General features: G+C 44.5%; 2 protein-coding genes across 3 annotated transcripts; both read right to left on the bottom strand.

The window, feature by feature from the left end:
• Positions 1 to 15,068: 15,068 nt before the first annotated feature.
• sptssa (serine palmitoyltransferase, small subunit A) lies at positions 15,069 to 46,860 on the bottom strand. The gene is made up of 3 exons (XM_038781067.1): positions 46,639 to 46,860; positions 20,961 to 21,096; positions 15,069 to 15,795 (listed from the first exon to the last, which is right to left on the bottom strand). The coding sequence occupies exons 2-3, from the start codon at positions 21,061 to 21,063 to the stop codon at positions 15,692 to 15,694; spliced, it is 207 nt and encodes a 68-aa protein (XP_038636995.1). The 5' UTR covers positions 21,064 to 21,096; positions 46,639 to 46,860; the 3' UTR covers positions 15,069 to 15,691.
• Positions 46,861 to 102,099: 55,239 nt separating this feature from the next.
• Positions 102,100 to 142,015, bottom strand: snx6 (sorting nexin 6). 2 transcript variants are annotated; one of them, XM_038781054.1, is made up of 14 exons: positions 141,885 to 142,015; positions 141,705 to 141,752; positions 129,716 to 129,820; positions 127,484 to 127,594; positions 124,116 to 124,237; positions 123,902 to 124,025; positions 119,937 to 120,032; positions 117,186 to 117,291; positions 116,564 to 116,639; positions 110,926 to 110,965; positions 107,937 to 108,023; positions 105,415 to 105,574; positions 103,769 to 103,854; positions 102,100 to 102,711 (listed from the first exon to the last, which is right to left on the bottom strand). In XM_038781054.1, the coding sequence occupies exons 1-14, from the start codon at positions 141,888 to 141,890 to the stop codon at positions 102,658 to 102,660; spliced, it is 1,221 nt and encodes a 406-aa protein (XP_038636982.1). In that variant the 5' UTR covers positions 141,891 to 142,015; the 3' UTR covers positions 102,100 to 102,657. The 2 variants fall into 2 exon arrangements, with proteins under 2 accessions (XP_038636982.1, XP_038636973.1); XM_038781045.1 differs by having other exon boundaries at positions 141,705 to 141,755; positions 141,885 to 141,953.
• Between the last annotated feature and the right edge of the window lie 2,164 nt (positions 142,016 to 144,179).

Genomic DNA, 144,179 nt, shown 5'->3' with positions numbered 1-144,179 from the left:
CTGGCCTATAATTTCCTGCTTTCTGCCTACCTCCTTTTTTAAACAGTGGTGTCACGTTTGCTAATTTCCAATCCACCGGGACCACCCCAGAGTCTAGTGAATTTTGGTAAATTATCACTAGTGCATCTGCAATTTCCCTAGCCATCTCTTTTAGCACTCTGGGATGCATTCCATCAGGGCCAGGAGACTTGTCTACCTTTAGCCCCATTAGCTTGCCATTTACTACCTCCTTAGTGATAACAATCCTCTCAAGGTCCTCACCTGTCATAGCCTCATTTCTATCAGTCGCTGGTATGTTATTTGTGTCTTCCACTGTGAAGACCGACCCAAAAAACCTGTTCAGTTCCTCAGCCATTTCCTCATTTCCCATTATTAAAACTCCCTTCTCATCCTCTAAAGGACCAATATTTACCGTAGCCACTCTTTTTTGTTTTATATATTTTATATATAACAGACTATCGCCCCCTAATTAAAGGGGAACTGTTCCAGCTCTTACCTGTTGAATATTCCACACATCAGCCGGACTCCAGTAAATTCAGTATGTCTTTTTAATGGCCTATTCTTGGGCTATCCAAGGACCAAAAGGGGGGATTGAAGGGGGGGGGGGGGGGGGGGGGGGGGTTCAGTGATGATATCTCTTAAACCTGAATCGTTAGCATGAGTAGGTTTACATAAATTGTTTTATTAAGGATTGAGAGGAATTATACAACAGAATAATCTTTATTAACCATTAAACATGTATTTTTAGGACATAGCAGTAATAAGTACTCAAATGGGATTTAGTATATTTCACTTGACCAAAAGGACATTACTTCTGACATCTTGGACGGTATTCTCCCCCCCCCCCCCCCCCCCCACGCCGGGTGGGAGAATCGCCGGGGTGCCACGCAAATCGCGCCAGGCCGCCCCGACCCCTGCACGCGATTCTCCCACCCCCCCCCCCCCCGAAACCAGCTCGGAGAATTGGCGCAAACGGCGTGCAGCTATTCTCTGGCCCGGATGGGCCGAGCGGCCGCAGAGAAAATGACAGTCCCGCCAATGCCGTCCACACAAGGTCACTGCCGGCGGGTACTTGTCACAAAGGCTTGGGGGGCGGCCTGTGTGGGGAGGGGGGGCTCCTTCAATGGGGGGGCCCTCCGAAGCGGTCTGGCCCGCGATCGAGGCCCACCGATCGGCGGGCTGGCCTCTCCCACACCGGGCCTACTTTCCGCCGCGGCCAGCCCCTGAACACCGACCCCATGTTGGGTCGGGGCCCGGCGCACATACGAAGTTACCCACACATGCGCAGGATGGCGCGGCCCAACTGCACATGCACGGGTTGGCGTGGCGGAAGGAGGCTGGAGCGACGTGAACCGCTCCAGTGCCATGCTGGCCCCCTATAGGGGCCAGAATAGGTCGTGCCTGGACCGCGTTCACGATTGGAGAATCGCCCCCCCCTTGCCTTTGTCTGCTGGGATTGTAAGCAGCTGTCAGGATGATGATCAATCATGTGCTGCTTGCGACTCTATTGGGTGAAGTTTAAACACATTGCAATTCTATTGAATAAGTTTAAAAGTAGCAGCTTCAGGGATTGGATCGCGTTCAACTGGGGTGGGCTATTGATTTTTGAACGTTGTATAATTACTATGCTCGGCTCTTTGTTCGGTAGAACAGGTCTTGGCTGATATCAAGTCTGTTCTCCGTGTACACATAACAAGCTTGATTAAATAGCCATCTTGTCCAGGTTGTGGTGTTTTTGTTTCTCTCTGTACTGAGCTGAGCCACAGGGATAACCCTACGTGGAAGCTGACTCAATACACAGGTCTTGAAACCGCTTCTACAGGCAGGAGATACAAAAGTCTGAGAGCACGCACTAACAGATTAAAAAACAACTTCTTCACCGCTGTTATCAGACTCCTGAATGCCCCTCTTATGGATCTTTTCCCACATCTTCTCTACTGAGTAGTACTACACTTCGCATGCATCAACTGATGCCTGTGTCTATGTATTAACATTGTGCATTAATGTATGTCTATGTTTTTTTCATGTATGGAACGATCTGTCTGGACTGTACGCAGAACACTACTTTTCACTATACCTCTGTACACGTGACAATAAATCAAATCCAAATCCAGATCAGTTGACCCTTCTTCCCACCAAAGCCTAAGCAACTTTTTAAAAAACACATACTTTTTAAGGCATGATTTTGTCTTCAAACCCAGTAATCACCGGATGGCCCTTTTACATAGATTACATAGAATTTACAGTGCAGAAGGAGGCCATTCAGCCCATCGAGTCTGCACCGGCTCCTGGAAAGAGCACCCTACCCATGGTTAACACCTCCACCCTATCCCCATAACCCAGCAACCCCACCCAACACTGAGGGCAATTTTGGACGCTAAGGGCAATTTTGGACACTAAGGGCAATTTATCATGGCCAATCCACCTAACCTGCACATCTTTGGACTGTGGGAGGAAACCGGAGCACCCGGAGGAAACCCACGCAGACACACGGGGAGGATGTGCAGACTCCGCACAGACAGTGACCCAAGCCGGAATCGAACCTGGGACCCTGGAGCTGTGAAGCGATTGTGCTATCCACAATGCTACCGTGCTGCCCCTTATAAACAGTCCACCAGGGTCAAGAGGTTTCCAGCTGCTTTTTTAAAAACTGTTGAATTATTTTTCTTGTAAAATGCTGGCTTTTCCAGGAATAGCAACCATACGAGTATTTGCATTAACCATTTAAGGGTCAGTGTCTTTTAAAAACCATTCAGAACCTCCCGGAATATTCTTGAAGGTGAACCATTTTCTGTGATGAATGCATTTATGGCCACTTCTATGTTATTTGATCACAATGTATATTTTTACTTCACAAATACAAACAAAAGGATATTGCAGTTTGACACTGGTTTTTAATCTGTGTCTCCGAGATTGAAATAAAAAAGTACACTGTGATTGGGGGAGTAAGTCTATCCATTGGATGTTGGGTAGAGTTCAGACAGCCTCAGCTCAGTTCTGAATAAGAGTCATATGGACTCAAAACATTAATCCTGGTTTCCTCTCTCTACAGATGCTGCCAGACCTGCTGAGTTTACCCAGCATCCTGCTTCTATTTCAGATTTCCAGCATCCGCCATATTTTGCTTTAATATCAGCTGAGTTCCCAATGGAATGGGTCCCAGAGCACAAAAATGTCTCGGATTCAGGACTAGATTGACAATCTCATTTGGGAATATCGAAAGATGATGGACGCAAGAAATGCAAAATGCCGGCACTTGTGGATGTGGTGGAGGGCAGTTGAATTTGCAGCAGATTAGAGATTTTGCATTATCCAACCTAACCTGCAGCTACTTGACTCTGTGCGCCTGAATTTACTGAATATTGCATTCATTTCTAGATCCAAAATTGTAACTGGATACATTACAGTGAAGTATGCTTAATACTTCCTCATATTAGTTGACTAAAATAATGTTGAAAATAGATGACTTGGGCAAAGGGTAATAGATCTCAGCCTCTGACATTGGGGTAAAAAGTTGTATTAATGATAGATTATATTAATAAGTTACAATAATGGAAATAGAGAAGAATAAAGAAAACTGGAGCCAAATGAAAGAAAAAAATAAAGAAAGATTTTTTGAAAAGCAAAAATGAAAAATATGATTTAGAGATAAAATATTGCTTTGCAAAGTTACTGTAGAACATTCCAGGCTTAAAATAGGCTGCCAGCACTCAAATATGTACAATATCAGATGAAATAGTTAATTACACAAAATCATTGAACAACTCCGTGAAAATTAAATGTGAATTTGACCGGGAAAACAAATAAATGAAGGAAATGCACAGCAGATACAGTTTAGCATCCAAAAGACTGAGTAACATTGCAACCGTGGTGTAAATTTCAGACTGAAACCTAGAAGAGATAAGGAAAAACATTGTGCGTGATCAGAATCATTGTTACAGCACAGAATGAGGCCATTTGTCCTGTCAGTCAACTCTCCGAGTGGGCAATGCACCTCGTGCTATTCCCCACCTTCTCCCTGTAGCTCTGCACACTCTTCCTTTTCAGATAAGTCAACTTCCTCTTGAATGCCTGGATTCAACCAGCCTCCACCACACTATCAGACAGTGCATTCCAGATCTTAACCACTTGCTCCGTGAAAATGTTTCACCTCGAGTTTCCATTGCTGCTAACTTCCAATCACTTTAAATCTGTGCCCTCTCGTTCACCACCCTTCCACCAATGGGAAATTTTCTGCTATCCACCCGATCCACTGAATCCCCTCCCGATTATGATTATCTCTATAAAATCTCTTCTCAACCTTCACTTCTCCAAGCAAAACAGTCCCAACCTCTCCAATCTTTTTATGTAACACTTCTCCCTCTATTGTCTAGTCTTACACGAAGAGTCTTTCCCAGGTGAAAGAGCAGCAAAAGGACCTGTTCCAAATATCCAACCAAATGCTCCACAGCCGGGACTGGGAAATGTGTGATGTCAATTTTCTGACCACTCCTCAAATTCTCTCTCCTCGGTGCATTTTAAAGAAATCCTTGATATTTTTGCTTAGAACCATTTTTAAAAAGAATCGCCTCTTGCCCTCAAACTTATTGTTCTAAATTGCTCAATCACTGGAAAAGGTCTCTTTTTACTTAACCTTCCCCCCCCCCCCCCCCTTTAGGTTTGAACACCTCCATCAAATCATCCCACAACTTCACCTCAATTCAAATATCTCCAATTTTCCAAAAGTCTGTCTTCCTATTTAAATCTCTCAGCCAATACCACTAAAATATAGATTAGGGTTATTGATCTCATTGCTATTCACAGGTCCTTGCTGTATTCAAACTGGCTGCCATATTTCCCGACTACACAGCATTTAAGTGTTTAATTGGCTGTAAAGTGCGGAGCTGTCCTGAGGACATGTTTGTCCCATATCAATGCAAATTCCATCCACATTACGATGGAGAATTAAAGCTTGATTTGTGGTACATGACAAATCTCACCTGACTTGTCTCTCCAGTTCCTGCTTTCCAGTGCTGCTTTATCACCATTGATTAACTCCGACTTCAATATCTAAATTTGTCTAAACAGCATTTAGATCACCTGCCCCACTAACAAATTTAGTCATAGTCATACAGCACAGAGAGAGAGAGAGAGGGCCTTTGGCCCATCATGTCTGTGCTGGCATTCGAGCACCTATCCATTCTAATCACATTTCCAGCACTTGGTCAGTAGTCCTGTATGCTATGGTGTTTGAAGTGCTTAATGTAAATGCTTCTTAAATGTTGTGAGGCTTCCTGTCTCCACCACCCTCAGGCAGCGAGTTCCGGATTTCCACCACCCTCTGGGTGAAAAAGCTTTTCCTCACATCCCCATCTAAATCTCCTGCTCTTTACCATAAATCTATGCCCCCTGGTAACTGACCCCTCTACTAAGGGGAAAGGTTTTTTCCTATCTCCCTATCTGCATCCCTCATAATTTTAAACATCTCAGTCAGATCCCATCTCAGCCTTCTCTGCTCTAAGGTGAACAGCCCAGCCTAACCAGTTACTCTTCATAACTGAAATCGTAGTTGTAATCTCTTAAATTTATTTAATACCAATGTATGCATTCTTGAAATGTTGATCTCTTGTATTTTTTCAATATTCTTTTGATTAATCTCTTTATTTTGCCTACATAACCAGTCATTACACATTGAAATAATTAATGTAAACAAATTATGTGGGAAGCACAGTAGCATGTGGGCAGCACAATAGCATAGTGGTTAGCATATGGCTTCACATCGCAAGGGTCCCAGGTTTGATTCCCGGCTTGGGTCACCGTGTGTGCGGAGTCTGCACGTTCTCCGTGTCTGCGTGAGTTTCCTCCGGGTGTTCCTGTTTCTTCCCACAAGTGCCGAAAGACGTGTTAGGTAATTTGGACATTCTGAATTCTCCCTCAGTGTACCCGAACAGGCGCCAGAATGTGGCAGCTAGGGGATTATCACAGTAACTTCATTGCAGTGTTATGACTTGTGACAATAAAGATTATTATAAAAGTGCTGACACATCTCCACATAACAAAACAAGTATGATGAATCAGCATAATGTTGTATCTGACAGCACATTAAATACAGACACGGACACGCAAGCTGCAAGAATATATTTGCACAATTAGAATTTTTATTAAAAGCAGTAAAAAATAGTCACAATTGATGATTCGATGAAATAGCCTAAATAGTGTTCAGTAGATTTTTTCTGAAACACAAGCAGAGCCAATATAAAATACATGTCACAGAGAGCAATACGGGGTTGTGACTTGCATTTCAGAATTAATGTTCAGACCATAAAATATCTGCATTATATTTTCAGTTGTAATGATCATAATGAACTTGCTCCTATTTCTGTTTAACTTTGCTTTGATAACTATCCCATTTACCCAGAGATAATACCTGCATTCACCACACCCCACTTTTGGATAATTAGAGGAAATCACTTCCTGGTATAAACAAGCCTGGAGCTAGTCAATTTCGACATTGCAAAGATTAACTGGGCGTTACCAAGATACAGGGGGGTTTTCAGGCCTGCTGATTTTCCTGAACAGAGAGAAGTGACTCGAGGTCCAACATGTTTCCCACTGGATAATATTAATGTTGCAGCAATGTGTATCTGCAGTAATTTCTTCATAATACTGATTTAAATTTTTACCTCTCATTTACGTAAATCATATATTACTTCTCATTTCCTTGTTGGTAGCAATTCATTCTAAAGTATGGTTTCCTTGACACCAATCTCTGGTACCCTGTCCATAGTACATTTTTATATATGGCTGAGAATGTAGTAATATCTGCTTTACTTCGGGGCTTAATACAGAAAATATGATTCTGCTCTTCCCTCGTATCTACACATGTTTACGTTCAATGACGATCACTAGTTAATCATCAGGAAGAAGAACACAGGCTGATTTTCTTCTTCCCTGCAAGGGATACGGTTTCTGTACTACGACATTAGGTCAGATAGCCAAACTCAACACAATTTAAATAAATCTGCTTGGTTTGGATAACTCAAAATGAGACTGTAAATCAGAGGCACCGTTGAATCATGTGACATGGTGTAATTTTCCATCTTTGGCACGCGATTGCCCTCCCATTGAAGACACTACTTGATTTTCATCCGATTGAAATAAAATTTAAAATCATCATCCAACTTCTTCACAGCTCCATTCACTCTGCAGTCGCGTCCAACCTAAATTCTGCTTCACTGCCTCTCACACGTGTTGTATCTGTAAAACCTCAGATACTTTTGACCACTTTACATTATTAAAGACACCTAGGTGTCTTTAATAATGAGAACAAACCACAAATTTAAGTTCAACAATATTCATTTAACACAATTTTAAAAACAAATAAATTTAGAGGACCCAATTTCTTTTTTTGTCCAATTAAGAGGCAATTTAGCATGGCCAATCCACCTAGCCTGCACATCTTTAGGTTGTGGAGGTGAAACCCACGCAGCCATGGGGAGAATGTTATTTAACACAATTAACCTGTAAATTACCCACAAAATATACTTTAGAGGTACCCAAGATCAGTTTATACTAGCCGCAAAGATGGTTTGTTTGTGCTATGGATTCAATCACTGCTTTCCTCTGATCCGTCTTCACAAAGGTAGTTCTCGCTGGCAGTCTCTTCCTCCTTCCTTCCTTCTCTGGTCTGGTCAAGGTCACCTCCCATGTCGAGTCTGCGCTGCTGATGTGCCTTGGGTGCCTGTTTTTATCCCTCTCCCTCCCTCCTTTCATGCCCTTTTGCCATTTCCTCTGGCTGCCAATGGTGCCTCGGGCGGGGATGCTCAGCACCCAATGGCCCAGTTGATAACCGTTTGACAGGACACCTGAGCCCACCCACTCCAGGTGTCCCATCTCTGGTGGTGTGGGCTGCACACAATCTATTCCCATATAAGGTAACAGCAGAAACTCTGGATGACAGAAAGTCTGGCCCGATCCTGTGCGTATCAATAGGGTGCGATGATTCCCTGATATGTGATTGACGGGGCAGGTCCAGACATGTTCTGCAGCATGTCTGTTGCGTATTTGACTTTGGTAAAGTCTGAATTCTAACAGCCTGCCTGAGGTTTGACTGCAGTATGATTTTAAAATGCCCAATTCTTTCATTTAGCATAAGCAATTTAATCGGCCTTAAAGCTAGGCCCTGGTAGGTCACCACACCAACCACACTTTTATTTTACATTTACCCCTCGTGTTTCAGAGAAGGTGAACACAATTTAAACTATTTGACGTAAACATCAGTTGTGAATTTTCTCCATGACTGTTACTAAAATTCAAACTGTGCAAACATATTATTTTTTAAAGTTTTCCAATTAAGGGGCAATTCAGCATGGCAAATCCACCTACCCTGCACATATTTAGGTTGTGGGGGTGAGACCCACACAGACACCGGGAGAAAACTCCACACGGACAGTGACCCGGACCAAACCAGGGTCCTCAGCACTGTGAGGCAGGAGTGCTAACCACTGTGCCACCATGCTGCCCTGTGCAAACATATTCTTGCAGCTTCTGTATCCATGTCTGTATACAATATTGTCAGATGCAGATTTATCCTGATGCACCTCATAAAAAATAAAAATCAACTTTAACTTTTTATAAATCTTGCCCACTGTTCACACTGCTGAGTAATTAAGCTCTCAGTTTTCTCAATCCTACGCTCTGAAGATTTCTCCGCAGACCACTGTGCCGCTCTAATTATCTCCAAACTATGAAAAATCTTTTCAGAAATCACCACCGACCCCCCGCCTCCCCCCACTTACTTGAAAACAGCAACTATTCACTTTATTGATCTTTTTATTTCTTTTCCCTACTCCCCCAATGTTAAAAAAAATTCTGGATATTTTTTACTCCAAAAGAAGATGCAATTAATTTACTCTTTCACAGGATGTAGGCATCGATGGCTAGGGCGGCATTTATTGCCCATTTCTAATTGCCCTTGAGAAGGTCACTTTGAGCTACTTTGTTGAACCGCTGCAGTCCATGTAGTACCTCTACAGTGCTGTTAGGGAGGAAGTTCCAGGATTTTGAATCAGCAACAGTGAAGGAACGGTGATTTATTTCCAAGTTAGCAAGGTGTGTGACTTGGAGGGGAACATGGTCATGCTGAGGTTTGGAAGGTGTTGTCAAAGGAGCCTTGGTGAGCTTGATGCAATGTATGTTGTAGATGGTGGTGGGTGGGGTGGAAATTAAGTAGGCTGATTTGTCCTGGATAGTGTTCAGCTTCTCGTGTTGTTAGAGCTGCACTCATCCCGTCAAATGGAGAATATGTCATCACACTCCTAATACTGTTAAGTGCCTTGGGGAGATGATTGTTTCAATTGGTCATTGCCTAACACTTATTTGGTACAATTGTATTTCTTATAGAATTTACAGTGCAGAAGGAGGCCATTCAGCCCATCGAGTCTGCACCGGCTCTTGGAAAGAGCACCCTACCCAAGCCCACACCTCCACCCTATCCCCATAACCCAGTAACCCCACCCAACACGAAGGGCAATTCTGGACACCAAGGGCAATTTGGCATGGCCAATCCACCTAACCTGCACATCATTGGACTGTGGGAGGAAACCGGAGCACCCGGAGAAAACCCATGCACACACGGGGAGAATGTGCAGACTCCGCACAGACAGTGACCCAAGCCGGGAATCGAACCTGGGACCCTGGAGCTGTGAAGCAATTGTGCTAACCACAATGCTACCGTGCTGCCTCTTATCAATCCAAGCTTGAATGCTGCCCAGGTCTTTCTGTATGAGGTGGAGATGCCGGTGTTGGACTGGGGTGAGCACAGTGAGAAGTCTTACAACACCAGGTTAAAGTCCAACAGGTTTGTTTCAAACACTAGCTTTTGGAGCACTGCTCCTTCACCTAAGACTTCTTTCTGTATGAGGGCACAGACTGCTTCATTATCTGTGGGAAATGCAGCTCAACATAGTACACACGATTTCACATTCTTACTTCGGACTTCATGATGGAGGGAAGGGATGAAATAGCTAATAATGGTTGGGTCCAAGGCACTGCCTAGAGGAACTGCAATAGAAATGCCCTGGCACAGATGATTGGCCTCTAATAACTCCCAAAGAACATTCTTAAACTCTACCAATCTCCATGACGATGTAGCTTGCTCTGGGATGTCCTTGAAGAGAACCTTAGATTCAAGTATCCCTCATTTAAAATGTATTCTTTGATCTCATGAAAGAAATGTGGCCCTTTGGGGTTTACCGAATGCTTTAAAACTAATTTAGTTCCAACTCTCAGAACAAAAACATCTCTCTGGTCTCCCCTCCTAGATGCCATGTCTCCACCAAAAAGCCCAGAGTGAGGTCAGACATTGTGTAAATTTCTCCACCTGCTGCTTTATGACTTTGCCTTTTTAGCTGCTGATCCTTTAAATCCACATGACTCCAACATTTTTAGCGTGATCGACTCCAAGTTTGTTTTAATTCTACCTACCCCATTTTCTACTGTTAAAATTTAGATGTTAAAATTTAGATCCTAAAACTAAAAGTTACATTTTAAAACACATGAACATGGGCAGCTAGGTGGCACGGTGGTTAGCACTGTTGCCTCACAGCGCCAGGGATCCAGGTTCAATTCAGTCCTTGGGCCACTAGAACATACAGTGCAGAAGGAGGCCATTCGGCCCATCGGGTCTGCACCCGGGTAAGCCCTCACCTCCACCCCAACCCCGTAACCCAATAACCCCTCCTAACCTTTTTGATCACAAAGGGCAATTTAGCATGGCCAATCCACCTAACCTGCACGTCTTTGGACTGTGGGAGGAAACCGGAGCACCCGGAAGAAACTCATGCAGGCACGGGGAGAACGTGCGGACTCCGCACAGACAGTGACCCACTGTCAGTGTGGAGTTTGTACATTCTCCCAATGTCTGCGTGCGTTTCCTCCAGGTACTCTGGTTTCCTCCCACTGGCCAAAGATGCGTGGGTTAGTGCACTTTCCATGCTAAATTGTCCCTTAGTGTCCAAGGATGTTAGATTATGGGGATTGGATGGGGGAAAGTGAGCCTTGGGTAGATTGCCCTTTCGAAGAGTCGGTGCAGGTTCAATGGGTCGCATGGCCCCTTCTGCACTGTAGGGATTCTGCAACCATAAACTAGAAATTTACAATATGATGAATGGAGATGGAGGTTAAAGCCACTTGGACAAGAAACTTCTCAGTGTAAAGGCTGAGGGGGGAAATTAGGTGAAGATACCTTGTTGAGAAAGTTGACATGGCACTTGGGTGAGTGGTAGAGAATGAGGATTTCAAAGGAGAGGTGAGAGTGGTGGAGCAAGGGGAGGTGCTTAATGGAAGGGAAAATTGCCAGAGCAATGCAGGTGATGATTTTAGAGCCATGCCGCCAATGATGCAAGTGAATGGCTTACTAAGCTATTTCAGAGGACAGCAAAGAGTAAATCTCATTGCTATTAGTCTCGAGTCTCACGTGGGTCAGATGGGAGAAGGATAGCTTAAAGGATATCTCCTGTGCTTTGCACCATCAACTTTTTTGTCATTTAATCTCTCCTGCCTTCCATCCTCTCACTTTCCATTTTTTTCTGAGTCCCGCCATCCCCTCCACTTCCCCTGCCTCCCTATTGCTTCAAACCTGTTCCATCTCCAGTTCTAATAAAAGGTCATCAAACTGAAAAATAATGTTTCTCAGACCACTAATGCTACCAGACCGTCATTTGCCATGTATCCAAATTTGCAATTGACACGAAGACTGGTGGCAACGTCGGTGCTGTATATGGGAGCATAAAATTACAAAGACATTGATAGATTTATAGTGGGCAAAACCGTGAAGGATAAATTTCACTGCAGGTGTGTGAAATTATCCATTTTGTATCAAAAAAGATGAATAAGAGAATTTACCTCATGTTGAAAAGCTAGGAAGAGTGGTGGTCCAAAGAAATGTAGGGGTCCAGATATACAGGTCACTGCAAGTCAAGTACAAAAAGATAATCAAAAGGGCTAATGGAATGTTAGTTTAGCTACAAATATACAAAGCCCTGATTAGATCACAGCCAGAGTACCGGGTGCCGTTCTAGGCAGTGCTCCTGAGAAAGTATACATTTGCGTTAGAAGTAATGCAGCATAAGGTGTGCGGGAGGGCCAGCGAACTATGTCCACATGTTTTGGACATGCCCAAAGCTTAGGGGATTTTGGCAGGGGTTTGCAGATGTCATGTCCACCGTGTTAAAAACAAGGGTGGCACCGAGTCCAGACGTGGCGATTTTCGGGGTGTCAGAAGATCCAGGATTCTAGGAGGAGAGACAGACGTTTTGGCCTTTGCTTCCTTCGTAGCCCGAAGACGGATATTATTAGCTTGGATGGACTCAAAGCCCCCGAAGTCGGAGACCTGGCTAACTGACATGGCTAGCTTTCTCTGCTTGGAGAAAATCAAGTTCGCCTGAACAGAGTCAATGTTTGGGTTCGCACGGAGGTGGCAGCCTCCTGCAGAAAATTAAGCAGAAGCGGGGGGGGGGGGGGGGGGGGGGGGGGGGGGTTTAAGCTTAGATTAGAGTAGGGGGTTAATAAAGCTGGGACCTGTAAGGGAGGAAGACGACTTTTGCACTATGTTTATAAATTCAAGTACATTTCTTATTTTTTTGTTATTGTAAAACCATAAATATCTCAATAAAATGTTTGTTAAAAAAGTAATACAGCATAGATTCACCAGAATACTACCAGGATTCCAAGATTTCAAGTTCTAAGAAATTTTAGATACATTGGGAAAATAAAGATTTGCATTTATATAGTGTTTTTCATCACTGCAAGATGTCTCAAAGTGCCTGACAATGATGACTACACTTTGTTGGCTGTAATGTAGGGAACACGGCAGCTAATTTACATCCAACAAACTCCCACACACAGCAACATGATGATGGCCAAATAATCTGTCTTTGTGGTGTTGATTGGGGAGATGAGGATTGGCCAGGGCACCTGGAAAATCCCCAACCAAAATCATTTGCATAAAGATACGATTAATGCAATCTTAATTTAAGTCAAAAAACATGCCAGATTCTTGCTTACTGGTGAAATTACTGCGAGAGCAAATGTGTCACAGGTCAACTGACTGTTAGCCCAAAAGCTACATTTTGTTCGAAACCTGCCGTACCATGTGAGGATAAAGAATCTCTAAGCACATTCCATAACGACACAGCATGTTCCAGGATATTTTCGAATAGTCGTTTAGATTAGTCGTCAAGTATCCCTTAATTAAAATCTCCTTTTTTAATCTGATAAAAATAATGTATTTTACAACCCTTCAGAGTTTATTAATTGCTTTTAAAACTAACTTAGCTCTCTAACAAAACTAAAACATATCTCGGGACGTTACAGAAATGATTGCCAACACAATGTCTCCACCAAACGGCCCACAGATAGGTCATGCATTGTTTAAGTTTCTCCACCTGCTGTTTATGGTCTTCCCTTTCAAGCTGTTAATCTCTTAAATCAACATGGTCCATGGTCCCAAACTTTAATGTGTAATAGACTCTAATCTGGTTTCAATTGCATTCACTTCAGAGCTAAATTTTCTACAGGTAAAATATTGATCCCTAAAACTAAATTATATTCTAAAATACACAAAACCTCGAACTAGATATTCACAATATACAAAACGAAATTGTTAATAACAAAGTGTGTTTGCCATTCAGAATAAGCAACATTGTTAGTATCCAAAACTATCCAAAGACTGCTTTACCTAATTTTAAAAATGGTGCAAGAAATTGGTGCACATACAATCAACATTAATGTACAGGAAATAAAATAAACTTAATTCTGGACATCTCTTTAGTTCTCCTTTACCTGTGGCTGAGAAAGCATATCCGGATTCCATGAGCAGACTCTTTCTCTCCCCCCCACCCCACCCAACTTGTCTATGGTAACTCAAAATCACTTCTCAACAGATGAGGCAGTCTTTCCAAGCTCAGGCAATGGGAAATCCTGTGGGCACTACATTGAAATATATGATTCAGCGCGGCCAGGACAAAAGGTCTTAAACGAAGGAAGCTTAAGAAAATTATAATTGTATATTTAGCTCAGTTGTTACAGAGCAACGGCAACAGCGTGGGTTCAATTCACGCACCGGCTGAGCTTATTCATGAAGGCCCTTCTCCTTCTGGACCTTGCCCCTCTCATGAGGTGCGGTGACTCTCAGGTTATATCACCACCAGTCAGCTCTTTCTAAAGGGGAGAACAGCATAGGGTCCTCTGGGGCTGTGGTGACATTTACATTTAATATTATTAAGCAACTTAGTCTGGTTGACGAGCCAGGGTGCTTTATAAAATTGTGAAACTAAAACGGCAAGCGATAACAGAAGCGTGATACTTTTCACCCAAGTAGCTGAGCTGCACTGGCAAGAGAATGGAACATGTTTTTAATAAATTTATATAGAGTACCCAATTACTTTTTCTTTTCAATTAAGGGCAAAATTAGTGTGGCCAATCCACCTAACCTGCACATCTTTAGGTTGTGGGGGTGAGACCCACACAGACATGGAGAGATTGTGCAAACTCCACACAGATAGTGACGCAGGGCCAGGATTGAACCCAGGTCCTCAGTGCGGTAGGCAGCAGTGCTAACTACTGCTCCACCGTGCCGCCCTAACACTTCGGAACATGCTTTATTTTTTCAGATTATTAAATAGCAGGGGCTTTTAATAGGTGGTGCGAGTGCTTCATTGGGATGGTGTGGGAAGACTGAGTCGCATGGGGTAATGTCTATTTAATTGTTAGTGTATATTCTCTTTTTGCACTATGTTAATGCTCACTCGTTTGTTTTGTTATTATTGTTACTACAGTTTTATTATGAAAAATTCTGCAAAACCTTAATAAAAATACTTTAAGAAAAAAGAAATGTGCAGCCTGAGGAAGAGAACTGTAAGGATCCCCTCACAAGGCATGGACATCAGACGGTGTGCCATATTGTACTTCATCTTGTGTATGAGGAGTAGTCAGAAGTAACACTGATAGAAGGCAGACGTGCATTCCCATTTATAAGCTGATCAGCAGCATGTACTGGCCAACATCATAAATTAACCCAAAACAAGGAAAATCGTCACAAGTATTTTATATTTAGTATCAATTTTAGGACACCCAAAATATGACATCATTTAGAATTTTATACAAGTCTTACAGGTGGGCAACATTACTTTTCAAATGGTATTAAAAATGAAACGCACTTCAAAATATCCATCTCTTGAAATTGTCGATCAGATGCTCAATTGCCAAAAATTCAGAAAAGTAAAAAATATGTTTCCTCAATACTTTGACATAGTACCAAATATTCAATCTCAAGTTATATTTGAATTACCTATACATATGTATCAATGGACTGCACGACGTTAATAGACATTCTTTTTTAAAGATACAACTAACGCATTCGCAATGCAATGTGCACACTATCAAAGGCAAGTACTGATGTCAGTAACAATAACTAGATTAACAAATAAGGGCACCCCATTATGCTGCAAAAATGCATATTAAAACAATAAATACAAAACATGAAATACACTCCATTCTATTTTGATTTGCCACTCTGCAAGCTTCCCTTATAATTCAATGGGGTTGGTCTTCAACAACATTCTTGCTGGCTATTGAGAAGTATCCAGTCATTGAATACGCATGTTCCTCTTTCCCTCCTGTATTTCTGGTCCTCATTCCTAGTTTAAGACAGTCATTGGACAATCTCAAAGTAGTGCAATATTGCCATAATGTGCTGAGGCATAAACACATAACCAGTGTATACAGCCATCCCAACAATAGATATCAATAGGGAGTCTGGAAAGGAAGGTTAAGGAATATATTTTAATAATGTTGAACATAATACAATTCCTCTGACAAGAAGTACTTGAGAAAGGGGGAAAATGGCAAATATTTTACTTGCCTCAATTGATCTCAACCGATGGTAAACTGATCTTTTAATAGTATATATTAGTGGATAGCAATGAGGAATGGTAACTGTGGCTTGTTTTTCGCCTGCATAACCTAAGAGCACCCTATTGGCTTGCGTAATTTGCAAGGCTTACTTTCATTTATCTGATGAGCCAACCTATTTTTAAAAAACATTCAAATGCATTTCAAGTTTTCTTCAATCTGTCACTTTAGGCTTTAAAGTTTAACTGGAAAACTAACCGGAACTGTAACATGGTCATGGTCTAACAACAAAATAGATCAAAATACAATGTTAGCAGCAGGGTGTGCGAGAATCAAGTGCCACTGCTCTCTAGATGTTAGCATAATGTAATTTAGAATGAGCTACTGTTAACATTTTAACATAAGTGCAGCTGGAAGCAAAAATTCCTTGGGGGAAAACATTTCAGATAAATTTGACAAATGGATCACACAATAAAATCATGCACTGTTAATATTACTAACAGAAAAGCAAATTTCCAGTTTCAGCTTGCTGTGGCTAGTTTTAAAATCAAATATACATGTGCATGGATAGGTCTTTTAGAGCACTATGCATAAAAACGGCTTTGACAAGTTTGAAGAAGATATGCTTCAACACTACAAATATGCATGTGGAAATGTCTCTTTCACCACTGTAGTGAGTGAAGTACACAGTGGGGAAATAAAAGGGAAATTAAATCTACACAAATCAAAAACTCACTTCACTTTATACAAATTAAAAATCAAAACATAACTGAAGATTTTCAAGTTGGGTGCTAGCTTGGCAATTATCAAACATATATTTAAATGTCCGCGATATGTAATAGAAAATTGTTCCTGAAATTTCACGAACTAAATTCATTACGACCATTAGATCAAACGGCCACCGGTTGATCACAGAATCATAGAATTTACAGTGTAGAAGGAGGCCGTTCAGCCCATCGAGTCTGCACTGGCCCTTGTAAAGTGCACCTTACTTAAGCCCACACTTCCACCCTATCCCCATAACCCAGTAACCCACCTTTCTGGACACCAAGGGCAATTTAGCATGGCCAATCCATCTAACCTGCACATCTTTGGACTGTGGGAAGAAACTGGAACACCCAGAGGAAACCCACACAGACTCCGTACAGACAGTGAACCAAGACGGGAATCAAACTGGGGACCCTGGAGCTGTGAAACAACAGTGCTAACCACCATGCTACAATGCCACCCATGATCATTATATTACATAGGAGCATTCACCTATGTTTCATAATTCATTCAAATGGCAATGTCTTCCTCGTTGAGCATGTAGACATCACTTTCTAGTTCCTATCCATTAGAAGGCAATAAAAGACAGTCCTGACTTTTTGGTCTACCATTCTCACCTCCCAAGGAAGAAACTAGTTACTTAAATGTCCTTTCGACTCTTCTTCATCACCCCTTCACCAACTTTTAAAAAAACAGGAACTAACTTTAAAAGCAAGCATATCGGGATAGCACAGAGCAGAGTACTAAACCTGCCACCTAGCAGTGAAAATCCAAACCTCTTCTGCATCAATTCTCCTTGTGGAAGACAAATAATAATTTTTATTGTGGTTTCTTGGCTGCAACAGTAAATTGGATATCCATTCACACTTATCCACATTATTTTATCCCGCAAACCTAGTTTTGTAAAATGTCTATTTGCAAAGTCAGATCAACAAGTGATTTATCTCGTTGCCATTTGAGGAATCTTGATGTGGAAAATCGGTTGTTGTATTTTGTCTGCAACGCAAACCGAGATATTACTGTTGCAAAATACTTTTATGAAATGTTTATCAAATAAAGGATATCCTTTATTATTTTAAATATTGCAATGCAAAACTACATCGGAAACGAGAAAAGAACATTCAGCCCATCAAAGATGGTTCATCCAGAATCTAGAGATTGCTTATTATAAATCCCTCCTCCTTCAACCTAAATTGTTGTTCAGCTACTTAAAATAAAATAAAGTTCAGAAATTATTCAATGCACTCACACACTATATCCAACCCCATCCCCCAATTCCTTTTCCTGTTCAATGAAGACTGGTCCAGTTCCAAATTTTCATACTGGCGTACCAAAGTTTTATTAACAAAACTTAATCGGAGTATCAATTCTAAAATCAGCAGCATTGATGTCAGAGTGTGGGTGGAGCCGAGATCCGGCTGTTTTTTAGTTTCACTTTGAGAAAAACCTGGGTGTGTCTGTCTTTTTGGTTTCGTTTTCAGTGTTGGAGCTGAAGCCAGACAAAGCAGGTGTACTGCTATTCTCTCTGCCATGAAAAGACTATCTCTTGATCATTTGGTGAATTCAGAATTATAATGTTCTCAGTAGTGAATGTAAACCTAATGTGTTTCTGTTAGAAGGTGTTTCTTTTGTCTTCTGGATGTTGTTTGGGAAGTTATTAAGGATTACATAGTGTTGTATTCTTTGGGGGGTGTATTTGAATTAATGGTTGTTAAGATGTTCACTATGTTTTAAAAAGGTTAACTTGAGTTCATAGGATAGGATAGACATTGTTTTGCTTTAAAAAAAAACTTTTCCATTTCTGCTGTACCACACCTGTAGAGTGGGCCGTGTACTCCCCATACCACAATCTATTAAAAGTTGTGGGTCAGGTGAACTCCATGATACACTTTGGGGTTCTCCAAATCCTGGTCCATTAGAAACCTTCAAAGGACTGTCTGAGAATCTTTTAAAGTTGCATTCATAACTGATCGCATATACATCACATCCAGAGCAGGTCCAGGTGCTAACACTACCTGGTTAGAGAGAAGACTGGTTTAGCTCAGTGGGCTAGAAAGCTGTTTTGTGTTGCAGAACAAGGCCAGCAGCGCGGGTTCAATTCCCATATCAGCTTACCCAAACAGGTGCCGGAATGTGGCAACTAGGGCTTTTCACAGTAACTTCATACTTGTGACAATAAACGGTTATTTTTATTATTATTACCTTCTGATTTTAGTCAGATAGGCAACCTGTCACTTTGGAACATACAAAGGTACTTTGTATTGACACAAAAGATGCGGTATGTTTATTCTAATAGTGAGGGCAGCACAGTGATTAGCACTGCAGCCTCACGGCGCTGAGGTCCTAGGTTCGATCCCGGCTCTGGGTCAGTTTGCACATTCTCTCCGTGTTTGCGTGGGTTTCGCCTCCACAACCCACAGATGTGGCAGGCTAGGTGGATTGGCCATGTTAAATTTCCCCTTAATTGGAAGAAATGAATTGTGTACTCTTCAATTTATTTTTTAAAATATGTTTATTCTAACAGTGCACTTTAATTTGGTAGCATTCTCAAGACAGTTTCCAAAATTATGGTTCAAATGCTGCAGTATAATTTATGTATAATCTGGACTTCAGATCCAGTAACGTAACTTTGTTCAATATTTATTTTAATGCTCGAATTGTCATTGGAAAATAGATACATGTCTCACAGATTTCACATGGCACAAATTCCGGTTTGCAGAAATGAGCCAAAAGTCACCTACACGGGGAAGGATAGGAGCTGGGAGAGAGAGAGATCCATGCGGTCGGAGATGGGAGGCAGGTAGCTGGACAGGATGTAGGAGAGTCGGGTGGTCGGAAAGGGGGAGATGGGAGGCGGGTAGCTGGGCAGGAGGAAGGAGAGCCGGGCGGTCGGAGAGGGGGAGGAGGCGGGGAGCTGGGCGGGAGGAAGGAGAGGCGGGCGGTCGGAGAGGGAGACAAACCGGGCATTGGGGGAGGTGGGAGGCAGGAAGGTGTGCCGGGCAGCTGGCGGGAGCCAGCGCAAGGGGAATCAGATGGAGGAATTTGAGTTGTTATTGGGGGTTGGTGGGGGGGGGGGGGGGGGAGAAAGAGAGAGAGAGAGAGAGAGAGAGAGAGAGAGAGAGGAGAGAGAGAGAGAGAGAGAGAGAGGAGAGAGAGAGAGAGAGAGAGAGAGAGAGAGAGGAGAGAGAGAGAGAGAGAGAGAGAGAAAAAGAATTAAAAAAGTGTGGCCCTATTTTCCAGGTGATTGGGTGACTTGTGTGGAGTTTGCACGTTCTCTCAGTCTCTGCATGGGTTTCCCCTCTCAGTTCAAAGATGTGCAGGCTAGGTGGATTGGCCATGCTAAATTGTCCCTTAGTGTCCAAAGTTTAGATGGGGTTATGGGGGAGCGTGCCAAGGTAGGGTGCTCTTTTGAAGGGTCAGTGGAGATTATGGGGTGAATGGCCTGCTCCTGCACTGTGGGAGTGGGATTGGGCTATGATAATATAACCGGATGTTGTTTCAGTTTCAATAAGACTGAATTGAATATTCCTAATTATAACATATCAAGAGACATAGGGAGTGAAAAAGGGGCAACGGAGATAATAATATTTATTAGTGGCACAAGTAGGCTTCCATTAACATTGCAATGAAGTTACTGCGAAAATCCCCTAGTTGCCACATTCCGGTCGGTACCTGTTCAGGTACTCTGAGGGAGAATTCAGTATGTCCAATTCCCCTAACAAGCACATCTTTTGGGACTTCTGGGAGGAAACCAGAGGAAATGATGTGGTCTCAATTCCCTTTCCTGTCTTTTCCTCGCAATCCTTGACTGTCAAAAATCTGTCTAATTCTCCATGATGAAATTCAATGACCTCGCCCCTACTGCTTTCTGGGGAATAGAATTCCACAGACTAACAAGCTTCGGAGAAACAAATTCTCATCTCCATCTTAAACTATATTGAGAGGAAAGACGAAACTGGAAAGATTCAATGCTCTTACACTAGGGAGAAGTCAAGCGAATTGTCTGGATCAAAGATGAACTTCTGAACACACATCTATCAAAGTTACATGTATACATGTGCCAAGACTGTCTGTTATCATTGCAATGCTTGCTCTTCAAGTACTGTAGGAAAACGGGGAGAAAAACTGGACTTGTCTGTTGCAGTCACATTTAATTTACACTGTAAGCAGACATTTTGTGTACACTTGCCTCCCACTTTTAACCTTGACAAAGTGTGGCCTTGCAGTGCTCTCTTAGTTAACTCCAACAACCACCCCTGGAACAACAGAAACAAAATGATAAACACACTTTAAAAGGATACTGAATATGGTCCTTTCCCAGGGCTCTAACATGTACAGTGCTGTAATCAACAGATACTGGTAGTAAAGCCAAGACATCTGTTTCCATGCCGTTCCCAGCGCCATGGTCAATGCTTTAGTTTCCTCCAAAAACAGCAGCTAGAGAGAACAAAGACATGTCATTAGTCATTATTCCTTATTTTATTGGTTCAACTGCTATTTCCTGAAGAGCAGCAACATCTCTCTTAATCCAAAATGCAAGCTTCAAGGGTGTGAATTTTTTTTTTTTGCAAAAAGAATTGAAAGAGTTTAAGCTATTCACACTTCAATGTCATATGTCTGGCATGATTCCAGTGAAAATTCATGAGTTTGTCACAGTACAAATGCCAATTAAACAGTAAAAACAGGGTATGCATTGTCGTGGGCAAATTCCAATTTGTCATCTGTTTCTGCTTTATTTTATACCAACAAAAGCAGAGGGCCATCTCTGCGCTGAAGATATTTGTACTGTTCGTGCAGTGGGTGGTGTGGCTAATATCTCCAAATCACACCTTGGCATGCCCCTTTACTGTCCTCGCACCAGTTCCAGCCTTCCTCTCTACTGCCCACACGTACCGTCGATTTGCTCAACAGCCCCCAGGGATTGCTCATCCTCGGTCATTTCAACCTCAAACATAACTCATGCTCCCTCCCCTTCACAGTGCTCCTCTCCTCCCTTAATTATCTTGCCTGTGTCAACATACCAACCTGGATTCACATGCACCTCCCTGACCTCGTCATCTCACTGCTCCATTGCATTTCTGCCTGAAAAGGCAATCTGATCACTTCCTCGATCCCCTCTCTGCACAACCCCCCCCCCCCCCCCCCCCCACCCGCCCTTCCTGAATATATGTCCTTCCGTATTGATCCCTGGAAAAACCTCTCCTAACTCATAACTCCATTTTAAAAATCCCATCTGTTTGGCCTTTGGTCCTCCATGGAGTACAATATTTCTGCATCAACAATAACCGCACCTTCAATGCCCCAATTCCTCCTTCCTCGAAAAAGAGGGTTGCATTAAGTCGAAATGTTAACTCTCCCATTTCTCTCTCCACAGATGTTGAGTTTTTTCAGCATTTTCTGCATTTATATAACAGTATTGGCATTCTACTAAGATTGTGTAGCCTCAATCTTAGTGACAAATAAATCAATGAGCTTCTTGCACTTCCTTGTTGGAGAAAGTGGAGGTGGTACAGAAGGGTTTAAGAAGATAGTTTGCAATGAAGAAAGGAAGCCACGGTTTATCTTTGCATTCCAGGATGATGCCAAAATAGTGAGCAGTTTGGGTAGAAAGCAGCAGGATCCTGCAGCATCAGTATGAGGTTCAGCAAGTTCGGACCATGAATAGCTAAACCAGTTGTCTGCCATGAATGTTCAAGTCTGTATCCCTTAGCCTTAAGGAAGTGGAGCCAAGCATCACACCAGTGGAGTGACTAGGGTAAGAAAGAGAACAGATTTTTTTTTAAATTACTTTATCTGAGTTACAAAGCCAGGGCTCAGAGTGTGGATCAGGGACGAACCCTAAACCAGCTCCTTGGCTGCTCCAAAAACCAATTCAATTGAATCCAATTCATGGCCCCCACAAGAGAGACATACCAGATCTGAGCCAAAAGGCTCAATCTACACTCGATCTTAGCCAAAAGGTCGAGAAGCGATTAGGGTAAGAAAGAGTATCAGTTTTAGTAAGTACATAGGCAAAGGTGGAAATGCAATGAGCTACAGAAATATCGCGACGAATGAAACCCAAAGGCTAGACAGTTGGGAATTTGAAAATGCCATTATAAATGATTTGGGAAGCTTTGCGCAATTGGAGCACTGCAGCTAATAAGGTTCAACCGAGGCGCAGTTATTGCTTATTGTAAATGATTTCAGAGAGATGGGGGCACACGACGAAGAGAGAGAGAGGGGGGCACACGACGAAGAGAGAGAGAGGGGGCACACGACGAAGAGAGAGAGGGGGAGCGTGTGTGCACACGACGAAGAGAGGAGAGAGGGGGGCACACGACGAATGAGAGATGTTCTCAAGGTATGACGGAACCGGAAGGGAGAAGAGGGGGGGGCACACGACGAAGAGAGAGGGGGGGCACGACGAAGCGAAAATGCGCCCACGAGAGAGGCGTCGGTGGGGGGGCGCACACCGACGAAGAGAGAGAGAGGGGGGGCACACGACGAAGAGAGAGAGAGGGGGGCACACGACGAAGAGAGAGAGGGGGGGCACACGACGAAGAGAGAGAGAGGGGGGCACACGACGAAGAGAGAGAGGGGGGGCACACGACGAAGAGAGAGAGAGGGGGGCACACGACGAAGAGAGAGAGAGGGGGGCACACGACGAAGAGAGAGAGAGGGGGGCACACGACGAAGAGAGAGAGAGGGGGGCACACGACGAAGAGAGAGAGAGGGGGGCACACGACGAAGAGAGAGAGAGGGGGGGCACACGACGAAGAGAGAGAGAGGGGGGCACACGACGAAGAGAGAGAGAGGGGGGCACACGACGAAGAGAGAGAGAGGGGGGCACACGACGAAGAGAGAGAGAGGGGGGCACACGACGAAGAGAGAGAGAGGGGGGCACACGACGAAGAGAGAGAGAGGGGGGGCACACGACGAAGAGAGAGAGAGGGGGGCACACGACGAAGAGAGAGAGAGGGGGGCACACGACGAAGAGAGAGAGAGGGGGGCACACGACGAAGAGAGAGAGGGGGGCACACGACGAAGAGAGAGAGGGGGGCACACGACGAAGAGAGAGAGGGGGGCACACGACGAAGAGAGAGAGGGGGGCACACGACGAAGAGAGAGAGGGGGGCACACGACGAAGAGAGAGAGGGGGGCACACGACGAAGAGAGAGAGGGGGGCACACGACGAAGAGAGAGAGGGGGGCACACGACGAAGAGAGAGAGGGGGCACACGACGAAGAGAGAGAGGGGGGCACACGACGAAGAGAGAGAGGGGGGCACACGACGAAGAGAGAGAGGGGGGCACACGACGAAGAGAGAGAGGGGGGCACACGACGAAGAGAGAGAGGGGGGCACACGACGAAGAGAGAGAGGGGGGCACACGACGAAGAGAGAGAGGGGGGGCACACGACGAAGAGAGAGAGGGGGGCACACGACGAAGAGAGAGAGGGGGGCACACGACGAAGAGAGAGAGGGGGGCACACGACGAAGAGGAGAGAGGGGGGCACACGACGAAGAGAGAGAGGGGGGCACACGACGAAGAGAGAGAGGGGGGCACACGACGAAGAGAGAGAGGGGGGCACACGACGAAGAGAGAGAGGGGGGCACACGACGAAGAGAGAGAGGGGGGCACACGACGAAGAGAGAGAGGGGGGCACACGACGAAGAGAGAGAGGGGGCACCACGACGAAGAGAGAGAGGGGGGCACACGACGAAGAGAGAGAGGGGGGGCACACTACGAAGAGAGAGAGGGGGGCACACGACGAAGAGAGAGAGGGGGGCACACGACGAAGAGAGAGAGGGGGGCACACGACGAAGAGAGAGAGGGGGGCACACGACGAAGAGAGAGAGGGGGGCACACGACGAAGAGAGAGAGGGGGGCACACGACGAAGAGAGAGAGGGGGGCACACGACGAAGAGAGAGAGGGGGGCACACGACGAAGAGAGAGAGGGGGCACACGACGAAGAGAGAGAGGGGGGCACACGACAAAGAGAGAGAGGGGGGCACACGACAAAGAGAGAGAGGGGGGCACACGACGAAGAGAGAGGGGGGCACACGACGGAGAGAGAGGGGGGCACACGACGAAGAGAGAGAGGGGGGCACACGACGAAGAGAGAGAGGGGGGCACACGACGAAGAGAGAGAGGGGGGCACACGACGAAGAGAGAGAGGGGGGCACACGACGAAGAGAGAGAGGGGGGCACACGACGAAGAGAGAGAGGGGGGCACACGACGAAGAGAGAGGGGAGGACATGACGAAGAGAGGGGGGGGGGGGGACACGACAAAGAGAATGCATGAACCTACAATTACCTCTTTTAAAGCAAATTTGGCAGCATTTTGACCATTCGCTTAAAACTATAAATATCTTAATAACTTTGTACCATCTAAATTCCTTACAATACTGTCTAGCCTCATCAGCAAATTTGGGTATGGGGCTTTCTATCCCATCATCCAATGAAGAATTATTGAGGCCCCAATTCCTGTGGTTGCATAGTCACACCCTGCCAATTATCCTTATTGAGTCTCCTATTGCTCAGTCTGTTCCTATTTGCAGAGAGTGGGCATATTCTTGTGTGCAGGAAATGGAGAGGCATTCAAAGCTAGGGCTCCCTCGATAGCCAATAGAAATTAAAATTAAACAGAGACTTGACAAAAGAAAGATTCACATTAGGTACAAAATCAAACGCAACGCAGAAAGCACTAAAAAGGTAATAAGAAGTTCAAAGAGAGAATATGAGAATAGATCAGTGGATAATATAAAAGAACCTAAAAGTAGTAGTTTTCAGAGGGTGGGTAGGAGAAGTGAGCGTCTCGGACATTTTCAAGGAACTTATAGGGTCAGAGGAGACACAGACCGAGGAGCTGAAGCGCAAGTGGGAGGAGGAGCTGGGAGGAGAGATAGAGGATGGTCTATGGGCGGACGCATTGAGTAGTGTCAATTTAAGGTTGTTCACCAGGCTCACATGACAGTGGCCTGTATGAGCAGATTCTTTGGGGTGGAACATAGGTGTGCAAAATGTGCGGGAGGACCAGCGAACCATGTCCACATGTTCTGGGCATGTCCGAAGCTTAGGGGATTTTGGCAGGGATTTGCAGATGTCATGTCCACAGTGTTAAAAACAAGGGTGGCGCTGAGTCCAGAGGTAGCGGTTTTCGGGATGTCGAAAGACCTGGGAATCCAGGAGGAGAAAAAGGCAGTCATTCTGACCTTTGCTTCCCTGGTAGATGGAGGGTAGACGGATACTATTAGCTTGGAGGGATTCAAAGCCCCCAAAGTCGGAGACCTGGCTATTGGACATGACTGGCTTTCTCGGTTTGGAGAAAATCAAGTTCGCCTTGAGAGGGTCACTGTTAGGGTTCGCCCGGAGGTGGCAACCGTTTGTCGACTTCTTTGCGGAAAATTAATCATCAGTAGAAGGGGGGGGGGGGGGGGGGGGGGGGTGCAGGTTAGTTTAGCTTAGAGTAGGGGGTTAATAAAGGTGGGACCTGTAAGGGAGGGAGACGGCTTTTTCACTATGTTTATAGTTTCATGAACATTGTTTATTGTGTTGTTATAATACCAAAAAATACCTCAATAAAATGTTTATTTAAAAAAAGAATCTAAAAGTATTTTATAAACATATAAATAGTAAAAAGTAGTGAAAGGAAAGATGGTGCTGATTAGAGACCAAGAAGGTGATCTTGTGGAGGCAGATGGCACAATTCCGGTATACTACCAATGTAGCTGTAAAGGAATAGTAACAATAAAAATTGAGAAAGGTCAGTCAGTAGTCAAGTGCGGTGGGATGCACCCAAGGTTACCGAGGGGAGTAAAGGTGGAAATTGCAGAGGCTCTAGTCAGTATTTTGCAATCATTCTTAGATATAGAACATAGAACAGTACAGCACAGAACAGGCCCTTCGGCCCTCGATGTTGTGCCGAGCAATGATCACCCTACTTAAACCCACGTAACCCGTATACCCGTAACCCAACAATCCCCCCATTAACCTTACACTACGGGCAATTTAGCATGGCCAATCCACCTAACCCGCACATCTTTGGACTGTGGGAGGAAACCGGAGCACCCGGAGGAAACCCACGCACACACGGGGAGGAAGTGCAGACTCCACACAGACAGTGACCCAGCCGGGAATCGAACCTGGGACCCTGGAGCTGTGAAGCATTGATGCTAACCACCATGCTACCGTGAGGCCCCTGAGTGGCACCAGAGAACTGGAAGATTCCATCTCTCTTCAAGAAAGGTGACAGGGATAATGCCGGCAACTACAGGTCAGTCCACAACTTCGGTGGTGGGGGAACTTTTACAGGTAGTAAGACAAAATGAATTGGCAAATAAAAGTTTGGGGAAATGAAATAAAGTCAGTGCAAAGTTTTTAAAGGCAACCTGGGTTTCAATAATTTGATTGAGGGTTACAGTCGATGTGTATATGAACTTTCAAAATGTACTTTGATAAAGTGCGACATAATAGACTTCTGCAAAATTAAAGCCCATGGATATAAAGGGACAGTGATTCCATGGGTTACAAATGGTAAGAAATAGGAGTCAGGTAACTGGACCCTCAAACCTGTTCTATCACTCAATAAGCTGATCGCTGATTTGATCGTAGCCTTATCTCCACTTTTCTGACGCACCATTACACTCGACTCCCTTGTAGATCAAAAATCTGTCCATCTCGACCTTGAATATATTCAGTTACCCAGCGTCTACCCCAGAGAGCAGTGGAGTGCTTCAGAGATACATCATTTCCCCTCGCCTCTATCGTAAATGGAAGAGCTCTTATTTTGAAACTCTGCCCCCTATATTGTGTTCTGTGGTATAACCATTGTAATGATGTACACAGAACATCTAGTCATTTAACTAGAAAGATGATTTATGAAAACACGTGGAAAGGTAAATAACAGACTATGATACAGACATTGGCTACTAAAGGAATTCAGTAATTTGTCCTGGATGCTACTGTTCTCTTGTACGTCTTACTACCAAATAGCAGGTATCTCAAATCACATGATAGATGTCTGACACCACCAGCTGGTTGGAGGTTGCATTGCTAACTATATACAGAACTGTGCACAGACATATCACCTCACCCGAGTTCTAGATTTCCCAACAAGAGGAAACATTCTCTCAACATCTACCCTGTCAAACCTCTTCAAAAGCTTTTGTTTCAATAAGTCACCTCTCATTCTTTTAATCTTCTAGGAGAACAGGACAACCTACTTAACTCACTGAACTGCCTCCAAGGCAAATATATCTCTCCTAAAGAGCAAGGAGACCAAATCTGCACATAATATTCTAGGTGCGGTCTCACCAACGTCTGTCCAGTTTTATCAAGACTTCCCAGGTCCCTCTGTACTGCAGCATTTCTTCATTAAATAATATTCTGCTTTTATTCTTGTATCGCCTTATCAAGTACCTTTTAGAAATCCTAATACTGATCTCCTGGTTCCCAGTTATCCACCATGCTCCAAGAACATGGAAACTTGGGGACCTTCTGCCCATCAAGCATGCTCTATTATTCAGCTTGATCATGGTTGATCTTTCTACATCAACACCACTTTCCTGCACCATGCCCTTGCTGTCATTAGTGTCCAGAAATCTTTGGATTTCAATCTTGAACATGCTGAATCATTTAACTTCCACAGCCCTGTTTCACCACACTCAAATTCCTCCTCATCTCAGTTTTAAATGGCCTCCCCTTATCCTGAGATTATGATCCCTAGTTTTCGACTCTCCAGCTATCTTATCGACATCCAGCATGTCACGTCTGTAAGAAATTTTAAGTTTCAATGAATTCTTTGAAATTTAATTTATTAAACATGTTTTTCCTTTTCATAAAACCATGTTGACTCTGACTGATTATATTATGATTTTCCAAATGTCCTGCTACTACTTCCATAACAATAGGTACCAGCATTTCCTAATGACAGATGCCAGGGTAAATAACATAGAGTTAACTGCTCTCTCTCTGTTCTTCAATGTTTTCCAATCAACTCTGACCTTTCCAGAATCTAGGGAATTCCAATGCAGCCACCGTCTCTGCAGATCATTAGAAACAAAATTAGAATATTTGAGGTAGGAGCAGCAGTATCAAACAGGGTCGCAAGTCTGTTCCACTATTTATCGTGGCTGACATTCAGAGTAATTGCACTTTCTGGTAACTCCCCATATCCCTGATTTCAAGAGGCCAAAATCTGTATCAGCCATAAACATATTCAACAGTGGAGCATCGACTACCCTCGGAGGTAGAGATTTCTGAAGATTCACAGCCCGATACTTCACCTGATCTCAATGACAAATGATCAGTCCCTTATCCTGTACCCTTACTGCAAATTCCCTAGTCAGGGAAGACAACCTTTGTCTATCCTGTCAAGCTCCTCCAGAATCTTGTACTTATCAATTAGATCAGTGTTTTCAAACATTTTTTTTCCAGGGACCCACTTTTGCCAACTGGCCAACATTTCCGACCACGCCAGCTGACCTTCACGACACATGCCACCTTTGCTTACCATTAATGTGAAAGGGGGGCCTGCTTAGTCTCCATGATCTCACTCCAATCAATTTCACAGGATAAGGGGCAAAACACATATCAGATGCTGACTTCAGTCAGTTCCTTTGTGCTGTCTTCATCTTTGTGAGAACGAAAAATCCAACCGTACAAATGTAGGTCGTGGTGAAGGGCAATAGCAACAAAATGCTTGTTTTACTTAGCACTGGGTACACCTAGGAGATGCTACTCCAGAATTATGGCAGCCTCATTGGCGTGTTTTTGATGTGCTGTCACTCGCAAGGTACAGTAGTATAGTCTTTTCATTTAAAATCAGCTGCAAGTTACCAACTGATTTTGGGATCTTAACCTCAAATTTTCACCCACCACTTCTCCTTCAAAATCTGAAAATTCTCTAATTTGTCAGTATTTCCCTGCATTTAACACATTGGCTTTGCCTTCTTATTGGCATTGGCACAATAGCCAAAATCGTACCTCAGGAAATCATCTTTATACTGCTTTGTTCTAGAGTTAAGCTTCTCTGTTAACCAGAGGCCCTGGAACTCTGTACAGAGTTAACAACAGCACTGCTCTGTCCTGCCCTGGACTGGAATCTCCTGAACAGCGCTCTCTAACTGATTCAGATGCGAGGTCCTGGTCAGTAGATGCACCTGCTGGTTTAAGACTTTGGCCGGCTCTTTCTTGTAAGAAACCAATTCAACTTCACAGTCCTCTTGCCTTGCTTGCCAGCAGCTAGACAATGGAAGAGGTTCTCCGCCACGATTGAAGTGTACAAGCAGGGCGTGTGACCTGCTCCCTGCTGCTGCTTCTGGCTGGAAGACTGCACACAGCCTCCATTCCTGCTCATTGAAAGGACAGCAGTGGCCACCATTCTCAATAAGAATCCGCCACCCTCCCAACATCCGGCCACGACCCGCATTTGAAAATTTCTAATTTGGATAATTTCTCATTCTTCTAAACTCCAGAGAAAGTAGATCAAATTTACTCAACCTCAGCTCAGGAGTTAGGTGGATTGGCCATGCTAAATTGCCCGTAGTGTAAGGTTAATGGGGGGATTGTTGGGTTACGGGTATACAGGTTACGTGGGGTGATCATTGTTCGGCACAACATCGAGGGCCGAAGGGCCTGTTCTGTGCTGTACTGTTCTATGTTCTATGTTCTATGAACGAGCAAAATGAACCTTCACTGTATTGTCTCAAAAGCAAATCTTCCCTTCCATAGATATGCAAAAGCTCAACATCCCTGGAGTGTATTCATTTGGGGGGGGGGGGGGGGGGGGGGGGAAAGAGGTGCTGTAGCATTATTGGTTAAAGAATCAATTACAGCTGTGAGGGATGATATACTGAATGAAGCATCAAATGAGGCCATTAGGGTTGAGCTCAACAATAAAAAGGGGCAAGCCAAACTGCTAGGACTGTACTATAGATCCTCAAATAACAAAGAATAAAGTACAGGCCCTTCGGCCCTCCAAGCCTCTGCCGACCATGCTGCCCGTCTAAACTAAATTCTTCTACACTTCCTGTGTCCGTATCCTTCTATTCCCATCCTATTCATGTATTTGTCAAGATGCCCCTTAAATGTCACTATGGTCCCTGCTTCCACCACCTCCTCCGGCAGTGAGTTCCAGGCACCCAATACCCTCTGTGTAAAAAAACTTGCCTCGTACATCTACTCTAAAACTTGCCCCTTGCACCTTAAACCTATGCCCCCTAGTAATTGACTCCTCTACCCTGGGAAAAAGCTTCTGACTATCCACTCTGTCTATGCCCCTCATAATTTTGTAGACCTCTATCTGGTTGCCCCTCAACCTCCGTCGTTCCACTGAGAACAAACCGAGTTTATTCAACCGCTCCTCATAGCTAATGCCCTCCATACCAGGCAACATCCTGGTAAATCTCTTTTGCACCCTCCCTAAAGCCTCCACATCCTTCTGGTAATGTGGCGACCAGAATTGAACACTATACTGCAATGTGGCCTAACTAAGGTTCTATACAGCTGCAACATGATTTGCCAATTCTTATACTCAATGCCCCGACCAATGAAGGCAAGCATGCCGTATGCCTTCTTGACTACCTTCTCCACCTGTGTTGCCCCTTTCAGTGTCCTGTGGACCTGTACACCTAGATCTCTCTGACTGTCAATACTCTTGAGGGTTCTACTATTCACTGTATATTCCCTACCTGCATTAGACCTTCTAAAATGCATTACCTCACATTTGTCCGGATTAAACTCCATCTGCCATCTCTCTGCCCAAGTCTCCAAATAATCTAAATCCTGCTGTATCCTCTGACAGTCCTCATCGCTATCCGCAATTCCACCAACCTTTGTGTCGTCTGCAAACTTACTAATCAGACCAGTTACATTTTCCTCCAAATCATTTATATATACTACGAACAGCAAAGGTCCTAAAGGTGAATCTGAGGAAGGAGCTAGTGATTCGAAACAAACCTGTTGGACTTTAACCTGGTGTTGTATGACTTCTTACTCTAATATAGTTAGTTTTAACTTAACTATGGAAAAGGACAAAAACAGAGGAGTAAAAGTTTTAAATTGGGGCAAGACAAATTTTACTAAGCTGAGAGATGAGCCGGCAAGGATGGGCTGGATACAGCTATTAGGAGGAAAAGTTGTGTCAAAGAGTGGGAGACAATCAAAAACAAAATTCTACAAGCACAATGAAGATATGTCCCCAGAAATAAAAAAGGGTGTTACCACCAAATCTGGATCCCCTGGTTATCTGGAAGTATACAGGTCAAGATAGAGCAGGAAAAAAAGCTTATGACAATCACAAAAGATTTAATACTGTAGAAAGTCTAGAAGAGTATAGAAAGTACAGGGATGAAGCAAAAATGTACATTAGTATTATGATCCTATACCCAAACCTAACATTTGCTAGAATACCAGACAGAACAGAAACCCCAATATTTTATTCAATTGGAAGACTGAGGAAGTGATATCTTGCTCTGGGAGTGATCCCATACACAAATACACACAGGGAAATGGTATATTAAGACAACTTTATTGCTAAGAAAAGATTAAAATAATTTTATCATACAAGAAAATTGCTTAGTGATTCGTTAAAAAGTTAATAAAATTAAACCCTAAATCCTAACTACTATCTTTTATCTCCACTTGAGCAGTACCTATCTCAAGTCAGAATCCACTTTAAAGTTTTTAAAGTCCCAGGAATACTTTCTTTATTGAGAGGTCTTGGATAATCTACTCTAGAAAGATCCTTCAGGAACCAGCTTGCAGATTCTTGCCCGTCTCAAACAACTGTTTAACTTCCCAGCATATGGCAAAAAACTGCTCATCTTTTCACATCCCTAATCTAAACTGCATTTGTTTTCCAGAAAATGGAATAAAAATGTCCATTTTTTTCCTGGCTACTTCAGCCCCTGGCTCCTCCCATTAACTGCATTAGAGAAACAATGTCTCCAATTACCTACTCCCCAGGAAACTTTCTTTATATAACAAAATTCCATTAACCCAACTTCAGCTAAACAATATACATGGTTGGAATGAATGATTACTTTATTTTTTACAATGCTTTAATTGCACCTCTGCAGCTGAAAAAGCCTAGCTGTCTTTCAAACCATGGTTTTTAAAAACATTACTGCAGCAGCCACATACAAGCCCTAATCCAGACTTTTAACCCTTACTGTGCCAAATACATATAATACAATATATCTGATATTCCTACATTTATCACATTAAGAAAGCAAAGAGGATTTTAAAAAATTGACAATCACATTAGGACAGCAAAGAGAGGATTAAAAAAATATTGGCAGGTAAAATCCAAAGAAAATCCCAAGATGTTTTACCAAAACATTAAGAGCAAGAGAGCAACTAAGGATAAGATAGGGTTTATCAGGGATGCACATTGTAACTAGTGGGATGATTCTGAAGATGTGGGCAGGGTTCTTAATGGTTCACTCAGGAAAGGGATGATTCAGACATTCTAGTTAAAAAGGTGGTTTGAAGCATAATGAGGGAAAAAGTACTGAAGGGCTGGCATCCTTGGAGGTGGATATATCCCCCGGGCTGGATGGATTGTATTCTACATAGGCTGTAGGAAGGAAGCCAGGGACTAAATAGCAAGTGCTTGGAGGATCATTTTCTAATCCTCGTTACATACAGGTGATTTGAGATCTGTCAACATAGTGCCATTGTTTAAAATGGGTGCGTAGGATATGCCAGAAAAACATAGGCCGGTCAGCCTGACTTCAGTGGCAGGCAAATTACTGGAAACAATTCAGAGAGATAGGATAAACTATCAGTAAGTAAGGCACAGATTGATCAGGAACAGTCAGCATGGTCTTGTTAGGGGAAGAAATAGAATTTTTTGAGGAAGTAACAAAGAGGATTGATGAGGGTAGTGCAGTGGCTATTGTCTACATGAATTTCAGTGAGGCATAGAACATGCAGTGCAGAAGGAGGCCATTCGGCCCATCAAATCTGCACCGACCTATTCCACCCTATCCACATAACCCAACAATCCCTCCTAACGTTTTTTGGACACTAAGGGCAATTTTAGCATGTCCAATTCACCAAACCTGCACATCTTTGGACTGTGGGAGGAAACCAGAGGCAAGGCTATGGCCAGGTGCTGGAAAATGGGATTAAAATGAGCAGCTAGTTTCTTTTTTCTCTTTTTTGGCCAGTAGAGGCACATAGAATGATGGCCTCTTTCTGCACCATATATTTTCTGTGGTTCTATATGGAGACCAAAACTGCACGTGGGATTCCAGTTGTAGTCTCACCCAAGCCATGTACAATTGTAGCAAGACTCTTGTACTCCAATCCTCTTGCAATAAAGCCCCACATACTATTTGCCTTCCTAATTTGCTTGTCACACCTGCACACTGACTTTGTCTTTTTTGTAAAGTTCATCCAAGTTCCTCTGAATATCAACGTTTCCATGCCTTTAAAAATATTCTGCTTTTCAATTCTTACAACCAAAGTGAATAACGCATTATATTCCATTTACATTCCCAGTGACTTTTTAAAAACAAATTTAGTGTACCCAATTCATTTTTTTCCAATTAAGGGGCAATTTAGCGTGTTCGATCCACCTATCCTGCACATCTTTGGGTTGTGGGGGCGAAACCCACGCAAACACTGCGAGAATGTGCAAACTCCACACGAACAGTGACAGAGCCGAGATCGAACCTGGGACCTCGGCACCGTGAGGCAGCAGGGCTAACCCACTGCGCCACCGTGCTGCCCTCATCCCCACTAACTTAACATGTCCATATCTTTTTGCAGCCTTTTTCAACCTCACAGCTTACATTCCCATCTCAATTGTATCTCCAGCAAACTTAGGTACATTACTTTTGGTCATTTTTTCCAAAGTCACTAATGTAGATTGTAACTAGGTGAGGCTCCGGCACTGATTCTTACAACATCCACTAGTCACAGCCTGTCAACCTGAGAATATCCCATTTCCCCTTACTCTCAGCTCCCTGCCCATTACCATTGCTACACTCAACTCCATGATCCTTGGTGTGGCACCTCATCAAAAACCTTTTGGAAATTCAAGTGTATACTACATCTCACGGTTCTCTTTTTTCTACTATACGAGTTACATGCTTAAAAATCTCTAAGAAAATCGATAAACACAATTTCCCTTTCGCAAAGCCACATTGACACTGCCCCTGCCTGATCATAAGTACATTGTTCAAACTGCCTTAATAATCAATTCCAGCACTTTCCCAACGATTGGTGTCAAGCTAGTCTGTAGTCCCTTGTTTTTTCTCTCTCCTTTTTTGAATAGCGGTGTAACAGCTGCTTCAATTTGCTGATAAACTTCTAGAATAAGGAATTCTGTAAAATCAAAGCCAGCGCACCAACTATCTCTGTAGCTATCTCTACTAGAACCCTAGGATGTAGACAATCGGGTCTTAGGGATTGGCAAGAAGTTTCGTTTTATAAATTTAGTGTACCCAATAATTTTTTTTTCCAATTAAGGAGCAATTTAGCGTGGCCAATCCACCTAACCTGCACATCTTTGGGTTGGGGGGGGGGGGGGGGGGGGGGGTGAAACCCACGCAGACACGGGGAAAATGTGCAAACTCCATACAGTGATCCAGTGCCTGGATTTGAACCCGGGTCCTCAGCGCAGCAGTCCCAGTGCTAACTACTGCGCCATGTGCCGCCCCTGGTCAGAAGTTTCTTTAATTTTTAAAATCTCTACTGATATTAATTATCTTATCTTCCTCACGCTTATTGGCCGCGTGGTTGCCCTCCACTTCTGGTATCTAATTGTGTCTTCTACTGTGACAAGAGGCCCATTTAAAAAAAATAGTTGGTGGGATGTGGGTATCTGCATTTGTTGCCCATCCCTAATTATTCTGGAAGTTAGTGGCGTACTAGACCATTTCGGAGGGCAATTAAGAATCAACCACATTTGTGTTGGTCTGGATTCTGTGGATCATGTAAGCCTGGTGAGGTAAGGTTAGCAGATTTACTTTCCTGAAGTACATCAGTGAACCAATTAGGGTTTTAGAACAATCTATAATAGTTTCATGGTTACCATGAAATTGAATTTAAATTCTACCAACTGCCATGGTGAAATTTGAACCAAGTCCCCTGGGTCTCAGGATTCTTAGTTCAGTGAAACTTTCACTATGCCACCATCTCCCCAACGTTCTTCAACGTCTCCGCCATTTCCTCATTCACAGTGATAATTTCTCCCATCTCAGTTTCTAAGGAACCAGCATTTACTTTAGATATTCTCTTCCTAAGCTCTTACAATCTGCTTCTATATTCTTAGCAGGTTCTCTCTCATATTCTACTTTTCCTCTTTTAAAATCAATTTTTGGTGGCCCTTTGCTAGTTTCAAAAACTCCCAATCCTCAGACTTACTACTATTCTTTGCAAAGTAAAGCATCTTAACTTTGACAGGCGAGGACCTTGAGATTATTGTTATCACTAAGGAGGTAGTGTTGGGCAAGCTAATGAGGCTAAAGGTAGACAAGTCTCCTGGCCCTGATGGAATGTATCCCAGGGTGCTAAAAGAGATGGCTAGGGAAATTGCAAATGCACCAGTGATAATTTACCAAAAATTCACTAGACTCTGGGGAAATTAGCAAACATGACACCACTGTTTAAAAAAGGAGGTAGGCAGAAAGCGGGTAATTATAGGCCAGTTAGCTTTACTTTGGTAATAGGGAAGATGCTGGAATCTATCATCAAGAAAGAAATAGCAAGTCATCTGGATGGAAATTGAACCATTGGACAGACGCAGCATTGGTTCATAAAGGGCAGGTCGTGCCTAACTAACTTAGTGGAATTTTGTGAGGACATTACCAGTGTGGGAGACAATGGATGTGGTATATCTGGATTTCCAGAAATCTTTTGACAAGGTGCCACACAAAAGGTTGCTGCATAAGATAATGATAAAGGACGTTAAGGGTAAAGTGGTAGCATGGATATAGGATTGGTTAATTAATAGAAAGCAAAGAGTGGGGAAAAATGGGCGTTTCTCGTTGGCAATCAGTTGCTAGTGGTGTCCTTCAGGGATCAGTGTAGGGCCCACAATTGGTCACAATTTGCTTAGATGATTTGGAGTTGGAGACCAAGTGCAATGTGTCCAAGTTTGCAGATGACACCAAGATGAGTGGTAAAGCAATAAGTGCAGAGGATACTGGAAGTCTGCAGAGGGATTTGGATAGTTTAAGTGAAAGGGCTAGGGTCTGGCAGATAGAATACAATGTTGACAAATGTGAAGTTATCCATTTTGGTAGGAATAACAGCAAAAGGAATTACTATTTAAATGATAAAATATTAAAACATGCTGCTGTGCAGAGGAACCTGGGTGTCTGAGTGCATGAGTCGCAGAAAGTTGGTTCACAGGTGATTAAGAATGCGAATGGAGTTTTGTCCTTCATTGCTAGAGGGATAGAGTTTAAGACTAGGGAGGTTATGCTGCTACTGTATAAGGTGTTAGTGAGGCCACACCTGGAGTATTGTGTTCAGTTTTGGTCTCCTTACCTGAGAAAGGACGTACTGGCGCTGAAGGGTGTGCAGAGGAGATTCATTAGGTTAATCCCAGAGCTGAAGAGGTTGAATTACGAGGAGGTTGAGTAGACTGGGACTGTACTCGTTGGAATTTAGAAGGATGTGGGGGATCTTATAGAAACATATAAAATTATGAAGGGAATAGATAGGATAGATGCAGGAAGGTTGTTTCCCCTGGCGGGTAAAAGCAGAACTAGGGGGCATAGCCTCAAAATAAGGAGAAGTAGATTTAGGACTGAGTTAAGGAGGAACTTCTTCACCCAAAGCATTGCGAATTTATGGAATTCCCTGCCCAGTGAAGCAGTTGAGGCTCCCTCATTAAATGTTTTCAAGGTAAAGATAGATAGTTTTTTGACGAATAAAGGAATAAAGGGTTATGGTCTTTGGGCGGGAAAGTGGAGCTGATTCTACAAAAGATCAGCCATGATCTAACTGAATGGCAGAGCAAACTTGAAGGGCCAGATGGCCTACTTCCGCTCCTTGTTCTTATATTCTTTTTTTTTTTAAATTTAGATTACCCAATTATTTTTTCCAATTAAGGGGCAATTTAGCGTGGCCAATCCACCTACTCTGCACATTTTTGGGTTGTGGGGGCGAAACCCACGCAAACACGGGGAGAATGTGCAAACTCCACACGGACAGTGACCCAGAGCCGGGATCGAACCTGGGACCTCAGCGCCGTGAGGCGGTTGTGCTAACCACTAGGCCACCATGCTGCCCTTTGTTCTTATATTCTTAATCTAATACTATACTTAACCTTCTTAATAAGTGTAAAATGGATCTTTCTTGCTGAATTTTGGTTTTTCAATGCAATATATTTTTGTTGCAAGTTTTAAATTGTTTCTTTATCATAGAATTTACAGTGCAGAAGGAGGTCATTTGGCCCATCGAGTCTGCACCGGCTCTTGGAAAGAGCACCCTACCCAAGGTCAACACCTCCCCCTATCCCAATAACCCAGTAACCCCACCCAACACTAAGGGCAATTTTGGACACTAAATGCAATTTAGCACGGCCAATCCACCTAACCTGCACATCTTTGGACTGTGGGAGGAAACCGGTGCACCTGGAGGAAACCCACGCACACACGGGAAGGATGTGCAGACTACGCACAAACAGTGACGCAAGCCAGAATCAAACCTGGGACCCTGGAGCTGTGAAGCCATTGTGCTATCCACAATGCTACCATGCTGCCCATACGTGTTTCCAATTGTTCATTTACCACCTTGATTTTAATCTACTTACCCAAATCATGAGCAACTTTCCTCTCATACCTAGGTAATTGGTTTTGTTTAAGTTTAAATGTAAAGATTCTTGTTTGTGATTGGAGTAGGTCGCTTTCAAACCTAGTTTGGATTTTGTATCATCATTTTTTTCCCCCCCCAGAGTGGATCTCTCCGATTAGATTACTAATTAACTCTGCTTCATGGCAACAATAGGTCTAAAATAACCTTAGCCCGATTTAGTTACACAAAACTCCCACCAATTAAAAGTGGTCCCGCCAGCACGAAGATTAAAGTCCCCTACAATTATTACATCGGAGATTGTAACAAAGGCAATAATTTCTTGCTCAATGCGCTGCACTGTGGTATATCTATTATGGATATAAAAACTATTGCCTACAGCATTTCTGACTCTTGGCATTCATTATCGACACCCTGATCCACTTTCTGATCAAAGATGATTTCTCTCTACTGTCCTTAAATAATCCTCTATCAGGCTACTCCTCGTTTTCCCCTCTTGTCTTTTTGAAATGTTGTGCACCCTGCAAAATGTTTGAGTGTAACTTCATTGCAGTGTTAATGTAAGCCTACTTGTGACAATATTAAAGATTATCATTATAAATTGTTTTGCAACCTCTGGCCACCTTGTAACTATTTATCTACAATGACAAATAGATCTAAATAATTTATCTCTACTTGTACCACTAATTCCTCTGTCTTTTTGCAATACAAATGCTGAAGAGTTTTTAATTTAACTTTTTTTTTTTACTTGCATATTTTATTTGCATGGACATTAGTCACTGATGGTCCATTATTTTTAAGTTGTCTGTCCCTTGCTACACTGTTTAAAAAGAAAAGTCAAGATAATTAAAGTTCAAAACCTCCTTTTACCTGAACCCTCCCTGTTGCCACATTCTTTGAAAATCATATTCACAGCCCTAGCATTGGCCTTGGGACAAAAGAGACAGCAGTGGTGAACAGTTGTTTATCAAATGGAAAGCATAGTGTTGGCCCCCAGGGATCAGTATTAGAACCTCTACTCCTTTCAATAATTAACCTGGACTTGGGTATGCAGTAAATAGTTTTGAAATTTGCACAAATTGCACAAAACTTGAATATGTAGTAAACAATGACGATAGCAACAAGGAGACCAGGTAGGGAAATGGATAAACACAAGGCAGATTAAATTTAAGGATGAAATAACAGATTTTGGTCAGGAAAATAAAGAACAGTAATGTAAATTAAATAGTACAATTTTAAAAGGGTACAAAATAACAACCAGGGCTATACGCACATAAATCTTTTTTTATAATTTAGAGTACACAATTATTTTTTTCCAATTAAGGGGCAATTAAGTGTGGCCAATCCACCTATCCTGCACATCTTTGGGTTGTGGGGGTGAAACCCACCCAGACACAGGGAGAATGAGCAAACTCCACACGGACAGTGACCCAGGGCCGGGATTCGAGCCCGGGTCCTCAGTGCTGTCGGCAGCAGTGCTAACCACTGTGCCACCATGCTGCCCAAACATAAATCTTTTAAGGTGGCAGGACAAGTTCAGAAGGTCGTTGTTAAAAAAAAAAATCACATAATAATAATATAATAATATTCATCACTTATTGTCACAAGTAGGCTTCAATGAAGTTACTGTGAAAAGCCCTAGTCGCCACATTCCGGCGCCTGTTTGGGGAGGCTGGTATGGGAATGTGTACATGGGATGCGTGGCGTTCGTAATAGCGGCATTGAGTAAAGAAAAACTTATTCTAAACCTCTATAATTCATAGATTAGGCTACAGCTAGAGTGTACTCAATTCTGAGCATCACAGGTTAAAAATGTGATGCCCAGAATTGAGCACACGTTAAATTCGAAAGGATTCGGAAGCGATTAACTGGATGGGTATCAGAACAGATAGATTTCAGTTCTATGGAGATACTAGAGATCATAGGCCTGTTCTCCTGAAATCAGGGAAGAGATTTAACAGAAGTGTTCAAAATCAAAATTTTGATTTGAACGGATATTGCGCGACAATTGCCAGGTAGGAATGTTCCCTTCCAGTCGGGGAACACTTCAGCAGTTAAGGGCATTCAGGCTCGGATCTTCGGGTAAGCGTTCTCCAAGGCAGCCTTCAGGATGCGCGACAACGCAGAATCGCACAGCAGAAATTTATAGCTAAATTCCGCACACACGAGTACGGCCTCAATCGGGACCGTGGATTCATGTCGCATTACATTCACCCCCCACCATCTGGCCTGGGCTTGCAAAATCCTATCAACTGTCCTGGCTTCAGACAATTCACACCTCTTTAATCTGGGGTTACCCCTCTCTCTGGCTCTGTAAGGACTTAATTACCTGCAAATGCTCGCATTCAAAGCATCTTTGACTTTGTCTATATAAACGTTTCTGGAACCTACCTCTCCATTCAGCCGAGAAAAGAGCAGTGCTCCGAAAGCTAGTGATTTGAAACAAACCTGTTGGACTTCAACCTGGTGTTGTAAGACTTCTTACTGTGTTCAAAATCAAAGGAATAGTAAATCAAAGGTGGAGTAAATAAGAAGACACTGTTCTTAAAGGTCACTAACATAATCGGCAAAGGAACTAAAGGTGACATTAGGAAACTATTTTCTGAAACGCAGCAAGTTGTTGCAATCTGGAATGCATTGTCTGAGAGGGTGGTGAGAGATGATTCATAGTAACTTTCAAAAGGGAATTGGATAAATACTTAAAGGGAAGAACATTGCAAAGAAATCTCCAGGAGAGTGTGACTAATTGGACAGTTCAAGCAAAGAGCAAGCTCATGTTTAATAGAGTAAATGGCCTTATTCATCCATGCTGTATAATTCTACAATTCAATGAACTCGGAAATAACCACCTAACAAAGAATTAAGCTTTATAAAATTTTCAAACAAAAGGTTACGTTATGTTCTGTTTAAAGGCTGCACTCTATGAAACTGAATGCCCATTCAGTTGGTAAGAGTCACACACCCAACAATTTTAGCTGTCTCCGCCTAGGAGAACTCCCTCAGTAATTTGGCATCCGTCATAGCTGGTTACTCTTGTTTTGTCACATTAGAATTACCTGCAATTACTTCATTTATGTATAAGAAACATCCACTGTTGGATCGCACTGTGCAAAGCCAGCAGCACTGCAGCACACAAGCATATATTTTTTTTAAAAATTTAGAGGACCCAATTATTTTTTTCCAATGAAGGCCTGGTTTAGCACAGGGCTAAATCGCTGGCTTTTAAAGCAGACCAAGGCAGGCCAGCAGCACGGTTCAATTCCTGTACCAGCCTTCCCGAACAGGCGCCGGAATGTGGCGACTAGGGGCTTCTCACAGTAACTTCATTGAAGCCTACTTGTGACAATAAGCGATTTTAATTTCATCTCATTTCAAGGGACAATTTAGTGTGGCCAAACCACCTAACCTGTACATCTTTGGGTTATGGGGGTGAAACCCACGCAGACACGGGGAGAATGTGCAAACTCCACATTGACAATGACCCAGAGCCGGGATGGAACCCAGATCCTCAGCGCCGTGGGCAATAGTGCTATCCACTGCGCCACCGTGTCGCCCACAAGCATATCTAAAATCTTCTAATCACTAAACTTAAGTACTGTAGCATGAACTTCATAAATGTTAGTTTATAAATTTTTTTCGGATTTGTTGTAAGAATTGTTACTATGTATCCTCTTTTGGCATAAATTGAAGTCACACATCAATCTCTAAAATACCAATTAATTAAATTGATATTTAAAATATTCTTCTAAATGTATGAAAGCAAGTTTTACATATTTCGTTCACACTTTCTTTGAAGTGTGTTTGAACTGCATGCTTTATGCCCGTTACCTTGCTGGCAAAAGTGCTGGAATAACTTGGATCCGACTTCCAAACAAAGATGTCATGAATGGCAAGTGTATTAAGTCCTCAATTCCTTGAAACACCTGGACATTTTATAAACGTATTAGAAAAACACAGGCAGTTCTTTTGATCCTAATAAATTTTAAATAATTGTAGCAATCCTTTCGTCACTGTGCACCAAGTGAGACTATCTGAAATATAATTCAGGTCGGCTGGCTCCACATCATGCTCTACAGCAGTGTTTTTCAAACTTCTTTTCTGGGGACCCATTTTTACCAACCGGCCAACCTTCGGGTCTCAACCCGGCCGACCTTCGCGACCCACACCAGCCAACCTTTGAGGCCCACGCCGGCCGACCTTTGAGGCCCACCATTTTTTCTTACCTTGTTTGGTGCTGACAGAAATGGAGGAATTGGTTTTGGGTCCCTTTGCTCCAGTAGTCCCTTTGACCCATTGGTTCCCCCGAACTTGTAAAAAAAAATGCGTTTCGCATGTGCATGCATGCCCGATCATCGATACGCATGCACATAGTTTTGCGCATGCGAACCGATGATCCGGCACTCGTGCAGTGTGGCCGTATTTTATTTCTATGTTCCTGGCCATTCTGAAGGCTGCTCGCAGCCGGCATAGTTAAAAGGTGCGGGCGGATGTGCGCGATCGGGAACGCCGTGACGGACGGCTCCGCGACCCTCCCGACACCCGCTCGAACCCACCCGCGGGTCGTGCCCACGGGTTTGACAATGCCTGCTCTACAGCACCTGAAATATGAGTGGTCATCCATTTATTGCCTTTTCAATCCATTCTGATACACATGCAAATCAATTATTTTCACTGAAAAATGATTTTTTTTTACTCAAAAAGAATCTCATCAGACCCTACATCTAACGATGACCACATAAAAAGCTGCTGTTCAATACTGACTATTTTAGACACATATGTTAAGGTACTCCTCAAACATCTGTGCAAAAGCATTCATTGGTTGTTCAGGTTTAAATCAGAGATTTTGCTCGCCTTAAAAATAAAACATCGATTTATCAAAAGGTTACAGGGAAGGTTACTAAAACGTAAAATAACAGAACAAGTTTAGAGTAAATGACTGAAACGAGAGCTCGCTAGTCCTCGGAGAGTGTCACAACTCCAAAACACTACAGCACAAATCTGTACAAGTTGCCGCAGGAAACCACTGAGCAACATGAGGCTCAGTCACCTGGATGAGGAGAAACTCCGTCACATTGCATCCCCAAAAATGAACTGCAGCCCAGGAATGAGCGGAAAGTGCAATAAAGACCACGAGAGTGGAGACAATCACAGCTCGACATCACACACACACACACACACACACACACACACACACACACACACACACACAGAGGGGGAGAGGATTGAAACAGTGCGACGCAGGGGGGTGGGGCAAACTGACCTGGGGTAGGGCAAACTGACCTGGGGTGGGGCCAGTGGGACAACAGAACAGTCTGACCCGTGGAGGTGGGGGCGACAGGACAGTCTGACCCAGGGGGGGGGGGGGGGACAGTCTGACCGGGGGGGGAGGGGGGGGGGCTGGGGGACAGTCTGACCGGGGGGGGGGGGGGGGGGCTGGGGTACAGTCTGACCCGGGGTGGGGGGGGGGGCTGGGGGACAGTCTGACCCGGGGGGGGGGGGGGATGGGGGACAGTCTGACCCGGGGGGGGGGGGGGGGGGGGAAGAGTCTGAGGGGGGGGGACACAGTCTGACGGATGGGGGGGGACACAGTCTGACAGGGGGGGGGGGGACACAGTCTGACCGGGGGGGGGGGGAGACACAGTCTGACCGGGGGGGGGGGAGAACAGTCTGGACCGGGGGGGGGGAGGACAGTCTGACCGGGGGGGGGGGACACAGTCTGACCGGGGGGGGGGGGACACAGTCTGCCCGGGGGGGGGGGACACAGTCTGACCGGGGGGGGGGGACACGAAGTCTGACGGGGGGGGGGGAGAGACACAGTCTGACCGGGGGGGGGGGGGACCCAGTCTGACCCGGGGGGGGGGACACAGTCTGACCGGGGGGGGGGGACACAGTCTGACCGGGGGGAGGGGACACAGTCTGACCGGGGGGGGGGGGAGAAGAGACAGTCTGACGGGGGGGGGGAGACAGTCGACGGGGGGGGGAGGAGACAGTCTGACGGGGGGGGGAGGAGAGACAGTCGACGGGGGGGGGGGGGGGGGGGGAGGAAGGTTCTGACGGGGGGGGGACACAGTCTGAACGGGGGGGGCGGACACAGTCTGGACCGGGGGGGGGGACACAGTCTGACCGGGGGGGGGGGACACAGTCTGACCGGGGGGGGGACACAGTCTGACCGGGGGGGGGGGGGACACAGTCTGACGGGGGGGGGGGGACACAGTCTGACGGGGGGGGGGGGACACAGTTGACCGGGGGGGGGGGACACCAGTCTGACCGGGGGGTGAGAGACAGTCTGACGGGGGGGGGGAGGACAGTCTGACGGGGGGGGGGGAGACAGTCTGACGGGGGGGGGGGGGAGGAGAGACAGTCTGACGGGGGGGGGGGGGAAGAGTCTGACGGGGGGGGAGACACAGTCTGACCGGATTTGGGGGGGACACAGTCTGACCGGGGGGGGGGACACAGTCTGCCCGGGGGGGGGGACACAGTCTGACCGGGGGGGGGGACACAGTCTGACCGGGGGGGGGGGGACACAGTCTGACCGGGGGGGGGGACACAGTCTGACCGGGGGGGGGGGGGGGAGAGAGACAGTCTGACGGGGGGGGGGGAGACAGGTCTGACGGGGGGGGGGAGACAGTCTGACGGGGGGGGAGGAGAGACAGTCTGACGGGGGGGGGGGGGGGAGAGTCTGACGGGGGGGGGACACAGTCTGACCGGATGGGGGGGGACACAGTCTGACGGGGGGGACACACAGTCTGAACGGGGGGGGGGGACACAGTCTGACCGGGGGGGGGGGGACACAGTCTGACCGGGGGGGGGGGGAGGAGAGACAGTCTGACGGGGGGGGGGGAGACAGTCTGACGGGGGGGGGAGACAGTCTGACGGGGGGTGGGAGGAGAGACAGTCTGACGGGGGGGGAAGAGTCTGACGGGGGGGGGGACACAGTCTGACCGGATGGGGGGGGACACAGTCTGACCGGGGGGGGGGGGACACAGTCTGACCGGGGGGGGGGGGACACAGTCTGACCGGGGGGGGGGGACACAGTCTGACCGGGGGGGGGGGACACAGTCTGACCGGGGGGGGGGGTGCCAGGCTGACCGGGGGGGGGGGGCAGGCTGACCGGGGGGGGGGGGGGGGCAGGTTGACCCGGGGGGGGGGGGGGGGGGCAGGTTGACCGGGGGGGGGGGGGGGGCAGGTTGACCGGGGGGGGGGGGCAGGCTGACCGGGGGGGGGGGGGCAGGCTGACCGGGGGGGGGGGGGGCAGGCTGACCGGGGGGGGGGGGGGGGCAGGCTGACCGGGGGGGGGGGCAGGCTGACCCGGGGGCCGGGGAGGGGGCAGGCTGACCCGGGGGCCGGGGAGGGGGCAGGCTGACCCGGGGGCCGGGGAGGGGGAGGGCAGGCTGACCCGGGGGCCGGGGAGGGGGAGGGCAGGCTGACCCGGGGGCCGGGGGGGGGGGGGGGCAGGCTGACCCGGGGGCCGGGGGGGGGGGCAGGCTGACCGGGGGGGGGGGGGGCAGGCTGACCGGGGGGGGGGGGCAGGCTGACCGGGGGGGGGGGGGCAGGCTGACCGGGGGGGGGGGGCAGGCTGACCGGGGGGGGGGGGCAGGCTGACCGGGGGGGGGGGGCAGGCTGACCCGGGGGGGGGGGCAGGCTGACCCGGGGGCGGGGAGGGGGCAGGCTGACCCGGGGGCCGGGGAGGGGGCAGGCTGACCCGGGGGCCGGGGAGGGGGCAGGCTGACCCGGGGGCCGGGGAGGGGGAGGGCAGGCTGACCCGGGGGCCGGGGAGGGGGAGGGCAGGCTGACCCGGGGGCCGGGGAGGGGGCAGGCTGACCCGGGGGCCGGGGAGGGGGAGGGCAGGCTGACCCGGGGGCCGGGGGGGGGGGGGGGCAGGCTGACCCGGGGGCCGGGGGGGGGGGCAGGCTGACCCGGGGGCCGGGGGGGGGGGCAGGCTGACCCGGGGACCGGGGGGGGGGGGGGGCAGGCTGACCGGGGGGGGGGGGGGGGGCAGGCTGACCGGGGGGGGGGGGGGGGCAGGCTGACCGGGGGGGGGGGGGGGGGCAGGCCGCTGTGGCCGCCAGCTCCGGGTGAAGCCTCGGAGTTTCGCTGACGGGGCCGCCGGGCCCCACCCTCGGCTCGAGCCCGCGCCTAACCCGGACGCCTCTCCAATGTCGCCGCCCTCACACACTGGCTGTAACCGGGCAGCCCAGTAAATACACCGACATGAATTACCCCGTCCCGCCGCCACTCCCGTCTCCCGATCCGAGTGTAGCCAAGACAACCGCTCCTTTCCGCCCTGAAGACCGGCTCCGGATCCCCGCTCACAGCGCCGCCTCTGATCCGGAGTCACACCGTCTGTCAGCTGCCTCCGATCCGGAGTTAGTCAGTCAGCAGCCTCTGATCCAAAGTCAGTCAGTCAGCAGCCTCTGATCCGGAGTCAGTCAGTCAGCTGCCTCTGCTCCGGAGTCAGTCAGCTGCCTCTGATCCGGAGTCAGTCAGTCAGCTGCCTCTGCTCCGGAGTCAGTCAGTCAACACCTTCCGATCTGGAGTCAGTCCGTCAGCAGTCTCTGATCCGGAGTCAGTCAGTCAGCAGCTTCTGATCCGGAGTCCATCAGTCAGTCAGTCAGCTGCCTCTGCTCCGGAGTCAGTCAGTCAACACCTTCCGATCTGGAGTCAGTCCGTCAGCAGTCTCTGATCCGGAGTCAGTCAGTCAGCAGCTTCTGATCCGGAGTCCATCAGTCAGTCAGTCAGCTGCCTCTGATCGGAGTCAGTCAGTCAGCAGCCTCTGCTCCGGAGTCAGTCAGTCAACACCATCCGATCTGGAGTCAGTCCGTCAGCAGTCTCTGATCCGGAGTCAGTCAGTCAGCAGCTTCTGATCCGGAGTCCATCAGTCAGTCAGTCAGCTGCCTCTGATCGGAGTCAGTCAGTCAGCAGCCTCTGCTCCGGAGTCAGTCAGTCAACACCATCCGATCTGGAGTCAGTCCGTCAGCAGTCTCTGATCCGGAGTCAGTCCGTCAGTCAGCAGTCTCTGATCCAGAGTCAGCAGTGTCTGATCCAAAGTCAGTCAGTCAGTCAGCAGCCTCGGATCCAGAGTCAGTCAGTCAGTCAGCTGCCTCGGATCCGGAGTCAGTCAGTCAGTCAGCAGCCTCTGATCCGGAGTCAGTCAGTCAGTCAGCAGCCTCTGATCCGGAGTCAGTCAGCGGAGTCAGTCAGTCAGTCAGCAGCCTCTGATCCGGAGTCAGTCAGTCAGCAGCCTTTGATCCGGAGTCAGTCAGTCAGCAGCCTCTGATCCGGAGTCAGTCAGTCAGCAGCCTCTGATCCGGAGTCAGTCAGCGGAGTCAGTCAGTCAGTCAGCAGCCTCTGATCCGGAGTCAGTAAGTCAGCAGCCTCTAATCCAGAGTCAGTCAGTCAGTCAGCAGCCTCTGATCCGGAGTCAGTCAGTCAGTCAGCAGCCTCTGATCCGGAGTCAGTCAGTCAGTCAGCAGCCTAGGATCTGGAGTCAGTCAGTCAGTCAGCAGCCTCTGATCCGGAGTCAGTCAGTCAGCAGCCTCTGATCCGGAGTCAGTCAGTCAGCAGCCTCGGTTCTGGAGTCAGTCAGCAGCCTCTGATCCGGAGTCAGTCAGTCAGTCAGCAGCCTCTGATCGGAGTCAGTCAGTCAGTCAGCAGCCTCTGATCCGGAGTCAGTCAGTCAGTCAGCAGCCTCGGATCCGGAGTCAGTCAGTCAGTCAGAAGCCTCGGATCTGGAGTCAGTCAGCAGCCTCTGATCCGGAGACAGTCAGTCAGTCAGCAGCCTAGGATCTGGAGTCAGTCAGTCAGTCAGTAGCCTCTGATCGGAGTCAGTCAGTCAGTCAGCCGCCTCTGATCCGGAGTCAGTCACTCAGTCAGCAGCCTCTGATCCGGAGTCAGTCAGTCAGCAGCCTCTAATCCAGAGTCAGTCAGTCAGTCAGCAACCTCTGATCCAGAGTCAGTCAGCAGCCTCTGATCCGGAGTCAGTCAGTCAGTCAGCAGCCTCTGATCCGGAGTCAGTCAGTCAGTCAGCAGCCTCGGATCCGGAGTCAGTCAGTCAGTCAGCAGCCTCGGATCTGGAGTCAGTCAGCAGCCTCTGATCCGGAGACAGTCAGTCAGTCAGCAGCCTAGGATCTGGAGTCAGTCAGTCAGTCAGTAGCCTCTGATCGGAGTCAGTCAGTCAGTCAGCCGCCTCTGATCCGGAGTCAGTCACTCAGTCAGCAGCCTCTGATCCGGAGTCAGTCAGTCAGCAGCCTCTAATCCAGAGTCAGTCAGTCAGTCAGCAACCTCTGATCCAGAGTCAGTCAGCAGCCTCTGATCCGGAGTCAGTCAGTCAGTCAGCAGCCTCTGATCCGGAGTCAGTCAGTCAGTCAGCAGCCTCTGATCCGGAGTCAGTCAGTCAGTCAGCAGCCTAGGATCTGGAGTCAGTCAGTCAGTCAGCAGCCTCTGATCGGAGTCAGTCAGTCAGTCAGCAGCCTCTGATCCGGAGTCAGTCAGTCAGCAGCCTAGGATCTGGAGTCAGTCAGTCAGTCAGCAGCCTCTGATCGGAGTCAGTCAGCAGCGCGGAGTCAGTCAGTCAGCAGCCTAGGATCTGGAGTCAGTCAGTCAGTCAGTCAGTCAGCAGCCTCTGATCGGAGTCAGTCTGTCAGTCAGCAGCCCCTGATCCGGAGTCAGTCAGTCGGCCAGCAGCCTCGGATCTGGAGTCAGTCTGCAGCCTCTGAAATGAAATGAAAATGAAATGAAAATCGCTTATTGTCACGAGTAGGCTTCAATGAAGTTACTGTGAAAAGCCCCTAGTTGCCACATTCCGGCACCTGTTCAGGGAGGCTGTTACGGGAATTGAACCGTGCTGCTGGCCTGCCTTGGTCTGCTTTCAAAGCCAGTGATTTAGCCCTATGCTAAACGGCCCCCTATACGGATACGGATTCTGGTCAGTAGCTGTTAGGAAAGTTACTGTTCCCCAGTGATTGTTAGAATTGGAACTTTAATTGTTTAATGGACCACACTTATTGTTTGATACCTGCCCATATCTATAAAGGAGATGCACGTGACACTGCTGCATTGGAGAAGTTATTATTGAACAAAATAAATTTGGAGTTGAAGAGCTCAAGGACTTGCTTTTTTCAACTCTTATTATAGTGTTATCATCGGAGCTTACATAAATGATAGGAGCAGGAGGAGGTCTTTTGGCCCTTCGAGCCTGCTCCGCCATTAATCATGATCATGGCTGTTCATCCAATTCAATAGCTTAATCCTGCTTTCTCCCCATAACCTTTAATCCCATTCGCTCCAAGTGCTATATCTAGCCGCCTCTTGAATATATTCAATGTTTTAGCATCTACTTCCTGTGTTAATGAATTCCGCAGGCTCACCACTCCTTGGGTGAAGAAATGTCTCCTCATCTCTGTCCAAAATGGTTTACCCTAAATCCTCAGACTGTGACCCCTGGTTCTGGACACACCCATCATCGGGAACATCTTCCCTGCAAGATCCCCTATTATTCTTTTGAACTCCAGTGAGAACAATCCAAACTTGTCAATCTTTCCTCATATGACAGTCCCTTCATCCAGAAACAGTCTGGTAAACATTCGCTGCACTCCCTCGAGAGCAAGACCATCCTTTCTCAAAACTGCACACAATATTTCAGGTGTGGCCTCACCAAGGCCCTGTGTAATTGCAATAACATATCCCTTCTCCTGTACTCAAAACCTCTTGCAATGAAGGCCAACATACCATTAGCGTTCTTTACCGCCTCTGCAGCTGCATGCTTACCTTCAGCGACTGGTGCACAAGGACACCCAGATCATGCTGCAAACTCCCCTCTCCCAAATTACAACCGTTCAGGTAGTAATCTGCCTTCCTGTTTTTGCTTCCAAAGTAAATAACCTCACACTTATCCAAATGATATTGCATCTGCCATTGTTTTGCCAACTCGCCCAACCTGTCCAGATCATGCTGTAGGATTCCTGCATCCTCATCACAGTTCACCCTCCCACCCAATTTGATATCATCTGCAAACCTTGCGATGTTACAATTTATTCCCTTATCCAAATCATTAATATACATTGTGAATGGTTGAGGTCCCAGCACCGATCCCTGTGGCACCCCACTATTTACTGCCTGACAATTTGAAAAGGACCCATTAATTCCTACTCTTTGTTTCTTCTCTGACAACCAGTTTTCTATCCACCTTAATACACTTCCCCCAATCCCGTGTGCTTTAATCTTGCACAATAATCTGTTTTGCCTGACTTTGTCAAATGCCTTCTGAAAGTCCAAATATACCGCAACTGTACTAGTTACACCTTCAAAGAATTCTAACAGATTTGTCAAACATGATTTCCACTTCATAAATCCATGCTGACTCTGACTGATCCTGCCACTGCTTTCTAAATGTTCCACTATAAAGTCCTTGATAATGGACTTTAAAGTCCTTGATAACATCCTAACCGATGTTAGGTTTACTGGTCTATAATTCCATTTTCTCTCTATCTCCCTTTTTGAATATTGGAGTGACATGAGCTACCCTCAATCTGCAGGGACAGTTCCAGAGTCTATGGAGTCCCGGAAGATGACCACCAATGCATCCACTATTTCCAGAGCCACCTCCTTAAGCACTCTGGGATGCAGATTATCAGGCCGTGGGGATTTATCCGCCTTCAATCCCATCAATTTTCCTAACACCATTTCTCTACTAATGTTGATCTCCCTCAGTTCTTTCCTCCCACTAAACCTTTCATTTCCCAGCATTTCTGGTATCTGATTTGTGTCCTTTTTTATGAAGACAGAACCAAAGTATGTATTCAATTGCTCACTCTTTCTTTGTCCCTTATTATACATTCCCCTGTTTCTGTCTGTAAGGGGCCTACATTTGTCTTTACCAATCCCTCTTCACATATCTATAGAAACTCTTAGTGTCAGTCTTTATGTTCCCTGCAAGCTTACTTCCGTACTGTACTTTCCCCTTCTTAATCAATCCCTCGGTCCTTCTTTGCTGAATTCTAAACTGCTCCCAATCCTCAGACCTATTATTTTTCTTGGTCAATCTGTATGCTTCTTTCTTGGATCGGATACTATTTCTAATTTCCTTTGTAAACCATGGATTGGCCCTCACCCATTTTGCTTTTGTGCCAGACAAGAATGAACAGTTGCCGCAGTTCCCCCATGCGTTCCTTGAATGTTTGTCATTGCCTATCCACTATCATCCCTTTGAGTAACAATTGTAGCAGAGGAGGCTTGGCGCTTGTGAGTCACAAAGGACTGCAAACTAAGATTGATTTCTTTGGATCAAAGACTGTATTCTGAGTTCTGACGTTGGGAGAGTGATTTGGAATACCTTGGGAAATCAATGGCTGAATGCATATCAGGGTATGACTTCTCTGCTCTTTGATGAGACACTCAATGAAGTTATCATTTCGACATGGATTATGTCCTTGCTCAAGAAAAAACAAGGAATGGCCTCGGCACTTTTGTTACCATACAAAAGCAAAATAATGTGCAAGGTATTTTCCGAATTGGAACCGGAGCATTTAAACTCAGATGAAGGTTTGGATGCATTGTTAACTTGTATGGGTGAGATTTACAAAAAAGATGAGTTATTAAGTGCTTATGAGACCTGGTCAGATTTTGACAAACTTAGAAAGTCTGAGGATTCCTCCAGGGAAGAGTACATAATGGAATTTAACATACCGTATACAAGACTGCAAAAATTCCATCTAGAAATTCCTCAATCAGAGCTGGCATCAAGTTATTGGACTGCTAATAGCTAGTTTAGCTCAGTGGGCTAGACAGCTGGTCTAGCAGTGCCAGCAGCGCGGGTTCAATTCCTGTACCAGCCTTATCTGAACAGGCACCGGAATGTGGCGACTAGGGGCTTTTCACAGTAACTTCATACTTGTGACAATAAAAGGTTGTTATTATTATTAACGTTACAAATATGGATAGGCTTTGGTTTGGAGTGAAATTTACAGAAAGGCACAGCCTGCTGGAACAAATGTCAGAGGCTCTTTATAAGTAAAAAGCCCCTGGGCAAACATTCTTTCCTTGCAGCCTTCATGACACAAATGGGCTGATCAGCAATAAGGCAGACGATGAAAGAAACTGTTAATGAAATATCGGTGTTTTCAAAATTCTATTATGCAACAACTATCCTGAGTGATTATAGTGGGTGCTTGAAACCAAACACGAGACAGAAGATAAGAGGAAGAGAAGGTGTTTTAGCAATGAGATGTTTCAGTCTAATGATGAAGGTGCTGGTTGCAGAGTCTTTCAGTTGTGCCATATTAGACAGGGATCCACATCTACAGTATGTGGAATAGACTTTTTAAAATGTTACCTGGTGTGGGATCTCTGTGTATGTTCGTATACCTGTAATGCTGTACCATATACCAAATAACAGAGATCCAAGACTGACTTCTTGGGTTAAAAGCAATTTGCAACCTATTGGTAAGCTTCAATTTTCACACAAGCACAGAATTTAGGATGTTCCGACTAGCCCTGCAGCAAACTAATCAGAATGATTGTTTTCGTAAATACAGATTGTTGAATTCAAAATACAATGACAGCTTGTGATAATTTCTTCAAATCAAGATATACAGTACAAAACGACTGTGCAGTTTAAAATAGAATAAAATAGCGGTTTTGCAAAGCGAGCAGATAGAACAGGTTTCAGAGGATATGTTGAATTGATTCTAGAATGGCTTTTCCATCCCGATACCTGAACTGTTAAGGAGATTACTATTTTTAAAGTTTTGTCCTTTTTACAGCTGTGATTGGTTTTACCTAATCTATAATTCATTTAATTCGGCCGAAGTGTCTGTCTGTCAAATTAAGAGATAAAAGATTTCTGTATTTTTCCACTCAAAGAATACCTTTCCCAGCAAAGATTCTTACTGTGGGGTGACTTGTTACCATGGACACAGAACTAGGATTTCATCCAAGTTCTTTGTGAGACAAAGGGTCTTTTTGCAGCATGACCTTGCACAGACTCTAACAGTACTGTTGTACTGTGTATCTTGATTGCAAAAACAACATACAAATGTGCTTATCTGATCTATTCCCAAGCAGTCAGCTTTCCTTACTGTCATGGTTAATATATGGCTTTAAATTTTAGTTAATATGATTTCTTTAAATAATTTATTCCTTTAACCCTTTTTACCTATAATAAAAGGTTGGTTTCTATCAGTCCCCCCTTTTGATTCTTCAAAAGATTAATAAGATGAATCCATTAACAAATAGAAATTAAGGAAGAAATGCGCTAGGATAGAAATAGGCGCAGAGAGGAACTCATTCACATTGTCTTTAATGGTTGAGAACAGCCTTCAACAATGGAGCGTTACAAACATTCTAGAAGTATTCTTATTCAATAAAGAAATGATTGGTTAACAATGCAATAATAATGTAGTAAATAACAGTTCAACAGTAACAACTGTTGCTCATTCTGGGTGAGTGTGCTTTACACTCAATTTGGCTCTGTTTTATTCCTTAGCTCTAGAGTCGCCAGGTATTGTTATGATACCACCACAAGATTCAAGTTCAAGTTCAGACCAATAACTCAATACACCAGTTAGTAAGTTCAAACAAGACACGTTTATTATAATAGTTATCTACTACTTATGCATATAAAACTAAAAGACTAGGCTATTCCTACCACTAACAGGCCAATACTTATCTGGAATAAGGGAACTGCCGGATCAGGGAACAATGGCCTCTTGCTTTGTCCTGGATCCGCAGGCTTCCAGTTGGTGTGGACTAAAGGGGTCAGGAATGTCTACTCTCGTAGCGTGCGTTGTATGACACCTACTTGATGGCGGCTGCTGACCAGGCCTCTCCTTCGCAAGGTCTTCTGCTGCAAAGGTGTTCTGCTGGGAGGGCCGGCTGGTCAAGAAGAACGAATCAGTCCTGGGACCTGACTTTTATAGGTCCCAGGGGCTTCGTGTCCTTCTGGGCGGACCCTCTCTAAACCTGCAAATCGATTGGGTCTCTTCCCAATCGATTGATTTGAATTTCCCCAATAACGGGGCTGTTCCTCGATCACCGGGCGGTTCCTTCCACCTTATTGGTGTCCTTTGTCTTGGACTCCACTGGCGCCGGAATGTCTGACCTTCCATAGAATGTAGCGATTGCAGTTAACTGTTGTGTCCATTGTGCCTGGGAATCACCGTTAATCGCTCACTTAATATGCACAGCTCGTTAGTTACAATTCTGTCTGGTTTCTGTAGCAGCTAGAATACAGGGGTTTCTGCAGACTGCTTGTTTCTTTGCCAATGTCCATTTTTCCCTGTAACCTTTGCATTGTTCCATGTTGTGTGAGGAAGTGGCCAACCCAGGTGGCTACACTCCCTCCTTGTGATCCTAATGCGAAAGCGTGAAGGATCACTGATGGAACCATCAATTCACCAGACACGTGTTTTCCGATATGAATATAGGCTTTAATCTACTTACTACAGAGCCAGCCTGTTACCCGTTGATGAACTCTCGATGAACTGCAGGCTGACTCTGGACAAGGGTATTTATACAGCAGCACAAGGGGGAGGAGTTGTGGGTGGAGCCAAGGGTGGAGCCCTGTACAAGCTCCTGAGCATTCCCAGAACTACTCCCCCTAGTGGTAGGATAACGCTACTGCGCTTACAAAGATACAGTGTGAATTACCATGTTACATTCACCACAATCACATAAGTACGGTGTCTGTGTTCCCTGATCTCAGCGAGTTCCATGGCCTCTGCACTTTCCTCAACTATGCAGAAAATCTTTTACCTACAATCTTTATTTGGGACTATGTCATAGGGGACATGCATTACCAAAATCACACCGGGAACCTCTAACTATCCTTAAATAAACTACACTCACTTACATTCAATCATTCTAAACTTCCTATCAATACAAACTTACAGCAGCATTCATGGCACATTTCTCTGACTCGGCAGTCGAGCTCAGAGGTACAAAACATTTAAAAACATTCTTTTATTTACATGGCATGGCAAAATGAAAAGAAAATCCTTTATTCACATTGCGAGTGTTTCGGGGGCCTGGGGAAATCCGAAGATAGGGGATCTGATCCTATACACCGGGGTACGAGAGCGGTAGGCTCTCCTTCGCCATTTCCTCATCCTAACAGTCTGTACTATGATGCAGACAATCGCTCGTGCCAAAAGCGATTCTATCACATAAGACAAGGAGTACCAAGTCATGAATCTGGTACACCAGGTCGGGGTAGTGTTACGGGTTACTGGGCTCTGGGTAAACTGTTGTAGGGAAGCATTTACGGCTGGTGTAGTGGGGGAAAGCGGGTTCGCGTTCGCGCGCAAAAATACAAAAATAATAACTAAAAACACATAGGTCTTCATCGCGGTCTTCTTTCTTCTCTTCCTTCTGTCCTCTTTTCTTGTTGATCTTGCTCTGATCCTGCTTTGGTCCCTCCTCGGAATGTTCGAATGCTATGGGATCAAGCATAGTGTCTGTTAGTGATCCGTTTAACATCTTGAATTTTAGTATGTCTGTCCTCTTGTGCCAAATTTCCCTTTATGATTGGTCAAGTCACTCCCTATGACTCCCCTCATTTTTTTTTTATCAAAACGAATATAGGACCAGACATACACTTAACTACTGTGTCACTGCGAGCCGTCTCGCAGGTTTTGCAATTTACCATCCCAATGTTCCTGGATGTAAATAGCACGTGGAATGGCAACCAAAGGGCTACCTAAAACTAAGGAAACAAAAACAAACTTTTTAGAAATAAGACTTTCGAATGAGTTGCGTATGGGCTGCGACGGGTATGATTTGGGTGGAATCCCCGGGTAGGGCGTGTTGTGCTGTACCCGAGCTTAGTTGACCAGTGGGGTGGTCCCCAGACAGGGCGGGTCCTCAATGCCGTTTCTCCACTGCCTGAGCGACCTGAAACGAACGGGCAAGAATGTAGTCATTATGGGGGTTGCCTCTTCTGTCCTCCAAACAGAAGAGCAGTTATGAAACTGGAGCTAGGGAGATCCCAGTGGATTCAAGGGAGAAGCCTTTAGCTGGGCTTCAGACATTTCAGATTATAACGTGTCTTGCAAGTTCTCAAAGGTATCTGCGGACAAGACTTCCGTCGAATCAGAACGGCAGTTATGAAATGGTCTCGGGAACAAAACATCTTCACTACAGAGGAACAGTGATGAAATGTGAGATGGTCACAAACTTTTCAGCTGAAAGTCCTGTGGCCAATCCTCCTAGTCGTTCTGAACTGATCCAAAAACAAACATAAAACAAACAAACATGAAACAAACATACTACAGGTTCCAGGAGTGGTGGCGTGGGGCTGTGAAAAGCTGTTTAAATTTAAACACTGAACATTTAACAAACACATACAAACAAACATGCAACGAATATCGTACAGGTTCCATCAGAACGAAGGATACTGTAAATCACATTTGGCTGGGGGTGTAACTAGCATATGGAGTCAGTGCAGTGTGACCGAAGAAGAGAAGAAGGCGAGAAACAAAAATGAAATGGCAATTGCTGAGGTATCCCTGCCATGGGAAGTGGTGGGTAAGCGCTCATAGTTTGCATGGGGCAGCTGGGTCCTTGTAGCTGCTGTGGGTGGTGTTCTCTTTCATATCTGTGGGCGGGTCTAGCTGTTGGTGGGGGTCTCCTGCAATCTCGGGCGAAGTGTCCTGTCTGCCCACAGTTGTAACATGATCCCTGAGGCACATAAGGCGGAGCAGGCACTCTGGTGCATTGTTTCCTTGGGTATTGTTCCCTGAGTGGGGGGTCGGGGCTGTTGGTTTCGTTGCTGCTTCGGGGGGCATTGGTGGGCTGATTCTGTTGCTGTTTTGGGGGGGCTTGACATTCTCGTGCGTAGTGTCCTAATTGTCCGCAATTGTAACACTCCTGGGATTTCTGGGGTGGGCTGTTTCTATCTTCATTTATCCATGCGGGGTTTTGATATGTTTTAACTGGATGCATGTCTGCATCTGCCTGCTCTTCCTCGGGATTTATAAATGCTGTTTTGCTATGCACAGATTGCTCCCAAGCGCAGGACAATCTTTTCAAGACCCATTTTTCATTATGGGCCTCTTCTGAGGGGTCGTAATTAGATCAGGCTTTCTGTCCTGCCTCTGTGGCGTGGGAGATAATAGTGCCAGTCCATTTAACCATGTTATCTTGGGTCAAATGTGCACGGTCTAATTCACCGAAAACTGCAGTGAAGTGAATCCACAGCCTTCCTGCAAATGCTGTGGGGTGCTCGGTCTTTTTCTGCCTACACTTGTTTAGACCTTCAACTGGGTCTCCTCTGTTATACCCTATCGCATCCAAAATAGCTGTATGTATTTCTTCGAGGGTGCCTCCTCCAATGTTCTGTGGGTCGGGGAGGGCTGCTACTACCGATGAGTCTAAACTCAAAACTGTGAGCTTAAACTGCTCTCGCGCATCAAGGCCATACATGGTCGCCTGCTGTTTAACTCTTGCAAAGAATTGGTGGGGGTCTGAAGTGGGGAGGAACGGGATGATTTTCTCACACGCGTCCCTTAGTTGAGTCACGGTTAAGGGGGTGGTGTAAGTAATCTCGGGTGCGCCGTCTGCGGTTGCTTTTCGTTGGGTGGTGACTGGGTTCATTGGTGCGGGTGCTATCTGATCTGTGGGGGGTTGGGGCGCTTTCCTTTTCTGCTGCGTTGCTAGCGCACATGTTCCCTGAACATATCGCTGTGCTGTCTCGCTTAACTCCTGCCAATCTGGTGCATTCTCTTCCTCTAATTGCGTTCCAAAAGTTTCTTGGAAGCCATTCTGCACAGAAAGCAGAGATTGCAGCTCCGCAATCTGCTTCCTACACTTAGCATGGTCCACTGTGCTTTGCCTTTGCTCAGTGGTGGCAGCATGGAGTGCCCTTAAAGCTGCCTTCAGGTCGCTACACTGCTTTTTCAGTGTCTCTACCTGCTTCTCTGATTCTTGTCTTATCAACACTGCACGCTGCACATCCTGATAGGCTTTTTCGTATTGTACCTGGGAGCTGCTCAGATGGGCTAGACAAGACTGGTGTGCCCTCTTGGCATCATCCACCTCTCTATCCTTATCTGCCAACTTTTGCCTTAATTCTAAATTCTCTCTTTCGATGTCCCTGACATCCACTTTGCTCATTCTATTTCTCTCCTCTAAATCTGCTCGGAGCATCCTGATGACCTCCTCTGTGCCTCGCAATTGTGCCAAGCAGGACACAATTGCCATCGGCTTACGTGCTTTACTCAAACCTTTCTTATGAATTTCAGACAAGTTCTCCCACCAAGTATGCACTATAGTCCCGGGACCTGTCTCCTCATTTGAACAAAACTCACTCCAAAGGGGCCATCCTTTCCCTTTGAGGTACTTCCTGAGTTCCAGCTCCCAAACGGGACACTGTCCTACTCTGCTGCTGCTGGTCGCTGCGACCACGAACTGCTCTGGGTTCATGAGGCGTTCCATTGCCTGCATGGCCATCTCTTCTCTCTTATGATCTCTTTTACATTTGGAAACAGGGATAATAAGGCAGTGCTACAAAATACGGGTACGGCTTTCGCTATTTTCCGAATTATAAACTCCCGACAGTTTGTCGCGTCAAAAATCTCTCGGTTTTACCTGATAACCCTGTTAGTTACGCATGCAAAAACACACTTCCGAATTATGAGGATTGATTTGAACTACTTGAACACTTGTGGTTTTTTTCTTTTCCCAATTGGATTTCTGATTCAAATTGCTGGGTTCCCTCTGAGTGGGGGGGTCACTTCTAGTCGAATCCCACCAGAGTCGCCACTAAATGTTGCTCATTCTGGGAGAGTGTGCTTTACACTCAATTTGGCTCTGTTTTATTCCTTAGCTCTAGAGTCGCCAGGTATCGTTATGATACCGCCACAAGATTCAAGGTCAAGTTCAGACCAATAACTCAATACACCAGTTAGTAAGTTCAAACAAGACACGTTTATTATAATACAGTTATCTACTACTTATGCATATAAGACTAAAAGACTAGGCTATTCCTACCACTAACAGGCCAATACTTATCTGGAATAAGGGAACTACCGGATCAGGGAACAATGGCCTCTTGCTTTGTCCTGGATCCGCAGGCTTCCAGTTGGTGTGGACTAAAGGGGTCAGGAGTGTCTACTCTCGTAGCGTGCATTGTATGACACTTACTTGATGGCGGCTGCTGACCAGGCCTCTCCTTTGCAAGGTCTTCTGCTGCAAAGGTGTTCTGCTGGGAGGGCCGGCTGGTCAAGAAGAACGAATCAGTCCTGGGACCTGACTTTTATAGGTCCCAGGGGCTTCGTGTCCTTCTGGGTGGACCCTCTCTAAACCTGCAATCGATTGGGTCTCTTCCCAATCGATTGATTTGAATTTCCCCAATAACGGGGCTGTTCCTCGATCACCGGGCGGTTCCTTACACCTTATTGGTGTCCTTTATCTTGGACTCCACTGGCGCCGGAATGCCTGACCTTCCATAGAATGTAGCGATTGCAGTTAACTGTTGTGTCCATTGTGCCTGGGAATCACCGTTAATCGCTCACTTAATATGCGCAGCTCGTCAGTTACAATTCTGTCTGGTTTCTGTAGCAGCTAGAATACAGGGGATTCTGCAGACTGCTTGTTTCTTTGCCAATGTCCATTTTTCCCTGTAACCTTTGCGTTCTTCCATTTTGTGTAAGGAAGTGGCCAACCCAGGTGACTACACAACCCAGTGCAATGTCGTTGGCTGGTGGTGCAGTTGGATTACTATGAACCATTTGGATTGGTGGGTAGCCATACATTGGCCAACGCATTTGATCAGCAAGATCATTACATAAATGAAAAGTCCAATTATGCAACATAAGAGGAGTCCCTGAATAATGGACATCCCTGTGCCACCCAACCATCAGGCGGGCCATCCCCAAAGAGTGTTGTCAGAAGGTGGGTCAAGTTCCTGACTTCTCCTTTAATATGTGTTGCCAAGCTTTTGACTTCTTCTTAATTATCTGGGATGTAGGTGCAACACTCTACACCAATCAGGGTGCATGTGCCACCTTTTTCGGCTCGCAAATAGTCAAGTGCCATCTGATCCTGTAAAGCACAGTTCCGATAGCTAGCATTTTGCCAGAAACTTTATCTAGGGCAGTAGCAGTATAATTATGTACCTTTTCTATGATGGTTATTATTTTATCCAATTCGTTGACTACTTTTGTATCCCAATAACAAGTTTGGCAAGGAATCTATCTTGTGCAATGAGGACATGCTTATTTCTTCGAACTCAGGATGTTGCCTGGTATGGAGGCCATTAGCTATGAGGAGAGGTTGAATAAACTTGGTTTGTTCTCACTGGAACGAAGGAGGTTGAGGGGCGACCTGATAGAGGTCTACAAAATTATGAGGGGCATAGACAGAGTGGATAGTCAGAGACTTTTTCCCAGAGTAGAGGGGTTAATTACTAGGGGGCATAGGTTTAAGGTGTGAGGGACAAGGTTTAGAGGAGATGCACGAGGCAAATGTTTTTTACACAGAGGGTAGTGGGTGCCTGGAACTCACTGCCAGAGGAGGTGGTGGGAGCAGGGTCGATAGTGACATTTAAGGGGCATCTTGACAAATACATGAATAGGATGGGAATAGAGGGATACGGACCCCGGAAGATTTTAGTTTCGACGGGCAGCATGGTCGGTGCAGGGTTGGAGGGCCGAAGGGCCTGTTTCTGTGCTGTAATTTTCTTTGTTCTTTGTCCTTTGATAGTCTTGATAGAGAAGGAAGATGATGGATAGCAGACATTACATATTCGAAATGATGAGACCCTGACCAAAGTTTTGGAAGCCAGGGGTATGCTTTGTTGTAACAGATAAAATAAGTTCCATTATAAGAAGTAAAATGGGCAATTTCCTCTAAGTACCATCGGTCTGAAAATGTATTACTACCCGTGAGATTCTCTAGGCCTGTTAATAACGTGGAACCAATAATTCTCTCCATCAGGAATTGGGTACATCTGTAAGCCCTGCTTACATTAAAATAATGAGTACAGTTACTATATCACATCTTCATCCCTTCAGGATGATAGCTTGTTAAACATATTGATCCTTCCTGATTAATAGTAGTTGGGAGGTTGACATGGGGAGGATTTTGGTTTCTGTTATAGTTGTGTAGATACCATCCTGAAAAAGTGTTTAATGAATAACCTGCTGATTTTCATAATTGGATTCTTCTCTTTAAATTACTTTGATACTTGGTTTCTCAACATGTGTCTGCTCCTTCACGGGTCTGTGAAGAGCGGTTGGCACTCTGAGAAATATACCATTCTGCTGTTTCTGAAGTGTTAAAAGGAAGAGATAAGAAAGGGATACCTTCTCCTGAGTGTGTAGGAATTGCAATACATACCTAATATTTGGAGATGTTAACATTTTTAGCATATACCCTAGACATATGAAGAAACATATTGTCATTTAACTCCTTGGCAAGGCATGGTCGGCCAATCATGTAACTGAAAATCAATAGTGTGGCAAACATTTTTACGGATTCTAATACTTATGTACACGCTTCACATGTGACGTGTGAATCCAGGTTTTCTTTCCTTGGAGTTTCACGGCCGACTGAGTAGTTAGCAGAATTAGGTAGGGCCCTTCCCACTTGGTTCCTAACGGCTCCTTCTGCATCTTCTTGTTAAATTTTGACAATAACTAAGTAAAGCATCACTCATCAAATGACAGGCTGCCTTTCTTAAGTCAATAGTTCCTGGCAGGGACGTAGGCTGCCAGTAATGACCTCAAATGGGCTTCGGCCTGTGGTTCTGTTTGGGGTTGCTCTGATACTGCACAATACTAGTGGCAAGGCTTGAATCCAATTCATGCCTCCTTGGGTGTATTTAGACAGTCGTTCATTTAAAGTCCGCTTCATGCGTTCCACTTGTCCTGATGGTTCTGGATGATAAGGGCAGTGTAGATTCCAATCAATGTTCAGTAATCTGCACACCTCCTGGCAAACAGCGCCTGTAAAGTGCGTTCCATTGTCTGAGTTGATGCTAGCTGGTACTCCCCATCTGGGAATATAGTCTTTGCATAGGACTTTGGCCGTATGGGTGGCTGTGGCCCTCCTGGCTGGAGCAGCCTCTACCCATCTCGAGAACTTATCTACTATTACAAGGACGGCAGTGTATCTTTGGCATGGAGGAAGGGTGATGTAATCAACCTGTATGTTCTGGAATGGTCCTGCAGGGGCAGGAGCTTTTCGCTGAGGCATTGATTGTATCGGTCCTAAGTTGTTCTTTTGACAGGTTACACAGCAGATTGATACCAATTGTGCATGCTTTTGGAATCATTTGCCACACCAACTTCTCTAGAATCGATCCATAATTTTTTGAGTGGATAAATGTCCCCATGAATGGATCTGTTGGGCCAGAAATGGCATCAGTGCCTGTGGTGCAACTGGTTTATCAGTCTGAACTTGTCTCCAAATATCATCATCATACAACTCGATACCTGAGTCTAACCATAACCATTTCTCTTCTTTTGTACAGTCATGTTGCATTTCATGTAGATCTTGTAATAAATTGGTCACTCCCAATTTGTAGATGTGTCTGGGTTCTGCTGAAGAATGCCACTGAGAGGCAGCTTCCTTTGCTGCTTGGTCTGCAAGGGTGTTTCCTTGTGCTTCTTGAGTATGGGCCTTACACTTTAGGACAGATACTTCTTTTGGCAAAGCCATGGCTTCTAGGAGGTCTTGAACTTCCTTCCCATTTCGGATAGGTGTCCCTGCTGTGGTGAGGAATCCTCTTTTTCTCCACAAGTGGCCAAAATCATGGGCTACTCCAAAACTGTGTCTGGAGTCTGTATAGGTGTTAGCTGTTTGATCTTTTGCCACACGACATGCTTCTGCTAGTGTTCTCAATTCAGCCTGTTGGACTGATGTTCCTGGGGACAAGCTTCCTTTTGCCATATCTTCGTATAGACTTGTGACTACCCATCCAGCCTTTCTGATACCTTTGTCAATAAAGGAGGAACCATCTGTAATGCCTCCTCTATTTCCTCTGTTACTTCCACACAGTCATGTTCTTCTCCTTCTCCCCTCTTTTGCTCCTCGGGAAGCAGGAGCAAAGGTGATGGAGTTACGGGACTTGCTCGGTGGAAGTAAAGATTAGGTGCTTCCAAAACTGCTGTCCATCTGGTCCACCTGGCTGATGTAACTTGTGATACTCTCTGTTCATGGAGAGTAGAGAATGGACTGCATGGGGACATTTAATGGTCATCTGCTGGTCCAGGACTAGGCCTGCTGTAGCCATCACGGCCCGACATGTGGCTTCCATGGCTCTGAGGCAGCTGCCATATATTAGGGCCATGTTGTCCAGATGGACAGAGTAGTATCCTACCGGTCTTAGCTCGTCACCATGTTCTTGGGCTAGTACTGCTGTCATGTACCCTTCTTATTCATAAACAAACATGGTGAAAGGCTTTCCATTGTTAGGAATTCCTAGAGTAGGTGCTGTAGCACAAAGCCTGTTTCAGGTTCAAGAATGACTCTTTCTGTTCCATTGTGAGGTCAACAGTGTCTTTTGACTTTCGGTTGCCTTTTTAACAGATCATTTAATGGTTGAGCCATCTGAGTAAATGATTCAATCCAATTCCTGTTAAAAATGCATAGTCCCAAAAAGGATCTCACCTCTTGGACGGTTGTAGGCTCTTTGGCAGCTTTGATTGCGGCCGTTCTGTCCTGAGTAAGTTCTCTTTTGCCTTTGGATATTTTCTAACCTAAGTAGATAACTTTAGCTTGGGAAATTTGTGCTTTGGTGAGGCTGTCTTTGTGTCCCTTGTAGCTAAGTTGGTCTAAAAGGAAATGTAAGTCTCTTTCATGATCTTCCTCATTAATGGAGGCCACCATGTCTGTGTGGAGTTTGCACATTCTCCCCGTGTTTGCATGGGTTTCGCCCCCATAACCCAAAAATGTGCAAGCTAGGTGAATTGGCCACGCTAAATTGCCCCTTAATTGGAAAAAATGAATTGGGTACTCTAAATTCATATATTTTTTTAAAAAATTAATGGAGGCCACCAGAATATCATCTACATACTGGATAATGGTGGAGGGCATATCAGGCAGTTTCCTCAGGTGGTCTTGTAGAGCCAAGTGAAAAACAGTAGGGCTGTTGTGAAACCCTTGCATAGTCTAGTCCATGTGTACTTTTGTTGTCTGATGGTGAAAGCAAACCATGGTTGTACTTCCTCAGCTAGCGGTACTGACCAAAAGCCATTGGCCATGTCTATAACTGAAAACCATTGAAGGTCTGGTGTTAAGGCATGGTGGATGTATTGGCTACCAAAGGAGCTTTTCTGACAATGAATTGGTTGGCCCTTCTATAGTCAATAGTGAGGCGCCATGTGCCATTAGCCTTCTTGACAGGCCACACTGGACTGTTTGATGAACTATGAATTCGCACTAATACTCCTCTGTCTTCCAATTGCTTCACTATAGATAGTATTCCCTCAATTGAGGAGGGGCTAATAGGGTACTGTTTACTGCATGGTGGAGCCGATCCAGTGAAGGATGCTGGTTCCATTTTTAATAGGCCACAGTCATTTTTGTCCTCGGCCCAAATTGGGTGTTGCTCCAGTTGGCTCTTTTTGAGGCATCTGATGGACCAAATGACTTTTCCATTATCAAAATTAAGAGAAGAATTTAATTGGGCTATTATATCCATGCCCAGAATGGCCTGTGTTACTGGGCCTACCCAGATGGAGGCTATTAGTTGATGTGGGCCAAATTCAAGCAACATGGGCTCTGTTCGTTGAAGAATTAATGGATCACCCCCTGCTGCATAGGTTTCAATCACTTGTCATTTAAGGGGAACAAGTTTGCATAATGTTGAGGAAGACAGGTTAATTGTGCTCCAGTATCAAAAAGAAAATCAATTTGTTCACCTCCCACTCTCAATGAAATATATAGTCCATCTGATTTGTTCTCAATTAAAGCGAGTGATGCTGTGTGAATGGACTCACGGAGAGTGGGGTCCGCTAGTTTATTGCCGCGTCAAGCAGGGCCCTCTTGTGTGGTGGGGTTAATCTGTTGAACCTGTCGTTCAATGCGTCATTGTCATCGAGGACGTCTCTACTTGGTGAAATTGGGCGGCGCCTATGTTGGTCCTTGTACGTGATACATGTCTCGGGGTGGATCCCTGTAGAATGAGTCACGAGGCGGGTCTCGAGGCGGGTCTCGAGGCGGGTCTCGATAGTATGAGTCACGGCATGCATAGTCATTTCCTTGTCCATTAGCCTGTGTTCTGAAATGACATGTTTTTGACCAATGGCCACCTTCACCACAAAAATGAAATTTTCCTAGTTTTCTGGAATCCTTTATCAGAGCAAGAAGAGGGTCGGGATTGGTGTTACTGCAGGAGGAGGAGTAGTATTTCCTGCTAGGGTTCCTGCGCTACTTGCAGCGCCTGCTGCTTGAGGCTGAGCACTGTAGCCACCTGGGGTGGCCACTTCCCGATTCCAAAATGGAAGCCCGCAAAGAATGCAGGGAAAACTGGTCAGACACAGGGAAACAAGCAGGTACAAGGTTTCCTGTGTATTAAGATTTGCAAAGACCCAGACAGAACCGAAACCAGCAACCATCTGCATATTAATGAGCGATCCCCAGGAAGAATTGAATACATTAAAGTAATCGAGACCAAACCAGACTCAGCCAGCGGGAGCCAGGACAAAGGAAGGCCAACGGACACATAGGAACCGCCCAGCGATCAGGGAACAGCTCCAGTATTGGAGAAATCGATTAAAATGATTGGGACTTAGTCCAATCAATTGGAACCAGGTACGGGGTCCGCCCAAAAGGGCGCAAAACCCCTGGGGACTATAAAATAGAATCCCCAAGTTCAATTCGTCCTTCTTGGCAGGTCTTCTTGGCAGGGTCTCTCAGCAGCTCGAAACAACTCTTGACCGTGACCCTCAACAATGAGAGACCTGCCTAGCAGCTGCACCAACCAAGTAAGTCTCCAGTCAACGCACGCTATGAGATAGGCGCTTCTAGCTACTAGTCCATACCAACTTGAAGCCTGCAGACTCAGAATCGAACGAAAGGCCATTGTTCCCCTGACCTGGTGGGTCATTTCCAAAGCTAAGTATAGGCCTTTTAGTGTTAGAGATAGTCTAGTAAGTAGAGTTTTATGCATGAGTAATGATTGACTGTGTATATAATAAATGTGTTTTGCTTTGAAACTTACTAACTGGTGTATTGAGTTATTGATCAGCACTTGACCTTGAACCTCGTGGTGGTATCATAAAGATACCTGGCGACTCTAAAGCAAGGTGATTAAACAGAGCAAATTAAGTAAAGCACAACGAGCAACATTTATTGGCGACTCTGATGGGACTCGACTTAGATGTGTCCCCCCCCCCCCCCCACCCCCAACTCCGAGAGAACCCAAAAATTTGAGTTAGAGTCCAATTGGGAACAGAAATAACCACAAGTGTTCAAGCAGTTCTGATCACTCCTCCAGAATTCGGAAGTGTGTTAATGCATGCGTACTAACAGGGATATAAGATAAAACTGATAGATTTTGTTGCGAAAAACTGTCGGGTGTTTGTATTCCGGAAATTAGCGAAAGCTGTACCCGTGTTTGCAGCACCGCCTTATTACCCCTTGTTCGAAATTTAAAAAGAGTTCAGATAGGAAAAATGGCAATGGAATGCCTTAGGAACCCTCAGGAATTTGTGGTCGCAGCGACCAGCCGAGTAGGACAGTGTCCCGTTTGGGAAGTTGAGATTAGAAGGTACCTCAAAGGGAAGGGATGGCCCCTTTGGAGTGACTTTTGTTCAAATAAGGAAGCAGGTCCCGGGAGTATAGGATATACTTGGTGGGAGAACCTGAGCGAAATCCATAAGAAGAGCTTAGGGAAAGCTCGCAAGCCGATGGCAATTGTGTCCTGTCTGGCGATAGGACAGGACCCAATACGATAAGGCCTATCAGGACACACAACGTGCAGTCCTGGTAAGAGAAGAGACAGAGAAACAGGTAGAGGCATTGCAAAAGCAGTGCAGCGATTTAAAAGCAGCGTTACGAGCACTCCATGCTGCCACCACGGAGCAGAGACAAAGCTCAGTAGATCACGCAAAGTGCCAGAAGCAGATTGCAGAACTGCAGTCTCTGCTTTCAGTCCAAAATGGATTCCAAAGCACATTTGGATCCCAATTAGATGAAGAAGACGGCCCTGATTGACATGAACTAAATGAAACCGCGCATAGATATGTACAGGGAACATGTGTGCAAGGAAAAGCCCCAAAAGAGAAGAGCGCCCCAACCCCCACAGAGCAGATAGATCACACCCCTATGAATCCAGTCACCACCCACCACAGAGCCGCAGCGGACGGAGACGCGGAATTCCTTTACACGACCCCCTTAACTGTGACCCAATTACGGGACGCGTGCGAAAAGATCACACCGTTCCTCCACACCTCAGACCCCCACCAATTCTTTGCTAGAGTGAAGCAGCAGGCGACCATGTACGGCCTGGGTTAGCGAGAGCAAGTGAAGCTCACAGTTTTAAGCCTAGACCCTTCCGTTGTAGCAGCCCTTCCAGACCCACAGAATGTAGGAGGAGGCACCCTTGCAGAGATGCACACGGCGATCCTATATGCGATCAGATTTAATAGAGGTGACCCCGTAGAAGGCCTGAATAAGTGCAGGCAGAAGAAAACAGAACACCCCACAGCGTTTGCTGGACGCCTGTGGATCCATTTTACAGCCGTTTTCGGAAACTAAGACCGAGCCCATTTGTCCTCAGACAACATGGCCAAATGGACCCGAACCCTTATCTCTCATGCCACAGAGGCAGGACAAAGAGCTTGTGCTAATTATACCCCTCAGATGAGGCCCACAACGAAAAATGGATTTTAAAAAGGGAGCAATCCGTCCACAATAAACCCGAGTTTAGAAGACCGGAGGAAGCACAGGCAGATGCAGATATCCAGGCAGTTAAAGTGCAGCAGAACCCCGCATGGGTGAACGAACGTAGAAACAGCCCTCCACAGAAACCGCAGGAATGTTTTAACTGTGGACAATTAGGTCATTTTGCACGAGAGTGTAATGCCCCACAAAAGCCACAGAGAGCCCAGCAGACAGGCACTCTAAATAGGAATAGGACAAGGCCTAGTGACATAGTGTCAGCGCCCGTTCAGACCAGACAGACATGAACGGAACAGACTGACGGTGTTTGGGCTCCCCAACTTGGGTCTACGACACCCTTTGGGATAGGTCCGGCTGACCGGTCGTTGCAGCCAAAATACGGGGACAGCCCATTGAATTTCTCTGGGACACAGGAGGGTCCCGCACCACAATTAATTCCTCCACCATGTTGCAAAAAGACACGTGGCCCACTACAGACACCATCACCCTCAGCGGCTTCACAGGCCACTCACAGCAGGGACACATCACAGCCGCTGTCTCCATTCAGATAGGCAATATTACTACCAAACACCCCATAGTTTTATCTGCCCCACACAGCAGAACACATTTTGGGAATTGATTTCATGAGCTCCCACAACCTGTCATTCGATCCAGTAAACAAATGTGTCTGGAAAATGGCGAAATCAGCAAGAGCCCCCGCAACGCTCACAGTAGGAGAGTATGCTAATAAGATTAGCGCAGTCGGCGAATACTGGTTTGACCGGACCGCAATTAGCACGGACAAGCAGGTTAGGGCAGTTCTGCAGAAAAACAGGGCAGCATTTGCACATCATAAACATGACTGTGGCAGGATGGCTGGCTCGGTTCAGATTACAGGACCTGACCCTAGACCCCAAAAGCAATATGGATTTCCCCAAGGGGCAGAGGGAGAAATCTCAAAAGTTATTGATAGTTTATTAGAACAGGGCGTACTAAGATCAGTAGCCTCTACTAATAATTCCCCGATTTGGCCAGTGAGGAAACCCGATGGATCATGGCGACTGACCATCGATTACCGGGAACTCAACAAAGTCACCCCCGCAGCAGCCCCCACAGTAGCCACAAGTCCCGAGACCATGCTCAAACAGGGACTCAACTCACGATATTTTAGGGTTTTGGACATCAGTAACGGATTCTGATCCATTCCATTGACTAAAGCATGCCAGTATAAATTTACCTTCACTTTTAAAGGTCAGCAATATACGTTGACATGCCTCCCACAAGGATTCCACAACTCCCCCTCCATTTTCCACCGACAGCTGGCAAAAGGTTTAGCTAAATTTTCTCGCCCCGAGTGTCTGGTCCAGTATGTAGATGACCTATTACTGCAGACAGACACAAAGGCAGAGCACATCTCGCTTCTGTCAGGCCTCCTGGAACTCCTACAGCAAATTGGACGTAAAGTGAACCCCAAGAAGGCCCAAATTTTGGAAGACAAAGTGGTATATTTGGGAACGATTATCACGCACGGTAAACGCGAGATCGAGCATAAAAGGATTGACTAGATTGTCAAATTGCCCCTTCCCCAGAATGTTTCAGCCCTCCGGTCGTTTTTAGGACTGGTTGGCTACTGCCGAAACCACAGACGGTTTCGCCACCAAAGCAGCGGCCCCTCTCAGACCTCCTAAAGAAAGGAGCCCCTTGGGAATGGCTTCCGCAGCATACGAATGCTGTGGATGCTTTGAAACGAGCCCTCATCGCAGCCCCCGCACTACAGGTTCCAGACCCACTTTCCCCCTACGCCATAGAGGTAGCTAGCACAGATCGCACCTTTTCGGCCGCGCTCCTCCAGGAACGGCACGAACAGTTAAGACCCGTGGCTTATGCCTCCAGAGTTTTAGATCCTGTGGAGCAGGAATTTTCGGCCTGTGAAAGGCACCTGCTCGCAGTTTTCTGGGCAGTTCAATATTTTTCATATATCACCGGACTAAACCCCATCACAATCCTCACGGAACACACCCCCACATAACTTTTACTAGACGGACGACTTAAGGACGGCACAGTAAGCCAGATCAGAGCAGCCAGATGGACCCTTCTTTTGCAGGGACGGGACATCACTGTTAGAAGGACTAAGACCCACACTTACCTAGCCGACAACCTACAGTACCCTGGCACCCCCCCATGAATGTGAAATCATCTCACCACACCACAATACAGGCCCCTTCATCGCGAAAACACCCCCCAAGAAGATAGATAGTTCACCCCAGAGCCCCCAGCACACGGACACGTGCGCACCCTTGAGAATATATGTGGACGGTTCTTCCACTATATTAGACGGGAAATGCATTACAGGATGTGGCATTTATGTAGAGGACATGCAGGGACGCGCCCTAGAGGAAATTTCATTAAAGCTACCAGGACATTTAGGCTCGCAGGCAGCAGACCTGGCAGCCATTGCATACATAGTAGATCATCCCGATTCCTTCCCCAGCCCAGCAGACATATACTCAGACAGCCTCTATGTCTGCAACAGCCTTACAGAATTCCTACCCCTGTGAAAAGCAAGAGGATTTGTTTCCGCAGACGGGAAACCCCTCCCTTCAGCCCCATTACTCCGCCACATTTTAGAGAAAGCAAAGGACAGGACATTTGGAATTATAAATGTTCGAAGTCACCACCGTTCTTCCCCACCTGGAAATGTAAAAGCTGACACATTAGCTAAAGCAGGTTCCAGGTATGGTTACTTTTGGAACCCCCCCCGAAAGCGCCCCAGTAAACGCAGTTCAGGTCTCACAGACCAATATCGAGGATTTAGTGCAGGCCCAGAAGCAAGATGGAAATCTCAGGGAGATTTTAAAAGGAAACTTCCCGGCCCCGTATGATAAGTTTAAAAATGCACTGACCACACATGACGTTGTGATCCTAAAAGACACTCTTTATGTGGTTCCTGAACAGGACAGGAATCAGCTTATTTGTTTGTTCCATGATAGTCATGGGCATCAGGGAATTGATCCCACTACAGCCCACCTCAGGCAGCTCTGTTGGTGGCCGAATTTAAAGGAAGGCATCGCCCACTATGTTGAGAATTGCCTTATCTGTGCCCAAAACAATCCGGACAGGTATGCGAGAAAAGCTCAACTCAGCCACACCCGCCCCGTTAATGGCCCCTGGACTAACCTCCAGATTGATTTTATAGGAACCTTGCCCCCTTGCAGGAATGGTTACAAGTATGTGTTGGTAGTTATCGACACATTTACGAAATGGGTAGAGGCATTCCCATCAAGGACAAACACGGCAAAGACCACAGCTAAGATTTTAACCCACAACATCTTTACGAGATGGGGACTCCCCCGCAGCATTTGAATCCGACCAAGGTTCCTATTTTACAGGACGTGTAAGGAAAAACGTCCTCACTATATTTGGCATCACCCAAAAATTCCACATCGCATACCACCCCCAGTCAAGTGGTACCATGGAAAGAATGAATCGGACCCTAAAAGCTACCCTCAGAAAAATGGTCCAACAAAACAACACCACTTGGGATTCAGTCCTCCCTTTTGCCTTGATGTTTTTGCGTAACACTGTATCCACGTCCACAGGATACACCCCACACACTCTCATGACCGGACGCCCCATGAAAGGCACAGAATTTTTATTAGGACCTGACTTGACCAGCCCCGAAGTGACGGCCCTCACCCATGAGAACGCAGTGAAACAATTGGTAGAAAGTGTTAAAACGGCTCAGCTAGCATCCGCAGTAAAATTGGGCACCAGAAAGAAACAGAGCAAGGCCTGTTTCGACAAGACAGTGCATGCGACTGAGTTTGATGTAGGACAGCAGGTCATGCTCTCCATTTACAACCCCAGCACATTCCGTCACCTAAGTATTCGGGTCCGTACTCCATTGCAGACAAAATAAGCCCCTCCGTTTATAAAATAAAGTATCCCAACGGGAAGACTGCGTGGTTTCATATTAACCAGCTCAAGGCATATAGCTCGTAGTCTAACCACGCACACCACGTCATGCTCGACGCAGCAGATCACCACACCCCACCCACAGGAAACGTATTCCTACCCTCCCCCTGCACGACCAGCCCGTCCATGGACTTGACCTCGACTCCACCCCCTAACTCTAGACTCCGCCCCGGAATGCCGACAAGCAGCAGCAGCAGAGACAGCGACTGTGACTCAGACAACAACCACAGCACTCCTCGCTACTACCCCCATGCATCAGGCCCCACTCCCAGCGACTCTGACCACAGCTCAAGTGATCCCTTCCTGATCACATTCCTTAACAACCCTCACCAAAGACCACCGCCCTATGATGACGACCCCGACCCCATTTCCACGGAACTAGACACGACTATTTGGCACCATGACAATTCGTACAGGCTCGTCCGAAACGACGAGATGGACCCTAAGTCACACCATGCAGCTTTGGCAACCCTTCTTCATTCAAGAGTATGGCATCTGGGAGAAGATGATGACGTTGAATCTGACTGCCAAAACGAGAATCCCTTTGCGACCCTGTTCGCAACAGATAACTGACGTGTCCAAATGATGTTTTAAAAAGGAACCGCATGAGAGAGAAACGGTATCCTTTCTGATGGAACCTGCACGATATTCGTTGCATGTTTATTTGTTTGTGTTTGTCAAATGTTCTTTGTTTCAATTTCAGCAGCTTCTACAGCCCCAAGCCAAGTTTGTCAGCGGATACCTATGAGAACTTACTGGCATGCTTCTCAGCAGAAACCACTGAGAGCTTGCCAGAACGCACTTCATAATTGCTCTTCTGATTTGACGGCATGCTTATCAGCCGAAGCCGCTGAGACCTTGCCCGATCCCTGTTTGTAACTGCTCTTCTGGTTCATACGGTAGAGCCATTACTGCAACCCCCACGATGACTACATTCTTGCCCTTTCTTGTCGGTTACTCAGGCAGTGGAGAAACGGCAGTGGTTCCCGCCCTGTCTGAGGACCCCCCCCCTCTGGTCAGGCAAGCTTGGGTAGAGCATAGCCCGCCCTACCCGGGGATTCCATCTAACTCTTACCCGTTGCGGCCCATACGCACCTCATTTCAGCTCTTTTGGTTCAAAAGTTTCTGTTTCTTTTAAGGTGACCCTTCGGTTGCCACCCCTCCTGCTATTTACATCCTTAAACATTTGGACGGTAAATCGCACAGCCTGCGAGACGGCTCGCACTGTTTCAGTATTTTTAAGTGTGTCTTGTCCTGAAATTCGTTTTAAAAAAGGGAAAAAAAAAAATGAGGGAGTCACAGATGGTGACCAATTATAAAGGGAAATTGCCACTATCGGACACGCATGCTAACGTACAAGGCATTTAACAAGATAATAACAGAAATTATGCTTGCATCCACAGAATTCCAAAAGCTCCAGGAAGAGGAAAGAGAAGAGAAGGAAGAGAAGAGAAGAGAGAAGACAAGATGAAGACGACCTCCAACTTTGTCGCTATAGTTATAAGATGTATTTGGTTGCGCGTGAACGCGAACCCTCTGACCCCCAACCCCCTGGCCTTCAATGATTCACTCCCCCATAGCACCCAGAGCCCAGTGACAAGTAACAACACCCCCACCTGGTGTGATAGGTTCATAACATGGTACTCCCTTTCATATGTAGTTGAATCACTTCTAGCATTGGCAATACTCTGCAGCATCGTGCAGACTATCCGCATGAGGAAATGGCGAAGGAGAGCCTACCGCTCTCGCACCCCAGTATACAGGATAAGATCCCCTATTTTCGGTTTCCACCAGGCCCCCGAGCCAAGCCAGAGGAAAATGTGAATGCTGCTGTTATTTTTTGTATTGTTAGGAAGTTAGTATGTTTGGATGATTTAAGTGAGAGTAGTTTATGGAGGATAGTTAGAGGTTCCGATTTCTTGTGTTGTAATGCATGTCCCTTTTATGACATAGCGCCACTTAGAATTGTTAGTTAAACTTTTACTGCATAGTTGTGGTCAGTGTAGAGGCCAAGGAAGAGTGCTCGCTGGATCAGGGAATGAAGACAACGCAGTAATATGATCCTTCACGCTTCGCGTTGAGGATCACAAGGAGGGAGTGTAGCCACCTGGGTTGGCCACTTCCCGATTCCAAAATGGAAGCCCGCTAAGAATGCAGGGAAAACTGGTCAGACACAGGGAAACAAGGTTTCCTGTGTATTAAGACTTGCAAAGACCCAGACAGAACCGAAACCAGCAACCATCTGCATATTAATGAGCGATCCCCAAGAACAATTGGATACATTAAAGTAATTGAAACCATTCCAGACTCCCCGGCGCCAGCGGGAGCCAGGACAAAGGAAGGCCAACGGACACATAGGAACCGCTCAGCTATCAGGGAACAGCTCCAGTATTGGAGAAATCGATTAAAACAATTGGGACTTAGTCCAATCAATTGGAACCAGGTATGGGGTCCGCCCAAAAGGGCGCGAAACCCCTGGGGACTATAAAATAGAGTCCCCAAGTTCAATTTGTCCTTCTTGGCAGGTTTTCTTGGCAGGGTCTCTCAGTAGCTCGAAACAACTCTTGACCGTGACCCTCAACAATGAGAGACCTGCCTAGCAGCTACACCAACCAAGTAAGTCTCCAGTCAACGCACGCTACGAGATAGGTGCTTCTAGCTACTAGTCCATACCAGCTTGAAGCCTGCAGACTCAGAATCGAATGAAAGGCCATTGTTCCCCTGACCTGGTGGGCCATTTCCAAAGCTAAGTATAGGCCTTTTAGTGTTAGAGATAGTCTAGTAAGTAGAGTTTTATGCATGAGTAGTGATTGACTGTGTATATAATAAATGTGTTTTGATTTGAAACTTACTAACTGGTGCATTGAGTTATTGATCAGCACTTGACCTTGAACCTCGTGGTGGTATCATAAAGATACCTGGCGACTCTAGAGCAAGGTGATTAAACAGAGCAAATTAAGTAAAGCACAACGAGCAACAACGTTATGGTTTATAACTTCCCAGCCTTGTTCAAGTTGAATACATTGTTCTGCTAAGGCCCTGTAGGTGGCACCCAGTCAGGAAGGACCATGTTTAAAGCTTTAGACCGTTCGGGTCTCAAACCAGCGACAAAAGCGGTTTTGAATAGTACTCATATCCTAATTCTGCTCTCTTGCCTGGAGCTCCATTTCGGAATGCTCTATCCAAACTGTTCAAATCTTTCCTCATAGTCTTGTAGATCCTCCAAATTTTTTTAAATACAGGATGTTATTTTTCCCCAATCAGTTTTCGGTGGATTGAATCTCAATAGCCAATTTTTAATTGACTGCCATCCCCCTTCCAGATTTAGCAAATTGTCGCCAAGGGACAACCGAACTTCCGTCAAGAGTATTTTATTATTGTGGGAACTACCATCACAGGCAAAACCTGTACACCATCTAACGGATAGAGACTGTAAATATTGTGTCAAAACCTGTACACCATCTAACGGATAGAGACTGTAAATATTCTGTAAGCACTCTAGATGATCCCAGGTGGCCAAACCCCCTTTTTTTAGGGTGCGGGAGTTCTTTGGACCATCTGTCGATTTTATCGGGGTCTGCCGGATCATGAACCCAATGTCGGGCATAATGAGATCTAGTGGTTGTTACCTCATTTTCGGTTGTTTCTGTCACTTCAACATTAACCCGTTTGGTGCGTAATGGGGCGAGTCGTAATACTCTAGTTCTGCCACTGGGTTCGTCTTTTGCGTCACTATCTTCGTCCGAGCTAACTAGTTCCCTTTGTTCAGCGCCTGGTGTAGTGATAACAATCTCGGAGCCTGCTGGAGCTGCTCCGGGAGGCTTTTGAATCGGAATTAATGGGGTGTTTTGGCCGACTACACTCGTGTTGTAGGCAGCTGTGGGGCCTAGCTGAGGGTTTAAAAGAAGATTTGTCGGCATCTAAGCCGCTAAATTTTCTGTCTGCAATTTTTAATGATCTTTCATGTTGTCCATTTCATTCTCTAGAGTACACTTGACTTTAAGTAATTGGGTGTTCTCCGTTTTTAGCCCAGTATTTTGGGAATTCAATTCATCATTTTGTGATATTAAATGCCGAACTGTGGAGTCTGATTTGGTATTTTTCCTTTGGAGCTCACCAATTTGCAACAGTAATTGTTGAACTCTGCAGTTCGCGTTGGCTAATAGGGTTTTAGTTTGGTCTAATTTTTTGAGCTTAGATTTTGATTCTCGCAATTGCCCAACGACTGCCCGGAGTTAATCTTTGGTTGATATAAGTTCGCAATCGTGGTTTGTGTAGGTGGTTTTCTTGTCACTTACGGAGCTTTCCCATTACTGCAGGAGACCATCTAACACGCCTCTTATTCCTCATTGGGTAGTTTTCCCCCAAACTCTCTTTATATTTTCAATGGACCATTGGCCCTGAGGAATGTTGTATTTTGATTCAATTTTCGTAATTGCTTTGGATAATTCAAAATGCCGATTAATACTGGATTTAAGATCCCTGAAGATATGGTCAATGGACACGTTTGGTGGAGCTCGGGGACTTTTGGTGGACTATCGTGCCCCATAACTCTTCCGAAAAGGTTTCTGACCCGGGCAAACCGAGGGCTCTGTGAACCATAGGTCGTAATTTGTATACCTGTAGCGCCATAACATATACCAAATTACACCGATATAAGACATCTGAAAATAGGTTTGCACCCGCACACCCAATTGCAGTCTTTTCTTTTAAGTTTCTTTTGTTGATAGGGGGAAGAAACTTCGCGAGCTGTTGTGACTTGAGACTTTTAATGAGGTGAAATTGATTTCTTACCTCAGTCTAGCCGATGCTCGGATCAAAGTCTTCTGGTCTGCGATTCTTCCTTCAGGCCTCTCTGTTAACGATTTAGTATTTCATCTACGGCACGATCTTCGGTCCGATTTCTCCCTCTGTTCGTCTGACTTCGTCAACCTCTCCCTCCGTTTGCCTATTATGCCAATTGTGGGTAATTGGCTGGCTGGCTCGCCAACTTCTCCCCCCTTTTGCCGACTCTGCCAATTGTGGGATCTCTGTGTCTTTTTGTATACCGGTAATGCCGTACCATATACCAAATCACAGAGATTCAAGACTGGCTTTTTGTGTGAAAAGCAATTTGCAACTTTTATTTTGTCAGCTAGTAGTGTCTATTGATAAGCTTCAATTTTCACACAAGCACAGAATTTAGGACATTCCGACTAGTCCTGCAGCAAACTAATCTGAATGATTGTCTTTCGCAAATACAGATTGTTGAATTCAAAATACAGCTCATGGTAATTTCTTCAAATCAAGTTACACAGTACAAAATGACTGCGCAGTTTAAAATAGAATAAAATAGCGGTTTTGCAAAGCAAGCAGATAGAATAGGTTTCAGAGGATATGTTGAATTGATTCTAGAATGGCTTTCCCATCCTGATACCTGAACTGTTAAGGAGATTACTATCTTTAAAGTTTTGTCCCTTTTACAGCTGTGATTGGTTTTAACTAATCTATAATTCATTTAATTCGGCCGAAGTGTCTGTCTGTCAAATTAAGAGATAAAAGATTTCTGTATTTTTCCACTCAAAGAAAACCTTTCCCAGCAAAGATTCTTACTGTGGGGTGACTTGTTGTTACCATGGACACGGAACTAGGATTTCATCCCAGTTCTTTGTGAGACAAAGGGTCTTTTTGCAGCATGACCTTGCACAGACTCTAACAGTCTGCAAAAACAATATGCAAATGTGTTTATCTGATCTATTCCCAAGCAGTCAGCTTTCCTTACTGTCATGGTTAATATATGGCTTTAAATTTTAGTTAATATGATTTCTTTAAATAATTTCTTACTTTAACCCTTTTTACCTATAATAAAAGGTTGGTTTCTAACACCTGGACTCATTGAAGTGACAAAGATTGGAACAAGGTTCGGGAATTTGGAAGTTCCACGAGTTTCAGATTTGGGGATAAGACCCTTGCTGAAAAGGACAATGATTCCTTGAACAATTGCTGGAAGGAATTGTTTTTTTTAGCACGGATGTCGTATCCAGTGAAATATCTTTATTATTGAGCTGACCATCAATGAAGAAAGCACATTTGAAACTGGAAAATGACGAGGCCATCATATTTGGAAAAACTGTGGACTTACAATAGTGTCCAGACTGTAAATTGTATCCTGTAATGAATCCAAATTTTTCTTTAAAGAAATTAAGGAAGTACTGTTAAGCATCAGAACAGGTGTGTAGACAACAAAATTGATTGTGTTAAAGTCGGCAATTTTCCCATCCGTCTTCCCAAAGAGTAAAAATTTTACTCAGGGATGCGGGTATGAGAGAAATCATGCTGTGATCAATGAAATGCTTTGTAAAATCTCGGCAGGTAGGCCAGATTGTTAATTAGCATGGGCCATCCAGGCAAAGAATTCACTATAGATGGTAGGGAACTACAACCATATCAGTTGGTTTTTCGTAGAAATCACAAAATTCCTTCAATCGTGAACGACGATCCTCCAGTTTGGGAGGGACTACAATTAGCTCTACTTTTTCTGACCAATTGAATGCACTACACACAGGCAGAAGAGCATTCCTCAAAGCAGAAATGAAGAGAATTCTGATTTGAGACACCATGTACAGCCATCGAAAATTATTTTCTAATGGAGAGCATTGGCATACTATAAAAGAGAAGAAATGGCTTTAATGAGTGGAAAGGTTAGAGGTACAGATGGCAAAACAATGATTTTTCAGCGTGGAAACCAGATTATTGGGTACGCTCGTCAAGATTAATGGGCACCTCTCTCGCTCTCAGTTTTTCTCTCTGCCCCCTCAGTCTCCTAACTGCACAATCTCCTCGCTCACTCGTTCCCTTTCTCACACATGCAGGCACACCATCCTCCCCCTCTCCCCTCTCTCGTATTCTAATTGGCCAATCTCAAAGGCCTGGCCTAAGTATTTACACCCCTCCCCCCCAAAGTCCAACGAGCTCCGGTGGTCCTCGTGACTTACGGGTGTCTTGCTTCATTGCTTCATTTCTGCGCCGGGTCCGGATCCTCCACTTTGGTCTCCGATATGTGGGGGGGGGGGGGGGGGTATAACGGCAAGGCACCTGTCTTTTCCGATGAGAGCGCCTGAGGAGCGGTTCGTCCCCTTCCTCCGGCGGCAGGGGTACAGCCGCAGCGGCATCTATGGTGTCCATATCCAGTGGTGCCGAAGGGGCATGAATAATTTGTCGGGGAGGACTCTCCACAGTCCTTAGTATGCTGGTCTGTGTCAGCTCTGGGAGAGGAAACAAATCTGAGGCCCGCACCTCGTCCAGGTGCTTTTTTACTACGTGTTCTCCCACACGTATCTCATATGACACGGCTCCTGTCTTGGTCTTGACCGTTCCTGCTACCAATGTGGGGCCATTGCATAATTTCTGACCAATACCTTTTCACCCGCGTTGAACTGCCTTTCTCAGAGAGTGCTGTCATGGTTCTTGGTGCCGTTCTACTCTTCCACCTCAATTTGGGACTAATAGACTCAGCCTTGTTCGGAGTCATCTGCCCATGAGTAGCTCTGCCGGTGCTATTCCCGTTGTGGTGTGTGAGGTTGTCCTATAGTCGAATAAATAGCGTGACAGTTTAGTCTCTACTGATGCTGCTGACTGTTTTTTCAACCTGACTTTTAGGGTCTGGACGGCTCTCTCCGCCAACCCATTTGATGCTGGGTGGTATGGTGCCGTCCTGATGTGCGAATGCCATTTGACATCATGAATTTTATTGACTCCTGGCTGGTGAAAACCGATCCATTGTCTGAAGCTAACACCTCCGGGATACCATGTGTTGCAAACGAGGTGCGACGTTTTTCTATGGTTGCTGTTGTGTTTGCCGAGTTCGGTTTGTAGACATCCAGCCATTTGGAATGGACGTCTATTATCACAAAAAACATTGAACCCATACACGAGCCTGCAAAATCAACATGAAATCGCGACCATGGTCTACCCGGCTATTCCCATGGGTGCAGCGGGGCTGCCGGCGGCACCTTCTGCCCTTGTTGGCATTCTTGGCACCGACCTACCAATGCCGCTATGTTGATGTCCAGGCCCGGCCACCAGACATAGCTCCTGGCCAGCAACTTCATTATTGAGACTCCAGGGGTGCCCATGATGTAGTTCAGCCAGTATGGCTCGAAGGCCTTGACTTAGAACTATTAGTCGAGCTCCCCATAGCAGGATCCCGTCGTCCACAGTGATCTGTTCTCTTCTGCTCCAGTAGGGGTGGAATTCCACCTGGACTGGTCTTTCCATCTCCCCCGTTAACACCATGTGTTATATTGTTGCTAAAACCGGGTCCCTTTTCTGTCCACAAACAAATGTTTTGTGCGGCCACTGGAAGGGTGTCCAGGAAATGTAACGTCATCACCGTTTCTTCTATTCTGGGAACCAACGGTGGGGTGTCCGGTAATGGCAGCCTGTTTAGTGCAACCCGGGTTCCTGGCCGATGCTCCAGTTGATATTGGTATGCTGCCAGTATTAGGGCCCAGCAGTGCTTCGGGCTGAAGCTGTTGGTGGCTCCACTTTGATCTCTTTCAGCAAGGCCAGCAACGGCTAGTGGTCTGTGATTATTGTAAATTTCCGCCCAAGCAGGTACCGGTGACATTTCTTCACCGCAAAGATCACAGCCAGTTCTTCTTTTTCGATTTGGGCTTTTGCTCTGCTGCTGCTAATGTCCTGGAAGCAAACGCTATAGGCTGTTCCTGTCCGTTTTTCCCTCTATCGGCCAGAACTGCCCCAACGCCATACGGAGACACATCGCAAGTGAGCACCAACTCTTTCCTGGGTCGTAGTGTGCCAAGACGTTTTCTGAGGAGAGCTGTTGTTTTATGTTCTTGAAAGCCCTGTCTTGGCGGACGGACCACACCCAGGCTTGCTCCTTTTTTAGTAATTGGTGTAGGGGATCCAAGATGGAAGATCTGTTCTGTATGAACTGTCCATAATATGTCACCAGTCCTAAAAAATATCTTAGCTCCTGGATTGTGGTGGGGGCCTGGGCATCTATAATCGTCCTCAACTGATCCTCCAAAGGGTAGAGCCCTGACGTGTCAGCCTTGTACCCCAGATAAGTTACTTGAGGTGCAATAAAAAACACATTTCTCCCTCTTTAGGCGCACGCCTGCTGCTGAAAACCTCTTAAGGACTTCCTTCAGGTTTTGCAAGTGTTCTGCCCTTGTGTTTCCCGTAATGAGGACGTTGTCTAGGTAAATGGCAATCCGTGGTAACCCTTGTAATATATTCTCCATTGTCCTCTGAAATATCGCACAAGCTGACGATATCCCGAAGGGTAATCTTGTATATTGAAAAAAGCCCCTTCAGGGTGTTTATCATTGAGAATTTGTGCGACTCTTCGCCCAGTTTCAGCTGTAGATATGCGTGGGTCATATCCAGCTTTGAGAATAAGAATCCTCCAGCCAGCTTTGCATACAAATCCTCAATCCGGGGAATTGGGTATTTGTCCAGTTGTGAGTAGCGATTAATCGTTTGTTTAAAATCGCCACAAACGTGGACCGAGTCATCCGGCTTAAGAATAGGCACCACGGGTGCCGGGTATTCTGCAGACTGGACTGGTTTTCTTAATCCTTCCCGCTCCATCTTTTGATTTCCGTATAATCTCTGTGATGGCTTTGAGTGTGGGAGGATTTATCATTCCTTTTTCTCCTGGAGGAACAAGGTGAATATTTTCCTTTGGCATGGGAAACTAAAATGATACAAGGGGCGGTGAAAGTACATTGGCAGCGGAGTCACTTGCCCAAATGGAGGTGGTAGAGCCGGCGGGATGGATTCTTCACTAGCGGGATTCTCCGTTGTGCCAGCAGCGCACTCACGCCCGGGGCCGCCCACAATAGGAAACCCTTTTGGCCAGCTGATGGGACGGAGAACCCCGTTGCCAGACGGAGAATCCCGCCCGGCAGTTTTCATATCCAGGATCCTGACGGAAATTTAAAATGGAACAGGGCATTCGGCAACAGTATCTACAGAGTGCCCCATAAGTCCCTTTTGGGAGATGGAAAGAGACTACGGATTGACATAGCGAGCCGAAAACAGATGCCAGTTACCAATTATCTGACTGCCTGATGAAAAAAGGGGCTAGCCTCAAAAAGTTATTAGAAATGTTTCGAGGGGCGTCTCTTCCTATAAGGAAGGGAATGCAATGGTGGCTGTTTTTTTTAAAAATGGGGGGAATTCTTCGGTTCCCCAGCCGTGAGTTTCCCGGCGGCACGCCATTGGTGCCAGTGGGTTTCTCCATTCCAGTGGCTGGCCAATGGGAATTCCCAATGTAGCCACCCCACACCACCAGGAAACCACAAGCGGGGCGCACTGCCGGCGGAATGGAGAATCCCAGAGAATTCACCCCAATTCATACCTTTTGTGTAATGGTAATTTACGTCAAATTTGCCTTACTGACTGACACACTCTTCCCACTGACCACGTATCCATTCTCCCACAGGTCCTCCAGCCGATGGTACGGCCCATCCCGCCCGCACCCTCTCCTGACTTCGAGGAGAACACCTCGGAGGAGAGCTTCGAGGATGCCACCATAGTCGCAGCACAGCTTTTGTCCCCCACCCCGCACCAGCGTATATACACACACCTCGCTGGGAAATGTTGCTGGTCAGGCTCCTGGGGCACAATCTGGTGAGCACCACACTGCTGATGATGTACATTAGGTGGAGGCAGGAACCCCCAGGCAAGGCAGCAGTCGGAGATCTGCTGGATCCCAGGTCCCAGCTGGGTCCCAGCCTGATGCTGAGGCTGTGGAATAGAGTTACCTGGAGCTAATGGAGACGATAGGGACCAACCTGGGCGTTTAGAGGGAAATGTTAGTGTCACTCCAGCACATTGATCGCCGCTTGGAGGAGTTCAAGAGGCTAGGGGTGAAGGAGATGACGGCGGCAGTGAGTGACACCAAGGCCAACACTGGAAGGGTAGCGACCGCAGGGGAGAGCCTGGTGTATGACGTCGGGACCATGACTGAAGGTGTCCAAGACGTCGCACAATCGATGATTATCATGGCCAAGGTACTGCGGTGCTTGTCCCAATCGCAGGTGGGCATGGCTGAGGTGCTGCAGAGGATGTCCCAGTCACTGAGGAGCATCGCTGAGAGCATCGACACCCTGGTGCAGACAGCAGGGATCCGCCAGCGTTGGCAAAGTCAGATGATGCCAGGGCAGCAGGGACTCGAACCAGCTGCCCCTCCATCCGAAGATAAATCCTAGCGCCCTATGGGCACCGACTGGAAGGAGAGGCCGCTGGGTACCAAGCCAGACCCATACCATGGAACATAGAATCCCTACAGTGCAGAAGCAGGCCATTTGGCCCATCAAGTCTGCACCAACCCTTGCTCCAATAGAGCATCCCAACAGAGGCCCAATCCCCCACTTCTATCTCCGTAACCCCGCCTAACTTTTTAGGGGGCAATTTAGCATGGCCAATCCACCTAACCTGCACATCTTTGGACTGAGGGAGGAAAGCGGAGCACCCGGAGGAAGCCCACCCAGATACGGGGAGAAAGTGCAAACTCCACACAGACAGTCACCCGAGGGCAGAATCGAAACTGGGACGCTGGCGCTGTGAGGCAATAGTGCTAACCACTGTGTCACGGTGCTGCCCCTGTGGAGTGGGGACGGTGGCCACCAGCTCCCCCCGGGTTCCAGCCCTCTGATGAGACCGCATCCCGCAGTCATCACACAGCACAGGGTGGCACGGCTGTGCACGTGCCACCCGCCAACAAGTGAGTCGAGGCCCACCAGCCCAGAGCCCCCAGAGGACGCCGGCCAGGGGCATCGAAGGCCAAGGGATGAGGTAAGCAGCCAGCTGCCTCCATCTCTGATATTCATCCTGGGGAAACACCTAGACGTGGTGCTAAAGATAGGAAGGCCAATCACGTTGAGGATCACTGAGGGGACTGGGGTGGGGGGGGGGGGGGGGGTGTAGATAGGGGCTGAGGCTGGGGGTGGGGGTTACGGACTTGGGGGAGCGGCACCTTCAGGAGTGGGGTTTCTGCAACACATTAAATACCTTTTCCAACAACCATTATGATGCCTCTGTCACTTCCTTCCACAATGCGGGCTGGCCCCCAGACCCTTAGCCTATCTCTCCGGGCATCCCCAACCCTCCTATGGCGCTCACCCACCCGCAGCCTGTGGGCATGCCCCCGGAGCTGTGTACCATCCCCTGCATGTTCGGATGTTGTGTGTGTGGTATTGCCTCCCGCAACGTTCAAGCACAGTGTCCAGGCATCAGGGCGTGATTCGGATGCTAGGCAATGACCCCCACATGCTACATGACCCACCCACGGTAATCCATTTGGTATATGTGACGTGCTCACTTAACCTCGATTGCCAATTCCCTATTAGTAATAGCCTTCAGCAGCATGGGCAGAGGCCTCGGCAGTCGGTGGGGGTTATGGGTGGTTGTTGGGGCCGATGGGCAGGGACAAGGGGTGCCCCCGGAATGGGTTCACGCGATCCTGGAGCTTGCATGGTGGTGCTGTGAGCAGTTACCCCCTCCCCCGCCCCCGCCCCCAGCATACCCCCCAGCCCCCCCATGGTGGTTCACCCCTGTGAAGGGTCCCCCACCACCAGCCGAGTGTCCCCCACCCCACCACCAAGCACTGGGGTGGCAAGCCCAGCACACCCGTGCTCTTTGCCTGTGAGCAACGCTGGCTACTCACCTCCTCCACTCCCCACAGGGGTCTTCCGCCAGGCTCACGTTTTTCAAAAGGAGTACTAATCGGTGCCAGCATGAACGTTTGCTGGGGAGGCCGCTGAATGACAGGAGGTCATTGGATATGGGGTAGCTCCAGTTAATTTTATGGAAATAGGACTTAAGTGGTGATAATTGGTTTCTCACCACGGTACGGTGAGATCCTGATTTCGCCTAAGGGAGCGGGCCGGTTGCCTCACGTGGATCTCATTTTTGGCCTCTCCCGCTCTTCACCAGCCTCTTTACGCTTGAGTAAGAGCGTAACGAGGCCTGAGAATAACACCCTGACTCAACCAATTTCACTGAATCTCCCTCACGAGGAAATCAAAACCTTTCGCTTTTGACGATCAAACTTCTCAATTTCCTCAAAGCCACTCCAACGTGAGCTTCCTCAATGACTGTACACCCCCCAGGGTTTTAATCTCTTCTCCTAAGACTCCATTCCCTTTGATTGCCAAGTCTTCACTCCAGCCTCTACTTGCTGGCACAATTCCAGCTCTTTAACAGCTGACTAGTGTCACTGGACTGTCACTTCCCTGGATTTCACCAAGCTCCAATCTCTTCAGATACACTCATCTATAAATGACTCTAGGGCTTCTTCTGAGCCCTAACCCTTTCCAGCTCACAGCCAGTGACCTTCGGCCACCTTCTCGTCTCCAATGCTCCAGTTAAGTAAGCTGATCTACTGTTTTATGACGTTATCTTTATTAAACAATGAATTAGGTATTTATAACTTAGAGTGTCTTATGAGTACAGATTGTATTTATAAGCCTTTCTCCTTTATAATTGTTTTACTGGCGTCTGCTGAGGGTTCTAAGCATGTGCAAAGTTTGGGCGGGCTTTTTCAGTCTGCAGGAGGGTGACTTGTAATCAAGACCTGTTTTACTAGTGCTCCTGTTTTCATACCTGTTACTATTGTCCTACTGAGTTACTGTTATCAAAGTTTTTTTCTTTTAAACAACACATTTGACTCCCTGCTTTGTGGTCTCAAATTACCACAATAACAGTACTGCCAGCAAATTTGATTCCAATACTGTCCGTCCATTCAGTCAAGTCATTAATGCAGATTGTATATAGGTTGAGGGCCCAGCACTGATGCCTGAGGCAATCCACGAGATAGAGTTTCCAACCTGAAAATCCATTTATCCAGACTTTGTTTTCTATTAGTTAGCCAATCCGTTATCCACGCCAGCATATCACCCCAACAACAAAGGCTCTTATCATGTGCAGTAATCTTTTATATGACATCTTTTCAAATCCAAGTACACTGCATGTGGGGCTGGTTTAGCTCACTGAGCTAAATCACTGGCTTTTAAAGCAGACCAAGCAGGCCAGCACCACGGTTCGATTCCCGTACCAGCCTCCCCGGACAGGCGCCGGAATGTGGCGACTAGGGGCTTTTCACAGTAACTTCATTGAAGTCTACTCGTGACAATAAGTGATTTTCATTTCATTTCATCTACTAGTACCTCTTTGTCCACCAGCTTGGTGTATCCTCAAAGAACTCTTAAAAAAAAAATTTAGAGTACCCAATTATTTTTTTACAATTAAGGGCCAATTTAGTGTGGCCAATCCACCGACCCTGCACATCTTTGGGTTGTATGGGTGAGACCCACGCAGACACAGTGAGAATGTGCAAACTCCACACAGACAGCCGGGATCGAACCTGGGTCCTCAGCGCCGTGAGGTGGCACCACTGCGCCGCCTCCACTGTGCCACCATGCTGCCCCCATCCTCAAAGAACTCTAATAGAGTCGTTGAATGGTTGCAAGCCAGTCAGCCCATCGTGGCTATGCCAGCCCTTTGAAGAAATAATTAATTTGAGTGCCACTCCTCTCTCTTTTCCCCTTAAACCTGCAAATAGTTCCCCTTCAGGTAATGATGCATTTCCCTTTTGAAAGCTTCAATTAACCCTGTCTCCACCACATTCTCGGGCAATGCATTCCAGGTCCTAAACACTCGCTGTGTAAAAAGGATTTTCCCCACACTGTTATGTCTTCCTTTGCCTTTAACTTCAACTTTATGTCCTCTGCTTCTTGAACCTTTTATCAACTGGAACATTTTTTTCCTCTGTCTACACTGTCCAGAGCCCTCATGATTGTGGATAACTCTATCAAATCTCCTCACAAACTTCTCTTTTCCAAGGAAATCAGTCTCGACCTCCCCAATTTACAACACAATTGAAATTTCACGTCCCAGGAACCATTCTCAAGAATCTTTTCTGCACACTCTCAAATGCCCTCCAAACATATAATGGCGGAACAGGGGTATGCTGGAAAAATTTGGTGGGAGGCCCAAAATTAGTTTTCCCACTGGTGTGAATTTCCCACGCTGTGAATTCCGCTGTGCCCGCCGTGGCAGATTGGGAAACCCATTGTCAATCAGCGTCATACTGATAAGGAAGACCTGTTTTACTAGTGCTCCTGTTTTCATACCTGTTACTATTGTCCTACTGAGTTACTGTTATCAAAGTTTTTTCTTTTAAACAACGCATTTGACTACCTGCTTTGTGGTCACAAAGTTACCACAATAACAGTACTGCCAGCAAATTTATGCGATGCAAATGAAGGCCTGATCGGAATCAACCCCCCATGCCCAATTCCCCGCGACACCAGATGGAAAGCACGCCAGTCCAGAACACGCCTGGAATAATGCAAAGTGCAGAAGTCAGGACTTACCTGAAGAATACCTGGAGCTGCCTCCAGAATTCAGGATGGAAATCGCCAGTGACACTGGAACAGTGACGGGATCAGTGAGTGAGGGGGAGCCTCCATCAGGTGGATCTTTGTATCTTTGTGTTTAGTGTCATCAAATCGGTCAATCTTCCAGCCTCAGAGTGTTCCTGGAGATCCGACTTCTTTTTTCAGGGGGTCCATCTTCTTTCTTCAATGGTGGGTCAGTGTTGTCGGGTCCCTTTCCAATATGGCATCCAGATACGATGGTCGGACATGCACAATCTAGCCTGTCTTGCCAAGGTATACGGCGTTAAACCCCGGAATGCTTAATTAGTGAGGCCGGGGCAGGAAATCTGGCATAGTTTCCTGTTAGCATCTGCTACGGGAAACATTCCCCATCCCCACACCCGCCACTGGACCTAGACCCAGACGGACGAATTTGGCCAAATACTCCAGTTGAGGCCAAGATAGTGTTGTATACGGGTTTAACATAACTTGTTTTGTACTCTGATCCTATTTAAAGGCGAGAATGCTGTATGCTTTATTACCTGCAAACTCAACCTGTCTTGCCATCTTCACTGATTTATGCACTTAGACACCCAGGCTCTTGGCTCCTCGACCCCTTTAGAATTATACCCTTTATTTTATATTGTCTCCTGCATTCTTCCTACCAAAATGAATCACTTTACATTTCCCTGCATTAAATTGAATCTGTCACTTGTCTGTCCATTCCACCAACCTGTCTGCACCCCCCTTTTGAAATTATACCTTATACTGTACTCCTCATGGTTCACAATACTTCCAAGTTATGTGTCAACCACAAACTTTCAAATTGTGTGAATGGTACACACTGTCCCTTTTATTCCTGGAGCTTTACCTTTGCTCGCAAACCTGTTGTGTGGCACTGTATCAAATATCTTTTGAAAGTTCATGCATGCAACGTCAACAGTCTGTTACCTCATCAATAAACGCAAGCATGTTATTTTAACATGATTTGCTCTTAACAATTCTATGCTGGCTTTCTGTAATTAACCAACAAATTAATATAAATTTTGCTCTGAATGATCATTTCTAAATTGTTCCTGACCATCGAGGTTTAACTGATTGGCCTGTAGTTACTGGGCATACCTTTTTTGAACAAGGGTGTATTCTTCAATCCTTTGGCACCACCCCGGTTTCTAAGGAAAATTGAAAAATTCTGGCCAGTGCCACCCCAAGTTCCACTCTCACTTTCTTCAGTATCCTCAAATGCATCTCTCATCCGATCCTGGTACTTTATCAATTTTAGGAACAGACAGCCTAACCAATACCACCTCCTTATCACTCTTCAAGTGTCTGAGTTACTTCCTATTTCACCATTACCTGGACAGTTTCTTCTTCCTTGGAAAATATTCTTTTACTACTCCAGCATGTTTTAACATCTTTTGGTCCCTAATCAGCCCCATTCCCATTATTGCTACCTTTTTTTATTCTTTATATGCCTGCAGAAGATTTTTGGTTTCCCTTTTATGTTAACTGCCGGTCTCCTCTCATACTCTGTCTTTGCTTCTCTTATTTGCTTTTTCAATTCCCCTCTTAACCTTCAATATTTGGCCTGGACTGCACTTGAACTTTCTCTTCTTTAAAGGCCATTGTTCAGTGACAGTTTTGCCTGCTAATCTTTGATTCCAATTTACCTGGACCAGACCCATTCTTAGCCCACTGAAGCTGGCCTTCCCACAGTTAACTATTCTTACTCTCGATTGCTCCTTGTCCTTTTCCCATAGCCAACCTAAACCTTATAAAACAATGATCACCACCCCCTAAATGCCCTCCTACTGACACTCGGCCCACCTCACTCCCAAGGACCTGGTCCAGCAGTGCCTCCTTTCCCATTGGACTGGAAACATACTGTTGTAGGAAGTTCACCTGAACACACTATAGGAATTCTTGTCCCTCTCTGCCCTTTACATTACTACCACCCCGCCTACATTCAGATAATTAGAGTCCCCGTTATAACTACTTTATGATTCTTGCATTTCTTTGTAATTTCTTTGCAAACTTATTCCTCCACATCTTTCCCACTTGTTGGTGAGCAACGTAAATGCATCTTTTTTGTTCCTTAGCTCTAGCCAAATAGATAATGTTCTTGACCTCACTGGGACATCTGGCTCTTCCAGCCTTCTTTTAGCTTGCCTGTAAAGCTGAAGCAGCTCTTCCTCTAGCTCTACTCCCCATATAAACCATCACTTTCATTCAGTATTCAGAACTGAATCCTAGTTGAAGCGTGAAATGAACTCAGGGAACTCCTGCACTCTCTGCCAATGTCTTTTTGACTGCCTGGTGGTGACCCATTCCCTCTCTCCCTTCATACTCTTAAGCAGTGGGATGACCACATCTATAAACACAAATCTTTCAACCTTGCAGATGTGTTGCAGTGACGGTAGCTGCTGCTAAGCTCTGAAACCCAGAGGTCGAGCTGCTGCTAATGACACTTCCTGCACATGTGCTTATCCAGGACACAGGAAATATAACATGGAACAGGATGTACATTCCAGAACTACACTGTGTTTTCGCGATCTAATGGATAATTACTACTTTTTAAAAAGGCTCACTTTTCTTCTGTTGTCACTTAAATATATGCAGCTTAATTAAAATGGTTTACTTCTCAGAAAAAAGCAGGATTTTAAAAAAATTCTCAGCTCTTTAATCAAACTCCCTAACTTTGGAGAAAGGGAAACAAGACCCAAGGAAGACCCTGCTATTCAACAGAACTTTGCTGTTTGTTTTGGCCTCAGTGAGGAACTCCCCGTCAAGGCCACCGCGTTTTGTGTCATTGACTATTCGCGGATCGAGCAGAACCAATCTTTCGACTCCTCTCAGCGCACCCACTGCTGTTTAAGGACCCGCACCCCAGTACACCCAACTTACCTCTTCCGTGGTCGTCAACCCCACCACCCCACCTCTTATGGGTAAGGCCCTCCTGGACCTGACCCCTGGCATGGGCAACCTGACACTTTGGCATCTTGGCACTGCTAGCCTGGCACCCTGGTTGCGCCACCTGGGCACCCTGGCAGTGCCTAGGTGCTGGGGGAGTGCCAGGGTGCCACCCTGCCCTGTGCTTAACAACTCCCCAGCGGGACACCCAGGTGCCATCACAACTTTGTGAAGCAGCACCAAACGACACCCGTACGAGGTCAGTGAATCCTGGCCTCCCGGTGAATTGGGTGAGCGCATATTTTAATGAGCCATGTCACTTAAATATTCGCGGCTTGATCTCGCCAGCGCTATCCAGATCACGACGCCTCGCAAGATTCAGCAGCGTGCCCCGACAAGTCAGGTGCGACGAGGCCGCTGAATCGTGCCCCACAATAATCAAAGGCCTTTAGTTTTGCCTTTTAACTCTTTTTCTCACTCAAATCTCATTTGCTGGTGCACTTTTATGTTTGTACGCTGTGTCCCTCGTGAACTCTCCTCCTATTTTTTAGTTTAAAGCCATCTCTAAAGCCCTAGTTATGGGATTCACCAGGACATTCATCCCAGCATGGTTCAGGTGAAGGGCGTCCCAATGGTACAAGGCGGCATGGTAGTACAGTGGTTAGCACAGTTGCTTCACAGCGCCAAAGACCCGGGTTTGATTCCCGGCTTGGGTCACTGTCTGTGTGGAGTCTGCACGTTCTCTCCGTGTCAGCATGGGTTTCCTCCAGGTGCTCCAGTTTCCACCCAAAAGTCCAGAAAGACGTGCTTGTTAGGTGAATTGGACATTCTGAATTCTCCCTCCATGTACCTGAACAGGTGCCGGAGTGTAGCGACTAGGGGCTTTTCATAATAACTTCATTGCAGTGTAATGTAAGCACAATATGTTCAACTCTCTGATCTGATATCAGGTGGTAATTTAGGTTTTTAAAAAACTTTATTTACACAAACATTATTTTGGACATTAGAACCTTCAGTTACTGCAAAAAATAAGGCAGAACGAAATATTTTGGCGAGGAGGATGCAAATAAGTTGCAGAAGGATTATGTAAGGGTCCTTCCTGTTTGTTTCCTGTTTATTCCCTTATTTCCCCATTTCTTTTATTTGTTGCTATTACCATTTTGATGCATGTATGAGTAATGGACCTGTGACTTTAACGCAGCTGGTATCTTCAAGGCAAAGCAGCTTGTACGTGGCCTATGCCTTCAAATTCAGGCAGAAGGTTGCAGCAGCAGGAGACATCACTAATGGCTCGCTTAGATGGACTTGGCTGGTGCCCAATGAATTGCCTCAAAATGTCTGTGCCCTGCCTGGTGGCCAGTGGTAATTGGTTCTGGTTCTACTGGCATGTTTCTCGGACTCTCAAAGCTGGTTTTCTCATTTCACTTTTAATTTTTCAAGCTGGATGGAGGAATCTGACCAACTCACTCCAGGAATATCCAGTTAATTCTCACCAAAAGGCCACTGTGATAATCTGATAACTATCTTTCTCCAGGGAAGGCTGTTCAAGCAGAACCCAGAATCTGACAACATTCTCTCTTGCTGCAAAAAAAAAGGCTGAAGTGAAGCACAGACCAGAATCTGATAACTCTCCAGGAACAAGCTGATGTGAAGCCAGAGGCCTCTCCTGGAAAAACTGTTGAATAAATTGCTGAGCTGCAGAGAAGGTCTTTTCATGCTGCATTCCAGAGACTTTAATCCACACTCCGACTGAAGGAAGTGCACTGAAGGGCTCATCTGAAGCAACGACTCTTCTATTTTCACCTTAATCTTTATTATTTTTCCCCTTTTGTGTTTGTCTGTCTCATGTGTGTGGGTAGAGGGTGGGGCAGTTACAGGGGTCAGGTCTTAGCGCGACATTAAGCAGCTGTGCTTGCTGTATGTTTTATACTAGTTTTAGTTATAAATAAACAGTAATTGTGTTTCAATTTACAAACCTAGTGACTGTAATTATTGGGCAGCCAAGAGCCAAAGCTGTTGGGTATTTTTATAAGAATTATTGGTGAACTCACTTGTATTGTGACTCTAGGTGTGCGGCTGGAATTGAGCAGGGGCAGCACGCTGGCTAGTCACACTGAACTCCGCTAGTGGGCAGTGGAGAATATACCCTGACATCTTGGCATAGCCAGCTTTCTTTATAATGGTCATTAGTATTTAGAATGGGAGAAAACCTAAAACATTTGGTCAGAAACTTCACAAATATCTCTCAATTTGAGAATAATGTTTACTCAGTGTCATTGGTTTCTGCCAAGTGTCTTCATGTGACTGAACAGGCCAATTCACGACACTTATCCTTTGGGCACAGGACGTCCCATGAAGTTCCTTCTCTGCCACTGCTCTGCCTCATCATTAAGATGTTGTGACTTAAAGTGTGATGGAGCTCCATTCTGAACAATTGATGGCAAGTTGCTCCCAGACAGTTCTGTTGCCTACTCGTGTGTCCTTTTAGTCACCACTGATGGTCTGCACGGACCATTTCTACCTGCTCATTTCTACCCGTCATTCTGAACAATTGATGGCAAGTTGCTCCCAGACAGTTCTGAATGCACGTGTATGGCCCAGATGCCCACTTCTTCTCCATCACAGCTGCCTCTGTGGCTTCCTGCCTGTGCATCCCAAGCAACATGCCCCCTCCATCACCCCCAAACCCAGTCTACAACCTGTTCTGGGACCAAAGTACTGCCACTCTGGTGAATCCTCTACCCCTTTTCTGACTGCAGGCTGCTCAGCTCCTCTACAGCTAAAACTGAAAAATATGATTGAATTCAAGAAAAAGCCGCACATTTAAATCTATTGACAGCTCAATTCTTGAACTATTTGTTTTTAATTGCTAGTCGTGCCTTTTTTTTAAACTCTTATTCCTATTTTTTACTTGAAATGGAAAACAGTACCCAGAAAAAAACCTTGCCTGAATCTGGTTTTCCCCCTCCCTCCAATTCTTCCTTTCTACCTTAATCCTGACAATTCTCTTTTCTGCAATTACCTAAAGCTCCCTTTCCTTCACGGACCTCATCCAATTAAGTGTGTGTAGTTAACACTATCAGAACTAGAATAACTCCAGAATCCTAAACTTTTGAGGAGAATCGCCCTCCCACAGCGCCAACTAGCAAAGAAGGAGTGCTGATGAAATGTATTGATAAAAAAATACTTTGACCCCATAGTTCCACTGAAGCTCTGGAAATGAAACCTGGGGCAAGCCTGGCCTTTGCTTCCAATATCAATTCCTCCTGCTGGGCCAAAGTCACTGGGCACTTAGCTGATGACTACAGGCTATAGACTACCAGTGTCACCCAGCCTTGGTGTCAGGAGAGTAAAGTCAGTGTGACCAGTACCCGGAGGCACAATTACAATATGATTGAATTCAAGAAAAAGCTGCACATGAGGCAAAAGACATGGCAGGAGATCCCAGACCCGTGTCATGCTCCACGTGTGCGATGTGGGAGCTCAGGGACACGTCCACTGTCCCCGACGCCTTCACGTGCAAGTGTGTTCAGTTGCAGCTCCTGTTAGACCGCTTGATGGCTCTGGAGCGGCGGATGGACTCACTTTGGAGCATTCACGATGCTGAGGAAGTTGTGGATAGCACGTTTAGCGAGTTGGTCACACCGCAGGTGAAAGTTACTGAGGGAGATAGAAAACGGGTGACCAAAAGACAGAGCAAGAATAGGAAGGCAGTGCAGGTGTCCCCTACGGTCATCTCCCTGCACAACAGATATACCGTTTTGGATACTGTTGAGGGAGATGGCTCACCAGGGGAAGGCAGCAGCAGCCAGGTTCATGGCATCATGGCTGGCTCTGCTGCACAGCAGGGCAGGAAGAAAAATGGCAGGGCTATAGTGATAGGGAACACAATCGTAAGGGGAACAGACAGGCGGTTCTGCGGACGCAATCGAGACTCCAGGATGATATGCTGCCTCCTTGGTGCAAGGGTGTCGCGGAGCAGCTGCAGGACATTCTGGGGGGGGGGTTATCAGCCAGCTGTCGTGGTGCACATGGGCACCAACGATATAGGTAAAAAACGGGAGGAGGTCCTACAAACTGAATTCAGGGAGTTAGGAGCTAACTAAAAAGTAGGACCTCAAAGGTAGTAATCTCAGGATTGCTACCAGTGCCATGAGCTAGTCAAGAGTAGGAATGTCAGGATAGATAGGATGAATGCATGGCTCAAGAGATGGTGCAAGAGGGAAGGATTCAAATTCTTGGGGCATTGGAACTGGTTCTGGGGGAGCTGGGACCAGTACAAACCGGATGGGTCTGCACCTGGGCAGGACTGGAACCGATGTCCTGGGGGGTGGGGGGGTGTTTGCTAGAGCTGTTGGGGAGGGTTTAAACTAACGTGGCAGGGGGATGGGAACCGATGCAGGAAGTTGGAAGGTAGTAAAACAGGGACAGAAGCAAAAGGAAGTAAGGGGGAAAGTGTAAGGCAGAGAAGCCATAGTCAAAAATCAAACAGTCGACAGTACAAGGTACAGTGACTGAGGGGAGCTCAGTGAATAGGCTCAGTAATACTAAAAGGAATAAAACAGGAAGTAAAAATATTAATGGTAAGCAAAGCGGCAGGTTGTTACATGAAGATATGGGTTCCATGACAAGGAAAATTAGGAGAAAAGTTAAGAGGAAATATAACTTAGGAGAGGTTACCGATCGAAGTGTTAAGATTCAAAACAGAGGTAAAAAAGCCAACATAAGTGTACTTTACCTAAATGCTCGTAGTATTCGGAATAAGGTAAATGAGTTGATGGCGCAAATCATCGTGAATGACTATGATTTAGTGGCCATTATTGAAACATGGTTAAAGGATGGTCACGACTAGGAGTTAAATATCCGAGGGTATCAAACTATTCGGAAGGATAGAGTGGATGGTAAGGGAGGTGGTGTAGCTCTGTTATTTAAGGATGACATCCAGGCAATAGTAAGGGATGACATCAGTGCTATGGAGGATAAGGTTGAATCCATTTGGGTGGAAATCAGGAATAGTAAGGCGTAACAGTCACTGATTGGAGTAGTCTATAGGCCACCAAATAGTAACATTATGGTGGGGCAGGCAATAAACAAAGAAATAACAGATGCATGTAGAAATGGTACAGCAGTTATCATGAGGGATTTTAATCTACATGTCGATTGGTTTAACCAGGTCGGTCAAGGCAGCCTCGAGGAGGGGTTTATAGAATGTATCCGCGATAGTTTCCTAGAACAGTATGTAATGGAACCTACGAGGGAATAAGCTGTCCTAGATCTTGTCCTGTGTAACGAGACAGGATTGATTCATGATCTCATAGTTAGGGATCCTCTCGGAAGGAGAGATCACAATATGGTGGAATTTAAAATACAGATGGAGGGTGAGAAGGTAAAATCAAATACTCGTGTTTTGTGCTTAAACAAAAGGAGATTACAATGGGATGAGAGAAGAACTAGCTAAGGTAGACTGGGAGCAAAGACCTTATGGTGAAACAGTTGAGGAACAGTGGAGAACCTTACAAGCAATTTTTCCACAGTGCTCAGCAAAGGTTTATACCAACAAAAAGGAAGGACGGTAGAAAGAGGGAAAATTACCATGGATATCTAAGGAAATAAGGGAGAGTATCAAATTGAAGGAAAAAGCATACAAAGTGGCAAAGATTAGTGGGAGACTAGAGGACTGGGAAATCTTTAGGGGGCAACAGAAAGCTACTAAAAAACCTATAAAGAAGAGCAAGATAGATTATGAGAGTAAACTTGCTCAGAATATAAAAACAGATAGTAAAAGTTTCTACAAATATACAAAACAAAAAAGAGTGGCTAAGGTAAATATTGGTCCTTTAGAGGATGAGAAGGGAGTTTTAATTTAAAAAATTTTTAAAAAATAAATTTAGAGTACCCAATTAATTTTTTCCAATTAAGGGGCAATTTAGCATGGCCAATCCACTTACTCTGCACATCTTTGGGTTGTGGGGGCGAAACCCACGCAAACACGGGGGAGAATGTGCAAACTCCACACAGACAGTGACCCAGAGCCGGGATCGAACCTGGGACCTCGGCGCCGTGAGGCAACAGGGCTAACCCACTGTGCCACCGTGCTGCCCGAAGGGAGTTTTAATAATGGGAGTTGAGGAAATGGCTGAGGAACTGAACAGGTTTTTTGGGTCAGTCTTCACAGTGGAAGACACAAATAGCACGCCAGTGACTGATAGAAATGAAAATGAAATGAAAATCACTTATTGTCACGAGTTATGGATTGTTATCACTGAGGAGGTAGTGATGGGCAAGCTAATGGGGTAAAGGTAGACAAGTCTCCCGGCCGTGATGGAGTGCATCCCAGAGTGCTAAAAGAGGTGGCTAGGGAAATTGCAAATGCACTAGTGATAATTTACCAAAATGCACTAGACTCTGGGGTGGTCCTGGCGGATTGGAAATTAGTAAACGTGATACCACTGTGTGAAAAAGGAGGTAGGCAGAGAGCGGGTAATTATAGTCCAGTGAGCTTAACTTCAGTAGTAGGGAAGATGCTGGAATCTGTCACCAAGGAAGAAATAGATGTCTGCGTGGGTTTCGCCCCCACAACCTAAAAATGTGCAGAGTAGGTGGATTGGCCACACTAAATTGCTCCTTAATTGGAAAAGATAATTGGGTAATCTAAATTTATTTTTAAAAAAAGGAAGAAATAGCGAGGCATCTTGATAGAAATTGTCCCATTGGGCAGACGCAGCATGGGTTCATAAAGGGCAAGTCGTGCCTAACTAATTTAGTGGGATTTTTTTGAGGACATTACCAGTGCAGTAGATAACGGGGAGCCAATGGATGTGGTATATCTGGATTTCCAGAAAGCCTTTGACAAGGTGCCGCACAAAAGGTTGCTGCATAAGACAAAGATGCATGGCATCAGGGGTAAAGTAGTAGCATGGATAGAGGATTGGTTAATTAATAGAAAGCAAAGAGTGTGGATTAATGGGTGTTTCTCTGGTTGGCAATCAGTAGCTAGTGGTTTCCCTCAGGGATCAGTGTTGGGCCCACAATCGTTCACAATTTACATCGATGATGTGGAGTTGGGAACCAAGGGCAATGTGTCCAAGTTCGCAGACGAAACAAAGATGAGTGGTAAAGCGAAAAGTGCAGAGGATACTGGAAGTCTGCAGAGGGATTTGGATAGGTTAAGTGAATGGGCTAGGGTCTGGCAGATGGAATACAATGTTGACAAATGTGAGGTTATCCATTTTGGTAGGAATAACAGCAAAAGGGATTATTATTTAAATGATAAAATATTAAAACATGCTGCTGTGTAGAGACCTGGGTGTACAAGTGCATGAGTTGCAAAAAGTTGGTTTACAGGTGCAACAGGTGATTAAGACGACAAATGGAATTTTGTCCTTCATTGCCAGAGGGATGGAGTTTAAGACTAGGGAGGTTATGCTGCAATTGTATAAGGTGTTAGTGAGGCCACGCCTGGAGTATTGTCTCCTTACTTGAGAAAGGACATACTGGCACTGGAGGATGTGCAGAGGAGATTCACTAGGTTAATCCCAGACCTGAAGGGGTTGGATTACGAGGAGAGGTTGAGTAGACTGGGACTGTCCTCGTTGGAATTTAGAAGGATGAGGGGGGGGGGGGGGGGGGGGGGGGGAATCTTATAGTACATATAAAATTATGAAGGGAATAGATAGAATAGATGCGGGCAGGTTGTTTCCACTGGCGCGTGAAGAACATAAGAACTAGGATCAGGAGTAGGCCATCTGGCCCCTCGAGCCTGCTCCGCGTGAAAGCACACCTAGGGGTCATAGCCTCAAAGTAAGGGGAAGTAGATTTAGGACTGAGTTTAGGAGGAACTTCTTCACCCAAAGGGTTGTGAATCTATGGAATTCCTTGCCCAGTGAAGCAGTTGAGGCTCCTTCATTAAATGTTTTTAAGATAAAGATAGATAGTTTTTTGAAGAATAAAGGGATTAAGGGTTATGGTGTACAGGCCGGAAAGTGGAGCTGAGTCCACAAAAGATCAGCCATGATCTCATTGAATGGTGGAGCAGGCTCGAGGGGCCAGATGGCCTACTCCTGCTCCTAGTTCTTAAAACACATGTTAAATACAAACATGAGAATTAATGTGAAAAGTTGACACCAGAAATGTGACAGTAGAAAACAAATCAGCAGATAGGAAGTACATGCACAGCCAAGATTTTTAATGCATTATGGAGTTATAAATGATTTGTGGAGTGCATGAAACAATGAGCCATTCGGCTCCAGACCAATTACAGCCTTGGGCTGGGCAAAACAGCTGAACTCCAGGGGCCGGTTAGCAATGACTATCCTCGACATTAAGACAGCATGTGAACTAGTGTGCCATCAAGGAGTCCTGGCAAAGGAAGATGGTTGAGGGTGAATCATGTTACCCCCAGGACATTGCTGTAGTTGTGCCCCTTGGGAACTGTTCTAGGCCCCAAAATCTTCTGCTGCTTCTCCCCCACCAACACTTAAAAGGAGAGATTGATGGTTGCGCATAGTCGGTATCCTCATCCAGCAAGGCCTCTACAACATTCAGGTTTAGGTTGATGAGTGGCAAGTAACATGCATGCCACACAAGTGCTGGGATGACCATCTCCAGCAAGAGGAAATCTAACCATCTCCACCTCACATTCAACAGCATTTGCACCACTGAATCGCTTACCATCAATGTCCATTGGCTGGAAACTTAACTTCATCAACCATATAATTAATAATCTTTAATAATCTGTATTGTCACAAGTAGGCTTACATTAACACTGCAATGAAGTTCCCCTAGTTGTCACATTGCGACGCCTGTTTGGGTACACTGAGGGAGAATTCAGAATGTCAAATTCACCTAACAGCACGTCTTTCAGGACTTGTGGGAAAAAAATGGAGCACCCGGAGGAAACCCACGCAGACACAGGGAGAACGTGCAGATTCCGCAGTGACATAAGCCGGGAATCGAACCTCTGACCCTGGCGTAACCACAGTGCTACCGTGCCGCCCACGGTGGCTACAAGAGCAGGTTTAGAATTCTGTAGAGAGTAAATCAGCTGCTAACTCCTCAAAACATCCCCTGCAAAGTACCATAGGTCACTGCACTATTGGAAAAATGTGACTAGAGGGGTCCCAGAGTAGATTTAGGGGAATGCTGCTTGTACTGGAAAAATTTGGTTACAAGATAATATTGAACAGACTGGCATTTCCATTGGAATATTGGGTTTTATAAAATTAGAGTCTAGCTAGAGTGGATATCTTAATGCCCTCAGTTCCATAACCAGGGGACATAGATTTAGGGCAAGAGGCTTACAGGTGTTTCGATGGGTAAATATTTTCACTATGGGGATGTGGAGCTGCCTGAAAAGGTGGCAGAGCAAGAAATCCTTATAACATCGAAGAAGTACTTAGATATGCAGTGGAAGTGCTGTATCCTATAAGGCTACGGACTGAGGGCTGGAAGCAGGATCAAGCTGAATGGCTTCATTCAGCCAGCACAATGAGTTGAATGGCTTTCCTTTGTGTTGTAAATTTCTATGATTCTATAAATAAGGAATATTATGGAATATATTCCACTGACTGGATGAGTGCAGCTCTAACAACTTGACACCATTCAGGACAAAGCAGCCTGCTTGATCGACACCCCATCCACCAATTTAAACATCCACTCTGTTCACAGGCACAGAGGCAGCCATGTGTACCATCTACAAGAAACATTGCAGCAATTCACCAAGGCTACTACGACAGCACCTTCCAAACTTGCATCCTCTGCTACCTCGGACTAACAGCAGATGCATGGGAACACCAGCAAGTTCCCCTCCAAGCCGCACACCATTCTGCATTTGACTGTATCGTCATTCCTTCAGTCACTGGGTCAAAATCCTGGAACATCCTAACAGCACTGTGGGTATACCTACATCATATGGCAGCAAGAAAGCGGTACACCTCCACCCTCAAGAATTAGGGATGGGCAGCTAATGCTGGCCTTGTGCTCTATGCGCAACTCCTGCGAATGAACAAAAAAAATTGGGTTTGTTTTTCAAAATTATATTTGTATGTTGCAATCATGGTAACATTGAAGTAACCCAATTCAGGACTTGGTCCTGAATTATAGGGAGAATTGAAGAATATTAAGTGTACAGGGCAAATTCAAAATGTAATTATAGTTGCACAAAAAACAATTGTGCAAGCAACTTGCACAAATAAACAAACTGCCATATTAGCTGATGACCAGTTAAAAAATGTTTGGACTTAGCTTGTAGTAATTACACAATGTTTGCCAGTTTATTTCTGCCCTTCAGGAACTTTTGTATTACCTTTATCCTACTTCAGCATTACTCTGAAGTTTTGCCAATTCTGGATTCAATATTACTTATCAGCTATATTATTAAACGTTCATGCTCAAGAGATAAGAGTCTTGGGCTACAGCTAAACAAGTATTAAAGCTTGTGTCATCACTAGATATTTTGTGAAAGGAACATGCAAAAATGTCTTTCTATGTCCACTGGAACTGTGAAGAAACATCCAGCAATACAATAAAACTTTAGCTTTTCTCCTTCCAAATTTTGATTCTATCTAGCAAGGCTATTTGTATTTGTAAACACTGTAGGCTGGGTGCAGAGGTCTGTGGTAATAAGAGTTACAAACCAGAAACATATTGGCATGTTAAAGTACACTTCCTTAAATACAAGTGAACAGTGTTTAACATTCTTTCACCGCCATCAGTTTAGTGTATCACTCCCTTAAAAGGAGGGAATTAAAAAAAAAAAAATTTAAGTGCCCTGTTTCCCCCCCCCAAATAATGGGAACTTTAGCGTGGCCAATCCACCTACCCAGGACATCTTTGGGTTGTGATTTTGAGACAGGAGACAGAGGGAGAATGTGCGAACTCCACATGGATAGTGTCCCGGGGTGGGATTGAACCCAGGTCCTCGGCGCTGTGATGCACCAGTGCTAACCACTGCGCCACCCCATTAGGAGGGAAAGGTGAACAGTTGACACTATGTTGCTTTATGTTCAATGTAGAATTCAATGCAAAATTATTCAAATGATGCAGTATTACTCAATTTGGAGTATAACAGAACTATTTCTTTGTCAGTTACTTTAGTACCTAGAAATTTAGTTTGAAGTTCATGGTTTGGCAGAAAGTACTTACCAGAATGAGTAAATGTTGCTAGTATGAAAATGAAATGAAAATCGCTTATTGTCACAAGTAGGCTTAAAATGAAGTTACTGCGAAAAGCCCCTAGTCACCACATTCCAGCGCCTGTTCGGGGAGGCTGGTACAGGAATTGAACCGTGCTGCTGGCCTGCTTTCAAAGCCAGCAACTTAGCCCTGTGCTAAACCAGCCAGTATGGACTGAGTTGTCAAATTTCAGACCTTACCAGGAAGGCAAATGGAAGAACTAGAATGGTATGGCTCAATGATAATGGAATCACATTTTGGTTATAGAGAAGCCCAAAAGTTCCTCTTTCAGTTCTTCTAACAGGCATCCTGCAGAGGGAGTTTTGCGTTTTTCAAGTTCCTGCTAAATTATCAGTAGAGAACAACAGGAAACCATGCTTACCCAGTAAATAAGCTAATCAAGGTATGAAGATATTCTCTCATTTACCAGTTTATTTTACAATGGTTAGGAATCATTCTACAAGTTTAAGGCAGTTATACTTAGAATTTGATTTAGAAACTATACTCAGTTATAACATAAATTGTTAAGTGTTGTTAATATAAAAATGAAGACTAATTGTCATATCATGTTGGAATAGCAGTAATGATCAATCAACGCATTTGTGACAATATTGAATACATCTATATGATATTTATATTTTTCTTTAAAAAAAATTGTAATTCGGCCTTTGATAATCGTAAAAATGAATAAAGTTGGCAACCAAATATACAATAGTCTCAAAGACATTGGCAACTGAAGAAAATATTTTGGTTTTTGGAGAATCAAATACAAATGGCGTGCTATGCGGCATCACAGAGTTGGGTTTTCTGCACTGAAGTTTCTCTTTTCTGCTCAGATGTAGTGGCGCTGTTTTCTTCCAAAATACTTGTAACATCCTGGCTGTAAACCTTCTCCAAGGAGCCATGAAAGCTTTTTTCCTTTTTAGACTTGGTGTACACAGCCCTTGTTAATGCAACAATCATATAGCAGTTAGTTGTCATTTTTAAGTGCCAGAAGGCAGCTCTGCAGTAACTGCAAGTGTCCCTGTGGAAAAGAAAATAAATCACTTTGCTAGAACCGTGAGGAAATGAAATATCTGGTGTGATGCAATCATGCAGGGTCGGAATATAAATGTTGCTCAAAGGTTAGGCAACACTTTGTGCTATTCACTTACAAAGTACAGTTTTATGTTGCTTTAAGTACTTATAGCATTCAAGCCGTTTAGATAACAAGGAACCACGACTCATACAGATGTTTAAGGTCAGTATTCAAAGACAAGGGGGCGAACAAGCAAATTTGCTCTCAAAAAGTGCCCACAAAAGCCCTGAAAACTTCAACCAAGAGGACAACCAATGAGGGAACCACCATCGCCATATGTAGAAGGGACAATCTGCGAGGAGCTGCCCCTCCAATGTGTCTTCCCAATGTGTACCGCTGATAGGCTCAGCTAGGTGCATGCCTGTACGCTCACGCAACATGTGTGGTGAGACTGGCCAAAGAGGCTGCAAAGGGGACAGAACTACTTAAAGCCAGGTGGACCCAGAGGATCCTGGCCAGTGTCTTTGGTATCCTTGATGTTTCACTGGAGTGACTGTCTGCTCGCCCGGTGCTGGTTATGGGACAAGCAGGCTGACAACTGAGACAGTTGAGTGATCAAGGTTGTGGTGAAGTAGAAGTGGGTGCCAACAATATGTGCGAGAATCTGATGCTGCCTTTAGGTGCTGTTGCCAAGGAGCAGTACACTGATGAAAAATAAGTGTGGGAGTCAGGACCAGAACCTTGGGGGACCAGAGAAGTAATGGTGCAGGAGTGAGGAGAAGCCATTGCAGGAGATTCTTTGGCTACAACTGGATAGCTAAGAGTTGAACCAGGAAAAGGCAGTTGGCTCAGCTGGGTAGTGGAGGAGAGGTGTTGTAGCATGATGGTGTAGATTTGTCAGAGTGAAACAAGGCCGAATGCTTAACTCTGGGAATTTGATGTGAGGAGGGAGATGCTGTTTGGTCCTTGCGTTGTAAGTTTGAAAAATGTTAAATATCAACACATTTAAAGTAAGCTCTACATTTAAGGATTTTAAATGGATATAATACTTCAAAAACATTACCTTAGAATGCTTTAGTTCCAATTCTGCCAATTCTACAAGATTTTTTCGAAATGCTGCAACTCTTCGAGTTTTGAAATCTATAAGCTCTAGGAACAAAGATGAATTATCAAGGCTACATAATCTCAGGGAAGACATATCTTTAATTGCTAAGACAACTAATGACAGATGCTCAAATGCAGTGTTCTTCAAAGTCGGGGGCGCAACCCGCGTCGGTGGGTCGCGGAGCCGTTGTCCATGCGCTCCCAAACGCACAAATCCCCGCGCAGCTGCCGGCTTTTCATACCGCCGGCTGCAAGTGGCCACGAACATGTTAAAAAAACATTTTTCGGCCGCACTATGCATGCGCGCACAAACCGGGCACGCATGCGTAGTGCGGCCGCTATTTTTTTTTAATAAATTTAATTATCCATTTATTTTTTCCAATTAAGGGGCAATTTAGTGTGGCCAATCCACCTATTCTGCACATTTTTGGGTTGTGGGGGCGAAACCCACGCAGACACGGGGAGAATGTGCAAAATCCACACGGACAGTGACCCAGAGCCGGGATCGAACCTGGGACCTCAGTGCCGTGAGGCGGTTGTGCTAACCACTAGGCCACCGTGCTGCCCCTTGGCCGCTATTTTTTAAAGAACGGTTGCAGCTGTTTGTTTTACAAGTTCTGCAGTGGTTTTTATTCATTTAATTTTTATTTTTTTCATTTATTTTATTAATTTTGTTTTGTTTTACAAGTCCGGGGGGGGGGTTTATTCATTTTTTTCATTTATTTTACTCATTTTATTTTTTTTCACAAGTTCGGAGTTGTTTGATAAAATTTTACAGGAAAAAAATTCAGAACTTTGGACAGATGGAGACTCCATACTTTTCGACACCGGAAGGCTTCACCTTCATCTAACAGGTTACATTGGGGGAACATGTACGAGGGCCAAAGGGACCCAAAACCATTTCTTCTATTTTTGTCAGCAGCAAACAAGGCAAGAGAAAATGGTGGGTTGCGGAGGTCAGCCGACGTGGGTCGCAAAGGTCGGGCGGGTTGGTAAAAATGGTTCCCCGGAAAAAAAGTTTGAAGAACACTGCTCAAATGCATATTCCATTCCTGATTTGTCCAATTACTCCCAAATAATCTGTAAGATATGATCATTATGTCATCAATAAAGGCACCGTGATCTGTTGGCAAAGGAAGGTTGGGGGGGATGTGTGGTGGTGATGGGTGCTCCCCAGCTTCCCACCACCATGCCATCTTAACAGTGACAGAAAAGGTAGAGACAGCCCTCCTGTTTCGAAGCTAATTAGGTCATGAAAGTGGAAAATGAGGAACCCTTTTCTGACTGCTGCATTTTATCAGCACCATGTGGGCCCTCTGCCACATTGGGAGAACGCCTGGTGGCCTCCCTGTAGGCTTTTGGTTGCAAGGGGTGGAGAGGCGTGGGGGAGTGCCTCTTATTCAGGCATTTTGATCTTTTGGACAACCCCATGGCAAATCCCCAACAGCCCTTTACGCTGCTCCACTACTCAATTGATAGCCCAGAGAATAATATTGACAACTCTCTTCTAAGCAGCTCAACAACCACATGCAAAACATTCAATGGTCACAGAAAATATTCCTTATAAATGGTACTTCTGAAATTTTATGATAGTAAATCATTTACCTTGTTTTGCTGACTCTGAAAGTTTCTCAAATTTCTGACAACATAACTGCTGATTGGTCTCAGATTGAAGCACATCTTTATTCTTTGCTCTTGATTTATCCAGTAGTTTATTTGCGTTTTCATAATCCACTAATGACCTTGCTCGTCTATAAAGGAGGTCCTATGTACAAAGTCAGACAGCTTGAATAATTTTATTTTAAAACAGCGTATACAAAGTTCATGAAAATTACACAAGATTATAAGGTGTTTCAGAGGATAAATGCCTCAACTTTGTGTCGCAAGCTGATACAGTTTAAGGTGGTGTATTGGGCACACCTGACAAAGTCAAGGATGAGCCGACTGTTTGAGGGATGGAGGATATCTGTGAGCATTTGGGAGGAATGGGGGGGGGGGGGGAAATTTGCACATAGATGTAGAGCCTGGTCCCCGGGAAGCGATATTCGGGACGTGGACTGGCCGGAGCTGCATCGGGTGCGGGGGCAGATGTCTTAGCTTTTGCCTCACTAATCGCTCGCAGGCGGGTCTTGCTGGGGTGTAGGTCAGCTTCTCCCCCCCCCCCCCCCCCCCCCCCCCGTGCCTCGGCATGGCGGGGGTACCTGCTGGAGTTATTAGCCCTGGAGAAGGTGAAATTTCGCATTTTGGAGAGTTGGCTTTGTTGATTGCTGAGGGAGAGGTGGGTTTATTATTGTTGTAAAATGTAAAAAGTTGAAAATTTGGAATAACAAATACTTTTCTTTTAAAAATGGAAGCACAGAGAGTCTTCCCATCCAGCTGACAACAGTGGAGAAGGGCGGTGGAGGTGAACTATATCAAAGGTTGCAGACATGTCGAGAAGGATGAAGAAGGAAAGTTTACTTGTCACAGTCACATGGGATGTAATTTGGATTTTGCTACTGAGGGAAGGATGGAATCTTGATTGGATAGATTTACACGAGTACCGGGGAAGATAAGAGCAGATTTCAGTGGCGATAACACGCTAAAGACTGTTTGAGAAGAAAGGGATTGGAAATGGGACAGTGCTTTGCAAGGACTGTGGGGGTCAAAGATTATTTATTTTTGAGATGGGCGGTGACGCCAGATATAAAGAAGGACACAACACCTGAAGAGAGAACCACTTACAATATCACCTAACATGGGAGTCTGGAGGGAAAGTTTGGTGTCAACAGTTTAGTGGGGTTTTTTTTGTTAATAAATTCAGAGTACCCAATTATTTTTTCCAATTAAGGGGCAATTTAGCGTAGCCAATCCACCTATCATGCACATCTTTGGGTTGTGGGGGTGAAACCCGCGCAGACATGGGGAGAATGTGCAAACTCCTCACGAACAGTGACCCAGGGCCGGGATTCGAACCCGGGTCCTCAGCGTCGTAGGCAGCAATGCTAACCACTGTGCCACCGTGCCGCCCAGTTTAGTGGGATTAGGAACAAATGGTGAGTCTTACTGTCAAAACAAGTTCAGAGGGGGTATGATACAGATAGGAGAAAAACTAGAGTAAAGATAAGAGTTCAGGGATGGGTAGGAGGGAGTATTAAATTAAGTTTGATCATTGAGGGGGCTGCAGCAGAATCAATTACCAGTTGTCTCAATCTTAGAAACTATGAAGTCAACTTGTTGTTGTAGAGGATGCAAGAGTGGAGGGGGACTTAAGAAGATGGTCTGCAATAAAGAAGCGAGGAGCTAGCTTCGCATTCCAGGGATATCCTGGAATAATTAGGATTATTCCAAGAGAACACAAGAGGTCCAGCCAAATCTCATGGTGGACTGCCACAAATATCCTTTCATCCTTGGACCAAAGGGAGCAGAAAAAGGGGCTGTACCAGAGGGATCGGCCAATGTGAGACAGAGTAATGACTTCCTAGGAACTTGGACCTCAAAGTTGGAGGTGAGGGCGTGATGAGTAAATTAGTAGCTGAAGAAATGCTGTAGCAAACGGGTCAAAGGTTGGATAGAATTTTGAAAAAGGTGCAGTTGTAAGTGAATTGAGGCTAGCTGTTTTCCATAGATACAGGAGATGGTAGGGTTGGGACATAGAAAGAGGATGTGGCTGGTGAGTGATACAAGCAGGAGGTCAGAAATGGCTTCATCTGTAATCGATACAGTGGGGCCAGCAAAACCAAGTACAATGACAAGGTCAAGGGCAGCTGTGATTACAAGTTTATGTCCTTTAGATAACTTCATTTACTTTCCTTTGTGGGACCAGAAAAGTGCAGAATGTTCAATCTTCCAGAGACCAGCAACCATTTCCTACTCATTCCAAGCAAGAAGTGGACTAATGGCACCTTAATGAGGCTTGGTGGTTAAAATCATTGTGGTCTCATACTACTATGGGTGTTCAGGAAATTGACTGAAACTGGCGGTTTCCCACCAGCAGCCAAAATTAGTCTCCCCTTTGAATCTGTGATCATCCTGATCTGTACAACTCACTGGTTAAACCTGCTGAGAACATCAAGGAAACATCCTGAAAAAAGCATCAGAAATTACCAAATTTTATAAAAACAGCTACTGGTTAAAAAATAATTTACCTTACCAGCTTGCGATTCCCTTAAGTAATACCTCAAAAGATCAGAAAGTTTCAGGTCTTCATCTGCTGACACTCGTGCTTCTATTTTCTGGAAATGAAATGCAAGAAATCAATACAAAATGATAGCAATCTGCACATGTTGGATCGAGAGAAAGTTGGACCAAACCATCTAATGCTAAAATCACCAGCCTATGTTTTTTTCAAAAACGTTTATACAGAATAGTTTAACTAAGCTGAATGCTTAAAAGATGTTCATGCATATTTGTCAAATAAGTAATGGTAGCTAATCTTTTGTACCCATTTCTGATAAATGGATAACTACACAAATGCTTACTTTGACTTTTTGAATAAAAACAATTTAGAAATATTCTGAAAACTCCTGCAGTGAAATACCAAGTTCTCAAATATTGTATATTTTCAGAAAAACACACTTTTCAATTCACTGTATTCTTCAAAATGGAAAAAAAAATGTTCTGGTTATAATTTTAGCACAGAATGTTACTTGTTTGAAAAATCAAGCAGAATGTGATTACATAGCAAATTCTTCCTTATAATAGCCAAGGTAAAAAGTAACAAATGTAAAAATGTCAATGAGGCAAATGTACGGTAACTAAATAAATGTAGTTGATTTTTTTCACCAATGTACTAAGATGTGCAGGTTGGGTGGATTGGCCATGCTAAATTGTCCCTTTGTGTCCAAAGGTTGCCTAAATTGCCCAAAGTTAGGTCGGGTTATGGGCTTATGTAGGATGTTCTTTCAGAGACTCGATGGGCTAAATGACCTCCTTCTGCACTGTGGAGATTCTAGATTCTACTAGTTTGAGTTCGAGATATTCTCAGATATCAAGGCAAAATTATAGAAATTCCAGTCCAGGAGACTATCACACCTACATCAATGTTAATGCTTCACCTGGAGCCATTTCCTTCAAACATATTTTCCCCCTATATGCTTCAGTCCACCATGTTCAGACGATTATTCCTCCAGGTTTGTAGTCAAAACTCATGAATACAAAAACTTAATAGTGAAATAAATTTAATGATTGCTCACAGCCTCATATCACAAGCAGTTTGTGTCCACAAACTGCACATTGGTAGTTTGTAGGTTAGTATCTATAATTTCCAATAAAGTACGGTCCTAGAAGCAGCAGGAAGTCAAAGGGAAGATTGCCCAGCTTGGTGCTTACAGTCCACACTGGTGCCACATATAGGGAAATTGTGCAACTCCAGAATGTGATTTTCTGTCCATTAAAACTAGAACATTTATTCTGTAATTTGATCGACCAACACATCTAGTACCTTCCCCCTCTTTGAAGATCTGAATATGTTCCAACTTCTTTAAAATGCTTATTGACTTCCAAAGTTTTTCATCAAGTTATCCTTTTTCTTCCCCCCCCCCCTCAGCCTCTGCAATGAGTACCTTAATCTCCTCACTACTTTCAATCTCCTTCTCAACTCTTTCCTGCAAGTTCATTATGCTCTTATTCACCCTCAATTGACTTCCAGATAAACTCCTAACTATATTCACTGTCACACCCTAGATCTGGTCAACCCCTCACTCTCTCTATACTCCCATGGTCTTGATCATCAACCACTTATCTATAACCATATCATCCACTAAGCACATTAGTCATCTGCCTTCTAATCCCTTACAGCAAAACCCCCAAGTTATTTACAATTGTACCGTTGACTCACAATTTGCTTAATTTTTGGCATTTGATTCACTGCAATACTTCTGCAGCTTTCAATTTCTCCTCTATTAACTCACCTCCACCTTTGATAACCTTATCCCTATAAAAACTTTTGCTTTCCACATGATAAATTGCCCTTAGTGTTCAAAAAGGTTAGATGGGGTTACTGGGTTATGGGGGTAGAGTGAAAGTGTGGGCTTGGGTAGGGAGCACTCTCCAAGGGCCAGTGCAGACTCGATAGGCCAAATGGTATCCTACTGTATTGTAAACTCTATGATTCTATGATCTGGGTCATTCACACTGATACCGAATCATTATCACTGCCTCAAATCCAAGGGGTACCGGCTTCAATATTTCTAATGTACAACTAGTTTAGCCAGATTTGACTGGAGTACATCATGCACAATTGGGCCTCACTTTCCACCACCAAAATCACCACAACTTCAGGATCATATTGTGAAGATGCCGGCGTTGGACTGGGGTTGGGGGGGGGCACAGTAAGAAGTCTTACAACACCAGGTTTAAGTCCAACAGGTTTGGAGTCACTGGCTTTCAGAGCGCAGCTCCTTCATCAGGTGCACTCACCTGATGAAGGTCTAACCCCATATCATTCCCAGTATGTTTTCGCCCCTTTAATTTCACCAACCTCCTCCCAGCTGATACAAGTTCACTCTCAACTGTTGCCATTTTCACCTCCATTAGACAATTCTGGCCTCCCTTCCTTCATGCTCCATAAACTTCAGCACATTCAAACTGCGTGCTCTAAGCCTCACTCTTCCATCACCCCTGACTTTACTGACCTATAATGGTTCACGATCTCCCACTATTACACATTTAAAATTTTCATCCTCATCTTTAAATCTCTTCATGGTCTCACCCACCCTTAATGCTACAACAACCCACCTCCCCCAAACTCTTCATTCTTCTGACTTTGCACTTCCCCCTTCGCTCACCACTGATTGCCATGTCTTTAGCTATCCTGGCCCCACACTCTGCAGTTCCCTTCCTAAACCCCTCTTCCATATTTCCTCCTCCTAGATTCTCCTGGGGAAAAAAATACTTAAATCAAGCTCTTGGTTAGCCTTCCTCCCTTGGTTCGATGTTCATTTTACCCTAACACCCATATAAAACACAGAGCATTTTTTTGGCATGTTGCTGTAGAGATGTTGTTGTACATCTACACCAATGCTGAACAAGGTGGTAATAGGCTTATGGACAAACACGTAGGAAAGAAAGTTCAGCTAAATTTCAAAATTTGGGAAGTTAGTCAAACTAGATGCATGCAAGTCAAAATTGACATACCCTTGTTTTTTCAAATAACTCTGATACCTTCAAGAAAAATCTGAAACAAAATTATGAACATATTACCAAACCGTAACGTCCTTTTGTCAAAAACAATATATGGTACTTAATGAGAAAAGCAAATTTATTAAATTGACCATTCCAAAAAATGCACTTTAGAAGTTACTATTCAAAACTAAGACAATTGTGTGGCCCACAAGGTCAAACCCTCATCTCAACACTTTCCAGACTTGGCTCTTACAGCTCTAAGTAGAATGATTTTGGCTAGTCTTAATCCAATGGTCACAAATTCATATCACAAAACTGTTTGCAGCATGGCTGTTGTTGGAAGCAGCAATGTCACACGATGCAAAAGGGAACCAGAGTCTGGTTCACTGCTGAATGCTGGACAGCGTAGGGAAAAAACATTATTAATGCTATAATCAGGGCTGCAGTAGCATAGTGGTTAGCACAGTTGCTTTACAGCTTCAGGGTTCCAGGTTTGATTCCCGGCTTGGGTCACTGTCTGTGCGAGTCTGCACGTCATCTGTGTGGGTTTCCTCCGGTTTCCTCCCACAGTCCAAAGATGTGCAGATTAGATGGATTGGCCATGCTAAATTGCCCTTGGTGACCAAAAAGGTTAGTCAGTGTTACTGGGTTACGGGGATAGGGTGGAGGCATGGGCTGGTGCAGACTCAATGGGCCGAATGGCCTCCTTCTGCACTGTAAATTCTATGATTCTATGATAAATGATTCAGAAGTGAAGTACACAAATTGGTGGAAGTGGAAAGAATATTTAATTTCTGTGTCATCTAGATGGACAGACCTCTCAAAATACCAAATTCAAAATAAGTAAATACAGTATTATACATTTTAGTATGATCAAATAAACTCAATAGAAAAACCAATTCATAGACACATCTTTCAAATTGTTAACCCCCGATTGGCTATATTTGCGAGAAAATGTCGAAAATATATTAACTGCATTTATTAAATTGTGTCCTCTTTATTCAGCAGCAAATCAAAATGTGAACGCAATCATTTAGCTTTCATTATGCACTATCACCACAAAAAAATTTCAGAATCCATCTCAATCTTAAAATTTGTTAAAATGTATTGGCTGGTTACATTGTAACAATTTTGTCTGGATATTCCACAAAACAAAATTCCAACATACTTGTTAAAACCCATGGATTTTAATTCTCTCAAATCGTTATCTCTCATTTCTGTGGTACTACGATTATATCGAGAAAATAAAGGTCCTGAATTGATACTTTTAATGTACATTCTTATCCCTTAGAAACACAAAATAATTTGCGTTATTACACTCCTGTGACTCATGTAATAGTATTGATTTGCAATGATGGCTTTGCAATGGCTCTCTTGGGGAAAGGTTCTTTCTGTGCATTATGTAATAAACTTGTTCTCTGTAATTTATGACTTTATGGTTTAATTACACATAATGCACAGAGGAAATCTTGCCCTTTAGCTTGTAATTGCTTAATTCAACTGACTGAGGCTGTAATTGCTACAACAGATAGTGTGTGATCAAATCACCAGGTTCAAGAGACTACTGCAACCCAGTTGCGCTTAACTATCATAAGAACCTCTAATATGAATGTTGAACATGCACATTTGTACTGCAACTGATTAAAAAAAGATTGCAAACAAAAATTACAAAATATCAAATAGTCAGTGTCTAGTATGTGCAAGTGTAAGACACATTATTTGCTTTGTCTCCCTGTTCCATGTTAAATGTTTAGCACTATTAATTGTTACTATGAATTATAATTCTTTTCAGCAAAATATGTAGGGTCAGGGAACTACCTGTAAGCTAATCAAAAAAACATGAATTGTTCAAAATCGTAACATAAATAAATAATAGATTGAACGCTGGATTTCTCCCCCCCCTCCCCCCCCCTCCCCCCCTTTAATTCAGCAGTTCAAGGTCTGGAACAATGGAAAACTCCACAACTTGAAACGTACATTATATGCATTTGAGCTCCAATTGAACAACTAGAACATTGGATTCAGTGTCTGTAACCAGGATATTGTGAAACAACATAACATTTCTTCAGGATAAATTACCAAGAAAGATGATTAACACATCACAGATTTGAATCATAATGTTTAATTTTATGCAATAATACAAAAAAATTACATCGTGCTTCAAGTTTTTATTTGAATGTAGATCAATTCACTTTAGTGTACAATAAATGTTTTTATATTAAGAATGCTAAAATGGAATTTAAAAATACAGGACAATTGCAAAGCCAATGCTAAGCATGTTAAAAATCAGTGGATAAAGGACAATTAGTCCTTTGAAAGATTTGCCACGGTTTAAATGAAAATAAGATTTTTTGATTAACTGAACAGATTGTTTGCATCAGTTTTCACTTCTCAACAAGATACCATGGTCCCAGTAGTACAGGACAGGTATGAGACTGTAACTACATCTTTCCACTATTGATATACTAAAGATTGGATGCTCTGCAGAACCCAAGGTTTCTCAAATAAATGGGGAAGTGCACAAGTCAGACCAAATGAGAAGGCTGCAGGCGGAGTGAGAAGTTAAGCAAAAGAGCTTGTGTGGCAAATGCTATTTAACATGGACAAGTGCAGTGACTGTCAGAAATTAGAACTCTTGGAATCTTCACACAATGCAGGAGTACCTATTAAAGGTGCTGATCAATAAGTTGTTAAAGATGCACAATGTTAACTGGCTGCAAAGAAAGCAAATACATTTTTAAGCTGTACTACCAGGACCACTTAATTCAAAGAATCACATATTTAGGCGAGATAAGGATCTGGTAGGTTACTCTGTCCAGCTTTGGTTACTGCACATAGTGAAGGAACTCTAGAAAGACTGTTGAGGTTAAACGGATGGTATTAAATCTTAGACCCCATCACAACTTTCAGATTTAGCATGATTCAACGGTACAGGCCAATCTTAAGTTGCATACCGATGATGCAGAGCGCACCTCATACTGACCACACCTAGTTAAATGATAGCATGACCCAGGCACTAATATATTACTAGCCAGTGTATTATTGAATGTGCTGCCCTGTACATTTACCTCTTCAAAGAGGGGGCTGAAAAGCATGTGGAGATGAGACATAACCTCAAACCAACAAGCTTGTTTAGTTTACAAAGAAATGAACAGCAATTATAACAAATTCTTAACTTTGGTTATGGGATATTAATAAAGTTGCTTCCTTAGATCACAGTTGTTGTACTGCATGGTCACCGTATTTCAAGAAGCATGTGATCACATTAGAGAGGAACGATGTTGCCTGCAATGGAGAATTTTAGATGAGGAAAGATTGGGTAGGCTGGAGCTCTTCTTTGAAACAGAGGTGACTGCACGTGGATTTAATGGAAGCGTTAAAAATTATGGGCTGCCCAAATAAAGTAGATATAAAGGACATATTTCCATTAGCAGAGCAATCACTAACCAGAGTTAGTGGTTGCTCTGGTTAAAAGTAATTGTTGAAGGATGAGGACGACAGGTGAGGAGCAATTTTCTCCTAGAAGTTGGTACGGGCTTGAAACTAGCCACATGAAAAAGTGGTAGAGGCAGAAATTCTCACTGCATTTAAAAGACACTTTGATATACACTCTAGGTGCGGTAACCTGCAGAACACGGTCCAAAAACTGGAAGGTAAAATTAGACTGAATAGCTCTTCACAGCCAGAATCACAGAGCTGGGAGGCCTCTGTCCATGCTGTAAATCCTTCCAAGTTTCCTTGCATTTTCCTCTCGACGTAAACCCAATTTTGAGTTAATCCAAAGATTAGTTTTGACTATGTGCGTGTGCCGGGAGTTCCTTCTTTAAATAGCATATCAGAAGTTCGACCATATTCAGCCATCAACTGAAGTTATCTTAAATAAAACATCTTCCTTTTGTTCTGAGAACATTACTTCTCCCATCCAAAGTCCTAGCTGTGCAAATAGATGAAATGATGCCTGGCATGATGCCTGGAAAAATACTCAAATAATCGTCCTTTAGACCTAGCTTGAACGAGCTACACTGCGTGCAGTTTTAAATTAACTTTCAAAATTAGTTGTGTGGAGACAAAACCCAAGTAGCTGATTTAATGTTGAGGAAAATGCTGCGTGTAGCCTTAGAAGTTATCCCATCCTTATTTATCTTTTTTTTAAAAAAATTTAGATTACCCAATTATTTTTTCCAATTAAGGGGCAATTTAGTGTGGCCAATCCACCTACTCTGCATATTTTTGGGTTGTGGGGGCGAAACCCACGCAGACACAGGGAGAATGTGCAAACTCCACACGGACAGTGACCCAGAGCCGGGATCGAACCTGGGACCTCAGCGCCGTGAGGCGGTTGTGCTAACCACTAGGCCACCTTGCTGCCCCCCTTATTTATATCTTAACATTTCAGAAATATTAGAAGATTAGTGCAGGCATTACAGGTAAAATAAAAACCATTACAAGTCCTCAGCTAGAAGAAGAATTGGGTTATTTACTTTGGAATAACATGGAGGGAATTATAATTGAAGTTTTAAGATGAAGGAGCTGGATATAGTCTAATTTAAAAATGTTATTTAAAATGGATAGCGAGGGTAGGACTGGATGTTATGTCCATAAATTCAAAGGCAGAGTTAGATTATATGACAGTCATCAGTCTCTGGCACAAATGCTAGGACAGATTGGGTATAGAGTTGCTATTGTCGTGCACAAGAAATCTGACATATTCAGGGGCGAAGAGCACATTTCCAATGAAGTTGCAACTTTGTTGTGGTTGTGATAAATCATGGACAACCACAAGCTGCTGAAGTTTTGCTCCATTACATTGGTCACCAAGGAACACCCCAAACACCCCAGAGTTTTTTCCAGAATTGGCTGCTGTTTTATCTTCTTCCAGGGTTATCATTTTGTACAGTACATACATACCCTCCTTTCAGAGATTATGCAGTATAGCATGAAAATATGTCTCAAACAATTAACTCATTACATTATTACATAACTGTTAAACTTCAATGTCATGCAAGTTTAGTAGTCAATACATACAATACATACATTTTTGAATCATTACGGGGGGGGTTGTTGAAGAATAAACACATTAGATACATAGAGGAAATCTGGTCTGTAAAATTAGTTGAGACACAATCATCACATTATTGACTGAAGTTTATTCTCACCATCTATTTCCAGTTGTAAAATGTCATCTTAATTTCCATCACCTGCAGCCCCCACCACCATTGCTTCCAAATTCGCTAACGGTACCTACTCTGTGCGGAATACATCTCCAGATGCACTCGGTCACCTCACCTACGTGGTCCTCTTTTATCTGTGTCAGTTGGCTATTTCACTGTGGAGGGCATCGCAACCAAACCAGATCCTGCTCTCATCACACGTCATCTTTCCGACACCAGTCAGTGCAACAAGCAAAAGCAGGCATCATTGCTGACATTTTCCTTTCCATAGTCCAGTGAAATCAAAGCCAATTACAGCAACACAAATATTGCCTCAAATAAAGTGAGCTGCATGAGCAGAGCACAAAGTGTGAATTAAAGAAAACACATTCTACAGTTCTGACTTAATGTTCACTGGGACCATCAGAAAAACCTCCAAGTCATAATTCAAGCGATAATTCATTTAGAATACCTAGAAAAAAGTATTTTATAAATCTTACTTGCATAGATCTGTTGAGTCTTGTGTTCCTAAAGTGTGCAATGTTGAACTAATTCTACTATTGCCATCTGCCACATCTGTAAAGGAAAAGTATGCCGTGTACTACAGGAAGATAGCTCACATAAATGCAACAAAAATTGTTTTAGTGCCTGTTCAGCATGCATTATACATATAATGTATTGCCTCTTCCCTTCCACTCCAGTTACTGCATGACTCACCCAAGTCATTGTTCCTTTGCTAATCTTTCCCATCACTTTTTGTTTTAAAACTAAAATCCTTCCTCCATCCAGGTATTGATTTCAGCCTCAATGCTACTCAACAAGCACTATAACTAGTTCTGTGGGTGCATCTGCTATACTGTCACTTTTATACAGCTTTCGAACAATTGTGAAATAAATGACTACATAAAATTGGAATAGTATTTTTGTAACTAGCCAAATGTAAATGATAATTTTGTGGTAGTTGATGTCTGTATATTTATACAGATTTACCTACTAGTTCCCCAGGAACTGGAAAATTAGAAATGTTTGCAATACAAAGATTTGTTCAACAATTCAACATCCTCTATATCTCAATGGCATTGCTTCACATTGTAATCCCTCACAACAAAAACAGCTACTTACTCTTGTGCGATTTTGTCAATTTGTCTGCTTTGATTGCTGCATCCTTTATTCTGTTATTATATTCCAGAAGGAAGGTTTTCTCGTGTTCAAAGAAATCATCAACATCCTAAAAATATTTTCACAGCTATTTTAAAATCAACAATTTAATGCAGAATTAAAATACTTGGTTTGCTTAAACAGCAACCCAATAGATAAGTGCTCGCTTTAACACTGTTCAGGTCTAAATCTCAGTAGTAGCTGATCTTTGTCAGCTAACCAACGGGACCACATTGTAATTTTGTGACAGGAGATGTACCCTAACAAGTTTTGCTTTATGCAACAGCAACCAGATAATAAGTAGTCTAATGCAGTTTGTAAAAATAATAATGTGGCATTTACAGATTTCACATTTCTCATTAATACTTTTGTAGATGAATATATAATTTGCTTTATATAGCACCCTGAAATAAAGATCTAACAAAAGTCACAACAAAATGGCTGCCAAGTCAGAAAGGAAAAGGGATTGGAAGGGTGATTAAAAGTTTTGTCAAAGAGGTGGTTTTGAGAAGTTGGAAAAGGGGATTGCAAGATAGAGAATTTTACAGAAGACTTGCACAGCAGAATGCACTTGAACCAATAGTAAGGTTGGATGAAGGGATCTACAAGAGGCTGGATTCAGAGAAATGGAGCATATGGGAGAAGAAATAAGGCTAAATGAGATACCAGAGGTTGTATGCAGGGATTCCTAAACAACGATAATTTTAAATCGAATATTCTGCGAAACAATATACCTCAGTAAGGACAGAACATGACAATAAAGTCATGTGCTAGGTTTTCAAAACCTGGAGAAGTTAAGATGTGGAGATGCTGGCGTTAAGACTGGGGTGGGCACAGTAAGAAGTCTTACAACACCAGGTTAAAGCCCAACTGGTTTATTTCGAATCATTTGCTTTCAGATGAATCCTGAGGAAGGAGCTACTCTCCGAAAGCTAGTAATTCGAAACAAACCTGTTAGGCTTTAACCTGGTGTTGGAAGACCTCTTACTGGAGAAGTGAAAGTAGAGGCGAAAGTACTTTTCAGTTGTAGTTCAAGATTTAGCAAATCTTAGAGAAACTGTTAAACACACATTAGATTAACTATTAGATTAACTACAACATGAAATACAGAAATGTGGTTTAATTACTGGTTGTGAATTAATTTGACCATTTCATAATCTCTGACAATGTTTAAGTATTCTCTATTTCCACGACTCTGAATTTATAATTTTTCGACCTTTTAGTCAAACCTTGATGTAGCTAAATTCTCTCTCCTTTTTTCCTAGTCTATTGTAGTATATCTTCTTTATATGCAGCAGCTACCTCATTAGATAAAAATCTTCAAAAGGCCTGAAGCAATATTTCCACTAAAAAAGAGACAACAGACCTAAGGCAATCTTGTGGCAAAGCCAACCGTGTTGGTTATTATATAGAAGATCAATTTGAATACACACACATGTAAATATTTTAAGATAAAAAAATTAATTTGCACAAGAAACTGTAATGTATCTGTTTATACTCAAGATACAGATTAAACTCCCCAAACAATAATAACTCCATCTGTAAAGCACCTGTGATGCTGCCAATAGAATAATTCATTCAGGTTAACAAACGTCCAGCAAGCTACTTCTGGATTATTTTGCCAGCATCCTTGATATGTGCCAAGAGGCTATAGTGACTAAGCAAAGCTGAGGTTTTTATAACATTTTAAAACTGATACCTTGAATTTTCCTCAACTGTGCCATTACTAACACCGTTTAAGAAAAATATATTTTGAAAATCCACAACAGCATCAAGTGAAAATGAAGCAAATATACAAAAATTCCTTGAAAAAAAAAGACGAGATTTAAACTCCTTTCTCAAGCAACCTAGACTGTAGTTTGATAGATGAAATACGTTCAGTGCCTGAATTCTGACACTGGTATATAATATTTAACAGAAGGTAACTGGTTTTGTGACCTTGCTAAATGGATCTATATGGAATTGGATCTTACCTTTCCCCGAGCTGCAGGTAGGTGACAATCAAGGTGGTTGTTTTCTCCCAACTTGCTTCCTCTCCCAAATTGCCATTCTTATTCTTTAAGAAAGTTCCCTGCCCTTTTTTTGGTGAGATACTATTTTAACTCATAATTGATTCCCTCCTAACTAGCTCTGCCATATTTTAGTTTGCTGGACAACTTCTGGTCTCATTAGTATCCTGCTCTACTTTCTATGAGCCTCTCTCAATGGCATGTTCAAAAATTATCAATCAGCAAACCATCTGATATACACACACATTTCATTTTAACTGCTTTGCTTTCATGGGGGGAGATTTCTGCTTGGTCCTTAATTTGTGTATCTAGGATAGGCAAATCTTAGGAATGGATTGGCATGAAGCAGGGGTTTCCAATCACGGCTTGTGAGCCCCAGTGGAGTCAGGAGCTCCTCCCACTCCAAGGCAGCAATGATGATTGTGCACACTCTTGCTGTACAGTCCAGGGCTCGGCTCATTGGCACCATGACACACTCACACAAGTTCTGTTTTCTTGCTGTGCTTCGGAGAGAGCCTCCCAAAGAGCAAGCTTTGAAGCCCAATCAATACCTCCAGAGCCTGTAAAATGGGTTGTGAAAAACCACTGATACCGTTCTCACAACTTCACACCCCACAACTCTCACCAGTGACAATATTACAAATTAAACTTTCCATACAGATTTATCAATTTTCTTGGTCTTAAAAATACCAAAGCATTAACGCACCTTAACACCTGCAACAAGTACTTCATCAGCTGTCTTTACCATATTCTTAAAGAAATCTTCCAGTTTCTCCTTTTTATTTTTTCCACGAATACTCAGCTTATGAAACAAAATAAACATAATCTTAGCTAGTATGGTGGTTACAGAAGTACTCTTTCATATAAATAATTCAATTAACACTCCAGTTTTTATAACAAACATTTGCAATCTGTTATTTTCCTCAATTAAATTATACAAAGGTAGTTGAGAGCAAGGCAGAGGTTCAAGTTTAGCTCTGCTTATTTACGACACCTACATTATACTTCAAATGGAGAAAATAAGGGAAGCAATCCAAAAAGCACATTAAACAAGAGAATAAAATATGGATTGAAATAGCATGCTACTTTCCTAACTTTTCTAATCGTGTGCCAAAGATTAACATAATTGAATTGAAAATTAAAGCTGATAATGGTGGCATAGTGGCGCAGTGGTAAACACTGCTGCCTCACAGTGCTGAGGTCCCAGGTTCAATCCCGGGTCACTGTCCATGTGGAGTTTGCACATTCTCCCAGTGTTTGCGTCGGTCTCACCCCCAAAACCCGAAGATGTGCAGGGTAGCTGAATTGCCCCTTAATTGGGAAAAAAAGAATTGGGTACTCTAAATTTAAGGAAAAAAAAGAAAATGAAAGCTGATCACCTATTCTCGATGTAGACATACACACAATTCTACGGGGGATTGATGAATTCTCAATTCCCTCTGCTGTGGGAGGGAACCAAGAAGATATTGGGCACCTCACTAGAGGTACTAAGTATTTTATAATCAGGTATCTTAAGTCAATAAAAGGTGAGGGAGTAAACATGCAGAACCTTAATTTTCCCACTTTCCATCAATTCAATGTTTAGCCTGCTGCAAGGAGATGCAGTTACACAACCTAGGTAACTTTTCCTTCTGATATTATCCTGGTCATATTCTCCTCCAGACAATAGGATTGACATCTGGAATGTGTCATGTGATAAAGTTTCTGATGATAATTAGTATTTTATCATTCAGTTGTTGCACTATAACCCAATTAATATTTTCAGTGTTTAATGTAACTTAGACCATATTTAAGAATATATAAATGGCTCAGTCTGCAGTTACAAGTTCGATTACACATCAGGATCTGCATGAAAATGTATTTAACTTTTGAAAAAGATTAATTTAATTATAATCCTATCTAGGCCTAACTACAATCTTTCAGAGTTCCCTAGATTCAGGAGTACTCATTCTGGATTGGAAACTAGCACATGTCATTCCACATTATAAGAAGGGTGAAAGGGAGAAATCAGGGAATTACAGATCGGTCAACCTAACATCTGTGGTGGGGAAATTGCTGGAGTCTATAATCAGGGATAGGGTAACACCTTGAAAAATTTTGGTCGATCAGGAAGAGCCAGCATGGTTTCATGAAGGGGAAGGTCATGCCTGACAAATCTCACTGAATTATTTGAAGAGGTGACTAAGGTAGTGGACAGGGGAATGTCTACAGATTTATTTATATGGACTTCCAGAACGCATTTAATAAAGTTCCACTAAGATGGAAGCCCACCGAGTTGACGGCAAATTATTGACATGGTTAGGAAATTGGTTGAGTTCAGGCGACAAGAGTGGAGATAATGGGCAAGTACTTTAATTGGCAGGATGTGACTGGTGGTATTCCACAGGAATCTGTGTTGGGTCCTCAATTATTCACACTATCCATTAACGGCAGAGAAAGTCATCAATCCAAATGTGCTGATGATACAAAGTTAGGCTGCATTATTATATCATAAAATTGCACGGAGACTAGGTGAATGGACAAAATTGTGGCAGATGGAATTCAATGTAGGCAAGTGTGAGGTGATCCATTTATTACCAAAATAAGATAGAGCTGAGGGCTTTCTAAATGGAAAGAGGTTAAGTACAGTGGATGTCCATCATGTGCATAGATCATTAAAATGCCACAGACAAGTGCAGAAAATAATCAAAATGGCTAATGGAATGCTAGCCTTTATATCTAGAAGATTTGAGTATAAAGACACAGATGTTATGCTGCAGCTATACAAACCCCTGGTTAGACCCCACTTGGAAGTACTGAGAGCCGTTCTGGGCACTATTCCTTAGGGAGGATATATTGCCTTGGAGAGTATAACACAAGTTTATTAAAATATCTGGACTAGGGGTTAGGTTACAAAGAGAAATTGCACAAATTAGGCCTGCTTTCATTAGAATTTAGAAGGTTAAAGGGTGATCTGATTGAAGTCTTCAAGATATTAACAGGAAAAGACAGGGTAGATAAAGAACAACTATTTCCACTGGTTGGAGATTCTAAAACTAGGGGGGGCATAGTCTAAATATTAGGGCCAACTCATTCAGGAGAGATTTTAGGAAGCACTTCTTGACACAAAACGGTGGAGGTTTGGAAATATCTTGTACAAACAGCAGTTGAAGCTAGAACAGTTGCTCTGATTTTTCTTAAGCAAAGAGATGTGGGCCAAAGGCAGGTATATGGAGTTCGGCCACAGATCAGCCATGATCTCATTGAATGGTGGGCGGGACAGAAAGGGGATAATGGCCTACTCCTGCTCCTATGTAACACCATAAACTTTACAGGTCTTTTCTTTCAAGGAGAATCCATTCTGGATTTACCCAGAGGTGTCAGGTCCTGTGAAATGGTTTCCTGACACCTTGGAAATCAGTTTCAGAAAACTAAAAGGTTGCAGACAGCTAAAAAAAAGGTGCCTTCATTCACACCAAGCTACAATACCAAAGCTATTTGTTCAAAAAATACACAATGTTTGTTGTTGCTTTGCAATTAGTAAAGAACATGTTTGTGTTTTATGTTGATGTAATGCAAGTTGTTTAAACGTTTTTAAAAATTCACTCTTGGGACATGGGCATTGCTGGCTGGGCCCCACCTTGAATTGCCCTGAACCAAGTGGCTTGCTGGGCCATTTCAGAAGTCATTTAAGAGTCAGCCACTTTGCTGTCGGTCTGGAGTCATATGTACAAGACTAGGTAAGGACCACAGATTGCCAGGGCGGCACTGTGGCGCAATTGTTAGCACTGCTGCCTATGGCGCTGAGGACCCGGGTTCGATCCCAGCTGTGGGTCATGGTCTGTGTGCAGTTTGCACATTCTCTCCATGTCTGCGTGGGTTTCACCCCCACAACCCAAAGATGTGCTGGTTATGTGAATTGGCCATATAAATTGCCCCTCAATTGGAAGAAAATAATTGGATACTCTAAATTTATATTAAAAGAAAAGGGACAACAGATTGCCTTCATGGAATTATAGAATTGTTACAGTGCAGGAGGCCATTCGGCCCATCAAGCCTATACTGACCCTCTGAAAGAGCACCCCACCTAGGCCCACTCCCCGCCCTATCCCCATAGAATCATAGAATTTACATAGCCTAACTTACAAATCTTTGGACAAGAGGGGCAATTTAACATGGCCAATCTACCTAACCTGCACATTTTTGGCTTGTGGGAGGAAACCAGAGCACCTGGAGGAAACCCTCGCAGAGAGGGGGAGAAAGGGGAAACTCCACACAGACTCCACACCCAAGGCTGGAATTGAACCCAGGTCCCTGGCACCCTGAGGCAACAGTGCTAACCACCATGCCGCACTAATGTCCTTCCCGAAAGGTCATAAATGAACCAGATGGCTTTTTACGACAATGGTTTCATGGCCATCATTAGACTTGTAATTCCAGATTTTTATTGAATTCAATTTTTTTGAACTCTGATCTAAGTAACATCTAATTTGTTTCCATTATTCAACAACATACATTAAAGTTGCATTCCAAGTACACCAAATTCTTGAAAAAACATGAGCACTGTTAAAATATAGGCCATTGGAAAATCAGCCTTTCCAATTAACTACTGGTTTATTATTAAAAAGTTGAAAGCTAAACTAATCACAATGTAAATATTCAGAAAGACTTCAGAAAGTAAACTCAACTGACATCTTGATTATATTCCAAGAAGATATGAAAGTTTAAGTCATTTCGAAGAACTGGATGTGCAGCTACACGACACAAAAAAACTTCATGCATGGCAACGGTTTTCTTGAATATAGCCAAGTACTCACTGGAACAAGAAAATAGTTTAAAGTCACCATTAAGAATTGGCAAGACAATGTGCTGACTTGTTAAACTGTGTGGTATACAGTATGCTCACGCTTCAAGTTCCTGTTTCATCTTTGTGAACTCTTCCTTGGTCACGGATCCTTCTCCTTCCCCTAATTTCTGCAGTTTATCTCTCGAAGCATCAAAGTCAGGCTTTGGAGGTGCTGGTGGGATCTGTTGAGATGATATGTAATTTAGTTTTAGTTGGAGAACCAAAAATGCTTATTTGTTTTCAGTCGTTTAATAAAATCGCACTAGGGAATAAAACATTCGATTACTCAGACTTCATGATAAGTTTTGAGCTTGTGATTATGCAATTCCATTTTAAAGGAAACTTGACCTGTATGCAACCATTTTCCAAACGCACCCAACAGGAATGCTACCCCTATATATGATTTATTTGATGCAGCAGCAAATTTATATATCGGATCTTGCAATGAGAACATTTTTTAATTCAGCTGGCTAGAGTGATATTGTGCACCATAAGTGTTGTGCTTAAGATTTACTCAAAAGGTAATTAATGTTTGGAATGATCCATCAGGTGAAAACTAGAATCAGAGATAAGGTAGTTCAATTGCAGTTGAGTAGTAGACAAGTTGAATGGAAATATCAGTGCTAAGCCAGAAGGACCAAATTGCCTTTACTCGACCTTAACATTTTTGTACATTCCTGAACCAGAAAGAGCAATCTAAATACATTTTGAACCCTTGATGTTTTCCTCAATATCAGTAATCACGAAAAGTTAAATAAGGCTCAAACATTATGTAGTCATATCATGCTGCACAGGATTCTTGACTGCACTGGTAATGTGGCTCTTAAAAAAGGGATACAGATTAAAGTTGAAAAGAAAGTTAGCCTTACTAGCCAAAAGTAGTGAGTTAAAAAATTTGTGAACTCTTGGGTACGTCATAAAAAAAAACAGAAACCCAATCTGTGACCATGAGGATGTCAAGGACATGTATCATAATATTGCGGTTTTCTGTTGTGGATACCAGAAAACATTTCCACTGCAATTTGTTTTTGACCATATAATTTATTGATACTGCTTCCCAGAAAGTAGTAATGAAACAACATTAATCCAAGTATATTGCCAAGAAATTTGAAGACGTCCACAACTCAGTGCACATGGTTCTCATTTAGTTAAATTAGGCTGGGAGTTCACAATGCCTTCATTGGAATTATAGATTATTTTCACTTATCCACATGTTTACTTAGCTTTATCTAATCCAAACTTTAACATGCTGTACTATTACACAAACTGAACTCACTCAAATGTGTACTTCCCTCTTTGCCCCACTGCCCTCCAATCAGTCTACTAAAATGGATGCCTGGACATTTTCAGGATTTGTAAGTCCACATTTAAAGCTGGTGCAAATACCAGCTGATTTTGGAGATAGAAGATATTTTACAATTTTGAATCACTGAGTCACAGAAATAAGCAGCGTGGAAGGAGTCCATTCAGCCATCATTTTTAAAAAATAAATTTAGACTACCCAATTAAGGGGACAATTTAGCGTGTTCAATCCACCTAACTTGTACATCTTTGGATTGTGGCTGCGATGCAAGCACGGGAAGAATGTGAAAACTCCACTCGGACAGTGACCCAGAGCCGGGATTGAACCTGGGACCTCGGCACCATGAGACTGCAGTGCTACCACTGCGCCACCGTGCTGCCCCCCATTCAGCCATCATATCTACGCTAACTAACAAGTACAATTCTGCCTCATCCAACTTTCGAGCTCTTGGTCCAGCGAGTTCCAGATCCTCACTACTCTCAGGATGAAACAAAACTCCCTTGAAATCCCCTCTAAACCATCCCCTCTAAACCAAGTGCCAGTCAGTGACTACTGGGGTACCGCAGGTATCAGTGCTTGGGCCCAAGCTGTTCATGATATAGTACTGCAGTTATACATGGCCCCGGTGAGACTACACCTGCAGTTTCGATCACCTTACCCAAGAAAGGATATAATTGCTATAGAGGGATTGCAGCGGAGTTTCACTAGGCTGATACCAAGGTTGGCAGGGCCTGTACTCGCTGGAGTTTAGAAGGATAAGAGGAGATCTGATTGAAACATATAAAATTCTATACAGGGCTGGGCAGACTAAATAGAGAGGATCTTTTCCCTGGTTGGGAAATCTAGAAACAGGCGACACAGTAGACCATTTAGGAACGAAGTGAGAAAAAAGTTCTTCACTCAAAGGATGGTGAACCTTCAGGATTCTCTAACACAGAAGGCTGTGGAGGCCAAGTCACTGAATATATTCAAGAAAGAGAGAGACTTTTTAAAACAACCGGCATCAAGGTGTACATGGAGAAAGTGGGAATTTGACATTGAGATGGAGGATCAGCATGATTTTATTGAGTGGTGAAGTAGGCTCAAAGGGCCCAATGGCCTACTCATGCTCCTAGTTTCAGTATACCTCTTCAGTGCAGTCACATCTCTCCAAAAATATGGTGACCAGAACTACATGTAATACTCCAGCTGTAGTCTAACTAGTGTTTTGTACATTTTAAAAGTCTGCTCAAACAGATGATAGTACTAACTTGGCAATGTCTACATCAAGCTTAAACTAAAGGAAATAACAGGCAGACATAATTTCATAACATAATATTCAAGAGTTGTACTTTCAAACAAAGTAGATAAAAAAAATGCTAGAATTTGAATGTCCCCACATTCTACTTGTGTCTTTAACTGAGTCTTTATTTGACATTTAAAACTAGAACTATATTAACTGGTCATCGAAACTTATTCCAAGTTGATATCAAATTGAAGGATCCCGATCCCTCAAAAATATTAAATGAAATTATGCGGCACAAGTTATTACTTCAATGACTTTCTCTCCTCCCAGCCTATGTTTTTCTCAGGACAAGGTTTTCTCCAAAATACATTATTTAAAAAAAAGAAAGATGAATATATTGATGAAGTATTTTATAATTTGCATCAGGACAGAATTTAGCTTGTCACATTGGCTTCCGACTTTAGACACTCTGTTACTCTAAGATTTATTAATTCCATTTTATTTCCTTTGCTCAAGCTACCTAAACCTTTGAACCTTTGGTAGTTCCTTTGAACTACCTAAATATCTTAAGAGTACTAGTGGTTTGTTTCGCTCTCGTATTACAGTTAATTTAATTGAGCTTTATTTTTGAAAATATTTACATCAGATCACACTATTAATTCTAGCATAAAAACCACAACAACTATTAAAAGGGAAATCAATGCAATTTTGGAGAAGACCAAGTCTTTCTTCCTGCAACTTTCAACCAATATAATTCATTTTTTCTTCATTGTTTTTGTCATGTATAATTTCAAAAAATATTTACAGATTACCCGTATAAAGCCCAATATCCTTAAACACTATTAGTAAGGAAAAAAGTGTTGTGTTCCAATCAGACTCTTACACCTCTATAACACTTACAACATAGCCGGCATATTCTTCATTTTCAACAAACGCATCGTGAAGCCAGACAAATTCTTCATGTTGACGCACTACAGAAAATTCATCCTGTTTGAAATTAGGTAGAGAACTCTGCAGGGAAATAAGAACACTTTAAGTAACAATTTAGCTTTACCCAGTTTTAAAGGGGAAAGGAATTGTTATGGTAGATACAATAAAAAAACAAAGATATTGAACAGGCAGTGGGATAACACAAGTGCGGTAGTATCAGATTACATCAAAAGGCTGCCACCAATAAAATTAAATTGTAGAGAGGTAGTATGTAGATTGCCAATAGGGATGGATCAAGTACAAAATCCAGGGGCACACAAGAAACAGTCATGCAGCTATGGCAGAAGAAACTATTAAGAGATGTGACAGAATGGCAATTTTAAGTTTGATGCTACTGAAGTGGACCAATGAGAGGTGAAGGAGAAACAGGTGAGCATAGGTGTTTATTGCAGGGAAGAGGTTGAAGCTCAGCAAGAATGGTGGGTCACAACTGCAGTCACTTTAAATGTTATAAATGACCTTGATCTTGCTAGTTTTAATGCTGTGGGATTATCAGAAGCCAGATTAAAGAGATTCAGAGCAGGGTAGCAAACAGTAGTAAGGCCACAATGAAACATTAAAAACCCTTGACAAGAAACAGAGATTTAAAGGTTAGAAAGGTACTCAAGAGAACAAAGGTGTTGATGACAGACTTGTAAAATATGGGAATTAGGTCAGAGAACAAAACTTGACCCAACAGTAAGCATGAAGCCAAGTCAGAATTTGGATAGTCAGGAGTTGCATGGAAATCGGTCAAAGGAGGAAATGACAGCGTTATTGTCTGATACATTGCTCAAACAGAAAATAGTTTTTTGTAAATCACTGTCTAGCCCTGATGAAAAATCCAATTAAGGAGTGTCTACATACAGAAACAGTAAATTAAATAAACCAGAACAAATGAGCAGCTGAAATGTTAACTGTTACTCTCTATACAGATGCTTTTTATGTTTTTGTATTGTATTTATGAACATGCCCAAACTTTTAACAAATTCTGCCACTAAAACAATACGTTTGAAAATGATTTGCTTACCAGAAACTCTTTGGCTAAGTATCTATGCCTACTTTGCATTCAGGAATTAACCATGGAAACTATGTAAATCACCTAATATAAATTATGGCATGAGTTATTACTGTATGTTGCAGACCACTAGAAAGAACAATATTTAAAATGGAATTTTTAATGTAGATAGATTTTTCCTAACTACACACAAACTGTCAAAAAATTTGATTTATAAAGAGGTGCTAAAATTTGTAGAGTTTATTGCCTTAAATAGCAAGGAAGTGAGCAAAAAATAACATTTTGACAACATACGACTTCGATTTTAGATGACGGAAAACACAAGAACCAATAGAGGAACCAAATCAGTTTGTGGTTTCCATAATTATTGCAATTACAAACTTCTACACAACCAGATAGGCACCCACAGATTATAGAAACTATATCACCACAATTAGGATTAGTTTAAGGTATCCACATCTATTTTAATTAGAAATATAATCTAACACAAAATATTCTAGGACTTCTTCAATATTGATTGATATTTCAATATAGTGTAGAATTGGGCTGTGATGAAAACTCTGCTAACATAAAACATTGCATTGCATCCATGTTCCTCATAAGGCAGTTCCCAATTTTTATCAGTACTGCCAATGTACACTCTCTTGAGGGCCTACAACCAGGAATCAAGTTTATCTCTTATCTGGATATTATTAATCAATGTGACTTCCATAGATTTTGAGCACTGTTACTTGTAATTAAGCAAGGTGCCAAGGAATAGAAACAGTGTTTTAAAAACAAAAATGTGTATTATTCTATCATGGATATAACTCAGTCCATCCAGAATATTGATCCGTCAATCCATAATTATATGACACACTTCAAAAGAAATGTGTACAGCAAGTCCCTCACTATTGAAAATATCCTTGAAAGCTGGGGCAGGATCTAAAGAAATTCAGGCAAGAGATTCAAATCCTTGCTAAGTGGCTGCTTAACAGATATGTGAATAAAGTTACTTAGAATAATTAAGCTGCAGATAGCAAAAAAAACTATGCATTAAACCGTTCTGCACAAATTATAGCACAATATTTCATTGTTTACCGCATATCAGTAGTACAGGCCATTTAAAGGGCTCAGTTTTCATCTTAAATTTCAAATCCCTTTACCTTTGTGTGAACTGTAAATTTTACTTTATCTCTTTCACTAAGAGCATCAGATATGTCAACCTGAAGAAAGGCATCTGCTTGAAGATCCACAATGACTGGTCTAGGCTGAAATGGAAACAATAATTTAAAAATAAGCACCAAAATGTACATTTCATTAAGAAATCAAGCTGAATGTGAAGTTAAATGCAGAAAAATGTGAAAGAATACATTTCGGTAGTAAGAATGGGGAAAGGAAGAAATTATAAGATTTTAAATTGATCAAAGCAGTGAGAGGAGCTTGGTGTGCAGCTACATGGGTCACGAAAGGGAAAAGGACTAATGGGATTCTGCTTTTCCTATCTCATGTAATTGAATATAAAAGCAAGTTGATGCTAAACTTATACATCTGGAGCAGCGTTTGGAGATCTCCCATTACAAGATACATATAAAAGGCGGCACAATAGCATAGTGGTGCTTATTGCTTCACAGCGCCAGGGACCCGGGTTCAATTCCCGGCTTTAGTCACTGTCTTGCAGAGTCTACCACGTCCTCCCCTTGGGTTTCCTCCGGGTGCTCCGGTTTCCTCCCACCAGTCCCGAAATACATGCTTAGACATTCTGAATTCTCCCTCAGTGTACCCGAACAGGCACCGGAGTGTGGCGACTAGGGGATTTTCACAGTAATTTAATTGCAATATGTAAGCCTACTTGTGACAATAAAAAGATTATTAAAGGCAAAATAAAATGTGCAGCACAGATTCACTAGGAAATTGTCAGACAGATTATAATTATAAAGACATCTGCAAAGTTGGGGATTTTGGTTAAGGACTAATTTACAAGGTGATAAAAGACAATTGAAATACAGTGAAAGATCATTTCCACTACTTGGCAAACAAGGTAGCATAAATTCCTTAAAATCACAATTGAAGGGGAAGTTTAAAAAAAAAGATCTGTTATGTAGCTGGTGGTTAGAATGTGGAATTTCCTGCCTCAAACTATTGTTGAAGGAAGCTCTACAAACTCTTAGAGGAGAATTAGTAGCTGCTGAGCTAAAAAGGAAAATTAAGAGTATGGTGAGTCAGGGGAATGAAATTAGACGAGGTGCCCCATGGGGGAAATATTAGCACATACTTGATGGGTCTGTGATCTAATCAAGCTTGAAGAATGTTAAGATTTATTTGAAAGTAATCTCAGAAAATCTAAGACAAAGTCCAACTGCAAAGCACAAGTGGCAATATAATGTTCCATTATTACATTGAAAAATCTGCAAACTATTACTTCTTTATGCTCTGACATATAATTTTCTTTCTACCAAAGTAAAATTGCCAGCTTTAGAAGTTCAATTGGTACAAAATAGTTCTCCCCATTAATAAACATCTTTGCTGCAACATTTCATCCTTAAGCTCAATGTATGTGTATATTCAACCATTACTAACATAGAAACTAAGAAATTTGACCGTTAGCCCAACAAACAGAAAGAATTTAAGATTTGGCCAAGCCCAAAATGTCCACAATTTGGACATGTGAAGAAAGATAAACTTATAAACCAAAGGTACCAGCGTTTTTAACAAATCCAAATATATTGTCAGGATGGTGATTTATGCACCAACAAAATTCAACAATTTCAAAATAAGACAATCCTTTTTGTAAATTTAATACAAAATAGAAAAGTTATTATTGTTCCAATGTAAATTACATGTCCCGCCAATCCCCCCACCACAAGTCCGCTAAGGGGTGGGTGGATTGTAAAAGCTAGGCTACGTGTTGATCTAGCTTCCCCTTAAATGTATCTACATTAATCACCTCAACTATTCCATGTGGTAGTGAGTTCCACATTGTAGGACTTCCCCCCCCCCCCCCCCCCCCGCTCCTGCAATCACTAGTCACTATCGTCTCTTTATGACTCCTAGTTCTGAATTTCACTACATCTTCAATGTGTCCATCAAACCCCTTCCTAATTTTGAAAATTCCTCTCAGGTCACATGATTGGGTCAAACTACTGGAACTCCCTTCCTCACGTGGGTGTACCTACACTACAGGGATTGCAGCAGTTCAAGGTGGCTGCTCACCACCACCTCCAGGGCAATTAGGGATGGGCAACAAATGCCAGCAACCCCCACATCCCATGAAATTAATATTTAAAAAAACATACAAAGTAGGAGTAAGCCACTCAGACCCTCTTGTCTGCCATTTGATGAGATCAGGACTGATCTGACTGTGGCCAAATCTCACCGTGCCCCCCATAGCACCTTTGACCCTCTTGCCAAACTAAGAATCTGTCTAACTCGGCCTTAGAAATATTCAACGATCCTCCTTCCACTGCTCTTTACGGAAGAGACAGGCTCACAACCCCTTGAGAGAAAAAGATTTCTCATTTGCTCTGGTTTGCTCCTAAAGTCCAAAGATGGTTGGGTTGATTGGCCGTACTAAATTGCCCTTTAGCCTCCAACGGTTAGGTGGGTTTACAGGGATAGGGCGGGTGATTGGGCTTAGGTACAGTGGTCTTTCAAAGGGTCAGTGCAAACTCGATGGGCCAAATGGCCTCCCTCTGCACTGTAGGGATTCTATGAAAACAAGGTGAGAGTGACTGCCCTTGGTATCAAAGCAGCATTTTACAGAGTGTGGCATCAAAACAAAACTGAGTAATTGGAAATTGGGGGGGGGGGGAAACACTCTACAAAGATGGTTGCGGCTGTTGGAGGTCAATCATCTCAGTTCAGGGCATCACTGCAGAGTTCCTCATGGTAACGTCCTAGGCCCAACTATCTTCAGCTGCTTCAATGACCTTCCCTCCATCATAAAGACAGATGTGAGGATGTATGCTGATGATTATACAATGGTCAATACCATTCGAAACTCCTCCGATACTGAAGCAGTCCATGTTTATATGTTGTCCATTACTTACAGTAAATATTAATGACTTGGACGAGGGAAGCAAATGTACTTTTGCCAAGTTTGTGGATGACACAAAAATGTGAGAGAAGGCAAGTGGTGAGGTTAGTTGACTGTGCAAAATCTTGGCAGATGGAATGTAATGTAGGAAAATGTGAAGTTATGCACTTTGGTAGGAAGAATAAAGGAGCTGATTATTTAAATGGAGAAAACCTGCAGCACGGAGGGATTTGAATGTCCCGTGCAAAATGACAAGAAGCTAGCATGTACGTTCAGCAGGTAATTGGGAAGCCAAATGGAATGTGGCCTATATTTCAAAGGGAATGGTGTATAAATATAGTACAGTTTTAGCAAAAGTTCCCACGGCCATACCTGGAATACTGTGAACAGTTTTGATCCCATTATTTAAGGCAAGATATACAGGCATCAGAGACGGTCGAGAGATGGTTCCCTAGGTTGATTCCGGATATGGAGACATTTTCTTATGAGAGGTTGGACCTGTACTCATTGGAGTTTAGAAGAATGAAAGACAACCTTATTGAGACAGAGGATTCTCAGGGGGCTTGACAGGGTATATGCTGAGAGGCTATTTCCCCTGGGGGAGAGTCTAGGACCAGAGGGCATAATCTCAGAGTAAGGGCTCGCCCATTTAAGACAGAAGTGAGGACGAATTTCTTCTCCCAGAAGTTGTGAATCTGTAGAATTCTTTACCGCAGAGAGCTATAAGGGCTTTTAATATGTTCATGGCTGAGATAAACAGATTTTTTTATTGTAAAGGAATCAAGGGTTATGGGGATAAGGCAGGAAAGTGGAGTTGAAGATTATATCAAATCAGTGATGATGTCATTGAATTGTGGAGCAGACACGATGGGAAAAAGTGACTACTTCTGCTCCTACGGTTCTGACCGCATAACCTGTACAACATTCAGACTTGGACTGTTAAGTGCCAAGTAACATTCACACCACACAAGTGCCAGGCAATAACCATCTTCAAGAAGAGAGAATCCATCCATCTCCCCATTACGTTCAATGGTATTACCATAGCTGAATCCCCCAATATCAACATTCTGGGCAGTAACCATTGATCAGAAACTAGGATTGGACCAGTCATATGAATCTTGTAGCTAAAAGAACAGGTCAGAGGCTGGGGATTCTGCAATAAGTAACTCACCTCCCAATTTACCAAAGTCTGTCCACCATTCACAAGACAGGAGTGTGATGGAATACTGTTAGAGTCCTTCCTTTTGTTCCTATTCCTTTTAATCTATCTTTATAGTTTCCTTGGCCCGGGTATCGTTAGAAGTACAGAATTCAAAGTTTCAAATCGAACACTATGTCCTCAAATTTGGTATTTCGGAAAGGAAATCCCAGACTTTCTGGCAGACTGGATATTGGAGATTCAGTTCGATTGGTTGGCTGGCAGACAATGGGTTGATCAGGGACAGTGTTCTGCTGGCAACAGACATCAATTGTCTCCCGTCAGGTGGGGTTTTTCATAGAAAACCCAGCAGAAGACACGAGACCTTTAAAGTAAGAAACTGTGTTTTCTCCCTCTCTCTTGGCTACTGGCTGCCTGTTGTCTCTGTGGCTCGTGAGTTAGAAAGAGGGCGGGGGGTTGGGAATTAGATAGATGTATTGTTGCCTATTTAATACTAATTACCGTTAAATAATAATAAGTTATTTGTGTTAAAATTTACACACCCGATGGCTGTACTTAATCGGGATCAAACCAAAGGCATTGGATATTTTAGTAACTTTAATTTCACCTGTGTTGCAACCCCGCATCAAGTGGGACTGAAATTGATCGCACACTAACCCAGAGTGTCATGACAATACTCTCCACTTGCCTGGATGAGCACAGCTCAAGAAGCTCGACACCATCCCGGTTAAAGCAGCCTGCTTGATTGGCAGCCCTTCCACCACCAGTGTCCCCCATCTATAAGATGCACTGCAGCAACACACCAAAGCTCTTTCGACAGCACCTTTCAAACCATACCCTCTGCCATGTGCAAGGACAAGGACAACAGATGCCTGGAAACACCACCACCTGCAGGTTCCCCTCCAAGTCACTCACCATCCTGACGTGGAGCTATTTTGCAGTTTCGTCACTGTTGCAGAGTCAGAAATATGGAACTCCCATCCTGACAGCATTGAGGGTGCACCTATACCACATGGACTCCAGAGGTTCAAGAAGGTGGCTCCCCACCACCTTCTCAAGGGCAATTAGGGATGGGCAACAAATGCAAACCTTGCCAGTGATGCCCACATCCAGTGAAAGAATAAAAAAGTTGGATTCCAGCTCCTAGTGGTCATTGATTCCTGAGATTTTGAAATGGGACCTGAAGATTGGAAGGTAACAAAACGTCACCCCATTATTTAAGGGAGGGAAAGAGAAAACAAGGAACAATAGACCTGCTAGCCTTACATTAATAGTAGGGAAAGGGAAAGTGCCAGAATTTATTCTAAAGAATGTGATAAATTGACACTTTGACAATCATAATCTGATTGGGTATTGTCAATATGGATTTACAAATGGGAAATATGTTTGATGAATTGGGAGGTTTTTGAATATGTTGCTAACAAAACTGATGAAGGAGAGTTGATGGAACCAGTACATTTGACTTTTCTGAAGACGTTTGATAAAGTCCCGCATAAGAGGTTGATTAGCAAAATAAAAGCACAAGGGAAAGAAAGGAGGCAATTTACTGGCATGGATTGAGGATTGGTGAACATGCAGAAAACAAAGAGTAGGAATAAATGTGCAATTCTTGCATTGGCAGGCTGTGGCTAGTGATGTACATCAAGGATCTGTACTTGGGCCCCAGCCGTTCACAATATATATCAATAATTTGAATGTGTAGAGGACTGTGTGCCAGGGGTTGTGCATGAGGACCAGACAGGTTTTGTGAAGGGAAGGCAGCTGAACACGAATGTGCGGAGATTGCTGAATGTCATTATGATGCCGGCGATTGAGGGGGAGGCAGAGATAGTGGTGGCGCTGGATGCGGAGAAGGCCTTCGATAGAGTGGAGTGGGGGTACCTATGGGAGGTGTTGGGGAGGTTTGGATTTGGTGAAGGGTTCATTAGATGGGTAAGGCTGCTATATGAGGCCCCGATGGCATGCGTGGCCACGAATAGGAGGAGGTCGGAGTACTTCCGGCTTTACCGAGGGACCAGGCAGGGTTGCCCCTTGTCCCCCTTGTTGTTTGCACTGGCAATCGAGCCGCTGGCGATGGCATTGAGAGATTCAGAGAGGTGGAGAGGCTTGGTGCGAGGTGGAGAGGAACATAGGGTGTCGTTGTATGCCGACGACCTGTTACTGTATGTGGCGGACCCGGTGGGAGGGATGCCGGGAGTGATGGAGTTACTAGCCGAGTTTGGGACCTTCTCAGGTTATAAATTAAACTTAGGCAAGAGCGAGGTGTTTGTGGTGCACCCTGGAGACCAGGAGGAAGGAATTGGTAGGCTCCCGCTTAGGCGGGCAGGGGAGAGCTTTAGGTACCTGGGGGTGCAAGTGGCCAGGGACTGGGGGACTCTCCACAAGCATAACTTTACCAGACTGGTAGATCAGATGGAGGAGGAGTTCAGGAGGTGGGACATGCTGCCATTGTCGTTGGCGGGGAGGGTGCAGTCCGTCAAAATGACAGTGCTTCCGAGGTTCTTGTTCCTTTTTCAGTGCCTGCCCATATTTATCCCCAGGGCCTTCTTTAGGAGAGTGACCGGCAGTATTCTGAGCTTTGTGTGGGCACATGGGACTCCGAGAGTGAGGAGGGTATTCCTGGAACGAGGAAGGGATAGAGGCGGGCTGGCGCTGCCCAACCTTCTGGGGTACTATTGGGCAGCCAATGTGTCAATGGTGCGTAAATGGGTGATGGAGGGGGGAGGGGCGGCGTGGAAAAGAATGGAGATGGCGTCATGTAGAGGTACAAGCCTGGGTGCCATGGTAACGGCACCGTTGCCGCTCTCCCCCAAGAGGGTTACCACGAGCCCGGTGGTGGCGGCGACCCTAAGAATCTGGGGACAGTGGAGACGGCATCGGGGGGAAACAGGGGGCTCGATGGAGGCTCCACTGGGTGGCAACCATCGGTTCATCCCGGGGAACACGGATGGGGGATTCAGGGGATGGCAAAGGGCGGGCATCAGCAAATTGAGGGACCTGTTTATTGGCGGGAGGTTTGCGGGCCTGGGGGAACTGGAAGATAAATTTGGCCTTCCCCAGGGGAACATGTTCAGATACCTGCAGGTAAAGGCGTTTGCTCGGCGACAGGTAGAGGGATTCCCTTTGCTGCCCTCGCAGGGGACGATGGACAGAGTGCTTTCGGGGGTGTGGGTAGGAGAGGGGAAGGTGTCTGACATCTATAAGGTAATGCAGGAGGTGGAGGAGTCGTCAGTGGAGGAGCTGAAGGCTAAATGGGAGGAGGAACTCGGGGAGCAGATAGAGGATGGGACTTGGGCGGAGGCCTTGGAGAGAGTCAACTCCTCCTCCTCATGTGCGAGGCTTAGTCTCATCCAATTTAAGGTGCTGCACCGGGCCCATATGTCCGGGACTAGGATGAGTAGGTTCTTCGGGGGTGAGGACAGGTGCACCAGATGTTCGGGGAGTCCTGCGAACCACGCCCATATGTTCTGGGCATGCCCAGCACTGGAAGAATTCTGGAAGGGGGTGGCGGGGACGGTGTCGAGGGTGGTTGGATCCAGGGTCAAACCAGGGTGGGGACTCGCGATTTTTGGGGTTGGGGTGGAGCCGGGAGTGCAGGAGGCGAAAGAGGCCGGTGTCCTGGCCTTTGCGTCCCTAGTAGCCCGTCGAAGGATTCTGTTACAATGGAAGGATGCAAGGCCCCCAAGCGTGGAGACCTGGATCAGTGACATGGCGGGATTTATAAAATTGGAAAAGGTCACATTTGCCCTGAGAGGATCAATACAAGGGTTCTATAAACGATGGCAGCCTTTTCTGGACTTCCTGGCTCAGAGATAGGTAACTGGGTCAATAGCAGCAGCAACCCGGGGGGGGGGGGGGGTGCATTATTGTAGTGTTTATTCTGTAACTTTATAGTGTGTTAATTTGCGTTGTTGTTAAAATGCTGGGTTGTTCATGGGGATGGGGCGAATGTATATGATTGTTAATATTATTGTTATTTTCGGTATTTTACTAAGGTGCGTTATTGTTGTATAAAATCAAAATTTCTCAATAAAAATTATTTAAAAAAAAAAAAAAAAATAATTTGAATGTGGGTTCCAAATACAATATTTCCAAGTTCGGAGATGATACAAAGCTAAGTGGGAATGTGTTGTGAGGAAGATGTAAAGTGGCTATAGGAGGATTTGGACAGACGTAGTGAGTGGGCAAGAACATGGCTGATGGAATATAATGTGGAAAAACGTGAGGTAATCTTCTTCGGTAGAAGGAACAGATGTGTAGTTTATTTCCTAAACGTTAAGTGATTAGAAAGTAAGGGACCTGGGTGTCCTTGTTCACAAGTCATTGAAAGCTAACATGCAAGTGCAGCATTCTAATGGAATGTTGGACTTCATTGCAAGAGGACTTGCATATAGTAGTGATGCCTTGCTTTAATTGTACAGAAGCTTGTTTAGACCACGCCTGGAGTACCATATGCAGTTTTGGTCCCCTCACCTCAGAAAGGATATTATTGCTAGAGAGGGAGTGCAATGAAGGTTCACCAGACTTGTTCCAGTGATGGTGGGAATGTCTTACAAGGAGAGACTGGGCAAACTGGGCCTATATTCTCTAGTTTTGAAAAATGAGAGAGAGAGAGAAAGAGGTGATCTCATTGAAACTTACAAAATACTTATATAAATAGAGTAGTTGCGGGCAAGATGTTTCCCTTGGCTGGGAAGTCCAGAACCAGGGGGCACAATTTCAAAATAAGGGGGATGCCAGCTGAATCCTCGACTTGTCTGTCAGTTTACACCAATATTTCCTTTGTCTTACAGTTAAAGTTTAGCTGGAAAAATACCCTAATCCTAATTAAGATCCCAAGTGTCCTACTCAACCTTTATTCCTCAATGAATATCATTTATCTGATGAATCGTGCTGTGTACAAATTGGATGCAGTTTCCCTACTTCATTACAGTAACTATATATCAAAAGCACTTGGTTCATTGTGAATAGTGTCTCATCCTGAGGTTGTTACAAGCTCTATATAAATGAGAGTTATTTGCTTCAGGAAGGTTCTAACTCATTCAATCCTTTTCAAGGCTGAGGAGTTCAAGCTTCTCTAACTTAACCTCATAACTCAGTCCTGACATTACATACAGGTCCGAAATTTTGCCAGGAAGGAGGTGCAGAGCTTTCCGATGGCGGCAGCCAAGGGAAACACCTTGCCTGCAACTACTCTATTTATATAAGTATTTTGTAGGTTTCAATGAGATCACCTCTCTCATTTTTCTTTCCGAATGGAGAAGGGGATGGTGTCAGTGATTTATGGGGTGATTCTGGAGGAGAATAAGATATCGCTAGAGAGGATTAAGGCGAAGTGGGAGGAGGATATTGAAGAGGAGTCATGGTGTGAGGTGCTCCAGAGGGTGAATGCGTCAACTTTGGGTGCGAGGTTGGGGTGGAAGGTGGTGTATGGGGTGCACCTCAAGGGCGAGGATGAGCTGACTTTTTGAGGGGGTGGAGAATGTTTGTGAACGGTGTGTGTGCTGGGGATGGGGGGGGGGGGGGGGGGGGGGGAAGAGAACGGGACACTAATCACATTCATATGTTTTGGTCCTGTCCAAAACTGGAGGGAGGTCTTTAGGATAATCTCAAAGGTGGTACGTGTGAGACTTGAAACGGGTCCCATAGAAGCCATATTCAAGGTGTTGGATCGGCTGGGGTTGAAAGCTGGTGCGGAGGCAGATGTCTTAGCCTTCGTCTAGCTAATCACCCAAAGGTAGATTCTGTTGGGGTGGAGGTTGGCTTCTCCACCTAGTGCCTCGTCATGGCAGGGGGATCTGCTGGAGTTCTTAACGCTCAAGAAAGTAAAGTTCAAGTTGAGGGGCAGGATAGAAGGGTTTTACAACTCATGGGGCTTGTTCATCATGCATTTTCATGAGTTGGATGGCATCGAACAATTGGGGGGGAGGGGGGGGGGAGATTTGGAATGTATACGTTATTGATGATTCTTTTCATTGATGTTTTTTATTCAAAATGTTGGGAGCTGTTTGAGGATGGGTGGGATAAGGGGATTGTTGGCTAGGGGTTTGCCATTGTATTTCGTATTGTTGATTATCTGCTGTTATAATTTTGATGAAAATATAAAACAGGAGAATAAAAATATTTTTTTAAAACACTCCTGACATTAGAGACCCTTTCAAAATCCATCAACCTGTACGGAACTAAAATCAGATCCTATGAATCAGCCTTTTAGCTCTTCTTAGTACTGATTCCATGCTTGGTACTTCTCTAAAGCTTTAGTAACTGATACCAAATGTACTACTCAAGTTAAAGTTTAACCAGAGCACTAAACTTCTGCATGATGCCCTCAGACTCATGTGGCACACTATTTCACAATATGAGCAAACATTCTGTTTGTCCTGTGGACTACTACTTTGCAATACTGGACACTACAGCCCTTTTGATTCCCCTTCAGCCTCTCCTTTGGCCAGTTCAAGACAATTCAATAAACCTAGTGACAAAAAATAGAATTTCTGCAGTTTATTCAACGTGACTTTGAAATTGATCAGAGCTAAAATTCAAGCTTTACTAAATTGCAAAACGGTGGCCAGGAGGCAATCGGTTTTAAAGACCAGTCTGATTAAACTGGAAATAAGCCAGAATGGATAGACTTTGTTCTTTATGCAAATTAAACTTTATATGGCTGAGACACTAAGAGCCCTTAAAATGAAGCTGGCACATGCCCATTAATGTGCAATTATTTCTACCATTGCCATCTTTAAGCATATTTGATTGACAGCTTTAACTTCAATAACCTTTGGACTGAAGATGAAGTAAATTCCTCAGTGCTTCAGCCTTGGCAGGGATTCCATTCTTAGGAAACTTTGATATGGACATCAGTAACAGCAGCACACCTGGAAGGTCCAGAAACTTTACTAGATCATCACTTATTAGATTCCAAGCAGTGCGTTCTGCAAAGAACACTTTGAACACTTGTGGAGGGGATTTCAATTCCATTTTAAGTATCGTGTTGATTCAGTACCTTGGAGTACTATTTGACCTACAAATAAATTTACACACATTCATGTGCATGTTTAGATATAATCACTGGTATTGTTAATAACAGAATTACCAGCAACACAATTTATGCACTTCAACTCAAAAACTCAAAATAAATTTGATGTAAGTTAACATATGAAGTATGATTCCATATCTATTCACACATTAGGGAGGGGCAAGTGTGTTTTCATTATCATTCAAACTTTCAACTATGCTGCACCTTTGCAACTTGCTTCAATGATTCTGTACATGATTTTGCAACTTATTGAGCAAACACTTCCATGCACACAGTGCAACCTCAGAAATGTATCACCAAATTATTCAGCTAACTGTTCAAACTGATATAAAGTAGGTCATGGGCTGGGGAGGAGGCAGGAACAGGAGAAAGAAAAACACACTAACAATTTGATAATCTTAAATGATATTATTCCCTCGCATTATCAGTAGCTTGTTAGATGGAAGCCCCCCCCGCCCCCGCCCCACCTTACCCCACCCCACCCCCACAGCCCCAGCAAAATGTTATGCTTTCCCTGGGAAGGAAAGGAACTTTCCTAAACCACAATCTGTTCCTTAACTGCTGTACAAGCAAACAAACGACATTACTACCCTCCGGTTACTCTTGCAGCCAAACTCCTTAAAGCCAACTCAATAACTTAAAACTTCAACAGCAAATCGGAGGCTAAATGCTGATGCGAGAAACGGAGATACAAGTTAAAGAGGGTATGTGGTACAATAGAAATCTATCTGACGTTTAATCGGAAATAATTTCGGCACAGAGAGGCCAGGAAGGTGGGCAAGTGGATCTGTGAAGTGGAAAGTGAGAAGGTGAAAGGGAGAAGGGGAAAGTGTGAAGGGGGAAGGGAGAAGGGGAAAATTGGCGGATTTTCCAATGGAAGGCCCCAGACTAGAGAAGCACAAACCGAGAAGCAGAAAAACTTACTCCTCTGTCCTCTTCTGACAGGAAGTCGGGGCCGTCATCCAAACCTTCCTGCTGATTGAAGAGAAAACATTGTCATTGCAAACAGGAAAACTACCGTCCGCACCCGGCATCTTACTCCAAGCGAGAGCAGGTGAAGGCGACAGTAAGACAGCAGAGCGGTGTAAAATCAGACAGACCCACCATCATGGCTGCGCCGGTCCCACAGCAACCCGGCTCACGTGACACCCGGGGAACCCCGTGACGCAATAAACAGCGACGCACTTCCTCCACTCAGCTGCTCTCACCCACTGGGTGCAGGGAGGGTGACACCCAATCAGCTGCTCTCACCCACTGGGTGCAGGGAGGGTGACATCCAATCAGCTGCTCTCACCCACTGGGTGCAGGGAGGGTGACACCCAATCAGCTGCTCTCACCCACTGGGTGCAGGGAGGGTGACACCCAATCAGCTGCTCTCACCCACTGGGTGCAGAGAGGGTGACACCCACACGGCTGCTCTCATCCACTCGGTGCAGGGAGGGTGACACCCAATCAGCTGCTCTCACCCACTGGGTGCGGGAGGGTGACACCCCAATCAGCTGCTCGCACCCACTGGGTGCAGGGAGGGTGACACCCAATCAGCTGCTCTCACCCACTGGGTGCAGGGAGGGTGACAGCCACTCAGCTGCTCTCACCCACTGGGTGCAGAGAGGGTGACACCCACACGGCTGCTCTCATCCACTCGGTGCAGGGAGGGTGACACCCAATCAGCTGCTCTCACCCACTGGGTGCAGGGAGGGTGACAGCCAATCAGCTGCTCTCACCCACTGGGTGCAGAGAGGGTGACACCCACACAGCTGCTCTCATCCACTCGGTGCAGGGAGGGTGACACCCACACAGCTGCTCTCATCCACTGGGTGCAGGGAGGGTGACACCCAATCAGCTGCTCTCACCCACTGGGTGCAGGTATGTGTTGGAAACCTGCCCCACTGAGATTGAGCTGCATCGTTAACCTGACCTCACCTTCCCCTGTTGGTGAAGTGTGAGAAGGAGAAACTTACCCGGATTAAAGGCATTGGAAATGATGGCTTCCACTGGGCTGGATTGCCCCATCCACTGTGAGCTCCCTCTCAAGGGGGAGGACGACCATCCCGTATATTTTGAAAGAGCAGTAACGGCTGAAATGCTGACCGAATGAGCATGTCTCAATTATCATGTTGGAATGTGCTTAACTCTTTATCCCATGCTTTTTGGTGATTGGCATGAAGGAGAACTGGACTGCAAGAGCAGCAGGGTAGCAGCGGCAGTCAGTCCTGTGTCAGTATTTTCAGATCCTGTCATTGGCGAGGATGAAGTGAGACAAACCCACTCCTAGTCGCAAGTTCCATAGACCCATAGAATTCCTACAGTGCAGAAGGAGGCCATTCAGCCCATTGAGTCTGCATTGACCCTCTTAAAGAGCATAGTACCAAGGCCCACGCCACTGACCATTTCCTATAACCCCACCTAACCTGCATATCTTTATATACTAAGGGACAATTTTAACTTAGCCAATCCACCCAATTTGCACACCTTTGGACTGTGGGAGAAAACCAGAGCGCCCGGAGGAACCTACATAGATATGAGGAGAACGTACAAACTTCACACAGTCACCAGAGGCTGGAATCGACCCTGGGTCCCTGTCGCTGAGAGGCAGCAGTGCTAACTACTCTGCCACCATGCTGCCCATCAAGCTGCACAGAAGGTAGCAAGGTGAAAGTAATGACTACCTGTCCCTTAGAATGGGTTGATAAGATGTCTGCTCCCTTCTGGCAGACCAGTGATTACAATTATAAAATGCAGGGAGACCGAAGCTTTGGAAAAATGATCTCCCCATAAATACAGAGAGAGAGAGAGGAAGGAGAAAAGTTATGGGATGGGTCGGTGTTGTCAAGGTGCCCTTGATGGTTACAGTTTCTGTTGGTGATCCTCCTTGCAGGGTTGGAGATGTGTTCCCCCCAAGACATTCAGAACTGACCAGGCACAGGCTTCCAAAAGGTCTTGAGGGGTTAACTTAAATTAAATCAAATCACAACCAGGACACATTACAAAATGTTACCGTAATGACGATTGACATTCGGCATCAATAGCAGTAGGCTGTGGGAGTAGCAGTTGAAGTTAGGAGGTCATGTGATGTAATCTCTTGGAATATATCCAGTCAGAGATTAAGCCACCCAATTATTGAAGATAGCAGTGATGAACCACACACTTTGCTTTCAATTACGTTTTTGACTCATATTCTTAAAAGGATTTGTTTGTCACACGACTCCAGCCATAAATGTCAATCCTCTCTAGGTTGGTTCACTTCTGCAGATTTGGGAAGACCAATCTCCATTTAAAAGCCTCATTTATTTTCATTTGCACAATGGGTTCTAACAATGAACGTTTTCAGTCAGAGATTACATTTTGATCAAGTGAAGACAACCAGGAAAGCACAAAATCTTCCATTAAGAAGTTTGG

The sequence above is a fragment of the Scyliorhinus canicula genome, chromosome 2 (assembly GCF_902713615.1).
Source record: "Scyliorhinus canicula chromosome 2, sScyCan1.1, whole genome shotgun sequence".
NCBI lineage: Eukaryota > Metazoa > Chordata > Chondrichthyes > Carcharhiniformes > Scyliorhinidae > Scyliorhinus > Scyliorhinus canicula.
Note: the sequence above shows the minus strand (reverse complement) of the source record. Positions and strands in the feature narration are given on the sequence as shown.

Coding starts and splice junctions, on each gene's coding strand:
- snx6 (XM_038781045.1), bottom strand. Junction 127,595..129,715: donor AATTTACAGTTCACACAAAG/GTAAAGGGATTT, acceptor ATTTCCCTGCAG/AGTTCTCTACCTAATTTCAA. Junction 108,024..110,925: donor AGTTATTTGAAAAAACAAGG/GTATGTCAATTT, acceptor TTTCATTTCCAG/AAAATAGAAGCACGAGTGTC.
- sptssa (XM_038781067.1), bottom strand. CDS start 21,063: ATGGCGCTGGGAACGGCATGGAAACAGATGTCTTGGCTTTACTACCAG. Junction 15,796..20,960: donor CTGGGAAAGGACCATATTCA/GTATCCTTTTAA, acceptor CTTCCTTTCCAG/ACTCCCTATTGATATCTATT.